The sequence below is a fragment of the Pleurodeles waltl genome, chromosome 6, assembly GCF_031143425.1.
Source record: "Pleurodeles waltl isolate 20211129_DDA chromosome 6, aPleWal1.hap1.20221129, whole genome shotgun sequence".
NCBI classification, from domain to species: Eukaryota; Metazoa; Chordata; class Amphibia; order Caudata; family Salamandridae; genus Pleurodeles; species Pleurodeles waltl.
Window position 1 is genome coordinate 1197625558 of NC_090445.1, and position 144179 is coordinate 1197769736.

Below are 144179 nucleotides of genomic sequence, written 5' to 3' on the forward strand. Positions count from 1 at the left end.
GCATCGCTCAGCAGAACCATGAAGGAAGTGCCCTATGGAGCAGGCTGCCGAATTGCGCAGGTCCTCCAGACATCTGCCCCATTCATGCTAATGCACCTGCAGTGGGTGTACAGGAGCTGTACACCGGATAAAAGACCAAAGCATAACCTGCCCTCCATCGATGGAACCCAGACCAGCGGGAGAACTAACTGTAATGACTCACCACTCGAGGGCTAGTGCAAGAAATCTCCCAACAAAACATACTAAACTGGACAAAGAAATAAAACATACCGGCACAGAAACAGGGAGCCTAAGAGACCATCACACAAGACAAAAATATTTTGGTTAGAGGGACTAGGGTGAGGTTACAGGAAGTAGGTGTGATTAAACAATAGACAGGAAAAATATTGCTTTAATTAAGCATTGTTAATAAGGCTTCGTCCCGGCTTTCATCGTATAGCTAAAAGGTATGATCCCTGGCATGAGGGATACAGAAATTGGAATGACGTCATGGGGGTGGCACATCAATATAAAACTGTTTTCAAGGCAAACACACAAACATTACATTAATTGTGCATATACTCCGCACATATTTAGCCAGCCTTGGACTCAAACATGCAGCACAGTACACAACTGGCCTCAGTACGGTCTGTTTGACATTCTTGAACGCCAACACTTGTGAAATCTATGAAACGTTTCTCAACGTATTTTTCGTGGCTAGTGTTTTATGATAACTGCACATTGGAATACGCCAATGTGCTGTCGCACTCGAGGCACTGCTGACATGGTATCTTGCTAGTTATCATTTCAGGAATGGGTGTACATTGAGTGGTTGCTTCTACAAGAGGCACACCACGCGTATAGCCTTTGCTGTCAGAATTTCTTAATTTTCTATGGCTACAACGAAGACCTTTTAATACACAGATCTTCTGTTTTAGTCACTCGCCTGGAGATTGCAGACATTTTAAACCGAATGTTTCTGGAAGAGGCTATGACGTTTAGACCCAAAGCACATGGAACGAACCTTCTGTAATCAGTTTAACAACTTTTGTTTTGCTTCTTTAAAGTTTAACTATTTTGATTTAACGACTAAAAATTACACCAAAATCTCGTGGGTTTAATCCGAACAGGATTTGATTTTAACCTTTTTGTAATCTTCAGGATTCCACTGGATTTGAATGTGTGTTGTTTCCATCGAGCATTACGTTTTTGAAAACATACACTAATGCACACAATGTTAGCCTTTGATGGAACGTGCATTTTTAAACATAAATACCACAGATTTCTGTCGAAAGCACGCTGAACGCGTGACAGTTGATTGTTTCTTAGCAACCAAAGAATGGTGTTTACAGAGGCCATAAATACAGAATTTGGCTTGGGGCAAAACCCTCTGTTCAGACGCAAACAGGTTACAAAGACCAGCACAGGAGAAACTGAGCTTCCAGACTGCGCCATTGGCACAAGCTTGAAAGGAAACACACAGGCTGCAGTGACAAGTGCAAATGAGCTACATTTGCGAAAGGGATTTCTGTTCTACCAAAACACCAGTTTTGCTTTGTAATTTCGGAGAAACTGAGAAAACAGACAGTACTGCAATGAGGAGCGGCCGTCCAACAGGCTAAAGGTGCGCATTTTAATTTGATATTTTACCAAAACTGGATCGTTTATGTTTTTCGTGAAAACTAACAAAAAAGAGCATGAGATGTAGGAAAGCAATCTCAGATGATAAAATAATTCAGTTTGCAGGAATTAGGAAGCCGAGTTTTAAACGTCTTGCCATTGTCACAGCAGATTTATATTGAAGTATTTTTTAATCGACTAATGCAAACATCATCACAGAACTACATAGGAACTGGTCTTTATATGGCCGGACTTGTCAACCCACCGAATAGTAAAATTAAACATGATCAGGAAACACTGAGATAACCAAAGGTTGCCAAAGACGTGAACCTGAAAACCTACTGGATTTTACGTTTTTGCAGGCATAGCGGCCCAGTACTACATTTCAATCTGGACTAAATTGCTCTAAATTACTTTCAATGCATCTGAAACTTAAATTAGAGCCCATATCTCCAAAGTATCAGAAAGGTAATCTAGTATTTTCTCTCAAAAATAAAAAAACTAGAGCGTATTTCACATAGAAAATAGACCGAAAGTGAAGAAAGTACTTCAAGCTGTGCAATATAACAAAGAAAGGAAAGTCAGTATTCAGGAATTATTACAAAGCAGCAATTGCTGCGTTTTCTTCAAATGGGTTGTTTTGTTCTCATTGCCAGCTGACATAGCTCTGTCTTGTATACTCATTTTGCTCTTTGGACACAGGGCATCGGTATGTGCAATATTGTATCCCTTATGGATTCAAAGTTACCAGATACCATGGTTTATCAATATTTTACAAACGTACAACTTCCAGCTCTGTTAAAAGTCCCCCACCACACCTGAAGGGTCATTCACCTGAATGTGCACAGGTCCAGGTGTAAAGTTTCTATCACATACTTCACCAATTTGCAACAGGCTAGGGGCCAGATTTACTAACCTTTCACGCAGCACAGTGTAATAAGGCAACTTGCAGTGCTGTGTTGCATGAAAGTGAGGGAGCAAAAATGCATTTTATCTTCTAAGATATGGTACACTTCTGCTCTCTCATAGCATTGGCGCATTTCAGGCGCAAACGTAGCCACCCTTGCACCGCTGTGCAAGGGTGCCTGCATCTACAAGGAGAATTGTTTTTGTTCAGGAAGAGATACCTTTCTGCACAAAAACAATCTCTTGATGCATTTTCCTCTGTCTGTGGGTGCTGCAGAATGCAGCACACATAAAAAGAAGACTAAAGGCGAGAAAAAAGATTTTTTTCTTCGTTACACCATCCTCTGGGAGGCGTAGCGATTTCATGCAATCCCAGGTTTACAAACTTTTGTAAATCTGGGATTGTATGAAATTCATAGGAACGACCATGTTCCACCCATAGAATGCCTCCTAGAATTAAGTGCAATGCAATGCAGTGCAAGCTTCTGTGTTGCTTTACGTTTCTTTACAAAGCTACGCAAAGCAGCACAACTCGTCCCTTGCGTGGCTTTCCAAATACTTATGAGCATTCATGACGCAAAATGTTATTACATCTGGCCCTATCTTTCTACATTGTCCTTGGTATTTGCTGATTAACGACAGCTTGTGTTTTTCTGTCTCACCTCATGGGATATCAAAATGCCATTCATTCTTTTGGACATGCCCTTCTGGGAGGTATTACATTTATATCACCAAGAAAGAATTCCCACCAGTCGCGCCTCGCTGACCTGTAAAGGGGCGAGGTGGGTGCAGCGCGCGCGGTGGGGGGTGTAACCTTTAATTATTAAAAAAAAAGTACCTCCTCAGTTGCCGCACCACTCCTCTCTCCCTCGTTGTTGCTGCAGGCAGGCACAGGCTCCCAGCCTGTCCTTCGGCCATTCCTGATGTTGCTCAGAGCAGTGTCAGGATTGGCTGGGAGCGCCCTGGCTAGGCGCTCCCAGGCAGACTGGGAGCCTGTGCAGGCTCTCTCCAACCCAGCAACAAAGTGCCGAGTTGGAGAGAGTCCTGTGCGCGTGTGTGTTTGGCCGGCCCGAGACGGTCGGCCAAACACACATGAGCTCTGAGGGGAGTGCTCTGTGCACTACCCTCACTGCCCGTCACCTCCATGGCCCGCCCTTTTCACCATGAAGGGATAATAAACCTAATTTATTATTACCATGAAGGGATAATAAACCTAATTTATTATCCCTTTGTAGTGAAAAGTTTGCAGCTTCTGCTGCTGACAGGAGTGGGGGTGATGTTCCTCCGCCCTAATGGAGGAGCCACCCCTGATTCCCGCACACTCTCCCAAACCTCAAGTCTAACTCTGTTGGGAGTCATAGCAACTATGGTGCAGCGGGTCACTATTTCAGTTGTTATCCACTTCGACAGGCCAGCTTTCCAGGCCTTAATTGTGGGAGTTTCAGCTACTTTCCAGTACACAACTAACTTGTTATGGCCAAAATAAGCATCAAATCCATTATTCCAGATTTATACATAATTGTTCCCCATGTAGGAAGATAATCAGCAAACAGGTATCTTGTGCATTCATTACTAATTTTCTAATGCCCTGTTTATTTTATTTACTATAGCAAAGCTGTATGTCTGTACAACAGGGCACACACACACACACAATATGATTGAATTCTGCATTCTGCTAATGACGGGGAAGGTTCCTTGACCTGTTCCAAATATTCTTCTTACTCTCTGCGGCGTGAGGCATAGTCTGTGTAATAAAATGGAATCTGTTCCAATCTTCTGTTTCTAGACACCCTAGTGATTTACTCTTTTTCAATACTCCAGTCTTCCTCTCTAAGTTCTCTGCCTAGTGCCTCCTTTCCATGTGTTTGCAATCTGGAAGCCACTGGTCCCAAAGAGTGATTTATCTGAGAAAAACAATTTGGAAACAATCTTCCTTCCTGCTGTATATAGTACCTATCCCCATGGTGTCACATGAGGTGGATTCTCGAAAGTCAGTGGTCATCTCCAGATGAGTCCCAAACATGCGTTCATGAAGCCTAATGGTATTTCTTGAGCGTAGGCCAAGCTTTCCCCTTTCAGTCTAATATACTGTTGCTAGCATTGCTTTTAACCAACACTAATCTAGGTTTTTTGCTGAACACAATAGTCCATAAATCTGGAGTGACAGCTGTTCACAGTGGGGTTGCTTCAGGATCATTCGAACCTAGCACCCATATTGCTATTGCTCTGCAATGTAATAATATTCATAGGTAATTGAGTCAAATCTGCCCTATTGCATTGGCGTCAGCCATCTTTCCCTATTAGTTTTGACAATACTCTTATTCCTTAATATCTTATTACATATAGACATTTCTAGGTAGTATTTTTAGGGTTGGTGTTAAGGAATTATTGTAACCTTGGTAGCATGTTCATTTTAGAAAACACCACCCTGACATCAATGACAAAATGCTATAGAATCTTGTAATGGTTGCATGGTTCTTGAGATATTCCCTTCTCTTAAGTGGTTCTCATAGTGGTATGGCTGCACTCAAGTATTTAAACACAGACAGGACCAATTGTAGCAGAGACGGATCCAGTCTCTACCGGCCCTGACTCACTTGGTCATGCAAAGGGAACAGGTATGATTTTCATCAGTTCAGTCACAGAGAAAGAGATCAATGTTTGCAGTGTCTCTGGTATTTGAGCATCTTGTTCCTTAAGATAAAGCAGTATGTTGTCAGAAGGATAGATCACATGCTGCAAGGGTACCATATATAGTCTAAAGTGTTCGGGAATAGGCTTGACCATTTCCTAGGCTCTGGTGAACTCCATCTCCTATTCCCGACCTGTGGCATAGTGGCTAGATCCCTGCTGGATCACGCTGCCATAACAGTGGAGATTCCCCTCCATCTGCGTCCTCGTGCATATCAGCCCTGGCGTCTCTGAGATAGTTTCTTAGGCAAACCTGAAATAGGTCCACACCAAGCTCCAAAATTTCTTGGCAGACAATGACCATTCTGAGACCCCCCTATCCTTCCTTTGGGACTCTATGAAATCAGTCATACAAGGGGAATTCATCGCCATAACAGTGGCAGAAAACAAAGCAAGGAAGGAACAATGTTCCTCTTTCCAGGCACAAGCTCAGGAACTGGAGCGTGTACACAACTGTACAGGGGCGCCTAGGGTCTGGGGGCAGTTTGCAGATGTACGAAAACAGCTGGCGGGGCTAGACATTGATAGAGCTGAATACACATTGCTGCTCCTAAAGCATGCCTTTTATGTAGGGGGGGGCAAAACTGTCCGACTGCTAGCGAACAAATTGTGTGCCCAGCACCTGAAAGACAGAATTGTGACTATAGCCCGATAGGATGGGTCTGAGGTCACTGAAGATCCCCAAATAGCGGAGAGTTTCCGAGACTACTGTGCACAGCTTTACACTGCCCAGACACTTTCACCTACCAACATAATACACTACCTGGAAGGGGCCACTGTCAATAGCGTAACACCCAATCAGGCGAATTAACTTGAATGGCCCATCCGAATTGAGGAGGACAGAAATTCCATCGCTCTACCAGACCCGAAGGGTTCCCCTCTTCTTTTTTATAAAACCTTTTGAGCGTCACTTACTCCTCTACTCACCAGGCTGTTTAACTCTTTTGATGGTCCCAGTTCTATCTCCCGGTCCATGCTAGCAGCCCCTATTATTGTCATTCCTAAACCCAGGAAGGACTCAAATCAATGTGGGTCTTATAAACCCAAATCCCTCCTGAACAACAATCTAAAACTCTTCATGAGCATTCTGCATCACGTCTTAACCTCCTGATGTCGGGGCTCATCTCTCAATCCCAATCTGGCTTTATCCCCCCATCAACAGTGTAGTGACAACTCCAAAAGGTTGTTACATATCCTAGAGAAAGCTCATCTCTCCGTTAGACCTGTCACACTTGTCTCAGTTGATGCTGAGAAGGCGTACAACAGTCTACTGGCCATACCTGGAGTCTACCCTATCACACTTTGAGCTTGTAGAGCGCTTTCATAACTGGGTACTGAGTATTTATAGCTTCCCTAAGGCCTCAGTCCATATGAATGAACATCCACTCCCTATACTATCAGTAGGGGGATGTGTCAGGGTTGCCCACTGTCACCGCTACTCTTTGCCCTCTATATGGAGCCCCTTTGCCCAGAGAGTACGAGATGACCCTGACATAACTGGAGTCCGGTTAGGTGGGGAGGAACACACAACTTGCCTTTATGCTGACAATGTGATTGTCACCCTCAACAGCCCGGCTACGGCCTTTCCTGCCTTCTTCAAGGAGCTGGGACGTTTTGGGGAAGACTCTGGCTTCTTAGTGAATGTCAACAAGTCCCAGTCCCTTAACCTCACAGTCCTAACGGGAGAGATGGCCACCCTGGTGCAACGATTTCCTATTCAGTGGCAGAGCGATTTAATCTCGTACTTGGGCATACAGCTGGCCAAAACAGCAGAGTCCAAGCGGTCTGTAATTATAATACTCTACTTATGCAAACCATCGCAACCCTCAATACATTTCTTTCATATTGCCTCTCCTGGCTGGGTAGGATTTCTGCGGTAAAGATGGTGGTCATCCCGCGGATTCTGTTTTTCTATCAGGCTCTTCCTGTTTCCCCCACACCTTGCACAGTTGCCCTTCTGCAGAACAACATATACAGATTTATATGGGTGGGACAACACCCCTGTATGAGTTGGGATCAGAGCTACCACTCACCGCAAGGAAGATCTCCAGAAATACTACCAGGCAGCACAGCTTCTCTACCTGCTCGAATGGCTTCAACCAGAGTCGGAGAAACACTGGCTCTTTATGGACCAAGCCATTTCAGTTACTCAACTTCCTTCCCCAATGGCAAAAGGCATGGGGACTCTACTCTTCCCCTATCACCCACACGACGATAAAGGTTTGGGATGTGGTCGCTATGGGCAAGGGTCAGACATCTTTCCTTCCCCCCTAACACCTATCTGCGGGAACACAGGCTTCACCCCATCAGGTCAAAGGTCATGCTTGATGGTGGTTGGGGTCAGAGAGGCCTGCTACCTTGCTGCTTGGAAACACCTGGGTAGGTTCCTACAAATGGCAAAAGTTTAACCTTTTCAGCTGAAACTGTCCATTAAGGTCAGTTGCTTTCCAACAAGTCAACTGCTTGAGAATGAGTGGAAAATAAAAAGCTACAATTTTTCACAGAAGCACTGCTTTTGTGACTCTCTGATGCCAGGGGTCTCAAGTTCAGTGACAAGACTCAAGTCAGGTTTCGCATTTGCGCCCCCTGGCGACATTTAAATGACACACATGGACGTATGACTTGTAAGCAAAACACAACAAACATTCCTTTGTGGCAGCCCAAGACATTCTGCTTTAATAATTCTGGCTCTATGCTGACGTCTGTTATACTAAAATTTCTAGACTGCTAAGTAGAGCTTCACACACATCCAATAATTGTATAAGGGTGTAACTGACACCTTTGACTGTTTTTATACACTACCCTCTCACGATTAGATTGAATGTATCCCAAACTATGCCCTTGTTGCCTAATGAATTTATAGTTTCCCTGAAATAATTATCAATAACCTCCCCTATTTCTCGTTTGAATGCTGTGTCCTTTAGGCTGGCAGCTTGTAAACGGCAAGATGGAATGTTCATTATGGGTTAGCCCCCATGTGAGTAATCTGGTCTGGTATGGTTAGACAGAGATATTCAGTTGTATGTACCTGTCGCATGTATTCAGGCTTTATTAAGAATCAATCGATACGAGTATGGCGGGAAAGTGTTGGGGAATTGAATGAGTGCTCGCTGGAACCTGGGCTTTTGGCCCTCCATACAATCCTCAAATTCCAGTTTCCCACCAAATTGTGACTTGGCGTGTGCATTGGACATGCAGTATTTCCAATCGTGGGTCTGGGAGGATCTATCTTTGTCCACATCAAGGACACATTGTAAATCACCCTACCTCAGATAGTACAGCAAACACTACTGACCTTCTGTCTACATGTTTCAACATCACTTGCTGTAGACATGCTAAGAGTGACATACATGAAAAGCATTTGCACAACAATCATCCTAGGGTCCTTCCAACAGTCCCTCGACAAACAAATTACAGTCCTCCGGGTCCACCACTACTCTCCTCTCTTGGAATGGGATAGCTGCTGAGACCCATATTTTCTTTCCAAATGCATAAGATAAATGTCCTGTGGCCTATACTTTTCCCCTTCACGTATTCTTGAAGGTACTTATTAGCACACATGGACTCCTCTCATTTTTAGGTACATTCCAAGTCAATAATTTATGATGAGTGGGCATATCAGTGGTGCTGTGAAGGGACTGTTTGCCATTCTTTCCTAATTTCATTGCGCTTGTCCTGTAAAACAACCTATGCGCAAAAATAAATGCATTGAGATGTGATAGTTGAGAGCAGAAGAATCCCTAAGATGGCCCCTGGGTCCACCCTGAAACTGTTTGAACCTCATGCTAAGATTCTATAGATTCTGTTGCTATTGACTCTGGTTGGGAGACTCATGGAAGTAACCTCCATTGCATAAGATATTATCATTACATTCTGCAGCACATATAGAAAGAGGAAAATGTCTCAGAGGATTTTTAATGCAGGAAGGTGCCCCTTCCTGCACAAAAACAACCCTGCTTACAACACAGACACCCTTGCACTATGGTGCAAGGGTACCTTTGTTGGCACTAGGCAGCACATTGTGCACCAGCGCAGGGAAAAGACAGGAATGTGCCATATTATGTGAAATATGGCACATTCCTGCCCTGGCCTTTCCCTATCACACAGCGCTGCAAAATGGTTTTTTAATAAATATGCCCTCTTATTTGCATTCTTCGTGGTTCTTTGGGCTGTCAACCCTGGGTCCTATATTGCTCACTCATTTTGAAAGATGTGTTCCTTGAATATCGATCTCAGAATATTGATAGGAGACAACATCAAGGACAAACATCCCAAAAATATGGAAGGTAAGTTAGTCTAGGTTTTCTATACCCAACTCCACATATATGAACCTATGTGGCAAACACGTATTCAAGGTATGTGGATGTGGAGAAAGGAATATGAAATCTATACTTCCCTACATGCACTTACCTTCAATTTTTTGCCCCTCAATATTCTGTCCTCAATATTCTTCTTCCATGATATTTTGAGGAACGGTTCAATGACTTTGAACATCTCTCAAAAGCAATAGAGGAAGGAAAGGGCAATTCCTTTTAGAGGGAAAGGCACATAAAGTCTCTATTTGACATCTCCTTTGATGTTGTGATAGTATGAAATTTTACAGAAGGATCAATAATCTAGAATTGCAAGGACCTGCTGTTGAAGGGCTGGTACACGGATGCTTTATAGATATCATTTGCTCTTCATGTGCCTTTTCAAAGAGCTCGCCTTTTTGGTCCTGAGCTGGAAGAAAGAATGCAAGGTCTATTTAAAGAAGAAAACATTTCTCGTCCTTCAGACAGCAGCAGCTTGTCATTCGAGGCAACTTAGATCAGAGGAACAGACAACAACGTGTCAGATCATTTAAGCAGAGTGTGTCAATCATGTCTGGGACTCTCTCTGCCTCCTTCAATTTGTTAGACAATTAGAAAGAGTCTGGGACTCAATTCATGGATACTTGTGCGTCCTAGATCAGTGCTCCAACTTCATGGTTCTGCACTTGATATCCAGTGAAACGAACATGGGTGAGGGTGCTCTGTCAAAGGAGTGGCCTCAAGAGCTAGTATCTGCCTTCTGTCCACCTCAGGTTATGACCAGGTTGTTGAAAGGATCAGTAAGGAAATCAAGAGGTGATTGTGATAGTACCCATTTAGCTTCAAATGTTTTGGTTCCTTCTGTTGCAGTGCCTAGTAATGCTCGCCTATGGCACAATCCCCTGGATTCCTCTCCTTGGCGTCCGATATTTCAGTCACTTCAAAAACATATATCTTTGTGGGTTTGGGAGTTGAAAGGAAAAGGTTGAAAAATAAAGGGTTTCCCCTCCACCTAGCAGAAACCATTTTAATGTATTGTAGTCCTTCCATGTTTAAGTCCTATACTCATAATTGGGGAGTATTTTTGAGATGATATTGGTCACAGTCCGATTTTCCATTAGATTGCACGTTTTCATCTCTTCTTTTGATTTGTTTGGGAAGGTTTTTCAAATCTAGTGATTGAAGTCTCTAGGGAGCCATGGGACAATCTAGGGGATAGTGATGGTCTGGCATCCCGTCTTTTAAAGAGTTTCTCTGTCTGCTTATTCTGTAGTTAAATCTTTAGTTCCTTCACGGGATTTACCTTTGTTTTTTTAAGTTTTAAAGAAATAACTGTTTAAACCTCTAGAATTTGGGAGTGGCAGAGATCGTGGCAAAGTAAGTCGCACACTGTGCTTGTCTGCTATCCAGGACTTCCAAAGCTTCGTCCGCAGGAGTGCTGAGCCCATGGCCACCACTACTTTGCGCAGCCCGGTGGACAGACACATTGGAGGAGCCGTGGGAGCGACTCTGGTGGGACTGTGATGGCTGGAACAGCCTCTCAACTAAATCCAAGCAGCGCGCCCCCTGTGAGAAATTGGCAGGCATCTGACCTGTCGCGCTTTGCCCAAACCGAATACTTGCCTGCTTGGCCACACCCAGGAGCTGCATCACATCGAATCTGTCTGGACCAACCCCTTTCCAAGGGGCAGGGGTCCAATGCTGACAGCATTTCCAAGTTCTTTTTGGGCACAATACGGGGCCTCCAGGGGAGCCGCCGGTAGAGAGCCAACCTGACCCAGCCGACAACCGGCCTTGTCTCTGCATGCTAGTGTCTTGGCGCACAGACTGGGGCCCCTACCTACGCGACATCTAGCAACAGTGTCTCAGTGGGAAACCTTGCCAAGAGGCCCCACGAGCTCCTATTGGGGTGTCTGCTACCCATCCTGGGCTCAGGTCACCAGCAACCGGTGAAAGTACAGAGATCAGCGTGGTGGGCCCCGTGGCAGGGGTGAGGTCTATATACATGGGTGCAGACCACTTGCGGCATGTAATTCAGTACCAGGGGGCATGGAGTAGACCTGGGACCCACCCTGCAGGGCCTGCTCAATGAAAGACTAACTCCTTTCGGCCCCACCTGGGCACCCCCAGACCGTCCTGCTGACTGAACTCTAAAGCTTGTGTTCTTTTCTGCCCTACGGAGGTTGACTAACCCGCTCCACACCAGTGCTGCCCTCTTGGATCTCTACACCACCATCGACTTGGTGTCTGGCACCCCAGCCACCACCTTTCAGTATGTAAGGAACATGCCCAGTAAACAGTGCGGAGATCTGAGCACCTGGGCCGGACAGGCTCAGGAACTGGGCCTGGCATAGCTGGGCCTGCCCACGTTCCCCCCGGCCTATTCCAGCTACATCTGATGATCCCTTGGTGGGATATTGTTCTCCTCTGGGCGCTTGACACTCCTCTGCTTCACAGACACCCCCACAATAATGCATAGAAGTGCTTTCCCACAGATCACCTACTGGACCTCCCCCTGACTGTACGGGTACTTTCAGCAGCCGGCTTCCAGTGTGTGCGAGGATCAGATCACCCCCTTGCAGCCCCACCAAGCTATGCCCACGTCCCTGATGCAAACCATGCTAGATTTTGGACTTTTGCTACTACTTGTTTTGTTCCTGTTTGACGATGGGTTCTGATTTTGTAGTTTTCTACTCCTTCACACTACATGGTCTACTCATGACACTCGAAGGCACGCTGCAACGATCAACACACTGTATGACTAACCCAGGCTGCTTCCCTTAATACCCCCTTACTGCCACTCCAGCGCATACAATGGTCTTCATAAACCTCTCCGGACCTTACAATAAGGAGCCTCAATGTCTGAGGCCTTAAAAACTCTATCAATTGAGCAGCAATTTCGTCCCTCCTAGAACGCTCCAGCAGCGTCAGATGCCTCATGCAGAAGACTCACTTGCTTCCCAAAGATATACTGAGATCACAGTCTCAATGTTTTCCCCACCAGCTTTGGTCTTCTAACTCCATGAAGCAGGGGGAGGCAATCCTTTCCACTTAAGGGTTGAAGGGCAAGATGCTGTCCCAAAAAGCTGAAGTTACGGACATCTTATAGGCTCTAGCTGGGCTCCTTCTATTTTACTTTGGCTAACATTTACACACCTAATAAGCACCAAGAGCGGTTTCTGATTGAGGCCCTCGCCCCCTTTCTCCACTCACCAGACCCTGCAATACTGGTGTAACCAGTGATGGACAATGATTGGGACCAGTCTGGCCAGCGTTCTGACCTGGCTGGAGCCTTTTTTCGCCCCAGGTACTTCAATGGTTTGATGACTGCTGACTCAAAGATGTCTGGCGGCTGCTTTACCCCCATACACAAGGCTACACTTTCTCTTCCGCCGCCCGCAAAACCTATGCCTACATTGACCACTTCTTAGCTACACCAGCACTTCGGGCCCGTGTTAGCAACGCTTTAATCGCACCCAGATCTCTTTTGGACCGTGCAACCCTGACCCTGGTAGCCCATACTGACTCCTGACAGTATAGTACATCACACTGGTGCCTAAGGGAGAGTTTTATCCAACCCACGACTGAATCCCTCCGTAAGGTATTTGCCCATTACCTCCACAACAATAATAATGGAGAGACATCTCTTGCCTCACTTTGGGAGGTGCTGAAACTGGTGATATGGGGGGGAACTCATAGTGAGTTTGGCGTCCGATAACCATAGCCGTCTGGAGAAGTGAGAGCAAATAGAACACAAAGATTTGGATTGGGAAAACATATATAACCACACAGGGGCACCCAGGGTGTGGAGGGAACTAGAAATAGCATTGTAAAAACTAAAGCGCCTGGATCTAGACAGAGCTTAGTATGCACCGGCCCATCAGAAGCACAAATTCTGCTCAGGGAGCAATCAATGTGGCTGTATGGTTGCACACTGCTTATTGGCCTGATCTCATGCAGGCTCGGCCCAGGGGATCTGACTCACACCTACTGATGAAGCACGCACAGATAGTATCAGCCTTTCAGCGGTTCTATAACAGTCTATGCTGACGCAGACGGAATCGCCAAAGAATTTTTGAATTACATGGAGGATTGCTTGCTCACCTCTGTTATCTCATCTGACTCAGAGGCCCTAGAGAAGCCCATCTGCATTGAAGATGTAATTTCGGCCATTGTCCATATTAAACCAGGGAAGTCCCTTGGCCTGGAAGGCTTCTCTTCACAATTCGATAAGGTCTTTTGCCATGACTCATGACACACCTCTATAACTCCTTTGCGAACACTCGCTTCCTTTTTGAGTCCATGTGAGAAGGCCCTATCTCTGTCATTCTAAAGCCTGGCAAAGACCCAACTCTTTGTGGGTCCTACAGACCCAGCTCACTCTTCAACATTGAGCTAAACTTTTTACTAGCATGCCGGCAGCGCACTGGCCCATCGCCTCAATCTGCTAATGTAAAGCCGGAGTGAACTGGACCAGGTGGGATTTATCTTCACCAGGCAATGCGCAGATAACACCAAACACATCCTGCACTTATTAGACTAGTTCCATAGATCCCAGAAAAAAGCTCTCATTCTGTCAAGAAGGCATTTGATGGAATTCACTGGCCCTAGCTTTTCCAGACCCTCGCACATTTTGGTTTTGGGGATAGATTCCGTAGCTGGGTCCATAGTGTGCATTTCACTTCTAGAGCCTCAGTGAGGGTTATTGGAGTGACATCTCAGTCCTTCCCTATCCAGCGTGGAACCCGACAGGGCTGTCCTCTCTCGCCCCTTCTTTTTGCATTATATATGGAACACCTAGCCCAGATGATTAGATTCAACCCAGCCATCTCGGGGATAACGTTTAAGGAGCTCACCACCTCATTAGTCTCCATGCGGACAACATGATCCTAGCAATCTCAAATCCAATGTAATCTCTCCCTGCCCTCGTAACAGAGCTCCTGGCCTTTGGGAACGTGCCTGGCCTCAAAGTAAACATGCAAAACCCCAGATGTTAAATCTTTGAGTGACCCCACCGCATGTAGAGCAACTCCACCCACAGTTCCCTTTCAAATGGGTGCCAGAATCTATACCCTACATTGGACTCAAGCTTGCAGGATCTATCCCTCAAACCATCATGTTGAAATACACAGCACTCACTTCCCAAACACTGGCTGATTTGAACAGATGGTGCCGACTTCGCCTTTCATGGCTGGACAGAATGGCGGCTGTTAAAATGACGATACTACCTCACATCCTGTACCTTTTTTCAGACCCTTCTGCTGACCTCCTCCCCGAGGTACACTTTGCAGTCTTTACAGCTTGAACTCCATAAATTCATTGGGATGGGAAGAAACACCTCCTTTTGAAACACTTGCTCTATCGTTCAACATGGGAGATTGGTGGTACCCCTTCTGCTGCAATATTTCCAGGCCCCCAGCTCTGCTTTTTAGTGGAATGGAGTCACCTGCTATTAGAGAAATATTGGTGCTTTATGGATCCAGCTGTGGCGGGCTCCCATATTTGGAAGGAACCCTGGCTTTCCTGCACACACTGGGCTTGGGGGCTCTATTTCTCCTATATTCATTAGCTCAGTTTTCTGAATATGGGAAGCAATAGCAACCAAAACAAGCTTAACCTCATTCCTGCCCCCTATGATCCCAATCTTCTCTAACCCAGACTTTACCTAGGGGATACAGCTGGAACAGTTCCACTGCTGGAAGGCAGGAGGGTGCAAACATGTGAAATATTTATTTGACCCTCAAGGGATTTTACAGTTTGACCAACTGAAAGCTGACTATGGGCTGTAAGAGGCTGACTACCTGCATTACCTCCAGGTCTGCCACTGGGTTATGCCATTCTCCCTTAAACCACACACTAAGAGACCACTCATCCCATTAGAAAAATGGATGCTCCTTAAAAAGGATGACAAAAGCCTCATCACTGAACTGTACACCTTCTTGAGGAAGGGGGTCTTACCGCCCCAGGTGGAGGGACAGGCTTAATGGGAGGCTGAGCTTTGTAGGGTGTTATCTGACAAAGAGTGGGAAGATATTTATAACAGAACCCTTCACTACTTGCACACCATGGCAAGTCTAGAAACAGCTTACAAATTGTGTCATACTGATATCTAACCCTACTGGTATCTAACCCCGGCACAACTCCAGGTATGGAACTCTGCCCCTTCCAAAGAGTAATGGAGAGGCTGCAGAAACACCAGCACCCTCCTCTACCTTTTGTGACACTGTCCAAAGTTGGAACACTACTGGGACTGTATACTCAATTATATCAACCAAGTCATTGACACCATGATCTCACAGTTCTTGACCTACAATTTCTTGGGGGATCCTAATAAATTAATGTTCCTGCTTCGCTCCCTGAGAGGGAAGCAAATGGCTTTAGTGTTGGGGGCAGCCCAGCAATTGATCCTGTCCTTATGGAGCACTGAGAAGATCCCCAAATATAACACCTGGCTCCACAAGTTATGGTTCATATTAAGGATGGAAAAATTGTCTTTAACGATTGATCAGCAAAGCAACACCTACAGCGAGATATGCACACCATTCATAGGCATACTATCATTGAAATGTAACAAACTCACCTGCCACAAGTATCTCAAACTACTTTGTTTGTTCCCCCGCCTAAACCCACTGTCACTACCACTCCATGTTAAATCTCATGATCGGCATTCACTTTTCCTAGCTGGCATTTGTCTAAATGTGTTTTCATCATAGACCACTTAGACATCACACATAAAGGATTTAGGGATGGGGAGGTTTGTTGTGGGTTTTGTTGTTTTTACTCTTTAAACTTCCTCTGCAACGCTGTCAACCCAAGGGCTGTAGGCATAAAGTTGTGTTATCTACCTACTGAACGCTTATTTGACGCTGCTGATCCTCTGGCTTGTAGGAAACCAGGTGGATTACTTTGCAAATTGCTGAGGCTTTAACAAACATAATTGATCCATAAGCCTCTGGAATTTGTGGATTTAAATTTTTTGTCAATGTAGTTGCTGTGACTTCGGCAGGAACAGTAGGGGAGTTGGGAGATTTGTTATGTAAAGTTTCCTTTTATGTCTATTTTTTAGGATAAAGTGATTCCTATGTCAGGTCTATTTGTTCTACCAAAACTCTGCACTCAATTTGAATGTGCCTAAAACATTATACTGCCAGTATTCTTTCCCTCTCCTTCTCCTGAGAATTCTTTGTTTATCTTTAGGCTGTTAGGAGCTATTTAGACTAATTCCACTTGTTCATAAAAACCAACCATCTGTGTTTAGCTTTTGGTGCTGCAGGGTAAGAAAGAAAGCCATATTTTTGACAATCATATGTAGATTTTATCTACGATGCTTTTGGCATATTTCATGTGTGGCATGCTTCTCTCAGATGGGATCCAAGGAAGGTTCCCTAAAGCATTGGCAGCTTTTTGAGTGGAGACTAGGGGGTATATTTATAGGCCCCTAGCGCCACCTTGCGCCACATTAACGTCATTTATTTTGACGTTAATGTGGCCCAACAAGGTCAAAATCCCCACCTCGGATTTACAGAGTGGCACAATGCATGCATTGCGCCACTCTGTAACCCTTTGTGCTACATTATGCCTGCGCCAGACATAATGCATGCAAAGGGGGCATTCCCCTGTTAAGGGAGCTGGTAAATTGGTGCAAGGAAATCAATGAGATTTCCTTGCATCATTTATTACGGCACTTTTAACGCCTGCTCGAGAGCAGGCGTTAAAAGGGAGCTTCCATTCTATAGAATGGGCCCCTATGTACTCGGCAGGAGTAGCGCCAATATTTTGGCGCTACTCCTGCAGAGTACATCAATAGCATCATCAAAAATTACACTATTGCCCTCTACCCTGTGCCAGGGTGTGCCATATTTTAAATATGGTGCACACATGGTGGCGGTAGGGGAGTGCTACGGGGTGCAGGGAAAGTGGCGCTGCACTTGGTGCAACACCACTTTCCATAAATCTGCCCCTAGGGGTCTTCCATTGGTAGACATTAGTAGAGTAGCAACCTTGACATCGCCATATACCAGGGTTCTGCAAAGTCTGTCCTGGAGAGACGGGTCCATGCCAGATTTTTAGCATATCCACATTTAGAAAAATGTAGATTTCTCAAACATCTTTTTTCTAAATGTGGATATACTAAAAATCTGGCATGGCCCCGGCTCTCCAGGACCAACTTTGCAGAACCCTGCCGATTACCTTTGTCCATCATTACAGACTTCAAGACATTGACGTGATGAAGAGAAGTTTAGTATGGGAGTATTCAGTTCTATTTTGCCATTATGACCAAAGATCTTCTGGGTATTGCATAGATGTCGGTGTTTAATGTATATTTTGTGAGTTAAGCTAAAGTCCCGTCTTTATTGGGTTTTCCTCTTAAGTAATGACAGGAACTATCTTCTTGGCTACAGTCCTTATATTGTGAAGGTGAGCCTCTTAAAGGAAACACACAATATTTTCCACAATACATTGTGGAGGCTGCAGGTGAAATCATTTAGCTTCGTCATTGATATGTCATGTTACTGAGATATTTACTTGTGTGATATGAAAAATAAAAGCCAGGAAAGCAATTTCATGTACCCTAAGAACAGCACTACATGTGGACTTTAGATTCTATGTAAATTCTGGCACACTTAGCTTGCAAAAGAGTAATATCAAAAAACAAAAGCAGCCGTTTCATGATTGTTTACGGAAGAGAAAAATATACTAAATCATTTAAAAATGTTCACCACTATTCCAAAACCGTTCTGCCCTGTGTCTGGTGGAAGACAAGTTCAGATACATTGTAAAAAAATGCTATTGCTTACTTTATACAGAGCCAAATGTGATTAAAAACGTTGTACCCAATATGTTTTACCACACTGGTTTGTTTTTCGTGTGTGCTAGACTGATATCTGCCAAGTGACAAACCAATAATGAGTGATAAACCTCATTATTGAATAAGACTGAACATGTTTATGATATTATGTTTTCAGTCTCCAAAACGCTCCGTAAAGTTTACTCTAATGCAACATTTATAGTAATACATAGTTTCAACACGTTTTGCTCTTTCCTCTACTCTGCATTTAATTTGATTTCCTTCTTTAGTTCCAGGTTGTTCCCTCTCCTGCTTGTAGCTTAGTTTGTACAAATTATTTGAATCTTTGCTGTGCTCCAGGAATTCTGGAGTAGCTTTTCGAATCATATGCAGGGGTATAGCTTCAAGTGGGGTATTTGGGATGTGACCCCCCCCCCCCCAATTAAATGCATTATTGGCTTGGTATTTGGGTCTGCGGGCCCTGAATCCGGTCTGCTATGTTTTTGTGTGTTTTTCGTCAATTCTGACAGAGAGGCCTTTCATATGTACTTCCATCCTCATTGCACAAGAGAGGGGGTTTTAACTTGTACATTTTTGGGTCTGGAACCGAAAGACATAGGGCCTGATTCACAAAGGTAACATACACTTTGGGGTGAGTTTACATTTTTTGGTATTCACATACTAAGAGTTAATAGTAAGTGTACTACTGCGGAGACCTTTGCACTTAAAAAACAAGCATTTGCGATGCAATGGGGCTCCAGTTAGCGCTATTAGCGTTGTAAATCCCTAACTGGACTTTTCTTGCCACATAAATTGAAAATGAAAAGTAAAACAGTTGACATAAGCAAGCCAATTCAAAGTGTCACGGCCGCCATGAGCGTGAAGGAGGGACACAAAAGGAAAAAGAAGGTCTCTTGCAGTCAAATGTATCGGCAAAAGTGCAATTATCCATGTAACAGGGTCGATGGCCAAGGTGGTAACAAAACTGAACAAAGGAGGGACAAACATAAAGCATTTACCAATGATAACAAAGGATTTTTGAAAGGCAAGCCCATGAACGAGTGATGGGTGTGCGGTGGGTGTGGTTAAAAGCCCACAGATAGATGACAACATGTCAGAGCGCTTGCCCGCTCGACCTAAAGAGGCCTGTGTATTTTTGGCGTTCTCTGCCTCTACTTATTAACTTGTAGTTTCAGAATACCAAAAAACTTAAACTTACACAAAAGTGAGAGTTTACCTTTGTGAATCAGGCCTATATAGTGACCAATTTACAAATAGTAGTAAATCTGCACCCATAGAACCACTCCTATGGACAGGTGCAAATTTACTACTCTCTGGAATTCACAAACATTGTCAGTAGTAGGCTTGGAAAGCTGTACTAGTTGCTGGCTTCTGGGCATAATATTGGCAAAGGCATGTGGCAGAATTGGTCAAGTGACATTTTTCGATTGTACAGGCAGTGCATATCCTCATCGGGAAAGGTTGCTGTGCATTTGCACATTTCCCCAAATGGGAGATCTTTTTCTCTGTGTGGGCCGCTACAGACTTTTTGGGGTGTTCCATTCCGCTTCAAACCCTTGGAGGGCATTGACCTCCAGTGCTTTGCTGAAGAAAATCTTCGACAATTTCCAAGGTGGGAAGGGTGTGTTTCTCAACACCCTCCAACCGACAAGTTGTTGGTTATTCACAAACTCTCATGGCAAATCATGGTTGAGGCAGCCACTCCACACATATAGGGTCTCCAGCTGCATAATTGTACGAAATTATTACATACAATCATGCAGTAGTAACCTTAGGCTATTCTTTGCTGAACAATTAATTAACAAGCATTTTGGCAGTAAATTGGACACTTAATTGTCAGTTAAGTGTCAGTATATTATGAGGCGCAGGGTCACAGTGTAAATATCTAAGATCCTCTTTTCTGTGTTTTTTTAAATTATGGTTCAATGTGGCTGCAGGTCTAAAGAACACAACAACCTCTCTGGTATTTTATGTTTAATTTTGCAGTGCTACACACTGGAACGAAACAGAAGCCTGAATTCTTTTTTAATCCCTGCTCCTGGTTACTTTAGGTTTTGGTTAATATAGTGGCCCTCATTATGACTTTGGCGGTCTCTGACTGAGAACACCAAAGCCACCGGCGCCAAAAGACTGCCAGTGAAGGCAGTCTTCCATTTGCCATATTATGGACATTGCCTGATTTCCGCCACACTTTAGGCAGAAATCCGGCAGTAGCCATGTTGGAGGACGGCGGTGCTTGGGCGGTGCTACCACCTGCACCGCCCTGCCAGAAGGACACCGCCAGCCGTATTAAGACCATTAATACGGCCTGGCGATGTGATGCTGGTGGCCTGCAGTGCCCTTCCCGTTCCCTGATGGGTGACCTTCTCCCCGGACAGGGTAAGTTGGACGTCCGACAGGGGAGGAAGGTGGGGGGGGGGGGGGGGTGTTGTGTGTGCATGTCTGTGTGTGTGCTGTGTCTGCGTGTCTGTGTGAATGCATGTGAATGTGTCTGTGAGTGTTGTGGTGTATGCGTGGTTGAGAGAATGCGTGTATGAATGTTGAAGTGAGCGCTTGTCTGCATGTCAGTGTGTATGCATGTGAGTTTGCGTGTCTGGATGCCTGTGTGTATGCGTGCCTGAATGTGTGTGAGTATGTACGAGTAAATGCGTGTATGGATGAGTGTGAGTGGATGCGTGTATGAAGTGTAAGTGAATGGGTGTATGCGTGTTGCGTGTGGGTGTATGTGTGCATGTATGTGGGGAGGGGTGGGGACGTCATGTAAGTAGGGGTGGGGGGGTGCTGTGACTGCAGGGGGGGTCAGGTGCTTGCTCGGGGAGAGCCATCTAATGGTGACAGGGAAGGAATCCCTGTCACTGGTAGCCCTACCCCCATGGATTTCGTGGTGGTAGGCAGGCTCATAATGCCGCCAGCAGCCTTCTGTGGGCCACCGGGACAGAGATGAATATCTCCGGCCCGGCGGTTCATACCGCCATGGCAGTATGTGTGGAGATATGTTGGGTTGGAGGCGGCCAACCCGCCACACTCATAATGTGTCGGTATACACCACCAGCCTGTTGGCGATGATACCGCCACATTACCCTGGCAGGGCCTATGTCTCTAAATTAAACTGTAGCAGTAATTGTGATCAACGTGAACGGTACAAAACGAGTACTAACACTCAAGAGTTTATTTACACAATTGCTTTATCAAATCTCTGTTGCTTATGACTCGGATGTCATTTTGGTACAGTGTTGCAATTGCTATAGCATAGACTCACGTTTTGTAATAGTGTCCCTATGCTTAAAATTAGTATGTCATTACACTTCAGTTATTTGCAATCAAACACAAAGAAAACAAGCATTGGAAAAGTCATTGGGCCAGATTTAAGAAAGGATTGCATTGCCCTTGCATGACATAAGGTGATGCACAGGCAGCTCAAGCCTTAGGTGAGGCTTATTATGCCATGTGGAGCCACCTTGTGTGGTTCAGCGTGGCACAGTAAATCTGGAGTAAGGCAATGCAGTGCAAGTCGCTGCCTTGCCTTACCCTGCCCTGAGAAGGAGTTCCATGGGGGTAGCGAGGTGTTCCCATTCATCAACCCATTGATTTTGGCTAGTTCCCAGACTTACTACAAGTATTAAACCTGGGAATGCGTTAAAAAGATGTATCTTCCCAGGGGAGGTGCAATAAGGAGAAATAACTTTATTTCTCCACCTTTTTTCCTCTTTATATTTGTGCCGCAGATAAAGAGGAAACCACCTTCAAGGATTGATTTTGTGCAGGAAGGTGTTCCTTCCTGCACAAAAATAATCCTGCCTGCAACACAGGCCCCTTGCAACATGCTTCTAGGGTGCCTGTGTTGGTGGTAGGTTGAATTGTGTGCGCCATTGCAAGGAGAGAGCAGGAATGCACCATATCGTAGTAGTTATGGCACATTCCTGGCATTTCAGTGTGATGCAGCAATCAGACCAAGCAAGCACAGGTCAGAGAGGTCTCTGTTACCCAGGCCCTATATTGTACTATCTTTGGGATTTTAAAAGTACTGAATTAAAACCAGAAGGACTGATAGGTTGATAAACAGCAATGAACAAGAAAATAACTGATCATTCTACAAGCTAAATCAGTCCGAAAATAAAGAAAGAGTAGCTGTGAGAACTCCCCAGTGAATAGGACAACATTGTTGCCCGGCACTGTTCACACTATCCAAATATGGGGCCAGCTTATCATTTTCCTATGCATTTTTTTGAAATTTGAACAAGAGTTGAGTTTGAGGACTGTGGATCTAAGATATTTTAAAACAGATGCAAACACAGGAACAAGCCGCATTTGCATCACTAGTACGAAAGTACTTACAAAGCTGCAGGGGTGGCTGCTCCGCTGCTTTCAAGTAGCAGGAGAAGGAAAAACAAAATGATTATAACGAAGCGTTAATATCATTTTGTTTATCCTGGAAGCGGGTTAGGGCGAGGGTGGGCTGGAGGAGGAGTTTTATTTGCACAATAAGCGCGCACGCCTGTTTGGCAGGCCAAACAGACATGCACCCTTTGTATTTCTCCATTGAACAGCCTGGAGGAGAAAGTGCACAGGCCTTCACTCCCACTGTGAATGCCGGACCATGCCGCTCACGCTGTCATGCTGGTGACAGCAGCGTCATGATTGGCTGGGAGCTTGTGTGCCGCCGGGAAGAGGACAAACAAGACATGAATGCGTCTCCGGCAGAAACAGGTAAGAGTTTTTTTTGGTTTTTAAAAAAAAATATTTTTTTTTCCCCCGCCCACCACACCTGCAAAGCTGCAGACATTACAGTTTCCTTGCTTCCGTTTCAGGCACGTGCGGAGGATGCAGCAGGCAATGGCATTCAGGTAGGCATTCAGGTAGGCCGGTGAAATGCCACCATGCCACACAACAACTGCGTGGAACTTCAGCTTGAAATCAAAATACACACTGCCCGAATGCCTCCTCGCTTCATAAATTAGCTTCCATCTGGGCACTGCTGCACTATACCCACACGTTTCCATTCGTGGCTTCTGTGAAGAATCCATCACTTTACCTAGTGCTAGGCACAAAGCAAAATCAGAGAGAAGATCTAGCTTTGGAATTAAATGCATTCATATTGGAGAGACCCAAGATTGAACACACCCCCACAGATGGTTCACAACAACAGATTGTCATGCTGAGGTGTCTTCTAGAATTCCATCTGCTTCCTGGGACAACACTACCGTCATTTGCATCTGTATTACTGTTTACTCTCCATACACAAATTCTGCTCAGGAGGAGCCCTCGCTGCCACAGTACTACTGGAGGAGAAGGTTGCTAAAAAATTCTATTGGATTGTTAAGAGAACCTCCTTGTGTACAATGGCCACCACATCACCACGCTGATTGAACGTCCCTCTTAGAAGAGTGCCTTGTCCTCACATTTCAATAGGCTATTCTATCCTAGTTTATGCACAATATGGTGGCTTTGTGCTGATTATGTTCCCAGAGCCAACAACTGTGCTGCACAATAAAATTATTTTTCAGGTGGTCAAAATGATGGACGGGTGAGATGCGATCCGCGGTCTCTCCGCCCCAATACCACCTTATCCTGTATACAAAGCTACATAGCAGGGTAAACCACCCCTGACAACTAAGTTTCAGCCAGGGGTCATAGTGCAGCACCGGGAGCCTGAACCAGCAGCCGCTGAACTTGGGAGTTGGGCCAGCAACCGTTGAAAAGTGTGTGGTGAAGTGCATCCCTTGCAGGGCTGATGGGACTGTGGCCTGGAACCTGCCATGGCTAACACTGAGGCCCTGCCTTATACCTTGGCAAGACAACACAGCGGCTGGACTGGAGCTGCACTGGGGGCGGTGAGACGGTGCACACCCTGTGGGTTTGTCTGGCCCAGCGGCAGCCTCCCTTGCCCTGAGGGCTCCCGGGTGTGATGCAGAGGAGAGGTGGGTTGCGGGGCCTCCCTGAGGGCCGGGGCCCGTTGATGGAGGGGATTGCTGTCTGGCTGCTCGGCCCCCCTGGGCTACAATTTATTTAGGTCGTGTGGAGCCCACTACAGGGGCCTCCCACAACCACTGAGCAGTGGGTGGCGCACAGGCCTGGGACAGCCAGGACCTTCTCTTGGCCGCAGTCCAGTGGAATCGCTCTCTGCGACCACCTGATTGGTGCTGCTGCAGTGGGTGGGTCCCCCTACAGGACTGCCAGACTGAAGAGGAAACTTGGTGAACCCCCTCCCTCCCTTCCTTTTTAAACTGGACTGCGCTGGGTCAAAATTGATGATCTGGCTTCCTTTGATCAACTGCCCAGCTGCACATTGTTGATTGGCCCCATTGCTTTCCCCATCGATATCCAACCACATCTGGGGCTAGCACTTAAGGTCAACACCAGTCACCCCCCCCACCCCCCATTCCATCAACTTTCATGGGCTCTGCTGGACTGCCCTCGAAGCTGAGCTCTTATAGCTGCCTGCATCACGCTGTTGTAAGCTAGCATTTGAATTGAGGGACAGAGAAAAGGCCTCACTCTTACATATCACTGGGCTGCCCAGGAACTCAGACACAGCCTCCACTTAACCCTCAAGATAAGCCTGCACCCCCAACTAGGGAAAGAACAGAGCATGGCAAAGAGAGCTCCAGATCCCGGGTGCCTCCTCTCCCCTAAAGGACCAGTGAGTCGCCCGAGGGCGCCCCACAGAACAGCCTGACGAGGATCCTCAGCTCCATGATGCTATGTGGGCCTTGTGGATTAGTGGCTTTGGGACTGGATGTACTGGTGGATTTCCAACCCCTTTGGCAAAGGGGAGCTCATTGATAGCAGGAAAGATAACCACTGCATGGGGGAAGAAAGGTTGTACACTGAAAGACATGCTCACCAAATCCACGTGATCCCAATCTACAGACGCTTCACTGCACCTTGGCTCGGAGGCCGCGTCAGACAGCGATGGGGTTTACACCAGTCACTCTACCCTACTTAGATGCCCTCTTCTCTCCAAGAGGACTTCCAGACCCTCAAGAAAGATCTCTCCAATGACCTCAGAGACATAGACAAGTCTGACCAACACAGTCTCCTCGCTGTAGGGCTGTGAGGCGAGCCGTGAGGAAGAGCTTGAACAGCTGCAGCAGGAAGTCATTCAACTTAGGGACCAACAACTTGACCTACAGCCCCACACCAAGGACTTAGAAAACCAATCACAATTTAATAATATACATATCAAAGGTGCGCCTTTGGGGTGGAAGGGGCGGATATAACCGGTTTAGTCACAGAGCTTTTCCACTCGATCCTGGAGGTGTCATCGGAAATAGACATCACCCTAGACAGAGCGCACAGAGTATGCCCTAAGAGACCTGACACTGCACTCCCAGCAAATATACTGGTGTGTTTCCAGCTTAAGGAATGTGTCCTCTGTGCAGCTTGAGACCTACACCCAACACCGTTTAAGTGATTCAAGCCGATGCTATATCAAGACTTAGCTGCCTCTACACTCCAGAAGTGCAGGGAATTCCACCCTGTCACTGCTCCCCTTAGAAAGTAGGGTATCTCATTACTTGTGGGGACACCCCTTCCGTCTGGTCTTCTGCTTGCATAGCAAGCTACACCAACTTCGCTCCCTCAGGGAGACCTGTCAGCTGTTGGTCATCACTGACACTTCACCTACATAATCACAGAGAAGCCCGCGGAGCTGGGGACCCAGTGGAGCCAATAATGAAGAAGCGCTGAAGGCCCTTCCATGGGGCTCCATCCTGACCTGGAGACCGCAGCTGAAGAAAGGCAGGCAATACTTGAGACGCTTTCCGGCGACTCAGCTGGAGCAGATTAGACATGACACTGTCCGAGATGCTCTGTTTTGAACACTTCAGAGGAGGGGCAGGGTTAGGGGCGAAGGAGCAGGGCTCCTGGGCTACTACACACTCCCCAATACTCTTTTTCCGGTGAGGTCTTTGACCCTAGATACTGATTCTACCGGATAATCATCCATGGGTGGTTAAACTTGATATTGTTATCACTTAGTTTTTCTTGGGGAGGAACCTACAATTAGTGGTCCCATGTTATTACCACCACAAACAGACCCCTTACTTCTCTGCACCCTAGGTCACACTCTCCATATGGCGGCACGTCCCCTCTGTGATAGCGAAGCCCTGAAAACTTACCCTTCCTAGTTTTATGCATCGCCACTTAAGGCTAATCGCCCTCAATGTAAAGGGTCTCAATAATCCTGATAATGCAAGGCCACACTTTCCTATCTCAAACATTCTGGGGCACATATCTGTTTACTGCAGTAAACACATTTACTGGCAGGTGACTGGCATAGAATGCACTCTTGGGCCATCACACACCAAATCTTCTCCTAGGCTCCTCAAAAACTGTAAGATAGCTATTTTGACATTCAGCTCCTTTTGAGGCAGGATAGGCCCTAAACAGGCTGAAATCAAGGGTAAATTGTTAGCTCACTCAGTATCCATAGGCAGTTATATATTTACATTAGGGACCATATACTCTCTGAATGAAGGCCAGGAATCCTTGTTGCGCCAAGCAGTAGCAGAGGTAATGGCAACACTGGATCGCTTGGTGCTCCTGGGTGGGGACCTAAACGTGGTCTTTGATAATGACCTGGACAGCTCAGCGCCAAGGCCACACAGGGGCTTTCTCTCTGGAAACGTGAGGTTCGGCTGCAGGAATTGTATTTAGGAGATATCTGGCGTACCCAACACCACTGAACGTGAGACTATACATTCTTCTCACATCCCCATAAAACGTACACCTTAATAGGCTACTTCCTAGGCACCTCGGGCATTCAGTCTATGGTCACTGCCTCCAAGATTGAGCTTCTTCTCTATCAGAACATGAGGCAGTGTCCCTAACCATGATCCTACCTCCGCTGCAGCCAGCCCCTAGAGTCTGGCGGATGAGGGAAACACTTTTACACCAACCTGCAGTTATTAAGCAACTTCAGAACTCCCTTACAGACTTCCTTGAAATAAATGACACCCCAAAGCCTCCAGATCTATGCTATGGGACACCCTTAAAGCTTTTGTCAGAGGTGAACTGATTGCATTCTCTGTGGCTGACAACAAAATCCCTCTGGACAAGAAGGAACAATTATCTCTTCAAATTCAAGAACTTGAACATATACACAAACATACCAGGGCTCCCCGAGTTTGGGGTCAAATGGAGGCTAACCAGAAGCAATTGGTGGGCATTGTTCTTGAAAGAGCGGAGTATGCTGCGGTCTGACTCTGTCACTCCTTTTATGTTGGAGGTGACAGTTGTGGCTGCCTTCTGGCAAACAGATTGCAAGTGCAGCAACAAGCTACATGAGTCCAGGCTGTACTATCCGCTCAGAACATATCACCGATGCCGTATTGCTTTGGTGTTCTTTGAACTCTACAAAGATCTGTATGCGGAGCAAGTCTTGTCTAAGGGCAATCTGGGTTCTTACCTCCAAGATGCCAATACCCTGAAAGTGATGCCAGCCCAGACATCCAATTTGGATTTCCCAATTTTAGTAGAGCATGTGATCTCAATCATTGCCAAGCAGAAGCTACTTAAAACGCCGGGCACTGATAGCTTCCCTGCACATTTTTACAAGACCTTCTGTACTTCCTTGGCCCCCCTCCTCACTTGGTTATTCAACAGTATCAAGGATCCGGCCCTTGTCCCACCTTCTATGCTAAAGGATTCCATTGTAGTCTTCCCAAAATCAGACAAGGATAAGCACCAGTGCCCTTCTTATCGACCAATATCCCTTTTAAATGTTGACATCAAGCTTTTCACCTGTATTCTGGCTGCTTGATTGGGCCCCCTTCTCCCGAACCTCACTGCCCCGGATCAAGGGGGCTTTGTTCCTCATCACAAATGTAGAGATAATGCGAAACAGATTTTGCAGTTAATCAACAAGGCCCAACCACCTGACCGAGAATGCAAGCTTTTAGACGTGGACACTGGGAAGGCGTTTGATAGGGTTCATTGGTTGTATCTAGCAGCTACCCTCAAAAACTTTGGTCTTGGTGAACGCTTCTGCTCTTGGGTTCTTAGCAACAATGGCCACCAGGTTACAACCATATGAGTGAATGAGCAGACATCAGCTCCCTTCCCCATCAAGAGAGGCAGGTGCCAAGGGTATTCTCTTTCACCCCTATTTTGTGTGCTATACATGGAGCCACTGGCCCAAAAAATTTGCGACAATCTGAAAATTAAGAGAATCTCTTTTGGTCAGGAGGAACACACCATTAGCATGTATGCCAATGATGTACTAATGGCCCTAGAAAAGCCCTTCTCCTTGCTCCCAGCCTTTTTGAATGAGCTCAGGGCCTTTGAGCAGGCAGCAGGATTCCTAGTTAATATGCACAAATCTCAGGCTCTCAACCTTTGCCTTAAGCTGGCAACCCAACTGGCCTTATCTCGCAGTTATCCGATACAATGGGTGACCTCCTCTCTTCCATATTTGGGGGTACAACTAGCCCCTAAAGCCACAGCAAATGCTCTTCTTAATGATCACACTTTACACAAACAGATTAAAACTGACCTGGCAAAGTAGAGATCATGCCGTCTTTCTTGGTTAGGCAGAGTGGCTGCCCTCAAGATGGTGATCAGACCCAGGATCCTATTCCTTTTCCAGGTCTTATCACAGGTATGATCCAGGCCATGCAACCCGATCTGAACTGGTTTGTATGGGTTGCCGGTCGCTCCTGTATGCGGAGGTGGCTGAGTTACAGACCCTCAAGAGAGGGAGGTCTTGGCATCCTGAATCTTCAACGCTATTATCAGACAGCACAGCTCTGGTTCTTAATTGAATGGTCTTGGTAGGAAACTGAAAAACACGGGCTGATTGTGGATAGGGTGGTGGCGGGCCAACATCTTTGGAAAGACCCATTTCTGAATAATAATGCCAGCTCAAACATTATATACCTTTCGCCATTACCAGGGCCTTCCTGGAAGTCTAGGACCAGGTGGGTGGGCAGGCAGGCCTAACTACATTCCCCTCCCCCTTGACACCGATAGTCAGTAATGTGGAGTTCACCCCAGGATTACACTCAACAGATGTTCACCATTGGTAACAATCAGGCTGATAGTCCATAGGTCATCTATTTGATGAGGAGGGACCCCTCTATTTTGAAAAACCCTGAACTGATTACACCCTCCCTGAAACTGAGAGAATATTCTAACTTCAAATTAGACATTGCGTGATGCACCCCACGATCAGACCCGGGGCGCAATGCTTCCTCACTAGCTTTGAAAGGTGGCTGGTCACCAAGACATCAGATCGACGTCTCATCTCTGAATTCTACATCCACCTACGCCTGACTCTTCCACAGGTACACTCAGCAAGCCGGAAGTGTTGAGAGGCAGAATTCAGCCGTTAACTGGCTGAGCAGGACTGGGGGGACATATACTATTGCATGCGCTACACAGACCCTAACACAGCCAGCGTTGAAATGGCTACTAAGGTTGGTACATATTAGTAACTCATGCAAGTCCATCTGCATTGAGGCAACCATACGTGCAACCCCGTCTGGTTCCCAGGGTACCTTCCCACATATACTTTGGGAATGCCCAAAACGTACCTCGTACTGGCCACAACTGCTGGATGAAATAGATAGCCATCTCAACACCCAGCTCCCTTGGTTTCCTGCCTACACTATTTTGGGATTGCCAACACTCCCACCTTCCGGCAGATCGGGTTGACCTTGGGAGCAGCACTGGGGCACAGGACATATTCCTATCTAACAGGGTCACTGTCACCACCTGTGGTACATACTAAGAGTGGAAAGGTTGACACTTTCTCACTCAACACAAGGCACCTCATACTCTGACCTCTGGCATCCTTTTATAACTTTACTGTCCTCTGAATTCCATGAACTCACCTGCCCCAGATATCTCCACCTTCTTCGGTTAACTGAGCCTTCTATTGATTTTGCCTAGGAGGGCACTCAGTAGGAAGACACAACATAAGATAGAAGACCATGCTAATCAGTACCTGCTTCAGCACTGTGGTTGTAAGGGGGTCAGGGGTAGGTTGTGGGAGTTTAATGTTCATTCACCATTTGCATAATTGATGGTGAGCGATGAGAGCTCATGGTACAGCATTATTTTTTTTGTTGTATTCATCTTAATAAAGAAATGTAAACCTAAAATTGTTTTTCATTGTGTACTGACTATTCATATCATAAAACAAAAGGAATGAAAAATAGGTATGAAACCTACCAAACCTTGATATTTCTGAAAACAACATACCCAGGAGATTCCAGCAGTGGTGTGACTTGTGTGGATCTAACAAGGGTTTTTATTCAGAAGCAGTTGCAAACCTTTGTCTAAAAACAGATGTTTTCATCATATTTATTATGAGGGAAAGTTCAAGAACTGTGAGATCCACAAATTCCCTACTACCCTGCATTCCCATATGTCTCCCCAACAAATGAGACTGCACTTGTGTGAGTAGGATTGCCTCCCACGACTGAAAAGGGCCTAAAATGCAACCTGGATTTTCATTGTCCTTTGAGCATTTTCGTCTCATGGGAATAAAATGTTGAACTTCAGGTTGATGGATCTTTGGACCCTGCAACAGGATGTGGTCGAACCATACAACTCAATTTGCAAAACTAACCAATTAAGTTAAGCAGTATGATGAATTTGGCCATACCAGGAAAGCTCCAGTCAGGAATAAAGTTAAGGGACTGATTACAAGCCCAAGCTCAAAGTCATACAGACAACTCTCAAGACACAATTATAAAGTTGCAGTATCACCAAGGGTTGTCCAAGGCGACAAAATAAGTTCAGGTGAAAAAACTTTAATAAACTAAGCAGTCAATAAGAAGAGTACGAGACATTAATACCATTATTTGAGATACAGAAATCAAGCTTTGCTCAGGTTGATCAGCATCAATCAATATTAAATTAGCAGAGTTATAATTTAGCTGAGCACAGGACATACTCTACTATGGGCTAAATTAGGGAATAACATGTGCAGGGCGGAACACGTGGGCAAAAGACAAAAAGGACAAAAAGGGCAAAAATAATTTGGAAAAAGGTAATCTTGGGCAACAGGTTACTAAGTAAGGTGTCCAAAAGATAGGGAAAAAGGGAAAGAGTCAGCATTTCAGAGGGTCAATCAAGAGTCTTCTGCAATGGTTAGGGAGAACATCTTTAATTCTCAGTGGAACATCTCAAAGGGGCAAAGCAGAGAGGAAGATACCTCTCTAAAGACCTCAGCATGTGGGGTTCTTCATCAGCAATGCACCAGTATGGATTCAGATTGGGAATCTTGGAATCTGACCAAAGTCCAACTGGCCAAAAATATATTAAAGTTCATACGGCGATCTTATTCGTTCTTAGAGACAGTCCACATTACATTGAAGGGGCATCAACCACTAGTAATTAGTCACACGACACCAGGTTGCAATATCGGCACATCTTCCCAGGTCTGTCATAGGAATCTCATTCATCCATGTAGCCCCACACAAGTTTAAAACAATTGCATATAATGCCAGTCCACAGTTCAGGATGTTCTACACTCTTGGACACTGTTTCACTTCTCTCTATGAATAAAACTTTCATTGTCCCAGCCTTGAACAGCGTTAGTCATGCCTTAGTCATGCATTATTCCCCCCTTATGAGTGATATCGGAGCTGTTGTTTTTTTCCTTTCACCACAGTACCAGCTTGAGTCATGTTATGCCTTTGAAACCTTATGTAACTTGGCAACTCAGTAATTAACATAATGACAATGTTTAAAGCAGATCTACACCAATACTTGTTGTCAAGATGTCTTCTGGACACTTGGTCTCACTCATGTAATCCAGAAAGCACATCAACTGTCTACAACCCCCTGGTCCTCACCCGGGTAATCTAGGAAGCTGTCAACTGTCAACAACTGGCAATTCTTTAATTGATCTTCCTAATGGAAAAAAGCCAGTTGAGAAACATGTGCAATTACAGTAATGACTAACGAGTTCTTCTGTTTTCCCAATGTGTTCCATTGTACCTGGTTCGGGCTGGCTATAAAAGCCACAGTTTCAGACTAAGGCCCAGATTTAAGAACAGTGGCACTTCACATCATGAAGTGCCACTTTTCATGCACCCGACCCAACGCCACTATGTGTGGGCCACATTTAAGATACGGTGCACAATTGCGGTATTAAGAACAATGGTGTTAACTTTTTTAATGTATTGTGGCACTTTTCTCCACTAACGTCAAAGATTTTGACGCTAGTAGAGCAAAATGCAAGGAGGCCGATTGATTCCAATGGGTGCGTCCTTTTAATGCCTACTTCCAGCAGGCGATAAAAATTATGCTAAAAATGGTGCAATTAAATCTTGTAGATTTCATTGTGCCATTTTTTCGAGCCCACTTGCGCCAGGACACCCCCTTTGCATACATTATGCATGGCGCATGCAGAATGTGGCACAAAGGGTTTCAAAGTGGCACACTTCTGCATTGCGCCACTTTGTAGATATGGCACAGCATTTTAGGCAATCTAATGGCAGATTAGCATTAGAACAATTATGTTAGTGCGCGTTAGATGGCACAAGGCCATCCTTGAATTTGGGCCCAAATCGTTTATCTTGCAAGCAACGCTTACCTGTTTCCCGTCTTTGGCAGCCTTCCCTTCGCAGTGGCAGTCCTCTCTTTGCAGCAGCATCCACATCTTCACAGTGTTAGGCTTCCTGAGTTTCGACCTGGTATTTCCGATCTTCTCAGCAGTTACCTCAGTACATGTAGAAGGCAGGCAGCTTGCAATTCATCACTCGCATAGCGCTTTCTTGAGCTGGCTAAAAGACACGAGTCATCCCAAATAAGATAACTCAAATTTTTCTGTTTAATTTGGGATCTTGATCAGTGCTGATTAATCAAACTTACCTGAAGCCAGCAATAACATTTAGATAAATCTCGTGACTGAAAAGACATTAGAGAAAAGCTGTATTTCTTGTAATAGCTACACCTTCCTGGATCTTCACCAACGGAATCGGCGGAGGAATAGCCATCGCCCACAAATCTTCCCTCAAGATCCTCACCCACACGGACGACACCCTCAAGTCAGCCGAACACCTCCACTTCCAGATTCACACGGACCCCAACACCACCCTCAGAGGAACCCTCATATACCGTCCGCCAGGACCAAGAGCCCCCTTCAGCGACACCGTCTCCGACCTCGCAAGCACCCACGCCCTCGCCTCTCCAGACTACATCCTCCTGGGAGATCTCAATTTCCACCTGGAGAACAACAATGACGCCAACACCGCATCACTGACCACCAACCTCTCCAACCTCGGACTCCGTCAACTGGTCAACACCCCCACCCACATCGCAGGACATACCCTTGACCCACTCTTCACTTCAAGCAACCACATCTCTTTCAGCCACACCTCCGAACTCCATTGGACTGACCATCACTGCGTACACTTCACCTTCAAGAAAAACACCGAACACCACCGCACCCCTCTACCGCCTCACGCCGCTGGGGAAAAGTCACCGAAGAACAACTAGCCAGCACCCTCGCCAAAAACCCACCACCCGACCCCACTGACCTGGACTCCGCGGCCATCAGCCTCCATCAATGGATCCTCAACTGCTCCAACATCCTAGCTCCACTCAAGACACCCACCGCCAACCAAGATAAGAAAAAACCAGCCTGGTTCACAGACGAACTGACCACCTCCAAACGCACCTGCCAGAAACTCAAGAAAAAATGGATCCTCGAGCGTACACCCGACAACCTTGCCACCCTCAAGGAAGCCAACCGCAGACACCACCAACTGATCCGACTCGCCAAGCGCTCCCACTTCACAGAACGCCTCAATAACAACGCTCACGACTGCAAAGAACTCTTCTGCATCGTGAAGGAACTTTCCAACCCCAACGCCAATGTCAACGACATCCCTCCTTCCCAGGAACTCTGCGACGAGCTCTCCACCTTCTTCTACCAGAAAATCGCAACCATCCACGACAGCTTCAACACCTCACCTCCGCCGGACCCCACCCCCAGCAACTCCTCCCACGCCTACCGCATCACCACCTGGACTCAAGTAGATGACGCCCGAACATGAAAAACCATGAACTCCATTCACTCAGGATCCCCGCTGACCCCTGCCCACATCACGTGTTCAACAAAGCCGACGCCACCATCGCCCCCAAACTCCGCAAGATCATCAACCTCTCCTTCGACACTGCTACTTTCCCGGACAGCTGGAAGCACGCAGAAATCCAACCCCTCCTCAAGAAACCCAAGGCTGACCTCAACGATCTCAAAAACTTCCGTCCGATCTCCCTCCTCCATTTCCCAGCGAAAGTCATCGAGAAGATCGTCAACGCACAACTCGCCCACTTCCTAGAAGACAACGCCATCCTAGACCCCTCTCTATCTGGTTTCAGACGAAACCACAGCACTGAGACCGCACTCCTCGCCGCCACAGATGACATCAGACAACAAATGGACAACGGCGAAACCTCAGCCCTGATCCTCTTAGACCTATCAGCCGCTTTCGATACAGTCTGCCACCGCACCCTACTAAACCGTCTCCACGAGGCCGGCATCCAAGACAAAGCCCTCAACTGGATCTCATCCTTTCTCTCCGACAGAACTCAGAGAGTCCGACTCTCACCCTTCCGCTCCAAAGCCACCAACCTCATCTGCGGCGTCCCCCAAGGCTCCTCACTCAGCCCAACGTTGTTCAACGTCTACATGGACCCCTTCGCACAACTGGCCCGCCAACACAACCTCAGCATCATCTCCTATGCCGACGACATCCAACTCGTCCTATCCCTGACCAAAGATCCTCTCACCGCCAAAACCAACCTCCACGAGGGACTAAAATCCATCGCCGAGTGGATGAGCAACAGCCGCCTGAAACTCAACTCCGACAAGACGGAAGTCCTCATCCTCGGACGCACCCCCTCGGCCTGGAACGACTCCTGGTGGCCCACCGCCCTCGGCCCGCCACCCACCCCTGCCAGCCACGCACAAAACCTGGGCTTCATCCTCGACTCCGCTCTCACCATGTCCAAACAGGTCGACGCTGTCTCCTCTTCCTGTTTCAACAACCTCCGCATGCTCCGCAGGATTTTCAAGTGGATTCCAACAGGAACCAGAAAGATGGTGACCCAAGCCCTCGTCAGTAGCAGACTCGACTACGGCAACGCACTCTACACAGGCATCCCAACGAAAGACATCAAACGACTCCAACGCATCCAGAACGCAGCCGCCCGCCTGATCCTCGACGTACCCCGCCAATGTCACATCTCCCCCCACCTGAAGAACCTCCACTGGCTCCCCGTGGAAAAGAGGATCACCTTTAAACTCCTCACCCACGCACACAAGGCACTCCACAACACCGGACCCACCTACCTGAACTCCAGACTCAACTCCTACGTTCCCTCACATCAACTATGCTCTGCCAACCTCGCCCTCGCCATCGTCCCCCGAATCCAGCGCAAGACCTCTGCCGACAGATCCTTATCCTACCTCGCCGCCAAGACCTGGAACTCTCTCCCCACCTCTCTTCGCCAGACCTCACCTTCAGGAGACTCCTCAAGACATGGCTCTTCGAACGTTAGCAGCATCCCCCCCCCCAGCGCCTCGAAACCCTAACGGGTACATAGTGCGCTTTATAAATCTTTTGATTGATTGATTGATTGATTGATCTTGTGCTTATAGTTAGATTTCACTCCGTGTTTTCTCGATCAGAATCTGATGTTGGTGTTCTAAAGATGTGATTGCCTTTGCATATTTGCACATGAGCCATAAACTCTTGAACTACTGAAGAATTTGAAGTAGTTTTGTTCTGATTAACCCAGTTATTTTCTCTCAGTGAAAATCTGTGTACATGATAATTCCAGTTTTTGATAATTCCTGGATAATTTTTTCATCACACTGGGAAATGTTTATAGTGTGAATTATTGATATGTTGTTTTGACGTTAGTTAATGCCAAAGATCTTTTTAGTTGTTCTTGTTTAAATGTGGTTATATTACAGGGAAAATTGAGTCCAGTCCCTTTTATCTCAATAATCCTGATTCCCAGTATCCTGAATCCAGAACCAGAATCCAGATATCCTTGAGCCCAGAAGTGGCTGGAGTAGAGAAATCCGAATACACAGAAGTCATGGTATTTCCCTCTTTCCCTGTCATCCCACCCCCTTAGAAACTCCTAGGGTTGCATTGTGTCCCTCATTGCTGCCCTGTCAGTTCTCATTGGGATTCAGGAATTATCGTCGCCCCATCAGAACCACTTGGAGTTCAGGTGAGTGGCTCTCAACAAAAACGATAGGGGGTCTATTACCAAAGCTAGTCTCATGGGAACGAAGTTTGAAAGAAAGTTCACGCTATGAAAATGAATCAGCATTTCTTACACAGACCTGAAATACAGGCCTAGCAGGCCTCACTACATTTAAATGATATGTTCTAATAAACACATTTTAATATTCAAACTTATGACTTTGACTTTAATAATGCTTTGTTAATATTCTTGTTACAGTCATTTTAAACAAAAAGACTCTGTTAATACATTTCAATCAACATAACTGAGAACTGCATTTCTCTGTTTTTGCACACATATTTTAATTGTTAATCATTAGAAATTCAATATAGTTCAATACATCCTATTAGTCTAAGGTCTAAATTATAACATAATATCAGTTTAATCTTTCAAGCATTTGATTTATCAGCAATACCAGCAGGATTTCTGTCACTAGGCTAAACAAATGCCCATTTAAAATGGCTTCTCTGTGCATCTTTTTACATTCAAATTATTAGTACTTTGGTTGACATAATACATACTTTGTCATGTATTGATGACTTCTACATCAAATCTGTTCCTGTCATGGACACTAGGCATTTTTATCAGGACAGGTATGGTAACACTGGGTGGCTGAAACTTTGTGGATGCCTGCATATTTTGGACATTTTGCCACAGAAATGAATGGAAAATGTGTGATTTTAGGTAAAGTTGGACGTTTACAGGGCATTGAGGGTAAGCATTGTGGGATCCATAAAGACACACTACCTAAACTCCCATGGGCATCTACTTGATAAGAATGCCTGGGTTATGTAGGTGTCCATAGGTGGCATTTGAGCCCAGGCGCAAATATTGGAGCTAACCCTATTGCTGATGTCTCCACATTGTGCTTTAGAGCTCTTTGTGTTGCAGGTGCTAGTCTAAGCCACACAAATAGGGTAGTGTTTTGTGAGGGAATGCTGGGTAGTACGTTCCGGACATTTAAGTAACAGAAATTTGAATAAAAACGTGATCTTCAGAAAAGTTTGATGTTTGCAGCGAGTTGTGGGTATGCCAACACCATAAGATCCATGCTAGTCACACCATCATGGACTTCTTGGTTGTCTAGTTTTGAAAAATGTCTGAGTGTGGTTGGTTTCCTCAGGTAGACGCCGACTCAAAGCACAATGAGTGTAGACATTCAGCATGCCAAGTGGGATGATATTGGGATTTAACCAGGGGCAGCTCCTCCATTAGGGCATCGCCCCTCTGCCAGGAGTGCCAGCAGCAAAACCTTTAAAACTTTGTTTATTATCCTTATCTTTTGAAGGGGCAGGGCCACGGGGGTGACAAGTAGTGAGGGGGAGTGCACAGTTTGCTCTGTTCAGCCCGGTAACATAGTTGCCGGACTGCAGAGATCCTGAACACGCTCCCAGTCTGCCTGGAAGTGCCCTGGCTGGGCTCTCCCAGTCAATCCTGATGCTGCTTTGAGCAGCATCAGGATTGGCCGCAGGGCAGGCTGAAAGATGGAGACGGAGGAGAGGAGCAACGTGGTGAGGAGCGAGGTGTTTTTTAAATTTAATTTATTTTAATGTTTATTACCCCCCCCCCATGCGCCGCCCCGCCCCGCCCCTTCCATACCCCGTGAGCCACTCCTGGATTTAACTCCACTCATTTGGGCCATATGTAAAAACCATGCCCCAAAAAATAAACAATTCCTCTTGCTTGCCACAGCAATGTGGATGCCTTAGTCTCCAGGGGAGGAAATAGGCTGTTGAGGCTTTAGGGGGTGGGATCTGATGTTAGGATGAGCAAACCACCCCCCCTATTATTTTATAAAAAAGTATTTCTGGCATCCAATGAGCTTTTGGCTTCCCTACATGGGAACATTAAGGCAACTCCCCTCTCTTTCCCTGGGGGTTTGGGAGGAGACTGGTTTGGCCCTTTGGGAAGGGGGGTATGGCCCAGTTCCAGGGTGGGTTGCCCACACCTCTTAGGTCTACCCATATCTAAAACCCCTGTTGTTCAGTGGGCTTTCTATCCTCTCTTTGGGGCATTAGGGGCAACCTCCTGAATCAGGGCAAACCTATCTGCCAGTCAAGTAGGCAGAAGACTCTATTGCTCCTTCAGGGTAAGGGTATGGCCAGACGCCAGAGTGGACTGTCCCCATCCTATTTGTTTCTTTTGAAACCATATTGAAATTCCCTTGTGCCTAGCGTTTGTCCCCCCAGGAGTAAATTGGGAGTAAACCTCTTCTCTACTTTGCCCCTTTTGAGGTGCGTGTATGACCAAATGCCAGGATGGGGTGCCAGCACCAATTTGTTTTGATCAAATGTAAAGTCCCTGGTTTCTTGTGGGCTTCCTACATCCCCCCCACCACTGAGGGGAAAGATTAGGGACAACCATGCTAGCCCAGACAAACCTCCAATCAGATCTCTAAGGGGGCAGAAAAACTCCTAGGCTGAAGCCATGTTGTTTGTTTCGGCGCCATTTGGAAATATCTGCATTTAGTGGGCTATATGACATCCTCCATCCCCCCTCCCTGTATCCCACTGTGATTTGCGGAGTAAGAAAGGTATCACTGCAAAGCTACGTTTCTAAGCTTTCTCACAACAACTGCCTTTAGGAACAATTCCCTGAGGTAGGTATCAGCCCCCTCTGTGCACCCTGGGATACCAGGAATCCATTTCCAAAAGGTGCTGGTTCTGCAAATGACATAATCATGTCAGTGAAATGATCAAGTAATTTGCAGAACCGTCACACCCTCCAGGCAGAGTGGGAGAGTCTCACAGCCAAACCAAGGGAATGTAGTGTGGCAACGAAGAAGTCAGTGCCCAAATCTCTTCTCAGAAGCACATGACTTCTTTAATTAAATGCTGCCACACCAAATACCAAGGCTGCCCCTTGACTTTTAAGTTCACTACAAGACACCCTTTTCCCCTTTATCTCAATCTTGCAGGTTCCTGCTGTAGGAAAGTACAATCTTGCCTGGCATGTTACCCCCATTTTTTACTTGTGTGTCAGTTTGTTTTTGCCTGTCTCACTGGGATCCTGCTAGCCAGGACCCCAGTGCTCATAGCTGTGGCCTGAATGTGTTCCCTGTGTGGTGCCTAACTGTGTCACTGAGGTTCTGCTAATCAGAACCTCAGTGCGTATGCTCTCTCTGCCTTTAAAAATGTCACTGCAGGCTAGTGACCATTTTTACCAATTCTAATTGGCACACTGGAACACCCTTATAATTCCCTAGTATATGGTACCTAGGTACCCAGGGATTTGGGGTTCCAGGAGATCCCTATGGGCTGCAGCATTTCTTTTGCTACCCATAGGGAGCTCAGACAATTCTTACACAGGACTGCCACTGCAGCCTGAGTGAAATAACGTCCACGTTATTTCACTGCCATTTTACACTGCACTTTAGTAACTTATAAGTCACCTATATGTCTAACCCTCACTTGGTGAAGGTTAGGTGCAAAGTTACTAAGTGTGAGGGTACCCTGCCACTAGCCAAGGTGCCCCCACATAGTTCAGGGTAATTTCCCCGGACTTTGTGAGTGTGGGAGCACCATTACACGCGTGCACTACATATAGGTCAATACCTATATGTAGCTTCACAATGGTAACCCCGAATATGGCCATGTAACATGTCTAAGATCATGGAATTGTCCCCCCATGCCAAATCTGGTATCAATCCCATGCATCCCCGGGGCTCCAGCATGGACCGGGGTACTGCCAAACTAGCTCTCTGGGGTTTTCACTGCAGTTACCGTTGTTGCCAACCCACAGACAGGCTTCGGCCCTCCTGGGGTCTGGGCAGCCCAGTCCCAGGAAGGCAGAACAAAGAATTTCCTCTGAGAGAGGGTGTTACACCCTCTCCCTTTGGAAATAGGTGCTAAGGGCTGGGGAGGAGTAGCTTACTTCAGCCTCTGGAAATGCTTTGAAGGGCACAGATGGCGCCCTCCTTGTATAAGCCAGTCTACACCGGTTCAGGGATCCCCCAGCCCTTGCTCTGGCATGAAACTGGACAAAGAAAAGGGGAGTGGCCACTCCCCTGTCCATCACCACCCCAGGGGTGGTACACAGAGCTCCTCCAGTGTGTCCCAGACCTCTGCCATCTTGAATCCAGAGGTGTGAAGGCACAATGGAGGCCTCTGAGTGGCCAGTGCCAGCAGGTGACGTCAGAGACCCCTCTTGATAGGTGCTTACCTGACTAGGTGGCCAGTCCTCCTCTGAGGGCTATTTAGGGTCTCTCCTGTGGGCTTCTCTTCAGATAACGAATGCAAGAGCTAACCAGAGTTCCTCTGTATCTCCCTCTTTGACTTCTGCCAAGGATCGACCGCTGACTGCTCCAGGACGCCTGCAAAACTGCAACAAAGTAACAAGAAGAGAACCAGTGACATTGTAGCGCCTAATCCTGCCTGCTTTCTTGAATGTTTCCTGGTGGTGCATGCTCTGGGGGCTGTCTGCCTTCATCCTGCACTGGAAGCCAAGAAGAAATCTCCTGTGGGTCGACGGAATCTTTCCCCTGCTAACGCAGGCACCAAACTTCTGCTTCACTGGTCCTCTGGGTCCCCTCTCATCGTGACGAGCGTGGTCCCTGGAACACAGGAGCTGGATCCAAGTGACCCCGACAGTCCAGTGGTCCATCTGTCCAAATTTGGTGGAGGTAAGTCCTTGCCTCCCCACACCAGACAGTAATCCTGTGTACTGCATGAACTGTAGCTACTAGGGCTTCTATGCACTTTTGCAAGGAATCCTTTGTGCACAGCACATCCCAGGTCCCCAGCACTCTGTCCTGCATTGCTCAACTTACTGAGTTGAGCACCAGCTTCGGGGGACTCTCCTTTGTAGTGTTAAGATGACTGCCATGTTCAGTTTTCTTGAACCCATGTTCAAGTACTTCTGTGGGTGCTACCTGCTTCTGCATGGGCTCTCTGTGTTGCTGAGCGCCCCCTCTGTTTCCTCCTCCAAGGGGTGACCTCCTGTCCTTCCTGGGCCCGGGCAGCACCCATTTTCTTCAACCATGACCTTTGCAGCTAACAAGGCTTGTTTGTGGTATTTCTGTGTGGAAACAACTCTGAATCCTCCAGCATGCCGTGAGACATCTTCTGTGCAAAGGAGAAGTTCCTGGCATCTTCCGTTGTTCAATATTCAGCTTCTTCCACCCAGAGGCAGCCATTTTGCACCTTCATCTGGGGTTTAGTGGACTCCTGCCCCCCCGGACACTTTCGTGCCTCTTGGACTTGGTCCTCTTCCTTTGCAGGTCCTCAGGTCCAGGAATCCATCTTCAGTGCTTTGCAGTCAGTTGTGGTCTTTGCAGAATCTCCTATCCAGACTTTAGTGTGTTTCTGGGGAAGTAGGGTAACTTTACTCCTACTTTTCAGGGTCTTGGGTTAGGGTATCTAGGACACTCAGGGTTTTCTTACACTCCCAACGACCCTCTACACACTACACTAGTCCAGGGGTCCCTAACTGGTTCGCATTCCACTTCCTTAGTATATGTTTTGTGTTGCCCCAGTCCTATTGCATCCTATTGCATTCTACAGTATTTGCACTACTTTTCTAACTGTTTACTTACCTGATTTTGGTTTGTGTGTATACTTTGTGTATTTTGCTTACCTCCTAAGGGAGTATATTCTCTGAGATATTTCTGACACATTGTCGGTAAAATAAAGTACCTTTATTTTTAGTAATTATGGGCCAGATGTATGAAGCCTTTTGCATGTCGCAAACTGCGAAAAATGCAGTTTGCGGCATGCAAAAGGCCGAACGCGATGCTCATCCCCAAATTGCAAGTCGGTACCGACTCGCAATTTGGGGATGCGACTCGCAAATAGGAAGGGGTGTTCCCTTCCTATTTGCGACCGCATCGCCATTCAGAGTTGCTTTGTGACCGCTAATGCGGTCGCAAACCAACTCGCAGTTACCACCAGTGTCACACTGGTCGTAACTCATTCGCAAAAGGGAAGGGGTCCCCATGGGACCCCTTCCCCTTTGTGAATGCCGAAAAAAATATTTTTTCAGAGTAGGCAGTGGTCCTATGGACCACTGCCTACTCTGAAAAAAACAAAAACAAATGGTTTTGGTTTAGTTTTCATTTTGCAGCTCGTTTTCCTTTAAGCAAAACGGGCTGCAAAATGAAAAAAAAAAACTGCTTTATTGACAAAGCAGTCACAGACATGGAGGTCTGCTGACTACAGCAGGCCACCATCCCTGTGAGTGCAGGGACTCGCTATGGGGTCGCAAACTGCGACCCACCTCATGAATATTGATGAGGTGGGTCTTTGCGACCCCATAGCGAGTCGCAGAAGGTGTCTGAGACACCTTTCTGCATCCAATTTTGCGAGTTGCAAATTGCGAGTCGGTCATACTCGCAATTTGCAACTCGCAAAATTGGAGTTTACTACATCTGACCCTATGAGTATTGTGATTCTTATGATATAGTGCTATATGATAAGTGGTATAGTAGGAGCTTTGCATGTCTCCTAGTGCAGCCTAAGCTGCTCTGCTATAGCTATCTCTATCAGCCTAAGCTGCTAGAACACTACTAATCTACTAATAAGGGATAACTGGACCTGGCACAAGGTGTAAGTGCCATCAGGTACCCACTCTAAGCTAGGCCAGCCTCCTACACCTGCTTTCTTCCTTTGTGCCCTTGTGACAGTTTTTCTGTGATTTCCTTACTCTGTCTTTCTACTTTTGTGTGTTTTCCCCTCTCTTGTCTTGCTATACATCTGAAGCAGAAAAATAAGTTCCCATCACAAAAAATAAGTGGCAACCACCAGCTCAAATTAAGCACTGGTAACAGCCAACTCAAAGTAAGCACTGGTAACAGCCCACAACAGTTACTGCTCCGGTTTCTAAGTGGTAGATTGTGACCTCCAGGTCCAACCACCCCGTTGTGAGTGATATGGACATTGAAGTCACATCCATAGCACCAAATCAGTTAAATCCAAGGCAAAACCTAAATGAATAAGCGGTGACGGACCACAGCGAACCCTGGAAATGTGCTTCCTTATCCAGAAAGGAGAACACTTCTCAGGAGCTCATTTTTTTACTATGTTGGTTCACACCCAGCTTGGAATACCTGTTACTGGACATAGGTTAAGCACTCCTGTATCATCAAATAATAAGTGTTAATGTTTGTGGCTATTACTTTAAAAGCCCTGACATATGAAATACATATTCATTTTTTGTGCTAGCTAAATTCTCAACAAGTAGACACCAACAAAGCAACACATGAATTGTATCTGCTATCTCAATCTGTTTACATCCAGCATGATCTGTATGTGACCGAACAGAAAATAAACAATTATGTTATGTTCACAACACTGATTATTGGTAATCTGTGGTTAACTATATATATATATATATATATATATATATATATATATATATATATATATATATATATATGGTAACTGCCTCACACTAAAAGCAAGAATTCAATCACTTGGCACCAGCAAAGCAACAGAAAATGTTACCATTAGGCAATCATCTTACCAAAACCTGTTAGTTCTACAACAAGACTAAGTTAGTCTTGTCCTACAGCTTACTCGCCATCATTCAAATCTTGAACTTGTCTTAACTGCCATTAAACCAAACCAGACAAGGTATTTGCTTACACATTATTTGCTGCCCACAAGGGCACAATAACAAAATGTTCAGACACTTCAATGACCTCTTTAAAAGTTAGCTCACTGACCACCAGTATCTGTTTTTAGTGACTTCATCATTCCTTGGAACATCAACCCTTCTGACTGAAATCTGTTTATTATATGAAAAAAATCTGACAAAACCAAGAAAAGACATATCGATCCACCAATTCTCTGAAGAGCCCAAATATAAATACACATATTCAACCAAACTCTGCTCGATAGAAGCCCTCACAAACCTGTGCACAAGTAATGTTAAATACAATCAAGAAACTATGGGCCATATGTACCAACGCATTTTCCCATAGACACAGAATGGGTAAAACCCTTTGATACATCTGACCCTATATGCTCTAAGCCCAACACCCATCAAGGAAAAATGTTACACACCCTGATACAACAAAGAGCCAAAGATCAGCAACAGAACAACTAGAAGGAAAGCGGAAGGGGAGGAGGAGCTAGGCCTTCAGCACCAGTGGCAACAGCGATACCGGCGTCGGGCCACGAATTTCAGCACTCAGCGTTCCGACAGCTCAGCCCAGCCTGCAGCCCTGCGGCTCCTCGGCCCCTTGAGGCCCCAGGTAAGCGGCAGCAAAGTGGCCTGTGGCACCAGCAATACGATCTTCGGACTGCGAAGTGCAGGTGCAGTGCCTCGTGGTCTGGCAGCCCAGCGGTCCTCTGTAGCCCCAGCAAAGTGGCAGAGCGGCAGAGCCTGCAGCCCACAAAACAGCCTGGCACAGTGGTACCAGAGATGGGTAACAGCTTCGGAGCACCCTAGAGTACAGTGGAGTTCTGCACCCAGCCCCGTGGTCCAAGCAAAGTGGTAAAGTGGCCTCTGTGAAGCGACCAGCGGCCCCTAGCTCCCCTAGCTACCCCAGTGGCTCCCAGTGACCCTGCAGTGAAGCACTTTTAGCACCCTAGTGCCCAAGCAGCCCGGCGGTCCCCAGCGGCCCTGGTAACTTGCCAGCAAAGTGACTCCTAGCAAAGTGGCCAGTTCCCAGTGGCACTAGTGAAGCGGTGAAGCAGCCAGTGGCCCCTAGTGGTCCCCCAGTGGCCTGTGGCTCAAGTGAAGCAGTGAAGTGGCATAGTGATCCCAGTGGCCCCCAGCAAATTAAGCAAATTCAGTGAAATCAGCAAACTCAGTGGCCTCAGCAGCTCCTATTAGCCCTCAGTGAAGCAGCCCAGTGAAGTGATCACCGGCCCCCAGTGAAGAGGCTGAGGGTCTGGAACAAGGTCAGGTGGCATTGGTGAAGCGTAAGCAGGACAGGATAGGGGGCCTGAGGGCTTGGAATAGGGACAAGGGAGGTAAGTCTTAGATGTGTGGGTTCCTGTGGTGGGGCAGAAGCGGCTGGCATTAGGCTATTGCGGCTTGCTCTCTTAGAGGTCCGCCCCACTTGGTCCCTTCCACGAGATTTCCTTGTAGTCTGGTGATTGGCGATTGGGGCTATTTCTTCTCTTAAAGATTATGGCCCTCCTTTTGACCCTGGTGGACAGCGGTATTATGGAGAAAAGTACTGCCAACAGGCTGGCAGTACTTCTCCCCATAATATGACATTGGCAGTGAGGCTTTAGCCAAACCGCCAATGTACCACTCCGTCCGCCATGGGGGTAACAGCCACCGGGCAGGAGACTTCAGTCTCCAGCCCAGTGGCTGTCACTAGCCCCCCCTCCCCCCGGATTATGATGCTGCCTACTGCCATGGTTCTTGTGGCTGCCTTACTGCCACGAAAACCATGGCTGTAGGCACTATCAGTGACAGGAAATTCCTTCCCTTTCACTCATAGGGGTCTTCCCCGCCCCTTGCCTTCCCAGATGTCCCCCCACACCATCCCTCTCCAGACCGACCCCCCAACATACACGTACCTTCATGCACCATCACACGCACTCATACACACACTTATACCCACAGGCACCCACGCATGCATTCATCCATTCACACACACATCCAAACACACTGACATACAAACAAGCACACATGCATTCACACAACACAACATACACGTACTCACACATCCACACATGCACACACATACCACACGTAATGCACACCCGCATTCATGCACACACAAACCTACACACACACACCCACACAACACCCCCCTCCCCTGTCATAGCACCCGACTTACCTGGATCCAGGGGGTCCTCTGGCAGGAGCCGGGACGGGGCGCTGCTGCCAGCAGTAGCGTTCGCCAGCAGAACACCGCCAGGCCATATCATTGGTCATGATACGGTCTGTGGCAGTCTACTGGTGTGGCGCTGCTCCTGGCAGCAGCGCCACCTTACCGCCATCCACCGCCATGACTGTAGCCGGAATTCCGCCATCCTTCTGGCGGTACTCCGGCTACGGTCATAATATGGCAGTTGGCTGGTAGCCACGGCGATGGTGTTTTGGCAGTCGTCGCCGTGGCGGTAGGCGGTTTCTACCACCACTGTCATAATGAGGGCCTATATATTATTTATGATAAACCATCTGCTTGTTTCCTGTAGTGTTCATCTGTTTTCATTTAGGTCACAGAGGTTCTACAGTCTTCAAAATAACAGCTAAACCCCTCCGTAGAGTTTTTCTTTCCAGAGCATGCAAAAAGACTAAGGCTCTCATTATGAAGCTGCTGCAGTCAACAGACCGCCAGTGCTGGTGGTCTGCTGACTGCCATATTTGGAGTCGTGCTAGGGCTTCCTCCCATTTGTGGGTAGAAGTCCAACTCTGTCAACCTGCCCAACGGAGTTGAAGAGGCGGGCGCATCGCCAGCACTGCCACGCTAGCAAGACTCCGCCCGCCCTATTCCGAGCCATAATATGACTTAGTAGAGTCTTGCTGGTGATGCAAAACCCTCAGAACCCATCCCCTCCCGGACGACCAGCTCGCGGGAAAAGTTAAGGTGATCATCCAAAAGGGGGGGAGTGTTGAGTGCATGTGTGTGAAGTGTGCATATATGTGTGCAAATGTGGGTGTCTGAGTGCATGTGTGTGTATACGAATGTGGGTGCCTGAGTGCGTGTTTGTGAGCGAGTGAGTGGGGGTGCATGTGTGCAAGTGTGCAGATAAGGGTGTGTGTGCGTGCAAGTGTGCGAATGCGGAGCAGGAAAGAGTGAATGTATGCATGGGTGGAGGGGGTGAGGGTGTGCATGAATGCGGAGGAGGTGTGAATGATTGTGGATGAGTACTGTGTGTGAGCGATTGTATGTGGACGGGGGTGGGAGGTGAGTGAGTGTTTGTGGATGGGGTGGTTGGGGGGTGTTTGTGGGTGCATGTGTTTGAGTAAGCTGACAGGAAGAGCGGGTGAGTGTATGTATGCGGTGTTGGGGAAGGGGTGTGAATGTTTGCGGAGGGGTGTGTATTTGTGAGTGGGGGTGTGTGTATGTCAGTGTGAGAGCGGGTGGGGGTGTTTGTAAGTGTATGGATGGAAGGGGGGTGTTTGTAAGTATGTGGATGGATGGGGGGTGCATGGAGGTGTGGGGACATGTTTGTATGTGTGTGCCGGTGACAGGAATGAGGATTCCTGTTGTCAGGTACGTTTCCACCAGGGTTTTCGTTGACGGGGTGACTGCCACGGAAACCCTGGCGCTCTGCAGATTTGTAATCCAGCCGGCAGGCACAGGAGCACCGGCAATCCAGGCAGTGTGGTGGAGGTTTGGCTTCTGCCAAACCCTACAACTTGTAATGCGTCAGTCTTTACCATCGGGTCCGCGGCGGTAAGACTACCACAGCAAGGCATCTTTCATTTGTAATGCTCCAGGAGATTCAGATGTAGGATATTTTACTCTACCTGATGTTGATGTGAATGTAGCTCTAGGTGTCAAGGGCCCCCCCCCTTTGGTGAAGTTACGTTTCAGGTTGGTTTAAAACAGGCCCCTAGTTGAGGCTTTTTAGCAGTACTCCATCTGATCGAACATTTTCAGCATTACTGTCAACTCCAACTCCAGAGCTTGTATTCCCTTGGAACCTGTCCAGTGACTCCCTTGATCAATATACTGTAGTTTCTGAGTGTATAAAATGCCTAGAAAGCATTTTATCTTCAATAATGGTGTTATTAGTAAAATCAGTAAATAACTCTGAACACATACAAGATATATTATTGGTCATACTGAAAGTGTTGATTGGACAAAAGGAGGGGGGTAGTTCTGGAGGAGTAGTTTTTCTCAGTGACTAATGAGGGCTGTAAGAAATGGGGTGTCAAGGTTCCAGTCCATCTATAGCTGCCCAAGACATATGCCCTGCAGTAAATACACATAAGAAGTCTTTATTTACTGATTGGGAAACTCTGGCAGGAAAGCCCCAAGTGTCCTATAAGTCCACTAATGTTAAGAAAGCTTCCCTGCAAGATAGTGTTGTCTATTCCCTGAAAAATCTCTTCTCAAACCCCTCCTTCTCCTATATAACTGAGTCTGATAGTCCTTCTAAAGAGTTGAGCTCCGAGGTAGCCCCTTTTTACATCTTTCGATCCACAGCCAGAGTTCACACTGAATATGCGATTATGGAGAATAATGGAAAACTTGATCTTAACACAAACAAAAGGAAGAAAATTCTGGATAGAAAGAAGGGAAAAAAGGGCAAGCTGTGAATTTGAAAAAAAGAAACCAGGAAAGGTAGGTTCTTGGAATTGGAAACCTCAGGAGTTTCTTCCACAAAGGAAGAACTTGAGCAGTCCACTGTGTTAGGTACCCCTCAGGATAAACCTCTTGTGGTAAAGAGGGCTCTGTCTTCCTTAATTCCATGTGCTGATCCCTTTTATTGTACTGTAAAGCCAAATGTTGAGACATCTAACTATTTGTGTGGTCATCAGGGGTGTGAGGAAGTTGAATTTAAGGATGTTGATCGTTTAGGGGCCATCAAGAATACTGCATGTTTGGCGTTTTCAGTATTGTTTGACTCAAATATAATTTTGAATCATTTGCTTTTAATCTCTTGCTTTTCAGAAATTGATGAGTTAAAATTGATTGAAAGTAAGAACATTCCCTGTGTGTATTTAATGCATGCCCCAAGTGTAGTGAAGAGAAGAGTTTGGTTCTATTAAAAAAATATTTAAACATTAATTTTGGTTAATTGTTAACAGCTGCAACGCAGAGGTATAGATGTGGTTCCTATATGGAATGAAGAGTTTCCACTCAATAAGTATCTTTCCCCTTCAGCTCCACAACTGTATGGAGGTGGGCTGTGCCCCTTGCGAGATCCCAGGTGTTCCTCTGTGAAAAAATTAATGTCTCAACTTTTAATGAAGAAAGAGTGGTAAAATATGTAGGGGATCTATCTCATCAATTGGGATAACTGAAGGTGAAGATGAGGTGTTGAAAATGAGGGCCCTTAACGGTAAAGTCTCCAATTTATCTATTTCCTTATTTTGTGATACAGAGAGGGAATCTGCTTTTAACATTCCACCTATATTATTCCCACAAGAATTAAGACTGATAAAAGGGGATATATTCTACTAAAAGATATGAGGGAATCCAGTTATGTGATCTTAACTGGGAGATTCAATTCAGATTCTCCAGCAGCTCTCACACATAAATCACGATGGAGAGGCTTGATCATTGATTATTTAGTTGCTTCTTATGTTATAGCCCAATCTGTGGAGGACATGACTATTGTTGATACACTGTTTATTGATGGTAAGATCCTTAGCCTTTCATTGAAGCTACGGTTGTCAGCTGTAGAAGAATGCCATTTTAGTAGTCTAGACACTAATCTTAATAGGAAAACTGGAAGAATTAATAGGTCTACCCTAAAAATATCTTCTCTAAAAGAGTGTCTCGAAAGGAGTATATGGGATATTGATGATTGGAGTAGAGACCTTCTCTACTGTTTTTCTGCATTTATGGGAAAAATAATCCAGAGTAATCAGCCAAGGTGTGCTAAACCACCCCAAAAGAAGATAAGGCCATCTGTGCTACGAGTGGATAGGGAAATTAATAAGCTGGTAAGGCTCCAATATGTGCTGGAGTCAAAGGAAAGGGGTAGAATAATCTCCTTATTAAAGAGGAGAAGAGGGTGGTTGAAGATAGGCATAAGAAAGGAAACGGCCGAGCTGAGGTGGGTTGCCTTAGGAGAAGCTGCTGTATCTAATGACGTCCATAAATTTTGGGCAATTATCTGAGAATGCTGCGGGTCCCGCAAATCCTCTCCCGTACCTCCTAGGCAGAATGGAGAGATTATGTACTTTTCCTATATGTGGAAAACCTGGACACTGAGTTGTGTGAAATGGATATTGCGCTAGACATCAGGGCTGAGTTGGATAGTTATGGCTCTCCTACAGTGAGAGAGTTTGAAGGGTTTATAGGGACCCTGCGGGCTTCTGGAGTAATGGGCCCTGACAGGGTCCATATTTCATTAATTAAACAGGAACCCTTGCTTTGGGCAAAGATTCTCCATCCTGTATTACAGTAGTTATCTAAAAGGGGCAGCTCCAGTAGCTTGGGTTGCGAATGTTATAGTTCCACTATAGAAGAAGGGTGACAGAACTTCCCCAGTAAACTGCTGTCAAATAGCTTTGTTGGATGCAGCTGGTAAGGTATTCGCTAAAAGCTTCTAGAGCATTTAAAGTCTTGGGTTGAGGAAAATTCTGTCCTTCTTTTGGAACAGGCTGGCTTTAGAAAGGAACATAATACTCTAGACAATATTTCAGTAATCAAATCTTAAACAAAAAATATGTACTGATTAGGGGTGGTGTTGTCTATGCCGCATTTATAGACTTTTCTGGAGCCTTCTATAGGGCTGATCGCAAGATCTTGTGGAGGAAGTTAACTTAGACATCCCTGTAAATCTGCGACGCCTGATTATAGCTTTGCATTCCTCCACATGTGTAAAGTACTATTATGCGGGGATCAGGGTTTGTCTGTGGAATTCCCTACTAAAAATGGATTTGAGCATGGGTTTCTTCTGGCACCACTGCTTTTTTCATTGTACATTCATGACTTACCTATCGCCCTAGGTAAAGCGAGGGCTTCGTGCCCCAAATTGGAGGGCGTCAGATATCTATTGTATGCTGGCGATATAGTGGTGACTGATCTCACTACGAAATAGTTAAATAATCCACTGGCAGCTCTCAAATGCTATACTGACTAGCATTTTTTTTAAATTAGTGTTTTGAAATCACAAGTAGTTTGCTTTCTAGGTAAAACATTACGTAAGAAAATAAACTTTTCTTGGTCTGTGGGCCATCACAAGCTTGAGCGGGTGAAGGCCTATTGTTTCCTGGAGAAAATTATGTCTAGTTCACTCAGCAACCATGAACATATATGTAATAATGTTGGAAAGGCAGTTAGTCGGTGACATTTTACGCACCTATTGTCTGTTTATCAAGCCAAGATTCCGGCTATCTTATTGTATGCAATAGAATGTATAAAGATAGCAAACTTGAAGTTTTTAGATAAATCAGAAGGGCACATTTTAAGATGCTTGGGCCCATATTTATACTTTTTTAGCGCTGCATTTGCGTAATTTTTTTACGCAAAAGCGGTGCAAACTTACAAAATACAATTGTATTTTGTAAGTTTGCGCTGCTTTTGCATCAAAAAGCGATGCAAATGCGGCGCTAAAAAAGTATAAATATGGGCCTTTATTCCCTGTAACACCGCGGCATCTATTGGAGCCTTAAGGCTTGATTTTGGCATTAAGAGTGCTTTTGTGCAGGGTTTAGCAGTGGTGGTCCGGAGAGCTAATCCATAGCGATGAATCTATCCTAAAGCATCTTGTGTATAAAGAAGTCTTTGGTGTGCTACGAGAGAAATCTCAGTTTTTTTGAAATTACAATTATGCCCTACAAATGTTAGAGCTTGACTCTGACCTGATCTTGGCTTCACGACCTCTTCAATTTAAAAAGAGTTTAAAAGAGGCTACAATGTATAAAGGTTTTCTATTAAAATTAAATTTTGTCATCAAAAGAGGAAATTTGATGTTTTGATTAGATCAGCGATTCTGAAAAAAACTCAGCCCTACCTGTTTTGGAATCTTCTGCAAGGGGTGAGGCGTTTTTATATACTGCTGAGATTGAATATGCTGCCTCTAAAAGATTTTACTTTTAAGTGGGTTGGTACTTCTAACATGTTATTTGTGTGATGCAGACATTCAAGATCTTAAGCATGTCATATTTGTTTGTCCCTCTTTATTTTTATTGAGGAAAAAATGGCGGAAACCCCTCTTTTTGAACCTTAATATACACTCAGCAGGTGAAACTCTGGAAGCATTGTTTAATCCTCCGAGTGAAATATTCTGTTTTAGGATTTTTCATTTTTTAAGGCATTTTTAAATTTATATTGATTGTTTCTATTTATAGGAGGTTTTATTTTTAGAATATATTTGTTTAAATGGAGGTATGACATTGATATGTTGTATCACTGAATAGGAAATGTACTTAAATTAAGTGGGCTATGATATGGATGCACTTCATTTTGTAAATAATATGAACTGTGATGTGGACTTTTATCTAATTGATTTTGTATTGTATCTTTCATGAATTGTACTGTTTATGTGGACCTTCTTGGAATTTCAAAACATGAATAAATAAATTGAATTCAATTGAGAATTAGAAGTTGAAAAATAACCTAGAGGAAACATTATATTCAGTTCCTTCTTGGTATTTTAAGTGAACATTAAGCAACTAGAAATCATATATGCAGAAATCCCATAGCATACCCTCCAGACATGCTGGCTGTGGTCTCTGATTATCAAAGGTTTTATAGTTTAATGATCACTGAAAGAAACTTTGTACCCTAGATTCTCTCAAAGCTCTAAAAATCAACTAAAAACATCCCAGGGATGTGTCCTTCACATAAAGGAAAAAATCTTCAAAAATCAGATATACAAAAAATTGAGCAATCCTAGGATGACCTTCCAAACCATCAAACACTGCATTAACAAATCTAAAGAAAAAAGAGTATCAAGATTAGTTAAAGTCACTAACAACACGCTGAAAGCCCACTAGACACAAGTGATAATGAAAAAAACTGAAAAAAGGAAGGGGAGGGGGCTGCCCACCAGGGTCATGGGAATGCCCCACTCCAATAAAGGGCAAATAGTTTTCTGCCGCCCCCACCCTCTTGTGGGCAGAATAGAGGATTGTCCAGTCTGACTCCCCTGGGGAGGCAGAAACCATTAGACACCAGGAAAAGGTAGAGAACAAAACATAGGGGTGAGTGTTGCACCCAACCCCAGAAAGAAAGCCCAGTAGATGCCAGGGGTTAATTTATGAGCCCTGTTGCATCACGCTTGTAAGTGTGACACAACTTAAAATAGAGATTATGAAGCCATGGATGGCCACTTTGCATGGCCCTGAGTGGCTCTATTAGTTTGGAGTAAGGCAATTCAGCACAACCCCTTTAGTTTTTATGCACTCCCAGATTTATCAGAAGTGGTAGTCCTGGGGTAGACCTGGGAATGAGACAAAAAGATAAGCCTCCTCAGGGGAGGCATAACAAAGAGAAATATCTTTATTTCTCCTCATTAGTTCCTCCTTTTATGTTTGCAGCATTGTGCCGCACACATAAAAAGAGGAATATGCTTCTCAGAATTATTTTTCTGCAGGAAGTTGTCCCTTCCTGCACAAAGACAAACCTGCATGCAGCGCAGGCAACCTTGCACCATGGTGCAAGGGTGCCAGCGCAGGGAAATTGACATGAATGGACATTGCCTTAAATATGGTGCATTCCTGCCCTTTCCCTGGAACGCAGTGCAGCAAGATGACTCGCTGCGCTGCACTGTGTCACTTTCTCATCAATAGGCCCCCAGGGATTTTGCATTTTGGGCAGAAGAAAGGGGTAGCAGCTTGCATTCTGTCATTGGCCTCACCTACACCACAAAAGGAGGGAAAAACCAATCTTTCCACCCCAGCCACCAGTAACAAACAGGCGTTTGCCTCCAATTTGTCCTTGCAGGGACAGAAAGCCCCCTGGACACTTGGGAATTCAAAATGGTGCCAAAACAAACAAAAGGTGGGGGCAGCCTACCCGGGCATTGAGACATACCTGAGCCCCAGAACAGGCAACAGTGTCTTTCTGCCCCCCTGAGAGCAAATAGGAGGTTTGACCCAGTTAGGGAGGTTGCCCCAAATCTGCCCCCGCGGAAATTAGAAGGAGGAAAGAAAGTCCACTAGAAATCAGGGATTTTGCATTTTAGGAAAAAGAAATTGATATGGTTGTTGCACTGTGGCATTGCCCATACTGTCAATTCCAAAAGGGAAATCCAATCTTTCTGCCTCCCCCAGAGGTAGACATGGGGTTTGCCCCCAATATGCCTCTAGGGGCATCAGAAAGACCACTGTATTGCAGAAATATATACTTTATTTTGAAATAATGGGGTTGGTCTAACCCATCCCAGTATCAGGCCCCACTCTCACCATCAACAGTCTTTCTGCTCCCCTGGGGACTAAAACATCCCATCGCCACCCACTGATTATTTTGGGTGTTGTTTTTCCAATGGGGCTAGAGAGTGTCTAGAATCCAAAACTATTCCACTTGCCCATGGTGAATGGCTTCACTGTTTTGGGCTTGGGTAGGCCACCACCTGTGGAAACCTATTGTACCCAGACATGTTTGAAAAGTGTACACCCAGGGGGTCCAGGGTGGTGTGCTTCCTGTATATCCCACAACATATTCTTACCCACAATGCTCTGCAAACCTCAAACCTTGCCCAACATCACACATTTTCCTTGCATTTCTGTGATTTAAACATCTGGAATCCTCAGGGATCCAGAAAATCCCTACTACCCAGTATTTCCTCACTCTTCCTGATAATAATGCTACACCAAGTGTGGCTGGGTTTAGTGCTTGAGATAAGAATGGATCAAACCAGTATCAATGGTAGTTCTCACAGTTTGAATTCTGCAGGACATTGTGGGTAAGAAAATATTGTATTGTGGATTTGTGCAAGGCACACTACCCTGGAATTCCCTTGTTAGATAATTAAAAAAATGTTTGTGGCATGTTGTTTCTTTGGGTGAAGGACTGGGCATGCAGCTAACCCTATTGCTGATCTCTCCACGTAGTGCTTTAGGACCTTTTGTGTCATAGTCTCTTAGCACACCTGCACAAGTGGGGTACTGTTATTATCAGATGACTTGGTCCTTGGGGGGGGGGGTGAGAGGGGCACGAAATTTGTGGATCCCCACCAATTCTTAAACTTTCCTGTACACTTTTGTGAGTAAAATATTTCCTTTTAGTCGAAAGCTTAAGGGTTGCAAGAGATTCTGGGTAAGAAAACCTGGTGATATTTCCCCGGGTGTCTAGTTTGAAAAAATGTGCAGGATTGCTATGTTTCCCTAGGTGCTGGCTGAGCTAGGACACACAATCCACAGCTACCCACTTTACAAATAAAAGGGTCAGATTGTAGTAGAAAAAAAATTATATGTCCAATTTGCATTATGGGCCCTTTCCAGTCCTCAGCGCCGGGCCTACCCACACAAGTGAGGTCCCATTTTATAGGGAGGCTTGGGGAATGCTGGGTGGTAGGAAATGTGTGGCTCCCTGCAGATTCCAGAAGATTTCCTCACACAATTTTAGAAAAAATAGTTTTTGCCAAATTGTGAGTTTTGCCAGGGCATATGGAATGAAAATCTGGTAAAAGCCACACAAGCAACACCACCCTGAATTTCCCTGGACATCTACTATTTAGAACTGTGCAGCTTTGCTAGGTTTCCCTAGATGCTGTCTGAGCTAGGACCTAAACTCCACAGCTACTCACATTGCAAAAAAAGTTTCAGTTTTCAGTGGAAAAATATGAAGTGTCTATGTTGTGTTTTGGGTCCTTTCTTCCTGCGGGCACTAGGCCTACCCACACAGTGACATACCATTTTAATCGGGAGACATGTGGAACATTTGGCATTACCAATGGGATTTCTCTAAATTTGAGCCATCTAAATGTAAGCCAGTGAGTAGGAAAAGAGGCGTTTTGAAAATTGCACTCTGAATCACATGCTACTATGGGTATCCACACACTGAGGGATGTACAAATAACCACTGGTTTTTACCTCAGTTTCTGGTGTATGTTTCAGAAATACACAGGTTTCCTTCATAGCTATTCTTCACTCATTATATATTACCATATTAATTGCTGTACTTTGTTCAAAATGAAAATCCATTGTAAGGTGCAACTCAGTTGTTGGCTTGGATTCCTTGCGTTCGTGGACAACCTACAAACCCTATAAAGCTCTGCAACCAGAAGAGTCTAGCGAACAAAATGGTACATCACTTTTCTGAATCGGCCATTGTGATAAGAAGTGACAGATAAAATGGCTGTATTTTTCCTACTAATTTTCAGATTTTTTTTATCAATACTTACATTATTTGGGAAAACCTTGAAGAAGATACATAAATAACACCTTAACGAATATATAACTTTGTCTACGTTTCAGAAATCTATGGCTTTCCATGACCACCCATGGGTTTTACTCTGGTTTCCACCACTAACTGGAAGTAGCTTGAAAGTTTAAAAAAAATTGCAAAAATTAACTACCTCTTAGAAAAATACCTAAACGATGGTTAAAAATGTATTTTCCCTTTAGAATCTCCATTGTATTGGGAAGACAGAGCAGCCATGCGGCTTGGATTCCTTATGTGGAAAAAACATTATGGACGCCTAAACACTAATTACCCCAAAAAGCCAAGAAAGGGTTCAGTACTGGGGTGAAAATGCCTTAGCAGTTAAAGGGTTAAACTCACCCCTCTAAAACAGAATTCTTCCACCTGTGCTTCCAAAGCCTACTTTACCCAGTCATTACTGGGTGCAGAGTCTCATGAACATAGGCATCACACCATTAGTGCCCACAGCTAAAACCTTATGATTCATCATTGATTGAAATGTCTCCATGATAACACACACATCAACACTAATCAAAACTGCCTCAGTGGAGCAGTATCCACTTTATCAAAAACCTCAAAACATCCATTCCACCTAAAGATTTCAGGACCACTGTTTAAGGTCTGAGGCTATCACACCTCGATGGGAAAACTTATTGACCGTCCTTAGTCTACACTTACCCCCTCAGAGCCACCCCTCCCATGGATGTTCATCTTGCCATTGGCACCACGAAATCAGAACACATCACCACTCCAACTTGAAAGATTTCCATTCTCTGCCCTAGATGTCAGAATACATTTCAAGATGGCGTGTATCACACATAAAACTATGCACCTAGGACTAATGGTCTACCTGAAAGTAGGGATGAGAAGGATGAGAAACCGATCCCAAAAGTATGAAAGTCCAAGACAGTGAACCAGGTCTTTTCTTGCCTGGCCTCAAGACCCTGGACTGATCAGTCTGTGGACCTGGGGATGAATGATAACCTATTATAATTTAGGAGGAAATTAAAACTCGCCTGTTCAGAAACCACATGTAAATTCCTAGTCATATTCTACAGCACGTCAATTTCACCATAATACTGTTCAAACCCTTCTCCTTTTATTCCATCCACTTATTTATTGAATTTCTGTTTTTTTGTTATGCACCTCATTGCCCATGTGGTTAGGTTTGCTCTATATATTATTAAAAATAAAAATAAATCTATAAAAGTTGAACATATAGGGCCTGGTTACGACCTTGGATGATGGGATACTCCGTCACAAACATGACGGATATCCCACCCGCCCGCCGTTTTACAAGCTATATATATATATATAATAGAACTTGTAATATGGCAGATGGGATATCGGAGTACCCCATCCACCACGGTCGTAATCAGGCCCCTAGTTAAATAGTAGCAACCTAAAGGGTTTTTTAGGATTGGAACAAGAATCGGGAGATTCTGCGAGGAAACCTCTTGCAGTAGATGAGCTTTCTGAGGACTAGTGAACTAACCTTCACAGAGAAGAATTTAATGTGGGATAGTCGGCATATTTCTTATTTGTAGACCTGCTTATCATACTATAAAATCAGACTTACTTTGAATCTGACAAAACGTATTGATTAAAAATGCCAGGAACTTTTCAAACATTTTCCATTTACATGCAAGAGATTTTAAAACACGTCTTTCTCAGAATATGAAGGAATGTGACACATTTAACAGAAGATAGAGATAATTAAAGAGTAGCACACAATAAGTATGCAATTTACTTCAAGCTTAAATAAAATCGTTGTTCCTGAAATGTGTAACATACTGTAAGCTCATTCTTTTACATGAGTAGTTATATTGTGTGAATTTAAGGACATATTTCAAATATTTACAAAATTATACAATTACTTTTCAGGTATCTGCGAGTTCTGACGTACCAATAAAGTACTCATCAGATTGTGAAAGCTCCTTCCGGTAATGTCACAGGAAAAAGCACTACTGCTGAACTCTCATGAAAAACGTTTGGAAACCCAGACACATTCACGTAGGCCAAATGCTGATTTTTCTTTGCATGCACAAGTTGAAATGTTAGTGGATAGAAGAGATTTGACATGGAATGATGCCTCAAGGTCATACAATACAGAGGAAGTGGACATGCAACATCAATGTGGTAATGCAAGTGTGTTGGCAGGAATTGAGACTCAATCCCTGTCAACATTAATGCCAAATGATACAGGTTCACCTGAACGATCAGCACAAGGTGAATATTGTGAAAAATATATTTCCCCAGCATTTGATTCACATCAGGAATACGAAAAAGCACACAGTCGCGAAATAAGACATGGGTGTCAAGTAAGTACACCTATCTATTCTCCTAGAGCTAGAGAAGATGAAGTTGAAGCTAACAAACCTTTTTGTCTATCTAAAACAGCAAAACAATTATGGGTGCCGACAAACGGTAATGAGCGTGACAATTGTACTTGGGGACTTGACTACATTGATGGGATTCCGCAGGCAGAAGAAAGAATTGTTGTAGAAAAACAACACTTGTGTGACAATATCTTTGGACAAAGGCACTTTGGAACAAACGAATCAATTGCAGCACTCCCTGCGGAAAGCGACAAACCAAAAAAAGCAGAAACATGTTTACAGGTTAAAAATCTAAAGGAAAACGCTGGCAAAGTAGGTGGTGTAGTGTCTCTAGGCGCCAGTTTGGCAATTGAAAGCAATGAAGTGAAGAAGGAGAAACGTCAACCTATGCAAACAACGTCTGCGTTCGAAAGCAACACATACAATAAAAATGAACGGCAAGAAAGAAATATTTATGACATTTTTATGTCGAGGTACCAACTTAAGGTAAAATGTAATGAGCTCCAACAATTTGAAATGGGTCTGATTAGAACTAGTGACAACTACCAACATGGTCAGAAAGAAGGGGGTAAAGTAACACAAAATGAAACTGAGAATAAAGGTTTTTTACAGTCCTTGATGGATGAAATGGCGCTGAAGCAAGACGAAATACAGTATCTGAAAATGAAAAATGTTTGTTTAACAGATAAATTCTTACAGCAAAAGAAAAACAGCACCCTGTGTGTTAATGAATTAAAACGTCTTACTTGTAAATATATCACTCTAAAAAAACATGCAAAAAAGTTAGAGTCTGAAAGATACCATAATATACAAACTAGGACAAAGGCACAGCAAATGATGAGAAAGGCAGATATTGAAAAAGTCGAAGTTAGCCATACATGCAACGTGCTCAAAGAAGAAAATGCAGTTTTTGTCAAATCTTCAGAAAGCATGAAAGAAGAAATATATTATATTAAGCAAAACCAATTCAGGCTAGTGGAAGAAAAGCAAATGCTTGAAGAATGTGTAAGTGGACTACAAACAGAAAATGAACAGTTAGCAAAATGCATCGAGCAAGCTGCTAAAGAGATTAAAAGCACAAAAACATTATTGTCAATAAAGGATTTGGAAATAACAATATTAGTGAAAAAGTTACGAGATGCAATAGATGATCTGAAAAATCTTGAAATAAATATAAGTGAGTATGAATTTGAAACAAGATCCATGGCCTTTCAAATTGAACAGATTAACCAAGAAAAATGTCAATTAGAAAAGAACATGGAGAATAATTACCTGGAGTCTATAGCCAGAGACGATGCTTTGGGGGAACGTGTAAGGTCATTCCAGAATGAATGCAGTGCTCTGTCTAAAATGGTATCTGATCTTAAAGAGGACAAGAATGTGCTGAAAGATGAGCTGCGAGAGCAAGTCAAAGAGAAACGCTACTTTGCTGCCGAAAGAAACCAATATTGCAGAGAAACTGAGAAGCTTGAAAAGTCAGTTAAGATTCTGGAGAGGGAGCGAGACATTCTTAAAGAAGAGCTTGCTGTTATGCACATAAACTACTTGAGTTTAAGTGATCGCATAACCAACCGTATGAATGTTATTGAAGAAGAAGAGGAGATTAAACTCCAGAACAGCTAATGGAAGACATTGATCTAGGGAACAGTATCCTAGGACAATATTATGATTAAATTAGAAGCTCGGATTCTACAGCGATACAAGAACCAGCAACTACAGTTGGTTCCCAATCTTGACAAGCTGATGCAATGGTTAATTAAAAAAAATAATGTTTTATTACAGCCATGTGCCACGAAAATAAAAAGAAAGAAAAAAAATGAAAATATACCACCGCCCAAACTTGACAAGTATACGCCTGCAGTAAAAATTTACATAAAAAAAATAACCTTGACCTATAATGTTCATAGAGCAGTTCAGGCGCTTCCTTTCAGGCAGTTTTACTTAGAACAGGTATTGAAACCCCATTTAGCTTTAATTGACGTCCCAGAAAAATATGATTCTTATTGTTGCAGGCAAAAGTATTACTGCCTATGAATAACTATAACCCGAAGACATGCTTTACACGCACTAAGATGACAAAATGATAATAAATGAAAGAAAAACACATTGTCAAAGTGAAGTATTAGCCCACAAGACCTGGCACTGAAGTGCACTTCTTTTTAGGCACATGTAATCAGGAAAAATTCCATCATTCGCAATGCAACAGAACCAACGACTGCAGTGGGTGATCCCCTGCTCATGCTGTATGCTGAGTTGGGTGGAAATAACCAATGAATTGCAAGTGAACAGACCTATAGGTAAAGAGGGTTCACACAAAACACACACACACATAATATTCATTTTTATTTTTTTTGTTACATGAGGCTGGTGATAAACCTAAACCTCTCTAGGTCTGACACAAAAGTGTTAAATGTGAGCGGAAAACAATTGTGCAAAAGCTCAGAGTGAAGTGCCTTTTGGAGCTGAGGTATCAGGATGTGCAGGCACCCAACAACTAGTTATTTTAGAAAACTATGTAGTAAAATTGCTTGTTGCAGTTCCAGCCAGTACCCTCCTAATCTCACTCTTTTTCGACCTAGTCATTAAAAGAATTTCAGATATGGCAACATTAATCTATTGGTCACACCTCTGCTGTACACCGGAGCTAAGTGAATACCAGGACTCTCTTTAAGGAATAATGAACATGAGTAACGCCATGCAGATTCCCTGGCTTAAATCTGTATTTAACTGGCTGAAAAGGCTAGGGACCATATTTATACTTTTCCACGCAAAACTGCGCTAAAGCAGTTTTGTGTGAAAAAGTTTACTGCCAGCTAGTGCTATTCCAAGACGCCGGCCGGGCCTCTTATTTATGGAATGGCGCAATCTGGTGCAAAGGTTGGCTACCGTCATGGAAAATTACCTTAGCTGGGTAGGGGTGGTGGTATGGGAGAGTAGTGTTTTGCACCAAAAAAAATTCATTAGGCTGGGGGCTGGGTAGAATTAAAAAAAGATGACTCAAACCAGCCTAGCGTCATTTCTTGACGCAAAACTTACCATATCACATGACTCCTGCCTTAGAAAAGACGGGTCATATGCACCACTCCAGTGGTCTGCTGCACTGCCTTAGGGGAGCTGCTTCCAGGTCGGCTGATGGTGTCAGTCGGCTCTCTGGTGGCTGGGGCTGCGCTTCCTGGTCTTTGCCTCGCGTTTGCTGGGCTGGTTCACTGGTCATGTCCTCTTCATGACTACGGCGGGCGGGCTGTTCTGCCGTGTTTTTCTTTCTTTTTTTGTTGATTGGTGCAGCATTTTTATTTGCTGTTTGGGGTGGTTCTCCCCTATTTAGCTGACTGCTGTTGGTTTTTCTTTGATATGCATTTCTCCTTGGATCATGTCGGTGCAGGGTCACACTAAACAATGCCGGACTGTTTCTTCTTCTTCCTCGGAGGGGAGGATGTTGCGGTTCCCATTCAGATGCCTCTCATGTCCAGGGAGAAGGTTCAGGACATCATTGAGGTGGCTGTGTCTAAGGCCCTTCAGGCTGGGGCACCCCGACCTGGACGTTCTTGTGCCTCTCATCTCTCAGGGGCAGCAGAGGGTTCCTCTTCCTCGGATGATGACACTCCTAAGTCTTCTGGTGGGAAGTATATCTCTAGGGAAGAGATGTGGGATGTTCTGGCACATGTTAGGGACAATTTGGGTTTTTCCTGTTTTTCACCCTCCTGGGGCTGATTCCCACTTGTTTCCGCAGTATGTTACGCCTTCTCGGTTTTCCATGCCTTTCCAGGGCCCGGTTAAGGATTTGGTTTTCCGTGAGTGGAAGGAGGTGGACAAATCCCAGGTTCCTTGTTTTCTTAAAATAATGTACTTGCTGGAGAGGGAGGAGGTGTTACCTCCTTCTGTTAAGCTGGATTACATTTTGGCTACTTTGATTGGTGAGACTGCGGTCAATCCTGATGACTGTGTTCCTGCTGATGCCACTGACAGGAAGCTGGATCCGGGTCTGAGGAGGGCCTTTGCTGCTGAGAATTAGGCGCTCAGGGCTGGTATTTTCTCTGCGTATTCTGCCCAATCTTTGGTTCAGGACTTTGACAAACTTGCGGTAGCTGTGCAGGAGGGCTCTGAATGTTCGGAGCTGCTGGCGGTTATGAAGCAAGAGGCCAGGTTACTGGCTGACATGTCTTCTGATGTGGTCCGCACTTCGGCTCTGGCATCTGGGGCTTTGATTGGGGCCCGTAGGTCTCTCTGGTTGTGGATGTGGAAAGCGGATCTGGGGGAAAAGGCTGCTCTCCTGCGGCTTCCTTTTCAATTACCTTCCATGATTTCCACAGCTTTTAAGGAGAGGAAGCATGCCTTACCTTATAAAGGTGGTTCCTCGTAAGGCAAGGGTTGGCAGAAGCATTCTCGCTCTTCTCCCAAATTTGATTGCAAGTCTTTTTCTTCCAGGAAACGTCTTTTTCAGCCCCAATTTTCTCCTAAGAAATCTGGTCCTTCTTTTCGGGGTGGCCTCAAGAAGGGTTCCTGACAATCACTGTGGGACTGGAAGTTGGCAGGTTGGGGGTCGACTGAGACACTTTCTTCCCGCTTGGGGGGGATATCACTGATCGCTGGGAGCTGGACATTGTGGAAATTGGCTTCGCCATAGACTTTGACCTGGTTCCTCCGGATATGGGGGTTCGTCCACAGCCCTTCCCTGCGGACAGTGCCAAGAGAGCGGCATTGCTGGAGGGTGTCTGGGACTTGCTGTTGTAAGGGGACATCTCCCGAGTTCCTGTGGGGGAACGGGGATGGGGTGCTTATTCTGTTTTGTTCCTGGTTCCAAAGGTGTCAGGGGTTTTTCGTCTGGTGCTGAATCTCAAATGGGTGAATTCCTGGATAAAAACTGTGCATTTCCGGATGTTGTCAATTCAGGCAATTTTTCCTATGATCAGTCCAGGGGATTTCCTGGGGTCTCTGGATCTGCAGGATGCTTGCCTGCATTTACCAGTCACCCTGTCCTCTCAGAGGTTCCTCCGCTTTGCACTAGGCCAGGACCATTTTCAATTCTGTGTTCTTCCATTTGGCCTCAAGTCCTCACCCAGGATTTTCACCAAGATGCTGGCTCCTCTGGTGGCTCTTCTCCATTCGAGGGGGTGTTTGTCCATTCGTATTTGAACGATATTCTGATTCAGGCTCCCAGCAGGGTGCTGTTGGGGATTCATGTGGCAAGGGTTTTGTTAGTCCTGCAAGGTCACGGGTTTTTGGTCAATTGGGGGAAGTCAGATTTTGTTCATTCCCAGGATCTGGTTTTCATCGGGACCCGCTTTCTGACTCTACAGGGGTTGGTGACCAAAGTATAAATTTGGAGTTAGGTTCGCGCTGAATTAGCGTTACAAAATTTACACTAATTCAGTGCAAAGCAAGTATAAATCTCGGCCTAGGACTACAAAGATTATGGGAGAATCTCAGAACTGTTTGTAAAGCAGAGATTAGTGGTTTAAAACCTCACTATTGGGCCTATGTCTATGAGCAATATGTTGTGAGTGGATCCAAAGGGTATTTGTCAAGTCTGTTTTTTAAAATTAAGATCACCCCATGTTTTGAACTATTTTTGGACATTGTTACACTGTCACTTACCAAGAGCTTGAACTTGCGCTTCCGGTTCTGTACTTTACCATAGAAATCGTTTACAAGCAGGTGGAGGAAAAATCTAACTTTTAACCTGTGCCCTGGTTGTGGTTTGGTCCCTGAGACAGAGGAACTTGTGTTGTTCTTCTGCCCAGAATATCTAAGTTCCCGTCAGAAGTGGATATGGCTAGTGTGCTCGAATTTGGGGTGACCCATTATCTAATTGCCCTGACGATCCTAAAAAGTGATACCTCAACTCCAATTGTGTATGCTGTGAGCCACTACTTAACTTATGTATAGTACAAGTGTGCAACATTTTTACACTATTCAGTTCCCTGAGTAGTGGAACCGTTTACAAATATGCTATCCTTGTACTGACTATGATTAGCAACTTAAAGTTTTATTGATATTTTACACTTTGAACATTTTGGTTTTGCACTGACTGATCCCTAAATATATTGCACCTAGATGACCCTGCACTTTAGTGACTTTGGATTGGTTATATTGTAGTAATGTAAATCCACATTGATTGCTTGATATTCTACGATGGGGAAATCCCTTTAACCTGTTTTTAGCTTTAAAAACTTTTTTTAACAGTTCAATGACCAGAATGTCTGCTTAGACTGTAAACACAGTCTGTGCATGCTATGAGTTGTATCTCTTGTATTTTTAACATTAACAATTTACATTTTATCTACTACGTTATTATTTTAAAATGTGATGTATATGTGTTTTTATTCCTGTATGCTTTGATGGTTATGATAACCAAATAAAGTACTTTTGAATTGAAAAGAAAACAATATTATATCTCATTACTATCAAATAAGAAATTAATATTCTGTTTACAAAAGCCTAATAACTGTCCATAAACCATGGATCCTATACCTTCTATTTTGAATGTGATATAGATTTAAAAACTGTAATAATAAATTGCATGTCACAATGCTGAATATTCAGGAATAGTACCCTCTACAAACCCACTTTCTAGTAATACTGAATCTGGTATATTATTCACAGATTATCAGTATAGCTAGGTGAGAGGAGGGATTTGAGAGAGAGTACATCGGGGAATGAGATCTGTAACATAATGATGACACTAGATTACTGTTAAATGCAAAAGCAACACATATAATTATGCATTACTTCTTCAAAATTATGACCAACAATAAATTGCTTCTATAATCTTTGGGAAGTCTTATGCAACCCAAGTTACCAGCACTTAGTTACTGTTCGTTATTGTGCCATTTTGCAATTTCTATGTTAAGCATTCAGTGTACAGAGTTCCTTATCATGAAGATGTTGTTCCTTTTACACTCTTGATACCTTTCTTGTGTAGGTTATTTAGATTGAGAGCTGTCAACAAAATCACACTCTTTACCCAACATAAACTCAGACCAATTTGAAACACTTGGTACTCACACAGCACTAAATGCTTTTACACACTAAGACCTGGGTTTATTGAGATTTCACGCAACACAGTGCAGCAAGTGACGTTGCTGCACTGTGTTGCAGGAAAGGTAGAAAGCAGAACTGAGACATATTTACAAAGATATGGTGCAGTTCAGCTCTTTCCATGTGTTGGCTAACTTGTGGTTGCCTAGTGCCATTGCTGGCACCCTTGTGCCATGGTGCAAGGGTGCCTGCATTAAGTTCCTGATCTAAAACAATTCTCTGAGTCTGTTGGAGTGTGACCTTTAAAATCAATATTAACAAGAAAAGCTTGCAATACATTGTGTAATGAAGCCGCATAGAAAATGTGTTAACATAGAAAATAATGCACACGTTTGAAATGTGCCCACGGGGAGTGGCCACCAATGTATGCGAAGACAAATGAAACTTATTAATGATGAATTAATAATGTACTAATGTATGGATTTGTATTAGCATATTATGATTAATGCATGTATTGGGGTTTTGCTAAATTAATCACTAGGCCTTAGTTAGCGAGGGTCTGGGCCTAGTTGCCTTGTCTCATATTAAACTGTGTTTTTCTAATGTCCAATGTGCTGTTCTCCTGAAGGACACGAAAATGTACTTTTCCAGAAGCTAGAGATATGTGTGTGTAGCCGTGGTAAATCCTTTCTCATGGGACCGACTTGCTCAAGGAGACATTCTTGCCGAATGAAACAGTGTAATTCGGAACAAGTGCAAGGCTGCCTAGACTAGGAGAAGACAATGGGACTACTGACTGGAGCGTAAAGTGTAACTTTTCTTACCTGACATTCCACCCGATGAAGACGTCAATTACAGGAGCCAATCAACTGCATGAGAACTGTGTTTTGTGGAAAATTCTAGTAAGGTGCGTGGAGAATTCTTGGACAGAGATAATGATGCACCAAAATTAATCCATTAGGGAATTAAGGGCTAGTTTGACTTTTTTGATATAACCGGATGACCCGAGGAGAAATCAGCCATTACCGGACATTCCACCGAGCCATACTCTGCCATTATTTCTTGAGACTTTGCTGTTTATTCTTCTCATACTTTAAACCATCCTCTATCTAAGTACTTTACTGATGCTCACTTCTCCTCCATATGAGGTAAGAGCTTTGTTCTTTAGCTGTGCCATACTGAGACTTTGCCCTGTCCTATCCTTGCTGATGGTGAATTGACTGATGTCCTGAGGACGAAGACTGATGCTGATTGCTGATTCGTTGGAGGGGTAACTATCTGATGATAATTGTAATTGTCTGTTTACCTTTCTTTTTAGGTACCAACTGCTCTTTTGATAGAGGCCATAGTTAGATGTTTTCCAAATTTGTGTTTGCTGAATTGTTTTGCATGAAGCCCAACATGCCGATGCTAATTCAAGGTTAGTTAAGGTGTTCACTAATATCTGACGCAAATAGACAAATGACTGAGTTCTTGCTTTGTTGAAACGTGTATTCTAAGACTTTGTAAAACTACTTCTTATTAGTAACATGTTAAATGCTTAATGAATATTCTCTATGCATTGATTAATTGTGTATTAATAATAAAATTTGAAGAGCTACTAATGAGTTTGATTGCCAATGAGATTAACAGGAATGACTTTAGATTGTAACTAATAGGGAATAAATATCCTAACACTCAATTAGAGTTGTGTGGTTATTCATGGCTGGAAGGTCATGTTGTGTTCGTTTTATTGATCTTTATTGAATGTTATTGATTATCTTGTTGATTAGTTACTAAGAGATCGATTGGGTTATTGACAAATTGAGTTGTGATGCCAGAAGGATACCTCGTACTGGGAAGTCTCCAAACGTGGTCAAAAGGTTCATCGGCCTAGGCGTGTCTCCTTGTAAGTTTACTTATCAAGGCTCTGACGCGCTATCATTTTTGGTAGCAGAGGTAATGGTTTAGCCCTTCAGGGCCCCAGGAGGAGGGACCACTGTTTGATAAGAATGTTGATTCTAAGGGTCCAAAGGTCTGGTGGAAATTGATGAGTGTAGTTTGGAAGTAAGCAAGGTGTATCGAGAAAATTGGGTTTTGAGAAAATTGTCCTTTTAAAAGATGCAAACTAGAGAGATGATGTGCCCCTAGTCCCGAATGACTTTCCCGGAATCCCGGAGCCTGCCGAAGTGAGTTGGGTATGTTCTCGGCCTTCTAGTGATAGTGTGAACGAAGTAGGTTTTGCGCTTGCACAGCTTATGCATATCGCAGGTGAATTGTGAGGTTTGTGAGTATTTTAGGCCAGGTAATGTTTTAGTAGGAGTGTGCGTACTCCGCAGTATGCGAGTAGGGAAGTCGTCGAACTTCATGTGAGTGTGGCACTTTGTACTCAAAAATTGTCCAGGTGGTTGTTGGTGATGTACGGACCCTGCGTGGTCTAAGACTCCAGAGTATATTGATAAGTGTATGAGACACTTGGTTTATGTTGTAATTTGCGCAGTTTAATAGGTCAATCGGGCGTGGTTGATGAGTCGAATTTGAGTCAAGGTGGGTGAATGAAAACTTCAATGGAAATTTGGTGAGTCCTAAAGTGCACTAGGACAACCCATTGACAAGTTGAGAGTGAAATTTGCGGGTCAAATTTGGCTTGCGAGTGCGAGATCTGAGAAGGAGAGAGTAGCGACCGAGGCTAAGCAAAATCTCTGTAAAGTTCTGAAGCGATTGTGTTACCCTTTCCTGTAGTAAACCGGCAAATTTGAGTTTTGTTGGCGCTCGCAATATTTTGCATTAGTTTGGTGTGAATAGAGAGTGAGGAAGACAAGCTGCAAGACTTTGTCAGCCGCGGTGTGTGAGTGTGACGTCATTGGAGCCGCGCTAGGATAGGTCGGTTAGTGAGAAGGGTCACGCACGGATTGGCAGCCGTCCATGAGAGGCAATTGGTTGAGAAGGTAAGCAAAGAGAGTTCTGGGAATTAATGTCACTTCCTGATTCGATTGTAAACAAAATAAAAGACGTAAAAAGGAAAATTTTCAAGGCTTTAAAGAGCGCTTTGAGGGGAGATACATATATTACCGCGAGTGTAGGGGAGGTTACACTGACAGAAGATACACCGGCTTATGCTGTAAAGGAGGAGAGGGGTGTCTTTGGCTAAAACAATGGTGCAAAGCAACAGAGAAAGAAGGTTGCTTGGCATTTCCAGAGCACGGAACGTTTAACATAAGAATTTTGGAAAATTTGCGGAGGGTGTTAATGAGCTAAAGCCACCTCCGAGGCCAGCACAGTTTGAGGCACTAGCAATGTGGGAACTGATGGCAATATGACAGCAGCAACAGAAATTTGAGAGGAGGATGAAGAAAGCTGAAAAGTCACTAGAGGAGGCTAGGTGAGATAGTGCACAGAGGGTTTGGAGGAGAGAAACAATAGACGGAGTTAGGATGTTTCCAACAATAGCTCAAGAAGGTGAAGACAAAGGAGGGAAAGCTACTTGTAAGACTGACAAAAGCTCTTCTAAAGACAAAGAGGCTAAGAAGCCTTGGTCAGAGATAGATGACTCAGATGATGATAAGTTTCTTAATCAGTTACTGAATGACCGACCACCGCCATATGCAATCGATGACAATAGACTGAGTACCAGTACATGTCCTGCAGGTCCGACTCAAAACAATGGACAGCTAATCCGATACAGGTTACTCCTGTCTCGACCCCAGTTCCGGTGCAGAGTAGTATTAGTGTGTCCACTGCTCCAGAAATCTCAGCTACAGCCACCACAGGTTCAGAGACTTTACCCTGATGTCCCAAACTTAGAGGCCACAACGAATCTGATGGTGCCGTCAGATCCGGCTTATATGAGATCAAATCTGATACAGACCGAGCCAACCCCACCTTTACTGCCCCAGGCACAGCAACAGATGATTCTGAATTACACTTCGGTCACAGGACCGCAGACAGCCATGGCACCAGTAATGAACCAGAATATGGGAGTTAATGCTCCACAAGGGTTTGGGAAATAGGCAACCGCCAGCCGCTATATCTTTGCCCATTACAGTTGGTCCACCGGTATTATTGTATGCACAGGCAAAGCCTAGTGTATGTGATCAGGGGATAACGACTCAAGAAATGACAAGAGGATGGTTCATAGGGAGCTCTCAGGGAATGACTTTAGTGGAACCGACATTCGAAAGATCTAGGTCATTCTTAGACTTCAGTCCAATTGGGGCTCCTCCAGATGCCATGAGACAATCATGTTTGGAACTTCTGACACCGCAGATTTCAAGTGTGAATATACCGCAAACACCGATAGTGCAGGCTGGGAATATCTCCTTACAAGGTTTAACTGTGCAACAGCAGAACGAGTGGTTAGACAAGTTAAATTCACCACAGACTACTCCTGCAGTAGCAGGGAGGTCAGAAGGAGAGGAATACCTGAATGTTGTGAGGCTGGGCTGGGATGGAGGCAAATGAACTTGTTGAAGGAAGTATGGGAGTGAACAGGCTAGAATCACACACCGAAGCAGAATTGAGATACTTGTGTCAAAAAATAATAACCAAAGAAGATAGATTCACAGGAGCACCGTCTCCTGAGGTGATGAGATACTACTATAAGGTGATTGAGTTCTTGAAACAGAGAGTTTTGAAGTAGATCAGAAAGGGCACTATGTTCAGGGGAAGGTAATGGGTTACAAGGTTTCATTCTTGGTTGGCACAGGAGCCACAGGCTCTACAGTCAGAAGTGCAGAGGTTCCGAAATTGCCTCTTTTGGGACATACAGTCAAGGTAGTAGGAGTGGCAAATCAACTCCTGACAAACCTGATCACAGATCCGGTACAGTTTGAGCTTGGCACTTTTCAGGGATTACACAGGTTTGTGGTTTGCGATTCGAGTCCCGTGTCCCTACTGGGAAGAGACCTACTATGCAAGACAAGGTGTTCAATAACCTGTTCCAATGAGGGAATTGAAGTTCAGACAAACAGTGACGATGAAGGAGATGAGGAGCAAGTTGCAGAGCCTGAAACGCAGACCACAGATGAGGAGTATCCTCTGATTAACTTCTTCCCAATGTTCACAGTGACTGATCTCCCAGCAGACTTGCCGGGAACAGTCCAAGAGAAAGTGTGGGACTTGACAGGGAAAGAAGTAGGACTGATAAAAGGAGTAGAACCAGTTAAAGTCAGTGTTAAGCCAAGTGCTGTGTTTCCCCAGGTACCGCAGTACCATATGGCGCAAGATGTCCTTAGAAAGGTGGCGTAGTTAATTGCAGACTTCGTGAAGCAGGGAGTCTTGAAGGAAGTGATGAGCAGCCCATGTAATTCACCAATAACGGGATTGAGAAAGCCTTGTGGGAAGGTTCACATTGTCCAAGACTTGAGAAAGATTCATGACATAGTGGTGAAGTGTTGCCCAGTGGTGCCAAATCCAGCTGTGATTATGTTCCAGATTCCATGTGATGCAGAGTGGTTCACAGTAGTTGATTTGTCCCAAGTGTTCTTTTCCGTGCCTCTTCATGAGGACAGCCAATTTCTTCTCAGTTTCAAATTCCTGGATAAGGTTTACAATTGGTGTTGAATTCCTCAAGGGTTTTCGGAATCACCTTCCATCTTCTATCAGATACTGAAGAAAGATTTGGAGTCATTGGAATTGCCTTTTCAGTTGACTCTAGTGCAGTACATTGATGATCTGTTGATCGCATCCAAAACGAGGGATGAGTGCAAGTATGATTTGATTAGCTTACTGAACTTGGGAAAGAACGGGCACAAGGTGTCCCCAAAGAAGGTGCGATATTGCCAGAAAGAGGTGAAATACTTAGGTCATCAAATTGAGAAAGGGTCGAGGAAGTTATCCCGGGAGAGAGTGACTGCCCTGTTATAGATGAATCCCCCAACAACATGGAGAGATGTTAGGATGTTTCTGGGAATGGTGGGCTACTGTCATCAGTGGATCCCGAATTTCTCAGTCATCTCCAAGCCATTGGTGAGACTGACGGTTAAGGATGGGCGAGACGTCATAGTACTGTCAGAGAAAGAAATGAAGGCGTTTACTTAGCTAAGGGAGTGCATGTGCAGGGCTCCAGCTTTAGGTATGCCTGATTACACGAAGCCTTTTGTTCTGTTCTGTCATGAACGTGATGCATGTTCTTTGTCTGTGCTGACACAGGTCCATTGAGGTGTAAACCGACCAGTAGCATATTTTTCAGCTACATTGGACCCAGTCGCAGCAGCCTTACCGGGTTGTCTGCGTGCAGTAGCAGCAGTTGGTCAAAGCCTCACACAGTATGAAGGCATAGTGATGGGACATCCTTTAACAGTCATGGTCCCTCACTCAGTTGAGATCCTGTTAACCCATACCAAAACGCAACACATGACAAATGCAAGACTGACGAAATATGAAACGATTATATTAGGGTCACCAAATGTAACGTTGAAAAGATGTACAGTTCTGAACCCGGCAACTTTGCTTCCAAACGAAAACACAGAAGTTGAAGATGTTGAAGATGTAGAACATGATTGTCTTGAGGTAACAGAAATGTGCACCAAACCAAGGCCTGATATTAAAGATACTCAACTGGAAGAAAATTAGCAAATTATCTTTGGTTTGGCTCATATTTAAGAGACTCAGTAGGAGTGCTGAGAGCCGGATACGCTGTATGTATGATCTCTGGTATCCTGGAAGCGTCTTGGCTTGAGAGAGTATATTCTGCTCAAGTGGCTGAATTGGTTGCTCTTACTAGAGCTTGCCATGCTTCTACCCAGCTGAGGGTGACTATCTATACTGATAGCTGATACGGATTCGGAATTGTCCATAGTGAAAAGCAGTGCTCACCTGAAATCACAAGACTTTGTTTCAATGGGAAATGGATATGCGGATCAAGTCACAGGGTTTTGCGCATTGAACTGTATATCGTTTAAGGATCAGTGGGAACTGTTACCTGAAACAGAAAATGAAACATGCACAGGTTACGCATTAAGGGTGATTGACACGTTAGAGGAATTAAGATTGTTGCAGGGACGTGCCAGCAAGGATGAGAAGCGTTCTTGGGTTAAAATGCTATGTGTACAAAGGCCAGATGCCTTGTGGGTTTCAGATGAAGGGAAAATGGTTTTGCTGAACAGTCTCCTGTCACAGTTTGCAAGGTTTTACCATGGGCAAGGACATATTGGGAGAGATGCCATGATCAGGTTGTTCAAAATTGACTGGTTTAACCCGAAGTTCAGACAAGCTGCAGAAGTGATTTGCCACAGGTGCATCATCTGTCAGGAGATGAATGCGGGGAAAGGGACAGTGGTGAATTTGAGCCACATCGGGAGAGCAGGAGGTCCATTTAGCAGAATGCAATTGGATTTTATTGAGATGCTGGTGTGTGGAGGTTTGAGATACGTGTTGGTGATTGTATCTTTATTCACTGGATCGAAGCATACCCTACAAGCAGGAATGACAGCCTCACAGTAGCAAAGCTGCTGCTTAGGTAATTGATATCACGTTTCGGGTTTCTGATCTCTTTAGAATCAGATAGGGGAAGTCACTTCAACAACAAGGTGTTTAAGCTATTGTGTGCTGCATTAAACATTGAACAGAAGTTGCATTGTAGTTACTGCCCTGAAGCATCAGGACTAGTGGAGCAGATGAATGGTACCCTGAAGTCAAGAATGTCAAAGATGTGTGCAGCCACGAATTAGAAATGGCCCGATGCGTTGCCTTTGGTGCTAAAGTCAATGAGAAATACACTTAACAAGAAAAGAGGACTATCTCCTCATGAAATTCTCATGGGCGAGCTATGAGACTGCCCGCAGTGCCTGCGAATGCTCTTGTGAATATCACGGATGATATGGTGTTGGACTACTGCAAGGGTCTGGCTGACGTGGTCCGCTTTTTTTCTCACCAGGTGGAAGCTACCACCCTGCCACCGATAAATGATCCAGGACACAATCTGAAAGCTGGTGACTGGGTTGTCATCAAGAAACACGTAAGGAAGTCGTGTTTGGAGCCACGTTGGAAGGGCCCATATCAACTAATACTAACAACTACTACTGCTGTGAATTGTGTGGGAATTCCGAACTGGATACATGCCAGTCACACAAAAAATGTGACATGTCCAACTGATGAGGAAGTTGAGTTGCTGAAAGTACCAACAACAGAGAAGGAAGTCTCAGGGCCGGAGAGTAATCGAAGGGGAACTGAGAAAGAAGGAGAGGCCGTTGAGGACGGCTTAGTCACTCCAGTAAGAGACAAAGGAGAAGAGATCCAGAGGGGTGACGGTGAGCCTGTCTCAACTGAGGCACCAGGAGAGCCATCTCAGAAGGAGGTTCTCCCAGAAGCAGACGAATATGGAAATGAAATAGAGCCCCTGACAGACCCAGAAGGCGAGGGAGTTGAGGCGGAAGAGAGTCAGAGTGTCCAGACTCCTCCTGAGCAAATTGCAGGTACATCAAGAGAAAACACCATAGAGTCAGAGGAGGGCGAAGGGTTGCCCCAGGAAAGATCAAAGGCCAGAGAGATGCTGAAAGGAGATAGTGGTTGTCGAAGATGCAGTAGAGGAAGAGGTTGACACAACAAGGAGAGAAGATCTGAGCAAAGGAGAATTGCAAGGTGATCGCAAGTTGAAAAGAAAGAGAGTATCAAACAAAAGGTACGCAGGTCCTGAATGTGCGTATGCAACACCAGCTGAATGGCAACAAGAGTTATTGGCGTGCTGCTTTGATCGAGAGGTTCCAGGTCAGTATTTTGGTACTTGAGTCTGGCCAAAGAGACTGAGTTGCCATGAAAATTTAACTAAAGGAGAAAATTGAGAAAAGAGATTGATAACTTACCGGATATGACACTGTTAACCTGAATAGACTTTTGAAAACTGATTTTGACAAGCTGCTAACCTGAATTGATAAGGATCCTGGGAGTGAATGTGAAAGCTGTAAATAAATTGCCGAAGCAAGACTTTCGCTTGCCTTAACTTTGTTGGGAAAAAAAAAAAAAAGAAAAGGAGGAAAAAAAAAAAATACGTTTTAACCATCCTCTGTTGGTTGCTGTTTGAACTAATAATCCTTCACTTTCTGAGTTTTTACAGATCATGGCTAAAACTAGAGATGATAATAGGGGAAGCAGGCGTTGTAAATGTTTGGGCGTTGGTTTGGGTGTCGTGTGTGTGATATTCATCATAGTTGTGATTGTGGGAATGCCATTAGTGGGTAGGAGTGGAACTAACAATGCTACAATTCCTGAGATCGCCACTGCACTAACAGCTTGGGAGAGGTTTGGCAGGATACAAAATATTTGCATGAGGGAACTAACGCAAAAGGGGAATTATCCACTAATGTTTTCTATCGCTTGCTGAGTGTGTATGTTGACACCATGGATGCAAAGGATTGCATTGTGTGCACACAGATTCCTGTTTCAGTACAAGAGGGGTTTACCTATCATAGTCTGCCATTAACATATGGGATAAGCTGTAGTCTGTTACTAACAAGATTCTATAACCAGGAAGAGATTCAATATTTTTATTCCAACCACGACCTTGAGTTTTCTTATGTGCCTATCATAGAGGATTTGAGTAGTGTAGCTAAGTATTATACTATAAAGTTAGTTAAGGGATTCTTTGAGGCAACATTACAATTAGTACATCTTATGCACACCACAATAATTTGACATGTTTGCTTACATCTCTGGAAAAAAGCTTTTTAGATCACACAGAAAATAGAAGAAGGGCATTGAAAGGTAAATTAGAGAAAGGATTACAGCAGCGAGCTTTTGCTAGTAGTGAGATTTATAGTGCAATTAGGGAACAAGGGAAATTAGCTTTAGATGCACTACACGTAGGTAAGCTTTGCATATCTAAGCCGAAGTCATATTATGATAATGTGTTTGTGGGTACGAGTGAATGTAAGCATGTGTTTTTGTTTCAGAGTAAATGGACGTTCATGTTAAATGTACAGGATCCAGCGATCCCTGGGATCTATTATATATGTGGACTTAATGCTTATTACAGTCTTCCAAAGGGATGGTATGGGACATGCTATTTGGGGATAGTTTTCCCAAAGATATATCAACTTGATGACTTGAAAAGGTTTCCGAAATTACATCGGAATAGACAAAAGAGAGAGACTGCTGCTTGTGTAGTAGGAGACATATTTGGGGCGATAATTCCTTCAGTGGGAGTTATCTTAACCTCCATAAAGATTTGAAAGTTGTCTACTACTGTGGATAACATGCTGACAAATTTTACAGGGGCTATACTCCTGATGGATACTGAACTTGCTGCGGAGAGGGCTATGACTCTTCAAAATAGGCTTGCTTTCAACATTCTTTTAGCGAAAAATGGTGGAGTTTGTAAGATGCTTAATGAGCGTCACTGCTGTGCTTACATACCGGACAATAGTAATGAGATTAGAAGTATGCTTACTAACTTAACTAGAGATAGTACAGATTTGAAGGAACTGAAAGAGCCAGGTGTTTGGGAAAAGGATGGAAAAGGACTTGCTTCAGTGGGAAGCTGGTTTAGTAGTATTTGGGATGGGATATTGGCGAAAATAATACAGGGAATATTGATTGTTATAGCTTACTTATTTTGATTATGGGTGTCATGTAAAATTAGTAAAAGAATAACATTGAAAATGGCGAAAAATAATAAGAGGAGGGAAGAAAAACAAAGGGAAAAATTGTTTAGGGCAAAATCACAGGGGGAACGATTAAGAAAAGAAATAGAAATGAAGGAATTCTAGAAGGTAAACTGTAAAGGGAAAGGTTTGTGTGATGACACAAGTCATCCGAGGAGGGATTGTTGGTGTGTGACCTTTAAAATCAATATTAACATGAAAAGCTTGCAATATATTGTGTAATGAAGCCGCATAGAAAATGTGTTAACATAGAAAATAATGCACACGTTTGAAATGTGCCCACGGGGAGTGGCCACCAATGTATGCGAAGACAAATGAAACTTGTTAATGATGAATTAATAATGTACTAATGTATGGCTTTGTATTAATTAGCATATTATGATTAATGCATGTATTGAGGTTTTGTTAAATTAATCACTAGGCCTTAGTTAGCGAGGGTCTGGGCCTAGTTGCCTGGTCTCATATTAAACTGTGTTTTTCTAACGTGCAATGTGCTGTTCTCCTGAAGGACACGAAGCTGTACTTTTCCAGAAGCTAGAGATATGTGTGTGTAGCCGTAGTAAATTCTTTCTCATGGGACCCGACTTGCTCAAGGAGACATTCTTGCCGAATGCAACAGTGTAATTCGTAACAGGTGCAAGGCTGCCTAGACTAGGAGAAGACAATGGGACTACTGACTGGAGCGTAAAGTGCCCCAAAACACAACGTGGACACATCCCATTTTTTGACAGAAAACAGAGGTGTTTTTTGCAAAGTGCCTACCTGTAGATTTTGGCCTCTAGCTCAGCCGCAACCTAGGGAAACCTACCAAACCTGTGCATTTTAGAAAACTAGAGACCTAGGGGAATCCAAGATGGGGTGACATGTGGGGCTCTGACCAGGTTCTGTTACCCAGAATCCTTTGCAAACCTCAAAATGTGGCTAAAAATACACGTTTTCCTCACATTTCGGTGACAGAAAGTTCCGGAATCTGAGAGGAGCCACAAATTTTCTTCCACCCAGCATTCCCCCAAGTCTCCCGATAAAAATGATACCTCACTTGTGTGGGTAGGCCTAGCGCCCGCGACAGGAATTGCGGCAAAACACAACATGGACACAACCCATTTTTTGACAGAAAACAGAGGTTTTTTTGCAAAGTGCTTACCTGTAGATTTTGGCCTCTAGCTCAGCCGAAACCTAGGGAAACCTACCAAACTGTGCATTTTTTAAAACTAGAGACCTAGGAGAATCCAAGATGGGGTGACTTGTGGGGCTCTGACCAGGTTCTGTTACCCAGAATCCTTTGCAAACCTCAAAATGTGGCTAAAAATACATGTTTTCCTCACATTTCGGTGACAGAAAGTTCTGGAATCTGAGAGGAGCCACAAATTTCGTTCCACCCAGCGTTCCCCCAAGTCTCCCGATAAAAATTATACCTCACTTGTGTGGGTAGGCCTAGCGCCCGCAACAGGAAATGCCCCAAAACACAACGTGGACACATCCCATTTTTTGACAGAAAACAGAGCTGTTTTTTGCAAAGTACCTACCTGTAGATTTTGGCCTCTAGCTCAGCCGGCACCTAGGGTACCCTACCAAAACTGTGCATTTTTTAAAACTAGAGACCTAGGAGAATCCAAGATGGGGTGACTTGTGGGGCTCTGACCAGGTTCTGTTACCCAGAAACCTTTGAAAACCTCAAAATGTGGCTAATAACTACACATTTTCATCACATTTCGGTGACAGAAAGTTCTGGAATCTGAGAGGAGCCACAAATTTTCTCCCACCCAGCATTCCCCTAAGTCTCCCGATAAAAATGATACCTCACTTGTGTGGGTAGGCCTAGCGCCAGCGACAGGAAATGCCCCAAAACACAACATGGACACATCCCATTTTTTGACAGAAAACAGAGGTTTTTTTGCAGTGCCTACCTGTAGATTTAGGCCTCTAGCTCAGCCGAAACCTACCAAACTGTGCATTTTTGAAAACTAGAGACCTAGGAGAATCCAAGATGGGGTGACTTGTGGGGCTCTGACCAGGTTCTGTTACCCAGAATCCTTTGCAAACCTCAAAATGTGGCTAAAAGTACATGTTTTCCTCACATTTCGGTGACAGAAAGTTCTGGAATCTGAGAGGAGCCACAAATTTCCTTCCAGCAAGCATTCCCCCAAGTGTCCCAATAAAAATGGTACCTCACTTGTGTGGGTAGGCCTAGTGCCCGCGACAGGAATGGATCACACAAGGGTCAATGGCAGTCCTTGCATGAGGGCTACTGTTAACCCTGGAGTGATTCATTCCTGAAGCAGGCATTAGGCGCAGGCACACAAGCGGGGTTGTGTTTTTATCAGGACAAGTGGGGAAACACTGGGTGGTAGGAATTTTGAGGATCCCTGCACATTCCTGTAGTTTCTGTGATAAAAAAGAAAGGAAAAATAGTGGTTTTAATCAACATTTCACTTTTGTAGGGTATTCTGAGTAAAAAAACTTTGTTAAATCCAAACACACCACATTTATGTGGGCTGCCTTGGGTGTCTAGTTTTCAGAAATGTCTGCGTTTGGTAGGTTTCCCTATATGGCTGCCGAGCCCAGGACCAAATACTTAGGTGACTGTCAGTAATTTTAATGGCTCCCTGCAGATCCCTGGACTTCTGCTCATTGGAATGCAAGGCAAATATGTTTTTTAAACACATTTTGTGATTTCAAAGGGATTCTGGGTGAAGGAAAACTGGTGAGAGCCACGCAAGTCCTGCACCCTTTGACTCCCCTGGTACTAGTTTGTTAAAGTTAACCCACCACTCACACTGGTTGGTTTTAGCACCTCCAGAAATAATGGTTTCAAAGCATGAATACTTATCAAAGTATCTGAATATTGAAACCAAGCCTTCTGAAGGTTGGCCATAAAGCCGCGTCCAGGCACCAACCTCTTTATGGTCCATTCACACGCCATTCACGCACAACAAACAACCCTTTCATATCGCCAGCCACGGGCCCAATCCAACCAATCACTGCACTCACATGAACTTACCGCTGCCAGACAAGGGCCCATAACATTCACACGCCACAGAACTGAATAAGTTTGACTACATTTTACCACCTGTCAAGTAACTGCCTCCTACTTTTTTAACATTACCAAATGCATGCGTAACGAACCTTTACTAATGACTCCTGTGACAGCCACCTGAGGCTCTGGAAGACATGTTTTTCATGCGCCTTTAACGCACTCTCTGTGCTAAATCCAACTCCTTCCAGTTTGTGGATGCAAGTTGGGGGTGTCCGAGTATGCCGTACAAAGCGATTCCTCGAACTGAGTGAGCATATCTACCTTTAAAACTAAGGGAGACATGCTGGGGATTTCTCATGATGTTGCCTAAAGATAAGGTCATAGGCTATGAAAAAGGGTAGTGTTTGGTACTTAGGGGAGTCCATGAGAATGTAGCATATGTCCCAGCCAACATTATGTGCAGTGATGTGACTGTAATGCACTTATACAGCAAACTGAACATCTACTAAATTCCGATGGAGGATGAACATGAAAAGCAGGTCAAACACTGACCTATACAAGTCATTCTCCTTCAGTGCTGGGATGGCACCAATGGGTTTGAATCAATAGGTGGAGATGATGTACATCTGTACTACCTTTACTATCTGCCTTTTACCTGTGTAATAACCCTGTGAAGGTACACCTACCATAAGCTTTCCTTACCCATTGATGTCTCTGTTCTCATCAGAGTCCTGGCTAATCCTGTATAATTGCAAAAGTGAACCTATACTGGTTTTTGGATGCAAGTTGGGGGTTTCCAGGTATGCCGTACAAATTGATTCCTCGAACTGACAGAGCATATCTACAGTTGAAAGTAAGGTAGACATGCTGGTGAAGAAAGGGTACTCCGTGACAATGTGGCATATGTTCTGTCCACTAGTATATGCAGTAGGGGGAATATAATGCATGTTAATTGAACAGAACACCGACCACGTTCTGACGTGGATTTAGCTCTCAAGCAGTCCAAAAGGAAGTCCATGATGAAGTAAAATTCTGTGCCTCCTTGCCTAACGAAGCAGTGGCCCATGGACGTTCAGTATCCATGCACTGCCACTGAAAGGATTACCCAACGGCAGCTCAACCTCAGTCGATTTCCCAGAACTTTGCTTTAGTATGATACAACGTAAAGCAAGTAGGGATACAGAGGCCTGGTTGTGATGGACTCTGGGGACAGTAATACTGACTCTCCTGCCGCTTTCCATGCTTCGAGCACACTTTACAGCGATGACATGGACGATCCTTTTTGGGTGTTTTAGGAATGCGATCAGCAAAGTGTCGCTCCTGCAGCCTTGCCACATCCTCCAGAACATATGAGGTGGAGGCTGCTGCTGCTTCTGTAACAGCAGTGTGGCTTTCAATTACAGACAACTGGAAGTCAAGGAAAGTCATGAGTCTTCCTGTGGTTGTCTGACGGTAAACAACATACGCATTATATGTTGCCATCTGAATCAGGTGGGTAAACAGTTTCTTGTACCAAGTGCGAGTTTTACAAAACTCATTGTATGGTTGAAGAACCTGGTCGTTCTTGTCCACTCTGCCCATGTACTTATTGTAATCAAGTATACAGATGGGCTTGTGGACTTCGGCCATCTGACCCCCAAACCGTTTTGGGAGAAGTGCTCTCATCATGAATTGTAGGGTGCATGTATACATCACGCCTATCTAAGAACTTGACTGCAAGCAGTTCTTTAGAACGCAATGCAGTACTCTCTGATTTCTGGAGCTTCTTGCAAACAAGCTCCTGCTGGAATCCTTTGCGGTTACAACGAACGGTACCGCAGGCCACAATGCCAGCTTTGTAGAGCTCACTGAACAGCTGTACTCCTGTATAGAAATTGTCCACATAAAGGTTATAACCTTTGTAAAGAAGTGGCTGGACAAGTTCCCATACAATCTTACCTGTGACCCCTAACGCAGGAGGGCAACCTACAGGGTTTAGGGTAGAATCCTTCCCTGTGTACACTCTCAAGCTGTACACATAGCCAGAAGAGCTCTCACGCAGCATGTACAGCTTTAAGCCATAGCGAGCTCTTTTGCTCGCAATGTACTGTCTGAAAAGCAGCCGTCCTTTGTACAGGATCAAGGACTCATCGACTGCTATATTCTTTCCAGGAGTTTAGATCTCTGGAAACCTGGCAGACAAATGTTCCACGACAGGCCGAATTTTGAACAACCTGTCATGGTCTGGATGGTCCCTGGGCAATGCAGCAGAATTGTCATTGAAATGCAGCATGCGCTGCAGTAGCAAAAAACGATCTCTGCTCATGTATGGTGCGAAGATGGGAGTTACCCAAACCGTGCGATTCGTCCAGTAGGACTGCAAGGTGGGTTTCTGCACTAACCCCATTTTGAGCGTAAGGCCCAAAAATATCTTCAACTCCGCCAGCGAAGTGGGAGTCCACTGGCGTGCCCTAGAACGGGGCCCTAGTGTGCCTCCGCGCTCCCTCAGAAATTGGTCAGCACGCAAATTTGTTTGCTGCACAATTTTCTGAAGGAAGTCAACATCCAAAAATAGATAGATGTAGTCGACTGGCAAAAAGTTAGCTGTATCGACTTTACATCCAGCGTCACCAGTAAAAGGTGGAATTTGGGGCTGAACTAAACAGGGGGGCTGCCAAGAGAGCACTCTCTCTGTGCTTGCGGCCGCAAGCACGTGCTCTCTGGGTTCGGCTAACTCAATGTGGTCCACCTGCCCAGAATGTGCTTGCGAAGGGACAGCATGGCTGTCGTCATTGTCTCCTTCAGACTCACTGGAAGAGGTGTCGTCGGATGAGACTCCGCCGACTGAAAAATAACTCCCAGATTCTGCCCCTTTGTCCTCTCCCTCAGATGCTGTCTCAGTGTCTGCTGTCTCAGTCTCTAAGCCTACATCAGAACTGTCCTCCATAACCCGAGTTAGGGCTTGATCAGCAGTCATCCAACGAGACGCCATTTCTGCTACTGGCTAAACTGTCCCTCTAAATTATTAGCCTACGTAGAAGGCAGATAGTCACAAAATTGCTCGTGGGTATGTTTGTTGTGTACAATAGGAAATGTCGTCACCTTACCTTCGCTTCTTCTCCAATTCTGCAGATTCTCTGAAAACACTGAAAAGGACAAAAAAATAATGTATTACTTCACCTTACAACATACCCATCATCACAGCCTTCAGCGCTGGTGGCACCCAGTGCGACAGTCATTTTTGGTGCTCTGCCTCCCATTACCTCCTCTTCTAATTCCCTCAGTACTACCCAGCAAAAGTGGCACTCATATCTCCATAGCCCTCCTGGCATAACATTTGTTTTAAAGCGCAAGTAACGCTTGCCTTTACTAATCCACTCAGCTAAATACATATAAATGTATATCCTTTGCAGCAGGACAACAAACCATCTGCGCTACTTTATGGCAACTGCCACTACAGAAAAGACATACATGCATGCATATATATATATTTTTTTTTAACAAGAATCTCGCCGCACTCCACGAGGTTCAAATTGGCATGTTTTATTGCAAGCAACAGCCAACTACGCGTTTCGACTCTCAAGGAGTCTTGAACACGGTAAATGAGTCCCTCTTTTCTTTCATTTTTTATACTTGCAATAATTACAAGGTGGCCGACACCCTAAAAGAAGATCCCTGGTGTCTAGGGGCGTTTCCTGGCCATGGATCGCAGCAGCGCTGCGATCCATGGCCAGGAAACGGTGCCAGGGAGGCATTGATGCCTCCCTGGCATCTGGGGAGGCTGTTTTGGCCTTTTTTTCCCCACCGGAGCAGAAGAGGACTCTTACCTGATCCACTTCTGCTCCGGTTGGGAAAAATGTGACGTCAGCACGCCTCGCGGCGCACTGACATCACAAAGGGGCGGGATGGAGACACAGAAGTTGTTCCGAGTCTCCAACGGGGAAAAAAAAATAAAAAAATTCTCTGGTGCATTGCACCGGAGGATTCTTAACCCCCTCCCTAGTGTCGGCCACTGGTCGTGACCCGCACCAGGGAGGGAGTGTGGGCGTCGGCCAGTGGCCGACACCCGCACTTATAGGGTTAAAGAAACACACCTGTATATTTTATTTACATTTATAAATTTGGTGCAAGCTGCTTTCATGCTAATGGCCACCTACACAAAAAAAAACACTAATCCCAAAGTCAAAATGTGCCCATACAGGTGTCCTCAATACTTTTTCCTACACTATCAAATCTGATACATATGTATTACACATTAATGTAATAAACTGTAGAAATTGCACTAGACAAGGGAAAAGGTTTGTTCACAAGAAATGTAAAATCAATGTTACTTCTAAAATTAAAACATCTTTTATTTGTATTAATGTCACATTTCCCATGGCCTAGTGCATTTGTTTTATATCATTACATTTTCATGAACTACAATTTGTTTCATGTGTAATGCATATGTGTTCTTTTTTATCACTGTTCAGTTTAAAATAAACACACCTGTATTAATATGTGAAATAATTTCAAAATGTTTCATTTTGGTGTAAGCATCCATCATCATGAGAAATGTGTGCATTAAAATTACCATTTACATAACAAATGCGTATTGCTAAAGTATGCACTGCACTGCACTGCACAAATGTGCTATTAAAGAACAATTTTGTGTTACTTAAATAAATTAAAGTAATTTCATGTACCATACATATTAATAATTAACACTGTCAATAATTAAGGACTTTTAAATAAATAATAGCATCAGGACAAACTTTGTGAAAATACATTATTTTCATTCAGAAATTAGATACGTCTCTCCTATCTTTATTATAACTGAAATGCTAATAGAAAACAAACATGAAGTACAGCATCAACTTGTGGCTTTTTAGCCCAGAAGCTGCTTTTCTAAATACACAGCGAAGGGGTAACCTCCCCAGGGATAGACATCTAGCAGCCACAGAGCAGGCACCACAAAGATCCTTTTCGTGAGGGATAGGTTTGGGCTTCACAGGAGTCAGGGATAGGTAAGAGGTGAGCTGGAGTGGGTGATGTGTGTTTTGCAGGTGCATGTGAGTCGGTGTAGGTGGTGGTTGTGATTCTTGTATCTGTGATGATGGGGTTTGTAGTGGTGGTGATTGTGGATGTGGCGGTTGTGGTGCCTGTGAGTGTAGTGTCAGGTGTGTGTGTCTGTTGACTGGGAGTGTGCTGTTGATAAGGTTGGTGTGGCTGTGGTGTGTATATCTTTATGTTTTGCAGCTGCATGTGTGTCTGGTGTATATTTTGGATGTGTGTTTTAGCAGGTATTTGGTGTTCGGGTGAGTGTGTGCATTTGGTGGGTGTTTTACATGTAGGTGTACGTTTGTGTAACTAGACTTGTCTGGATGAGTGTGCAGTTGAGGTGGATGTTGTGGTGCTTGTGGGTGTGGTGGTGGCTGTGGGCATGCAGGTCATTGTGGGTGTGCTGGTAGTTGTTAGTGCAGTGGTGGTTGTGGTTGTTGTATGTGTGATGATGGGGGTTGTGGTGGTGGTGATTGTGGATGTGGCGGTTGTGGTGCCTGTGAGAGTAGTGTCAGGTGTAAGTATAGTGTCAGGTGTGTGTGTATGTTGACTGGGTGTTTGTGTTGCTTTGTGTGCTAGTGTTTGTGTATGTGTTGGTGTGCTGCTTGTGGCTGTTGGAGTGGGTGGCTATAAAGAAGTGAGTGTGCTTGGGATAGGAGCGGAAGTTGGGATTTGGGATGAGGAAAGGACATGAGTTGGTGCACAAGGTTGGGCTGGTTGGGGGGCTGCGTTCAGTGGAGAGCCTGTTTTCGCAAGTGATCGCTCCATGCCAGACTTTGGACTGTTAATGGCCCTGGATGCCATTCGTGATTGCAGTCTGGCTTACAGAGATGCTGCATCACAGGTCAAAAGCCTCTTCACTGAGCGCAGCCGAAAGGACAGAGGGGGTGCCTGTGCAAAGGAGACCCCAGTCCTTTTAGGGGGTGGGTTTGACCATTTGGGGAGAAGCAAGAGGGAGGGTAGAGATGGGAATCTGGGTGGTGGACAAGGATGCAGCTAGTACAGGTCCTGTAGGGTCTGCCACCACTGGGGACTGGTAACTTGTGGAGGCCTCTGAAAAAAATGACAAGCTGGTGGCCTCCGTTCCAGTCCCCTCACCCTCCATGCCACTGTGTCCATTGGTGTTTGATGTCTCGTCACCCAACATACAGTGGCCAGCTGCTATCCCGCCTTCATGGCCAATGTCCCCTTCATCTTCTCTGGAAGACGCTGAAAAAATATTTACAAAATTTATATTGCATCTGTGTAAATAAAACTGATCATGAGGTTTGTTTAAAAAACATTTCCTAATTCGCATATTTCACCTGCTTCAAGGCTTTCAAACTTATGTTCACTTTAATATTACCTCATGCATTTAGGGAACATGTTCAGGACTCATTTGCTCACAGTTTAGTAATTTCCCATCATTACTCCCAATTAATTATTCATAATTTTTCGTAATCATTTTGAATTTTCTCCATCAATTGTTTAACGCCTCTGAATGGTACAGATTGTTTGATTTGACTAGTGAACTCATGCTACAAAAATGAATATCTAGTAAAAAAAAAACATTGTACATTGCCAATCTGCAAAAGTCCTTTTCAGTAAAATTCTTCTCCTCAATATTGATTTATCATCTGGACATAACAAAGGATATAGAAATGTTGGTTTTGGGTATATGTTACTCTGGCATCAAGGTGTACACATTCTGTCTGTTTCATTCAGAAATGTATGCCTATCAAAATCATGTTTGAAAAAACTGATTGGCTTACATGCACATCCATGAAGGAGTAAGGCATCATGACAAGCTGCACCTTTTAACATAGACTGACTTGTATTTTTTAGTGAAAAAATATTTGTTACATGTTTTTACTAAAAGAATGTTTGGCTCACATGCTCGCTATTGTTTGTTTATGATACCAACTCACCAGTGTGACCTTTGGAATATCCATTGTATCACAAGTCTATTTTGTGCTTTGTCACCTGTAATTGGGCAGACAGAATGTCCTTCACAATTGTGATGGAGCATCACACCTAACACAATCATAAATTGTGGCCTGTTTGATATAATTGCCCCTTATAACATCAAATAAAGTAATGTACCTTTCTTCCCTAGTTAGGCATGTGTTTGCTCAAAAAAAGTCCTTCGGTAGTGATCAGACACATAGTGGTATCATGATTAAAAATATATACAAAACACATTATCACACACCTTGTTCAAAATTTACAACTTCCAGAACTCTTCTTGTTGGATGTGTCAACCTTTATGTTGATGCCATAATTTGTTGCTTTAACAAAAAATAGTTATCTAACAATAATAACTCAAAACAGAACTTACCCCTTTGATGCTGCCGTTGGGCTCTCAACTGCTCATCGAGCAGAGGATAGGCCACCAAAAGTATATGGGCCATTAGGGGGGTCAGGGATGCGGTGCATGAGCTTCCCATGTTAGGAGGACTGGCCAAGTTGGACTTCTGCTGACTTCTTGGTGCAGCGTCAAAGGGTCATCCCACCTTTTGTTGCAAAGGCCTTCCAGGTGTGTTTTTCTGATGGATATTGACCTGTATAGATTCAAATTATTGAAACAAAAACATTTTTGTGAAGTTTTGTTTGTTTGCATTAATGTAACACAATTATGATAAATCTATCACATGTATTTCCAAAAAGTTAGTAAGGCATATTTGTTTAACGTATTTCTTACATGAAACCAAACATTTGTAGTGACCTGTTGAGTGCCCTTATCCCTTTTCATGTCCTTATTTTACAAATCCAGGCCACTAACATCATCTATGCCAGGGGTATAAAACATTTTGTGTAGTGAGAGCTACTTCTAATCAGTGAAAAACGTGAGCTATTGAAGCCTAAACAACTTGTTCATTGATATCACACAGCCCCACACCCAGCTTCATTGGCTTAATACCTAATGTTTTAGAGACAGATACTGTGGTTTGAAGCATATACTATGATTAAGAGCATTATGAAAGGGCTGCCACGTGTGTCTGTTAAAGTGTGGTCTTTGGTGATGTACGAACATGTGTGCGTAGGAATGGAAAATATTTGTGTGGGTGACTGAAACCTGTGTCATATGTACTTGCAGCACAGGACATACCTTTGAGATATGTAGCACCATTCATGTATAACACAAACATGCACTCATTATTTGGGAAATGGGAGAAATTTAAAGGGCAGAAAATTATTCTGCAGACAAGTTCATAACCAGACCAGCCAAGTTTCCCAGGTCCATGCTTAATGTGCTGCTCCAGTCCAGATTTTTATAATGCAATAAATAAGACTGCAGGGATTCAAATATAGAAACTGAACTGGAGCAGGGCAGAGCTGCATAACAAGAATAATTGTTCTGCACTTTACATTTCTCTCATTCAAACAAATGGCTGTTTTTTACACTTATTCTTATGGCACAGTGTCTACTGGCCTTTGGGAGTAGCGGACATGCAATACTTTGAAATGTGAGTAAATTGAAATGAGGAGTCACTTAATCATTAAGGTAACTTTTCATTAAAATTTCATGACATTTAAAAGCAGTCAGAAACATAATTTTGTTCACAGCTCCAATATTGAATTTACTTCACTCAATCACTGTGCTTTACTCAGGAACTAAAAGAAGCATTTTAGCGCATGTGAAAAACAAACAAGTTAGTGAGAAATACATTTTTAAACATGTACCTGTTATTCTGGTGAGTCATGCAGCTGGCAGTACAGGGACCGGACCTCTGTAGTCAGCAAATAGAGCGCCTCTGCTGAGAAGTTAGGGGCCCTGTCACCTGCTTTTCCAGGTATTGTGGCTCCCTGAGGTCGGAAAAAGCAGCAATCACAGAGGAGGTGTTGTTGGCTACAGCATTCGGAGGCAAGTGAACTTTTTTGATATGCCGCATACATGTACACAATGTACGCAATCATCAATGGAGATGGACACATCCAGTGGCTTTCATACTTTGCTGTCCCTACGCGGTTAACGTCCTCTGATGCCCACCTGATTGCAAATGTCCTGATGACAAGGTCTTGCTCCCCCTATTTTAGATTGTGAAACAGTACATGTGAATTCTAAGTGTGTCACCACCACTCTTAATGTTGGCTAGTTTGTTTACATATAAAAAATGCGAGCGTTACTCATTTAAAAAAAAATAAAAACAGTATTATGTAGTGAGTTACTGGGGTTCAATGTGATAGTTGTGCAATTTTTATTATACTTCCACTGACGGAATTTTTGAGAATTGCAAAAAAAAAAATGTGGAAATAATACATTTAAATGTGTTATTTACACATTGTTTTAAAAAATTAATAGACATGTAAAAAAATGTATTTGAAATAAAAAAATCTATAAATAAATGTTGTGTACAGATATGTTTAAAAAACACATTTTTAAAAAGAGATGAGAGTTGTGTTAGCCATTTAAATAAATATTTTTGTTTTTCTTAAAACTCAGGGAGAGGCAGAATACAACAGCCTCAATTTATTCGACCATTTCCAGACCTTGCTACTATAAAAGAATGGGATATTAGTTTAATAAATCAGATTGATGACGTAAACTATTATTGATTTATGTCATCAGCTGAAGCCAGATCTTCTGCCTCACAACAGGAATCCAACATCAATAACATCAGTAGTGAAAATCATGGCAGTACTCAATTTTGAGGTCACAGGATCATTCCAATACACTGTAGCAGTATCTGGCGGCATGTCAAAACCAATCTTCAGTGGTGTGCTACAACAAATTCTTTCTTAAATGATGAGGCACATTAACAGCTTCATACAGTTTCCACGAAATTAGGATTTTGCCAATGTGAAGGGAGAATGTTATTCTTATGGTGGTATACCACGTGTCTGGAGCAATTGATGGCACACATATTGCCTTAGTGCCACCACACGACAGAGAACAGGTCCACCGCAATCTGAAGAACTTCCCTTCAATCAATGTGCAAATTGTATTCTTACTTGATTTTTACATCACAAGCATATGTGCATGTTCCCCAGGATCAACATGATTTCTTTGTAGTACACAGCACCTGCAAATATCACAACTTGGATCTGGCTTGTTGGTAAGTATAATCTGTCAATATAACTATTGGTTAATTTCTAGTTTAGGGATCTACAATGGGAATACATATTTTGACCTATTTTATTTTGGAGACTCAGCTTATGCTAACCGACCATGGTTGTTAGCACTGCTGAGGAATCCAACAATGCCAGAGTAAGTCTGCTTCAATGAGGCCCATGAAAGAACACAGAGGCCAGAGGAGCGGATTTTTGGGCTCCTAAAGTCCAGATTTAGATGTTGTGATAAGACTTGTGGAGCCCACCTCTTCTTACCCGATAGGGTGTGCAAAACCACCTTGGCATGCTGCATGTTGCACAGCATAGCCCACGACAGAACATCACATATATTGCAGAGGATGGAGACCATGATAAGCGACTAGGTGAGGATGTTGAAATGCCAAATGAAGATGATAGGGATCATGGGTTGATCCTGTGAAAAACACACACACTTTGGATGTACATATCTTGTACAAAGACAACTTGCACAGTGATTAAATATTCGTTTTTGAGGTTGTATTACACTTGTTTTCTGTTGTATGTTGCCACCAAGCCAATATGTGCTGCTTAAATTACTCTAACTATGTGTGTAAGTCGACCCAAAGAATACTAATCTCCCTTTACACTGGCAAAATCCTCATTTTGTGTTAAGTGTATGAAGTTGTTGATGTGTCTCATCACTGAAGAAAAAACTGCTTGTAGTACACCACTGGTAGTTGGTTGTGACATTCCACCATATACTGCTACAGTGTATTGGAATGGTCCTGTAGCCACAAAATATAGTACTGCCATGCTTTTGACTACTGGTGTTATTGTTGTGGGATGCCTGTTGTGAGGCAGCAGGTCCAGCTCCAGCTGATGACATGTGTTAATGATAGTTTGACTATTGAATCAGATTTTTTGGATCATATCCTGTTCTTCCATTGACACAGAGCATCTACGTTATGCATGGGTTGTTATTTTTTAGTAAACTATGTCAAATAATTAGTTATTACAATTGTCTGAAAATATACGTTTTAGATTTGTTGTGTTTTTATATTTTAACATTTCTAAAATTGGGAGAAACATTCCATCCATGGATTTTTTTAAATTACAATCATCATAATTTTTTGCATTTTAAAATGTATGACAGCAGGAAAAAAAATAAATGACTAAAAAAAATACAACACCAGTTTTTGAGTTTGTTGGGTTTTACTTCATTTTAGTGACCCAAGCAAACAGAAACAGGTTGAAAACAATAAGTAAGAAAAATATAACATAAAATTTCAATCATGGTGAATGAAACTATTGTTGTAGAGCCAGTGATAGTCACACACACTGCAGGAAATTAGGTTCTGCATCTCTTGCCGGTGGTGGAGGTCTTGACATCCTCTCCTGGTGGTCTGGATGAGTGTCCCCTACTGAGGGGACAGGGGAAATCCACAGTTGCAGGGATTAAGGTGGGTGCAGGTGTTTCCTCTTGTGGCAGGGCCTCCCGATCTGTGCCCTGAGGCAGATGTAGTTTAGCCAGATGTTGTAGGACACCGAAAGGGGCAGATGTTGCTGGAAAAGCCCTGCATATATGGTGATAAATATCAAACAGCACTCCAGTCGAGGGATAATATTTGTGTTTAGATTCTGTACCTCTACATTCTGCTCCCTCTGCAGCTGCCTCATGTCCCGAAGCTCTGTAAGAACCTGGTCAATCATATCTTGGGACTGATGTAGGGCTCCCGAGACTTGGTCAATGGTGGCCTGAGTGACAGTGAACCCAGTGGCCTTACTTTGCTAACCGACTGATTCCCTCCCACAAACTCTACTCCCATTACTCTGCCCTTGATCCAGTGTGCCCCATCTCACTGGGTCCTGGTTAAACTTGTGGGCGGTGATGGTGTTGGCTCAACAGCAGCTAGGACCGTCGGGTCACAAGATTGGGGCGGTGTTCCTTTGAACACAGGAAGTGGAGGTATCCATAAACTGAGGTGTGGCAAAGCTGGCGTAGGTGGTGTAGGTGTGGGCCGAGTGAGACTCACTGTAGCTTTGTGCAGACCAGATGGACCAGGCAGCTTCTCATGATCTGGACTTGCAGGCGGCTACAAGGTTATAAAAGATAATTATTAGAATGATGAAACCTTTACGTGTTTGTTGATAGTTATAAAAACATTTTAAATTACACAAGTGCAAACTTCAAGAAAGCAGGTAAAGAGATTTTCCTGAAAAGAAAATGTTTCCTTAGAAAGTGTACATAAAACATACCAAGCATTCAATCCAACACAGAAGAGATGAGAACTGAGAACTAAACCACTCCAAGGCCTAGCAGGCTAAACTTTAGACTATTATACAACTTAGGAGGATTAATAGTATTAGTCATCATATAAGCATTGCAAAGTACATTTATTAGCAATACGATTCAGCATACATCACAACATAAATGGAAATCTTTAAGTTAACATATTTCGATTTGTGAAACTAATTACATCAATTCAATAATAACAAGAAAGTGACAACCTACAAGATGAAGTCAAATAATGACATTTGTAGACATAGCATAAAATAGAGATTGACTAATGCATGCCACTTTAAGATATGTGCATATATGGAAGAAAAGAGAGCATGACCAACATCACATTGCACTATTATTTCCCAGAGACAAAAACAAGGCATCATGGTAGTTGAAGTCATCTCAATTCAACATTAACATTAACAACACTTGCAAAATTGTGAGTTTAACATACCTAGTAACATATATGCAGTGAAGATGAACAGATATTTACAATATAAAAACACAGGTGTGAATTATGTTAATAGGTGAAAAACACTTAGAAGCCCCATTCCTTCATGTGAAATTAGATGGATTACGGAACCTTTTGTTTTAACAAAATACATTTGTAAAAAACAAGGCAAATGCAAGGGATGATCCAGGAAGAACAACACACATATTGACAACACATATTGACCATTCGTAAAACAAAATACACTACTATAATGGTACTAATTTGATGATAACAATAGATTTGGAAAATTTAACTTTGGGTTTGCATGTTTTACAAAGGTGGTAAACACATTAGCAACAGCTAACTTAAGAGCAAAAAGTACATTCATGTTTAGTAAGACATTCATAAGTCTAATTTACCAGTATCCACTCCACCAGGAATTCTTGTCAACCATTCAGGATGTAGGATCTGCAAAACGTTCTCTTCTCAGGGAAAAGGGTGTAAGGGGGGATCTGAGAACCACCACCAGACCTCTGGGCGTCCAGGTCATACTTGGTGGCCAGGGAACCCACTTTCTCCCGCAGGTCATTCCACACCTTCACAGGTTGTTTGCTACAGCATTCACTGTCAACTATTCTGGACCACATTTCCCTTTTCTGAGTTACGGTTGTATTTTGGACTTGGGGTCCAAACAATTGTAGCTCTACTCTAATGATTTCATCTACCATGACTGACAGTTCTCCCTCTGGAAAATGGAGATTCCTCCACCCTGCCACTATGAGAGAAAATAATTAACATAATAAAAAGGACCCACAAGCTATAGGATTAAAACAAATACAAATGAAAAATAAACAGAGGTAGTCAAAAAATAACATTTTAACCTGACTTATGTGTGGCAACTTCTTCAGCAAAATGGTGCTGTGCAGTGTAATGGCAAAGAATCATGGTCTGAAATGGAGTGTGTTTTGTAGTGTGATATGCAAAAGACATCAGGTATGTGCTGCTTGCATGAAACCAATGGCCACTGGCATAGTACAATGTTGAACACGTCCCGGACGGACTACCGCTGTCAGGATCTGCGGCTAGAACAACACCAGCACAACTGTGAAATCTAAACATGCTCAGCGCAATCCCGACATACTGAGAGTGATGGAGTACTGTCAGCCAGCATAGGAGACTGCCACCTTGGCAGCAGGACACTGCTTACATGTCAGGATACACTCTGGTGATGTGGATGGAGATTCAGCCGCCATACATCCAAATACAGAGATCAGAAATCTCCACATGGAGTACTTGAAACCGCCACCACAGTGGGATGACAGAAGTCCTGTCAAGATGTAAATCAGGCTCTAAGTCTTGTATATCTAAACAAACTAATATGTGTAGAAAAGTTTGTTATATACCTGCCACCTTCTTCAAGTTCCAACTGATGATAACCTTTATTCAAATCAATTTGAGAGAAGATCTTGGCACTATTTAACTGCGTTACCATGTCAACAATGTGCAGACCTGGATGTCGTTATTGTTCAATTGCTTTGTTTGCCTGGTGCATGTCAACCCATATGCACACAGCTCCTTCATGGTCCTTTTCGGGGACTACTACTATGTGAAAAACCCATGGTGTTGGACCAGTGGAACGTTCAATAATATCATGCTTAAGTAATGATTCAAGTTCGTTTTCAATAGCTTCTTGTAAATGAAAAGCAACTTGTCTGAGTTCTGGGATTGACATCCTTGTTAATATGCAGCTTCACTTTCATAGCCTTTAACTTTCCCAAACCATGAAACAGTGAAGGGAATTCACTTACAATTTCAGGTTGTTATTCACAGAAATCAGTCCCATGTCAGCAGCAGTTTTGAATCTGAGCAAGCGTGGACTTGCAGCTGACCTTGAAGCACATGGAGCGTTGCTTGTACCCTTGTTTTCTTTCACTGTCACTACAAATGAGCCTTGACTCTTCGAGGGCATCGATGCACCCGAAGTACACACTTTGGTCTTTGATGGCATTAGCCAAGGTAACAGAGACAGTTCAATGTACTTCTCTTCGGGCATTATATTTATTGATGCACCACCTTCCATAATGAAAGGTATTGAACATCCATCTTGCTTTGGCATGTTGACTTTTCTTTGACTGACTTTTTTCCTCACATGGGACCATTCTGACAAGTGCACGTTTTTCTGAGGTAAACATCAACATGGCACAATCACTTTCTTCACTTTCACTTATTTTTGAGGCAGACAAACTGCTTGACGATGATTTAGATAACGATCAACTTTGTAGAGTATCTATTTGCTTCAACTGATGTCGCCGGTTGGCCTTGTGGGCTTGCATCCAACGTTGCTTCGAAAACGTTTTGGTGGCCATTTTGTCTTCACCCCATATCGTACTTACTTTTTCCTTCATATCACACATCGTTACAAAATGATTCTCTTTACCACAGCGATTGCATATCAGTCCAACTGTGGGACACTTTCCTTTTGTGCTGAAATGAAAATCCACATCTGAAACACAGCTTCTTTTTACATATAGACATCACTTTGGCTACTTCAGTCTTTTGTTTCGAATTACATTTCACACTCATGACTGACTCGTTGTGGGCACCTCTGGTCTTTATTTCAGCATCTTGTTTCTCAGCACATTCCTCAGCTCTGGTAGCCATCAACACTCATTCCAGACTAAGAGTTTCTATTAGTTAAGAAGTTGGTAGCCCTCACTATACACCAGGTAAAGCATGATAGCTATGGGAGGTTTACGGCATTGTCGGGAACTTGGGAGGGCACTACACTCAACATGTGCTCTGTGTATCTTCCCCCACGCCTGCAGGAGGCGGCGCTCCCAGGGATAGGGGACCTGCTCCTTGGGCTGCCCCCTGGAATCCTGATACTGGGAGGTGACCTAAACTTGTCCATGGACACAGGGATGGACAGATCGGGTGGGCTGGAGGCTGGAAGAGGCAAGGGATTACTTTCTCAGCTTGCCAGAGCAATGGGTCTTACTGATCATGGAGGGAGGGCAGCACACACACAAGACAATACAAATACTTCTCCGCGACTCATGGGAGTTTCTCACACCTGGATTACAGCTTCACACTGAGCGCTCAAGCCCACCGGCTCTGTGATGCGAACATTCATGCAAGGGAGATCTCTGATCACTCACCCGTGGGGGTCACATTGTTAGGTTCAGTGAGAGACTTCACGCTACCGGGTCGCCTGGACGTCTGGCAGTTGCAAGAGCAGGAGGCCAGAGACAAACTGCAAGAAGAGGCTGCTAGCTACTTTAAAGAAAATTGGGACTCAGTACCCTCGGCAGGTACACTGTGGGAAACTTCTAAGGTGGTCCTCCGAGGAGAGGCCCAGTCACTAACCAGGGTGGCAAGGAAAGAAACCCGGCTGCAGTGTGCAGCTATGGAGAGAGATGTGATGGAGCTGGAGGGACTAGCCCTGGCTTCCCAGGGATCCAGAGGAATGGGACAAACTGAAATTGAAATAGCAGCGGCTGTGGGCACCTGGGGAAATTCACTCCAGGAAATATACGACGGCAGTCAATCGTCGACTGTACGAAGTCGCGGACAAAGTAGGCAAACTGCTAGTGTGGCTGGAACGGAGGGATAGAGAGTACGCGTGGGTGCTAAAGGTGGAAAATGCAGGGCATGTCCTGCAGACGTCGGGCGCCAAGATAGCAGAGACTTTGCAGACTACTATGAGAACTGATACACCTCCAGATCCACTATGTCCGTGGAGGATTACACTGATTTCCACTGGAACATACAACTGCCAGTGTTACAGGAGGTCGATAGAGAAGCTTTAGAGGGAGCTATGACAGAAGAGAAGGTGACCAGTGCCTTATGGGACCTTCAGTCAGGAAAGGGCCTAGGCCCGAATGGGATCCCAGTTGAACTGTATAAAAGGATGGCTAATATAATCGCCGGCCCACTGTTACAGGTGTTCAGGGATACCAGCACACCAAAGAGAAGCGATGATCGTAGTAATTCATAAGGAGGGTATAGGCCCATCTCCTTGTTAAATATGGAAGCAAAAGTACTGGAAAAAGTCTTGGCAAACAGACTATGTGGGATCATCGCGACACTGGTAAACCCAGACCAGTCCGGGTTCATGCCAGACCGAAGCACCCAAATTAACTTTCGGCATCGGTATGGGGTACTACATCTGATGGCCGATCCCCAGTCAGAATAGGCGGCCTTAATGGTGATGGATGCCAAGATGGCATTTGATTCACTAGAATGGAACTATATGTTTGCTGTACTGGTGAGACTGGGCTTTGGCCGACAGTTTTGTGCATGGGCCAAATTATTGTATACTTCCCCCATGGCACGTGTGAGGGTTAACAGAGTGGTGTCTAGGGAATTTAAGCTGGGGAGGGGCACCCGTCAGGGGTGTCCCCTAAATCCTCTACTCTTTGCTCTGGAGCCACTAACCTCCTGGATCCATTAGGATCCACTGGGCAGGGGGATACAGGTCCCGGAGGGCATATCTCTTTATGCCAATGACATACTGCTATATGTCTCGAGGCCCTCCCTTACGATGGGTAGGCTGATGCAAATCTTTAAGATCTTTGGAGAACATTCTGGTTAAACTATAAAATGGTCAAAATCAGTGGTGTTCCCCCTCTCTGGGGAGGGTCCCAGCCTCCCCTGGGATTGCGAGGCCGCTGTAGTGAGAGAAGGCTTCTGTTATTTAGGAATATATGTGACTAGGGATCCCCTGGACTTCCTAAACAGAAATTTAGCTCCCCAATTAGAAAGACTCAAAGGGGATGTAACACATAGGCATGGCCTTTCATTGACTCTGATGGGCAGGGCAGCCTTCTATAATATAATGAGTCTGCCGAGACTGCTATCCGTGATTCAGAATACTCCTTATAAGATTCTGAGACAAACCTTCAGCACAATAGACTCAGAGGTGCGTAGGCTGGTGTATGCTGCTGTGGGACAGGGGGCACCCAGAATTACCCTGGCCAAACTCAAAGGGAGGTGTATTATGGGGACTAGCAATACAAGACATCCGGAAATACAACTGGGCGTCCCACCTTATTGTGGCTAACAAGTGGGTATTCACAGATGAACAGGACCCAGCGCTCAGGATGGACAGGTGCATGATGGGAAAGGGAGGGCCTGAGGCTCTCCTGCATGACACTAGATGACAATGAACCCTGCCGCACCACGTGAGGGTTGTGATCTGGGCATGGAAAGAAGCAACTCACTATTTGGGGTGAGCAGGAAGGCTCAATTACCTCGCCCGCTTTGGCATAGTGATGCTCTTTTGCGGAGGTGCAAGGCCTCTAGGGCTTCCAGAAATGGGAGACGATAGGCACAGAGCACTTGGGCGATGTGTGGAGGGGACAGGCTTATATCAGCTTTGAGATACTCATAGAGGAATGTGCGATGGCAGACACTGAACATTACCGGTACCCGTAACTGGGGCATGTACTAAGGAGACATCTCAGGCAGGGGGACCAACTGCCAGAGGCCTCACCGTTGGATGATACGGTCCATAGTGGAACCACTTCCCAGAAAAGGAATCTCAATGATTTACAAAAAAAATGATCAACAATTCCCCAGACTGATTGATCAAGTTGAGGGAGGCATGGGAGGTGGACCTGGGACACCTAAAAGATTAATTGGGAGAGGGCCTTGACAGCTCCAGCGACATAGCCGTTAAGGCCAGATTCTGGCTTGTTCAGCTCAAACTTCTGCATAGAGCATACTACTCCCACACATTGCTACACAAAATTGGTAGAGTGGTGAACTCGCAGTGTCTGAGGAGCTGCAATGAAGAAGGCACATTCATACACACACTCCGGGACTGCCCTTGGTACGGGACTACTGGACTAGTATAATCAGTGAAATGTCCCGGACCATAGTGCTGGCCGTACCTTTGGACTCTAAGTTTTTAATGCTTGGAATATCAGGAGACCACCCCTGGCCTAGATACACCAAAAATTTGGTTAAGACTGGCTTCGGGAATAGCTAAACACAATATTGCAAGGGCATCGGGGGGCACAGCCATCCCACTAGTATCAGATTGGCAGCGTGACCTGGACTGGTGCCAGAAGGTGGAGGAGGTGATCTATAGAGGCAGGGACTGTTCTAGGAAATGGGAGAATATATGGGGAACCTGGGCAATGGCTCGAGGGAGTACACTTGGGGAGGGCCTACTGGAGATCACGGAGGGATGGGATTGAGGGTGGGGGACGAACTCGACAGGAGAGGCCGTAAAAGTGCCATGGTGGTCTGGAGGACATGTTCAGAGGTAGGGTGCAAAAAGTGAGAAACACCCATGAACTAACCCACTATGCATTGGTGTATCCAACATTTCAAACCCTGAATTGCTTGGTTTTCTTGTTTGAAACAAAAACAATAAAAAGAGAATTAAAAATAAAATACAGACTAAGAGTTTCTCTCAGCATTCATCATCAGAATGAATCGGGCAGGCACCCATCAATAACTCTAAGATGCATGGCTTCATCCTCATAAAATTCATTAAACTCACAGTGTTTGATAAATGTATTGAGTCTGTCCACAAATTCATTGATTGTTTCACTATCTCTTTGACATTCTTGACTGAAAACGTATTGTTCATAGTCAATATTTGGTACCGGATTGAACTTGAAAATCAATGCATTTTTAATCTGACTGTGACTTCCACATCAGTTTGTCAGCATTTTCCCTAGGACATCTTTCACACCATCACTAGCAAGGTTTTTGAGATATTTGATACTCTTTCTGTTATCAGTCTTTTCAAGAGCATCAGTGAAATCTTCAAACGTCTCTCTATCTACGCAGTCCAATATTTTGCTTTTTGGCAGTATCAAAAGGTGGTGATTTTGAGAAGGTGGCAGCATTATAGGCCAGTATGGAACTTACTGACATCGGGATTGGAGCTCTCGCTGGCCCCAGGAGCTGGAAACCATGATCTGTTCCATTCATGCCACTGCCCTGTCCCGGGGTCGTCCTTGATGGGCTCTATCGGCAGAGTGACCTTCTGCTAAGTTTCTGGCTGCTGTAAATATGGACTTAGAATTCTTAGCTAAATTTTCTTTCCATTTCCACGTAAGCCAACCGTCAACTCGGCACTTTGACAAAGGCACACATGTTTGCTTGGACCATGGCAACATCTCCTGGAGAGCACTTTCTTCTTCTGGTTGCTTATCCCCTATCACGTCGCCAGTTGTAGCTTCTTCTCCAGCCTGTGTACCCACCAATGACTATGCAACACACAAAGCTGTAAATCACGTCTTTATTCCTCTGCATGTACCTATGAACTCTAACATTCTAAACCAAGCTTTCATTAGATTAGATTCTAGCGATTATGTCACACTGATGTAGAAACTACTGGGAGCCAGAAAGGTTCTGTTCTAAATCATGCAAAACACTACATATCTCGTAGAACCTGTTTTACCAACAATAAGCATGATAAAACAGTCACACATACCACAAAATGTCTACATTTTTATGTATGAATCAAGCAAACAACTATCTCAGATCGGTCAAGAAATCACAACCACCTGACCCAACCCTCAAAAACTTCTTTCTCAATAGCTGTGTGAGGAACTTGGCCTCCTTCAGTACCAAAACAAACCATCTTGGGTCAAACATGAATCTCCATCTGCCCCAAAACAAAACCTACACCTCTATACAACCAAGCACTTCTTGGAATTAATTTAGCCTAATACCAAACCCCATTGTCAACAAGGTCAAACAGAACATTGTTTGGGCTTTATCAGACACAAGCAACTGTCATCATCAAAGTTTCCCAATCTTCCCAACCGGATCACCAAATGAATGCTTCCCCACTAGCAGGGGCCACACACAAAATAACTTTAAGATGTTATACCATTCCTGAAAAAAAATCCTACTACAGAGAAAAAAGTCATGGCTAACTGCAGCCTATTATTAACCACCCTGCTTTCATAAAAATTTTGAAAGCTGCAGGCACTTTCCAACTCTGCCTAATTGCATGGCAACAACCCACCATCAGCAATTGCATGTCAGGCTTTACACTTATAAAAGCTACTGGACTTGCATTAATGCACATGAGGGAAGAACAGGCACAAAGGCCAAAACTGCATTTCCATTCTTATGGAGCAATCTGATGCTTTCAAAACAGACAGTTACAGCCTTATCCTTTCTAAAATTAAGTACATATATTTGGATTTGGAAAAGTGGTGATCTGGAGAAATGGTGCTCTCAATATTTAGATAATTATGCTCAAAATTGAACCCATCAGGTTAACTCAGTCACCTTTTATTAAAAAAATGAGTAGCAGAATTCCTCAGATATATTTCACCAGCTCTGTACCACCTACATGGTTCCCCACTGCACAATGCTTAATGGGCATGTCTGCTACAGCCTGTGCTGATAAACTCGAACCCACTCAACACAAATTAATTGCATGATTGTCTCAAACACATTAAAAATAGATACGCAACTGGCCCTCCCTGAATGGCACAAAATCTGGATCAATGGGCTTGAAAAACCTTCATGGGCAAACCTCCAAACTCTTCAGAATGTCAGAAATCTGGGCGCAACTTTTGACGCTGAGTTACTATTCGCCTAGGTTAATTCTCTGATATCAAATGAGATGTTACAATGTCTCATCGGAGGCCTAACTATCAAGACGAGATACTACAAATCAAGACGAGATAACTATTGTGATAGTATTGACCTTGTCATGCATTGATTGATATCACAGCAAAACCTCTTGTAACCTATAAAGAGCAAACGTTTCCCATCTCTGGATTGGAAAGGTCCACACCAAGTCGATCCTGCTTTGAAATTAGTCCACCGACTGGCTAGCAAACAGGATTGATTTCAGCACCCCTTTAAATTATTCTTACCATTTCGCCCTTCTTGTTGTCTTAGGTCAGGTGCCAATCGGTGTCTCACATGCTTCTGCCAGCAGACATGTTATGAGACAAACTGTTTGGAAGATCTCTGCACACAAATGGTTCGCTCTCCCAGTGGATCTTTGCAGGGAATCCAGTATCACAACATTGTGGTAATAACTAAAGACGTCTTCAAGTTTTCACCCCTAATTGACTTCCAGTTTGTAATTTTCCACTCCCTCCTCGAACACTCTATACACTGAAGAAGAATGGTTAAAAACAATGCAAGCTTCTCCACGTCAAAATGGAGAGCTAAAGCAAGGACCAAAGCAATGCAATCAGTACTTGAAACATAGTTAAAGTGGGAGTAGCAAAAGTCTAAGCTTACCTCATGTAGTGTTCTGAAACTTTGGCCCAGATTTATTCTTGCTTTGTGCTGAATTAGCGTCATTTTGTTAACGCTAATTCAGCGCAAACCTAACTCCAAATTTATACTTTGGCTCTAGACCCGTCTAGCGCCAAAGTTTTGGAGTTAATGTCATTTTTTGCTAGTGGGAAACTACCTTGCATCAATGAGATGCAAGGTAGGCGATCCTGGGGAAAAAATGCCTCTAAGGTCCAGGCGCCTTACTGACCCTCTGTACTGCCATTTGATAAAGTTTGTTTTGACCAATGACTTTGTGTTTCACCACTGCGCATATTAGTTGCTCAATGTTCACCAGTAGCACATGGTATGTTTTGTTCAGTTTAGCCGCCTATGGGCTTTGACATGGCATTAGCCATTACTTTCTGTATTCAGTTTAGCCGCCTATGGGCTTTGACATTGCATTAGTCATTACATTCTGTATTCTGCCTATTGGCTTTGACATGGCATTAGCCATTACTTTCTGTATTCAGTTTAGCCGCCTATGGGCTTTGACATGGCATTAGCCATTACTTTCTGTATTCAGTTGAGCCGCCTATGGGCTTTGACATTGCATTACATGCTGTATCCAGTCTAGCCGCCTATTGGCTTTGACATTGCATTCCTATTGGCTTTGACACGATGTATTCAATTTAGCTGCCTATTGACTTTGACATGCTATTAGATATTCTGCCTATTGGCTTTGACATGATATTACATTTTGTATTCAGCTCCGCTGCCTATTGGCTTTGACATGATATTACATATTGCATTTTGTATTCAGCTCAGCTGCCTATTGGCTTTGACATGATATTATACATTGCATTTTGTATTCAGCTCAGCTGCCTATGGGCTTTGACATGATATAAGACATTGCATTTTGTATTCAGCTTAGATGCTTATTGGCTTTGACATGACACTAGACATTGCATTTGATATTTAGGTTAGCTGCCTATTGCCTTTAACATGACATTGCATTTGATATTTAGGTTAGCTGCCCATTGCCTTTAACGTGGAGTTAGACATTGCAGTTGAGAATCCAAGCTGTATTTTTCCAAGCTGTGTTTTTGCACCAGAGAACCAAGATGTTTTTCTCACAGTAGACTAGACATGATAAGAGAGAGTACATGGGTGTTGTTTTTTCTTCGCTTGAGCTTGGGAACAGGAGTAGTCTTGGAGACCTGGCCAGTCTCCAAAAGGCTTGCTCAGTTTCCCAGGTCTGAGAGGAGGGGGCACACCTTTGTAACGAATGTAACAGGCTGCAGAGAGTCAGATTCGAATCTGCCGGACCTCGTGCTGGAGCTTGGCGCCAGCTGCCAGCATCCCGTGTGGGTAGATGAAACTCTTTCTCGCGGCTGACAGGGGTCATCAGCTTGCAGACCTTAGAAAGATGTAGCTGTAAATAGTTCCTACACGGTGAACTATTTGTTTTGCTTTGCATTCAATATCTTATAAATATAACCTGCTGTGTATATTGCAAACTGATATATTTTGTTTGATTAACGCGGACTTGAAAGCTACTAATTTGTCATTCATATAACAACAATAAAAGTCTTCTTTGACCTCAGAAGTGCATTTCTGTTGTGTTATGTTAGTGCTTAGAAACTAGATAAGAGGAAAGCACTACAATTGGTACCTGGAGTCGTGGGGTCGGTCATTAAGAGGTGATTAAGAAGGGGTTTGACGAGTTAGTAGATTTCTAAGTGCACACTTTAAAAGTGTAATTGTTTTTTTGTTGTTTGGAGAATTACAGAAATTGTTTTTTGTTGTTCGGAGAATCACAGTAGCACGGCAGACCATGTCATGTGTTGTTAAACTGCCTGATGGTGCTACGAAAAACTGTGAATTGTTTGTTGTTTGGAGAATCACAGTAGCACGGCAGACCATGTCATGTGTTGTTAAACTGCTGATGGTGCTAAGAAAAACTGTGAATTGTTTTCTGTTTGGGGAATTACAGAAGAAAATGCATGTGTAGAAAATGTGTGTTTTGGAAGTAATGATGACAGAAAGGTCTGGATACCTTTATCTGCTTACAGAGAAATGCAGGAGAAATGTAGGCAGTTGGAACATGAAAATAGGAATTTACGTGAGCAAATTACGACTGAAAGTTATAAAAGGGCTGTTTTTGAAGAATCTTTCTTGTCCCATTCCAGTAATGAGGGGGTTAAGACAGCTCCGAGCTGCACTGAGTTTTCGTGTGGCTTGTTTGATTTTTGGAAAAAGAATAGCCCTCATTTGAGAGAAATCCTAACACTTTTGTATATGGTCACTGTGAAAAATAATATGCAGCTGCGCGCTTGTGATTTGGCAAATGAAATAATGCAGACTTTAGGTTTCTGCGCAGTGCAAGAAGGAAATACTTATGTACATGTAACTCAAGAACAAGGAAAGAAAATAGTGCCCCTAGCTAGAATCATACAATGGATCTGGTACTTGCAAGACAGGGCTAGAGTACCACAGGTAAAAGAATTACCGGTGAAATTGTGTGCACCATTTGAATTCGTGTCCACTGAAGATAAAAAGCATGTTTGTTTTACTAATGATTCATTGACTGAAATGTTGTTTTCTGGCACCGTAGAAGGAACAGCGTTGTATAATGTGTGTCAGATTTTAAAGCAAGAGCTACGTGAGATGTGTCATTTTTACGCTGATTTTTGGTTCTTTGATAATGTTTTAGCCACATGGCTTGTACCTAACTGGTTCAATTACCTTGCAGATGTTAATGAGAAAAATTCAGAGAGAGAAGTGTACACCCAGAATTCTGCCTTAGTGGGGATGGCTAAGTGGGTGCCCCAGAAATGTGAACAGCTGAGAGAAAAAGCCACTTACAGGTGGGCAGAGATGAGAGAGATGCACATTCCCCTAGATTTGATAAAAACTGTGCAGCACGCACAAAAGCAATCTGTCATGCAAGCAGTCACAGAGCAGTTGGGGAGAGGAAAGTTACCAGAACAGAAATGGCAAATTGATCAGGTTTTAGGGAGAGTGATTGCTGAAAACTACCAAGGAAAAATCGAAATTATGCTGATACCTAGAAAAGAATCTGATTTATTCATACAAATTGGAGACAGAATGGCCCAAATTGGCAAAAGTGCAGTGAATGGAGGTTTGTTAAAGAAGGAGTCTGCCCCAGCCCTTCTGACAGTGCAAGAAAAGGGAAGCTGTGGCGCAGCAGATAAAAACCTCAGTGCTGATGTGTGGGCTGAAGCCCCAAGTGACCCTCCAGAACCTGCAGAGAATATAACAAAGGGCCCCAAAAACGTCCTGCTGATTATAAAACAGGGAAAGAAAGAGGAAGGGTGCAGTTTAAATGAAAAATGTTATTTGCAAGAAAAGTCATACTTGTTTCTTTTGCAGATCCTACCACGTTTCGCCACTGTCCCTGAGTGTGCTGTGTGGTCCCCCTTCCGGTGTGTGCGTGTGGGGTCGGGGAAGGGACCGAATCCCCAACCTGAACCTGGCTGAGTAAAGTGCCAGCACCATGGATCCATTTTGCGCAAACTGCGCCTTCAGTTCAAGTTCAACTTGTTTGCTGTGTTTTTTTTTTTTTTTTTTTCCCCTCTCGTATGGAACTCTGACTTTTGCTTATCTTCCAGCAAACCTTTCAGGTGGACCGTGCCTCTTTACATGAGCAGAACTCATGCCACATCAAATTGCTAACACTGTTGAATTAGAGACTCATTCAGAGTATAAAAATTGCCCAGTCTTTTCTATGTAGATGTATCTGATGTGAAAGGTTATGAAATCAATGTGTTAATTCACTTCTATTGCTTTACAGGGATTGCTTTGATCATAATGTTTTTTTTGTTTGTGCTGATGTTTTTTGTTTTTGTTTGAAACAGGAGATATGTGAAACAAAAATTCATTGGTCAAAGGGCGGAATGTACTGCCATTTGATAAAGTTTGTTTTGACCAATGACTTTGTGTTTCACCACTGCGCATATTAGTTGCTCAATGTTCACCAGTAGCACATGGTATGTTTTGTTCAGTTTAGCCGCCTATGGGCTTTGACATGGCATTAGCCATTACTTTCTGTATTCAGTTTAGCCGCCTATGGGCTTTGACATTGCATTAGTCATTACATTCTGTATTCTGCCTATTGGCTTTGACATGGCATTAGCCATTACTTTCTGTATTCAGTTTAGCCGCCTATGGGCTTTGACATGGCATTAGCCATTACTTTCTGTATTCAGTTGAGCCGCCTATGGGCTTTGACATTGCATTACATGCTGTATCCAGTCTAGCCGCCTATTGGCTTTGACATTGCATTCCTATTGGCTTTGACACGATGTATTCAATTTAGCTGCCTATTGACTTTGACATGCTATTAGATATTCTGCCTATTGGCTTTGACATGATATTACATTTTGTATTCAGCTCCGCTGCCTATTGGCTTTGACATGATATTATATATTGCATTTTGTATTCAGCTCAGCTGCCTATTGGCTTTGACATGATATTATACATTGCATTTTGTATTCAGCTCAGCTGCCTATGGGCTTTGACATGATATAAGACATAGCATTTTGTATTCAGCTTAGATGCTTATTGGCTTTGACATGACACTAGACATTGCATTTGATATTTAGGTTAGCTGCCTATTGCCTTTAACATGACATTGCATTTGATATTTAGGTTAGCTGCCCATTGCCTTTAACGTGGAGTTAGACATTGCAGTTGAGAATCCAAGCTGTATTTTTCCAAGCTGTGTTTTTGCACCAGAGAACCAAGATGTTTTTCTCACTGTAGACTAGACATGATAAGAGAGAGTACATGGGTGTTGTTTTTTCTTCGCTTGAGCTTGGGAACAGGAGTAGTCTTGGAGACCTGGCCAGTCTCCAAAAGGCTTGCTCAGTTTCCCAGGTCTGAGAGGAGGGGGCACACCTTTGTAACGAATGTAACAGGCTGCAGAGAGTCAGATTCGAATCTGCCGGACCTCGTGCTGGAGCTTGGCGCCAGCTGCCAGCATCCCGTGTGGGTAGATGAAACTCTTTCTCGCGGCTGACAGGGGTCATCAGCTTGCAGACCTTAGAAAGATGTAGCTGTAAATAGTTCCTACACGGTGAAGTATTTGTTTTGCTTTGCATTCAATATCTTATAAATATAACCTGCTGTGTATATTGCAAACTGATATATTTTGTTTGATTAACGCGGACTTGAAAGCTACTAATTCGTCATTCATATAACAACAATAAAAGTCTTCTTTGACCTCAGAAGTGCATTTCTGTTGTGTTATGTTAGTGCTTAGAAACTAGATAAGAGGAAAGCACTACACCCTCCCATGCAAAAATGGGTGCAATGGACAGGCCCAGGGGGCCCTTGTCCCCTGTGCTTGGCCATTGGGGTGGTGGAGATGACTCCTGTCTTTTCTAAGACAGAAGTCATGTGGTATGGTAGGTTTTGCACCAAGAAATGACACTAGGCTGGTTAGAGTCATCTTTTTTACTCGAACCAGCCAAATGTACTTTTTTGGTCCAAAACATAACTCTCCCATACCACCACCCCCACCCGGCTACTGTAATTATCAATTACGTTAGCCCACCCTTTGTGCCTGATTGTGCCATTCCATAAATAAGACACCCGGCCGGTGTGTTGGAATGGTGCTAGCTGTCATTAAAACTTTTCACGCAAAACTGCGTTAGCGCTGTTTTGTGTGAAAAAGTATGACTATGGGCCTTTGTGCGCTAGGACACTTGCTGTTCTAGGGAGACTCAATAGAGAAATTGTATAACTTGTTGAGTGAGAGGCATTCAGGTGTTGTAATTAACCTTTATGACGTGATCTGAGAGTAGAGTGTGATCGTCTACTGAGTAATAAAGGCGTCTGTCATGGAGCTCCATGTGTGGTGTAGTTCTTTGCATGCTCCATTCTTGGAAGCACACTGTAACTGGCGATGAGTAGGGGACATCTGCCCTGAGGAACACAGACTGCTCTCCCTTGGAGTTTGCAATGACAAAGCAAACTGCCTGTGTGTCCCATGTGTGCTGAATAAGAAGCACTTCGAAGTTGGCATGTGTGAAGTTGAAGCCCTTCTCCAGCCCATGCACAGCCTCAAATAAGTGGAAGGCCCAGAAGACAAGAGCATTACTGAAAGTCCATCAGATTTAGTTGGTGTGGCAGAAAGAAGTAATACTGTAGCACCATAACAAAGAGCCATCATAGGTACAAAGCAAAATGCTAAAGAGGGTATCAACCAGGTACATTGTAATAAACTCAACACAACAATGATCAACTTCAAGAAAAGTACTGTTACTCACAGTCAAAAAAGAAGACAATGTCGATCTACAACCTCTGATCGGGCATGACGACTCAAGTCTGAGCACACAGCCAGTGCTTGCAGAGGTTACCAGTCCAGGTGAACAGCGGCTATCATCTGAACAGCATATGCTCTCAACAGTGGTAGAAAAGGGCGCAAGGTACAGCTGTGTTTCTGAAACACCACTGCCATTTGACACAGCCAAAAAGCAAAATATTGGCACCAGATGGCCTGCATGAATCGAGGTGTTTGATGGCTTCATAGATGCCCCTTAAGAAGTAGATGGCAAGAAAATCATTAAGTATTTAAAGAACGTTCCAATGATCGAGTAAAAGAAGTGCTGAAGAAAAGCTCACAGACTGATGCAATATCATACCCACAGATGAAGGAAGCATTGGGTTTAAAGTTCCAATGCTGAATGTCGACTATGAAAAGTACATTTTCAAACAAGTGAGACAGCAAGCTGGTGAAACAATGGATGAGCTTGTTGAAATATGACATGCATATCAAACACTGCAAGTTTAGTAAATTCAATGATGAAGTCCTACGTCTCAAAGTCATTGATGGCTGTCTTTTAGACACTTTCAGAAGACACATACTGAAAGAGACACTCAGTCTGGAAAAAATACTAATAGCTGCAAGAGCCGATGGAGGGGCAGATTGATAAGCTGCTGATATAGAAGCTAGAACATTGAAAAATGAATCAGCGTTAGCCATGAAAAGCAAGCACCACTACAAGGTAGATGCACACAAGTCAACATCTTCTAGATGAAAATGTTGTGCTTCTGATGTGTTTTCTTATTTCCCATGAAGGAAAATGTCCAGCAATGGGACATACGTGCAAAGGTTGTGGGAAAGAAAAACGCTTCATAATGGCTTGCAAAGCAAAAGAGAAAACAAATATGTCACAGCAGGAAGGGAAAATGGATGGCAGAAGGTTCCAGAATAATTCTAACCACACCCAAAAGACTCAAAAGCAGCACCAGTTGCAACAAGTAGAAACCCGACAAAGTTGATCATCATCAAGCTCATCCTACATCGGCTCTTCAATGTCATTCTCAAGCGCCAGTGAAGAAGATGGATTTGCCATGATGATGTTGAACAAGAAACGACTGGCACATGTCGCTTTGCCTGCTTGCGAGGAAGAGCAAAAGGCAAAGAAAACCATCAAATGAAACAACTGAATTCATTTGGACACTACCCCAAGATTACAATAAAGGTTGCCCCATACCCTTTATCATAGATAGTGGTGCGACGATTAACATCATGCCAGTCGAAAAGCTTTATATTGATTTTCCTGTGCCACGCCTGAACGCATCAACCTTGAAGGTATACATGTGTGCTGCCTCTAAACTGTTGCAGACTCAAGGGTCATTCATAGCGACAATGCAACATTAAACAGTATCAGTGCAAGCGACCAATTTATATCCTTCATCTAGTTCATGCCTACTCAGTCTTGCCACTACTGCTGACATGGGACTGATATCTCTTAAATACAACCTTTACACTCAATCTGAAATTGTAAGTCAGTTTCCGTCACTGTTTCATGGCCTAGGAAGGCTCAAGACAAAGAAAGTGCGACTTCACGTTAATTGGGACGTTTGCCCTGTTGCCCGTCGGCTCCGCTGAGTTACTTTTCACTTGCAAAAAGCTGTTGAGAAAGAACTAGAAACGCTGTTGAAGCATGACTTCATTGAGTGCTCCACCAGTCCTACTCCATGGGTATTGCCCATAGTTGTGGTGCCAAAAAATGGACAGATGAGATGCAGTGCACCTCTATCTTGATATGCGCCAGATCAAGAAAGTAATCGGAGAGAAAAATATCCTGGTACACACATAGCGGACATGATCATGCAACTGAAAGGTGCCAACGTTTTCTCCCGTTTTGACCTGAACAAGGGATACCATCCACTCAATTTGGAAGAGAACTGCAGGTACATAATTATTTTTTTGACTCATGTTAGTTTGTTCAGATACAAAAGGTTGAGTCTTGGAGTGTCATCAGCTCCTGAAATATTTCAGGATGGTATATGTCAAATAATTCAACCGGTCACTCATGCTTTTAATTACAGTGACGACATACTCTTATTTGTAGTAACACAAGAAGAGCATGACAAGGCACTTACTCAAGTGTGCCTGATGCAGGTCTCACTCTGAATGTGGCACAGTGTGAGTTTCACAAACCAAACCTAAATTCTTTGGGCACATATTCCCTGATGGTGGAATGACTCCTGACCCAGATAAAGTGCAAGCACTGTCAGCAATTTGCCCCTCACAAAATGTCACCATGCTGTGATCTTTCTTGGCTCTGGCCAGTCATTGCTCAAGGTGCATTTGTAACTGCTACAGTGAGTGCCCAATTAAGAGACTTGAGAACACCCAGGCCCAGATTTACCAAATAGTCACGTAGCACAGTGCAGCATCAAAAGAATTTTGCACTGCGTTACATGACAGGAAGAGAGCAGGAGAACACTATGGGCCAGATTTATGAAAACTTGCACTTCATCTAGTGCAGCGCCACTTTTTTGCGCCCCTTAGTGCCCCCCTAACACCACCATGTGTGCGCCGTATTTAATATACGGCACACCATGGTGGTAGTTAGGGAACTAGCGTCTGACTTTTTTATACTAGTTCGGTGCTTTGCAGGCTTAGAGTAAAAAATTCTGACGCCAATCCTGAAAAGCACCCAGAGACCCATTGAAACCAATGGAACCTCATTTTAAAGCCTACTCTGAGGAGGCATTAAAGGTGCCACAAAATGATGCAAAAAAACTCTTAGATTTCTTTGGGCTACTTTTTCTGCCCCCCTAAAGGAGGAACAGGGGCAGGCAAAATGTAGCGCAAAGGGTAACCGAGCAGTGCAGTGCATGCATTGCACCACTGTAAATTTGCTGCAGCGATTTTGCCCTCGTTGGGCCACAATACGTAAAATTATTATTACGGTAATGTATGTGTGTTGCACACTGCAGCATGCATGCAAAGTCAGAAAAGAAAGGAGAAATGAAAAGATTTCTTTTTTAAATTCCAGCTTTTAAAAGGCATTACCTTTTGGCACAAAACCCTGTCTACTATTGTTTGTAGATAGGGTTTGCATCAAAAGCACGGGTGGTTGCATAGGAACACCAATGTACCACCAATGTAAGACCCCCTTGGTGCTAAGTGATGCAAAGCAGTGCTTCACGCTGCTTTGCGTTACTTTTAGTGTACTTTCTAGCGCAAAACAAGTTTTGCACTGAAAAAGTAATTTAGAGAAAAACATTTTGTGCTAGTTGGCGTCACATTTGTGATGCTTACCTAGCGCAAAATGTTTGTAAATCTCTCCCAAAATGTCCCTTTCCAGTGGTCTCCAGAATGTGATCAAAGTTTCTAAAGAATAAAACACGTGACTGAGAATCCTACTGAGCTGGCCTATTTTGACCCCAAGTTACATACTGAGATCATAGTAGGTGTGAGCACAGTGGGGCTGAGGGCAGTTTTTGCTCAAAATAATGGTCAGGTGAATGCTCAGAGACACTTTGTTGTGTTTGCCAGTCGAGGCCTGTCTAACACTAAACATGCCTATTCTCAGCTGAAGAAGGAGAGTCTGGCTGTAGTGTGGGCCTGCAAACATTTTCATGTGTTTCTGTATGGAAAACGTTTCGCCATCATTACTGACCACCAAGTGCTGCTCACTAGTTTTGGAAACCCGAAAGCCAAGATGCCCCCTCGTGGGGGCTGCAACTGCAAGAGTATGACCATTCAATTGTGCACAAGCTGGGCAAAGTTCAGAACCCTGCTGATTACTTTTTACGAATACCACTACATGGTCACATCGCGACATCCAAAACGGCTGAGTAGTACACTAACTTCACTGTGAGGTCCAGTACGCAAGCACCTAAATGCACTGAACAGATTATTGCTGCCACTAACGCTAATAAAAACATGAATTTCCTCAAAGACATCATTTCACCTCAGTCGTGGAAAAGGGAACATACAACCTTTTGGAGACAGTGTTGAATAAAAAAAAAAAATATATATACAAGATGGACTGTCCATAACCAAGGAAGGTGTTGTATTGAGAAGCACAAGAATTGTCATGCCTGAGATCCAAGTCATTGAACAAGCCCCTGAAGGACATTGTGGCACTGTAGCCAGGAAAAGAGCCCTAAGAGACAGAGGCCCTCATTACAACCCTGGCGGTTGGTGGTAAAGTGGCAGTAATAATACCAACAGGCTGGCGGTAAATATCGCAAAATTATGACCATGACGGAAACAGCTCAGACAGACAGCCACTTGAACACACCGACCGCCAGGGTGGAAGCAACAGGCACCACGGCGGTAACCACCTGCAGTCAGATGGAAGACAATGTTCCACCCACTGTATTAAGACAGTCCAATCCACCACCTTTTCTGGGGCGGTACCAACGACATCAAAAGCCTGTCGGAAACACTGCACAGAAGGGAAACGACTCACCTGTGGAGACTCTGGGAAGAACCACGCCGCCACGGAGCCCAAGCTGCATATCTTCCCAATTATCTTCTAGGTGCTGCTCCACTACGAACACCAACGACGCCAAAGACGACTACGGTGAGTACAGCTGCCTAGCACACCGGGGAGGGGAGGAGGAAAAAGAGAGTGACACACACCACCACCAACCCCAACACCATACACATATACAGCTGCAGTAACATAACATATTCACCCCGTACCCCTCAGGAATAATGCAAGGACAACTACTATAGATTAAAAAGAGTGTAATAAGATACAATAGTAGCAATACGTACATCCAAATAAAAAAGTATATACATATTTACAAATGTAGGGTTACTGCTGAGTCCTCAATGTCCGTGGGCCACAGGGCCACATTACAAAGTCCAAGGCCCCACTTCACTTCTGCACCAACATGGAGAGAACACTGCAGGGGCATAATTTGGAAAATAGGCAGGCACCTCAGGGGGACGGGGAACAGGGGGGCACCTCAGCCGGCAGATGGAACAACACCACTGGTCCTGGAGGGGGCAACATGCCCATTCCTCTTTGTCCTGGAGGGTGCAAGGCCACAGTCTCTCAAGTGGGTGACTTGCCCACGGGAACGGGCATTGTGCCCTGTGCTTTGTCCTGGGGAGTGCAAGGCCACAGTCTCTCAAGTGGGTGACTTGCCCACTGGCAATGGAGGGGGCATCGTGCCCTGTGATCTTCATCCTGGGGAGGATGGGGTGAGTGGATGGCACCTCCACTGGTTCTGGAGGGGGCATCGTGCCCTGTGATCTTCATCCTGGGGAGGATGGGGTGAGTGGATGGCATCTCCACTGGTTCTGGAGGGGGCATCATGCCCTGTGATCTTCATCCTGGGTAGGGTGGTGTGAGTAGATGGCTTCCCCACTGGTTCTGGAGTGGACATCATGCCCTGTGATGCAGATCCTGGGGAGTGCAAGGCCACAGTCTCTCAGCTGGGTGTCATACCTACTGGATTTGCAGGGGGCAGGCCGCACTACAGCCCATGGACGCAGTTCTACAGAATGTCTGCTGTCTGTGACGGCTGCTCAGTGGTGGCAGTGGTGCTGCTGCAGCTGCTGCTGGTGGTGGTGGGGTAGGCTGCAGCCCATCCCCTACATCCTCAGACAGCTGCCCACTGCTGGTGGTGGGGGTGCTGCTGGTGGAGCTGGTGGTGGGGGGAGGCTCCTGCCCATCTCCTGCAGCCTCAGACAGCTGCCCACTGCTGGTGCTGGCGGTGCTGCTGGTGGAGCTGGTGGTGGGGGGAGGCTCCAGCCCATCCCCTGCTGCCTCGGATGGCTGCCCACTGCTGGTGGTTGCGGTGCTGCTGGTGGAGCTGGTGGAGCTGGTGGTGGTGGTTGTGGGGGGAAGCTCCTGCCCATTCCCTGCAGCCTTGGACGGCTTCCCACTGGAGGTGGCAGTCCTGCTCTTGGAGCTGGTGGCGGGGGGCTGTTGGGGAAAGCTCCTGCCCATCCCCTCGGACGGCTGCATCACCATGGTTGGTGGTGGGGTCTCCGACTGAGTCCCAGCACCAGGCCCCTTGTCCTCACTGCCTGCAGCACCTGAGGCTGGCTCCTTGCCCATCCTTCCTGCAGCACCTGGGGCTGGCTCCTTGCCCTTCCTTCCTGCAGAACCTTGGGCTGGCTCCTTGCCCTTCCTTCCTGCAGCAATTGGGGCTGGCTCCTTGCCCTTCCTTCCTGCAGCACTTAGGGCAGGCACCATTTCCATCTGGCTGGCTGGTGGGCGGGATCCTTTCCCACTGGGAGTTGGTGGGGACACTACTGTGCCCGTGGACTGGGTGGCTGAAGTGCTTGCCTGGGTTTTGACCACCCTGGCCTGACATGAAGGACGGGGGAGGGAAGAGGTCAATGGTGGAGAGGAAAAACTTCCTAGGGGCATTGGGGTGGGAAGGTTTGGGAGTGGAGGAAGAGGGAGTGGTTGTAGGAGGTGTCAGTCCGCTGTGTTTGGGCGCAGGTGCATGGGCTGTATGCTGTTGTGGGGTGGATGGCTGTTGGGTGTCTGAGTGCTTGCGTTTGTGTACTTTGGGAGGAGGGGGCACAGACACAGTGGGAGAGAACACAGGGGACTTGTCCTTGGATGTGGGGGTGGTGACTGCCAGTGAGGTGTGTGTTCTGATAGGTGTGCTGGTGATGGGGGTAGTAGATGAGGAAGTAGTGTATGCAGGTGTGAATGGAGATGCAACTGGGAGGGAGGCGGAGGACGAGGAGGAGGGGCCACAGTGGAGGCAGTAGATGTTGGTATGTCTGCATCGGGATGGTGTCTGTGTAAGTGCCTGTGGGATGAAGTGTGGTGCTTTTGTTTGCCTGTGCCACTCTTGTGTGTTGTCATGTGTGCATGATGGTCTGCCTGTGTGCTTTGGATAGGTTGGGGTTGAGGGGTATGGGATTGGGTAGAGAAAGTTGGAGGAGGGAGGGTAGAAACAGGGACAATGACTGCCATCAGAGAGGAGGCCAGAGCCTAAATTGATCTCTGATGGGCCGCCAAGCCAGTGTGAATGCCCTCCAGAAATGCATTGGACTGTTGCATTTGGGCTGCCAGCCCCTGGATGGCATTCACAATGGTTGACTGCCCAACAGAGATGGATCGCAGGAGGCCAAAAGCCTCCTCACTCAGGGCAGCAGGGCTAACTGGGGCAGGGCCCGAGGTGCCTGGGGCAAAGGAGATGCCCACCCTCACCCTCCTGGGTGAGCGGGAACAGGCAACTTGCTGAGGGGCTGCTAGGAAGGCGGTGCTGGTACGGCGGTGGCGGCTGTACCTGTAGCTGGGGTAGGCAGAGTTCAACGGGCACCCCTTCCTCGTTGGGAGGCCATCCCCAGCTGGGCCTCCACCATCTTCCATGCCCAGCATCTCAGGTCCTCCCACCAGTTCCGACAATGGGTGCTCCGCCTGCCGTATCACCCCAGGGTCCGCACGTCCTTGGCGTTGGCACACCATATACCCTTCTTTTGATGGGCACTGACCTGCAAAGAAATACACACAGGGAAAGGTATTGGTCAGACCATCCTGCCTGTTACACTCATGGCCCACCATGCCCCTTCCCATTCCCATTAGTACAGACATGGCCCAGCGTACATGCTGCACGCTGCCCAGGGCCCATCCACCAAAGCCCCCCACACAAGGCCTTCACACACAGCACTCCATGCAATCATGCCCCATGCTTCGTGCTCACAGTTTACTCACCTGTTGGTCTGGAGGCCCATACAGAAGTCAGTATTGGGGTGGGACCCCATCCACTAATCGCTCCAACTCCGCTGAGGTGAAGGCAGGGGCCCTTTTCCCAGTCACACGCGCCATGGTAGGTTCCAGACACAGGTCACAGCAGCACATGCAGTATAGGTCCTTTCCTGTTGAAGCTCAGGTAGCAAGTGAGTGAACAGATAGAAAATGGCAGTCACGTCCGCAGCGGTGCATACCGTCACCGCCGGCGTAGATCACTATTGGCTACTGTACGACAGAGGGCCCAATGATAAACAATGAGGATTTGCACGGAGGTTTCCAACCGCATCCTGCAATGGCGCACAACGTCAGCGGAATTACCTCATTTCCACCTGTCCCTCCATACTGGACAGACGGACGCCATTTCCAGGGGGGGGGAGGCCATGGATTCTAACTGCGTCTCAGTTCACATTTTCACAATCTGGACATATTTCACCAAAATATTGTAACAATCAAAATATGCATTGAACTGAAGTGGTTACAATGTACAGATCATGACCAGCTGCTCACTATTTTACCCCATAGATTGCAACCGTTGCGGATGACTAGGAGATGAAGCCATCCCCCGTGTACAGACCCCTGGTGGACTTGGCAACAATGGAGGACAGGCACATTATCCTCAGCTATAGACTAAACAGGGCCACAATCACAGAGCTGTGTGCCCAATTGGAGCCTGACCTGATATCAGCTTTCAGTCATCACACTGGGATCCCCCATCTTGTGCAAGTGCTGTCTGTGCTCCATTTTCTGGCAACAGGTTCTTTCCAAGTGACAGTGGGCTTGGTAGCAGGAATGTCACAGCCAATGTGCTCCATAGTGCTGTCCAGAGTGTTGTCAGCCCTGATTAAACACATGTGCAGCTACATTGTTTTGCCCCAGGTGGAGGATTTGGCCACAGTGAAGGCTGACTTCTATGCAATGGGACACATCCCCAACATCATTGGTGCAATTGATGGGACACATATAGCATTTGTTCCCCCCTGGCGAAATGAACAGGCTTTCAGAAATCAAAAAAGCTTTCACTCAATGAATGTGCAGATGGTGTTTTTGGCGGACCAGTACATCCCCATGTGAATGCTAAGTATCCAGGCTCGGTGCATGATGCTTTTATCCTAAGGAATAGCAGCATCCCAAATGGGATGGCCCAACTCCAGAGGCACTGTGTGTGGCTAATAGGTGAGCCCTGTTTCCCACCCAGTGGATGTTGGTGTTTGGGTATGGTGTGGGACATAAGGGTTAGTGTGTGGCTAACAGTTGTCCCACGATATTTGCAGGTGACTCTGGTTACCCCAACCTCTCATGGCTACTGACCCCTGTGAGGATCCCAGGACAAGTGCATAGGATCGTTACAATGAGGCACATGGGCGAACAAGAAGGATTATTGAACGTACATTTGTCCTCCTGAAGGCCAGGTTTTGGTGCCTCCATCTAACAGGTGGAGCCTGTGCTACTCACCCAAGAAGGTCTGCCAGATCATCGTGGCATGCTGTATGTTGCACAACCTTGCCTTGAGATGCCATGTGCCTTTTCTGCAGGAGGAGGAGACTGGAGATGGCCATGTGGCAGCAGTGGACCCTCTGGACAGTGAAGATGAGGAGGCAGAGGATGAGGACAACAGAAGTCCAGTCATTCATCATTACTTCCAATGAAACACAGGTAAGACATTCTCATTTCACAATTCATTGACAGTTTGATGTGTGACATTGTCACTCGCAGGCTGTGAATTCCTACTGCTATGGCTACTCACTGTATCCATTGGCATCTCTTTTTGCAGATGTTGGTGCCCCACTATTGCTCCTGGTGTGTTCACTGCAGGCAACAACAGGACTGTCCAATGTAAACATTACTGTACAGTTGAATTGCAATTTAAGAACCTTGTTAAACGAATACATTTTGAAATCATTTGACATACTCCATACTTTTATTTTTTATAAGTTTGTTTATTGCAGTGCTTTGACAAAAAGGGAGAAGTGCAATGGGCTGGGGTGATGATGGAGGAAGGTCCAGGTTAGAGTCCAGTCTATTTGTAGTACAGGTGCATTGTCCAAGGGGGCATAGGAAGGGGAGCAATGGCAGTTCAAGGTGGACAGGGTGACAGAGTGAGAAACAAGGATGAAATTAAGGAGAGTCTTATTTCCTGGTGGGGGTCTTGACAATAGTCTCTGGCTTCTTCCTGGATCACAGGGAATGTTTGCTGGGTGGTTCTCCATCTGCAGGAGGAGGGGTGCTGGTGACCAATTGGTCCTGTGGCGGGTCCTCCTGTCCACTAGCGGCAGCAGAGGTGGAGGGCTGTTCAGTAGTCTGGCTAGTGTCAGGGGCCTGCTTGTGTGCCACTGCCTCCTTCATACTGTTGGCCATGTATGCAAACACCCCTGCAATGGAGACCAGGGTAGTGTTAATGGCCTTCAAGCCCTCTCTGATCCCCAGGTACTGTCCCTCCTGCAGCTGCATGTTCTCCTGCATCTTGTCCGGGATCTGGCCCAGAGTATCCTGGGAATGTTAGTATGCTCCCAGGATCACGGTGAGTGCCTCCTGGAGAGTCGGTTCCCTGGGCGAGTCCTCCCCCTAGCGCACAGCAGCCCTCCCAGGGTCCCTGTTGTCCTGGGCCTCTGTCCACTTAACCATGTGCCCATTGCCACTGACCCAAGGTCCCTGATCATCCTAGGTTTGTGGGGTGGCCTGGGGTCCCTGTAGTGGCGGACACACTGCTGATTGTTGTGTCCTGGGGACAGAGGTGATCTGGCAGACCATCTTGGGTGAGTAGCACAGGGAACCACCTGTCAGATGGAGGCAAAGAAGCCTAGCCTTCAGGAGGCCGAATGTCCTCTCTATGATTCTTCTTGTTTGCCCTTGTACCGCATTGTAATGTTCCTCTGCCCTTGTCCTGGGATTCCTCACGGGGGTCAGTAGCCATGAGAGGTTGGAGTAACCAGAGTCACCTGCAAATATTGAGGGACAACTGTTAGCCACACACTCACCCTTAGGGCCCACACCATACCCATACACACACATCCACTGGGTGGGAACCAGGGCGCACCTATTAGCCACATCCTGTGCCTCTGAAGTTGAGCCATCACAGATGGGATGCTGCTATTCCTCAGGATAAGCGCATCATGCACAGACCCAGGATACTTTGCTTTGACATGGGAGATGTACTGGTCCGCCAGGCACACTATCTGCACATTCATAGAGTGAAAGCTTTTTTGATTTCTGAAGACCTGTTCATTTCTCCGGGGGAACAAATGCAATATGTGTACCATCAATAGCCCCAATAATGTTGGGGATATGTCCCATTGCATAGAAATCAGCTTTCAATGTGGCCAAATCCTCCACCTGGGGGAAGACGATGTAGCTGCACATGTGTTTAATCAGGGCAGACAACACTCTGGTCAGCACTATTGAGAACATTAGCTGTGACATTCCTGCTGCGAAGCCCACTGTCACTTGGAAAGAACTAGTTGCTTAGAAATGGAGCACTGATAGCACTTGCACAAGAGTGGGGATCCCCGTGGGGTGACGGATAGCAGATATCAGGTCAGGCTCTAATTGGGCACACAGCTTTGTGATTGTGGCCCTGTCCAGTCTGTAGGTGAGGATAATGTGCCTCTCCTCCATTGTTGCAAGTCCACCAGCGGCCTGTACAGGGGGGATGTTTCCATATCCTATCCATCCGCAGCGGTTGAAATCTAGGGGTCAAAACAGTGAGCAGCTGGTCAGTATCCCATATTTTCAAACACTACACTTCATTGCATGTTATGACTGTAACAGTATATTGTTGGATAGGCCCAAATGGTGCTTATGTGTACTGTGACGCAGTTAGGTGCCATGGCCTGCCCCTGACCCCCTGAAATGGCGTCTGCCTGTCCTGTTATGAGGGACATGTGGAAATGAGGTAAATCCGTAGACGTTGTGCGCCGTTGCACACCGTGCATCTCCTCATTGGTTATCATTGGGCCCTCTGTGGTACAGTGGCCAATAGTGATCTACACCGGTGGTGACGGTACGCACCGCCGCAGACGTGACTGCCATTTTCTATCTGTTCACTCACTTGCTACCTGACGTTCAACAGGAGAGGACCTACACTGCATGTGCCTCTGTGACCTGTGTCTGGAACCTACCATGGCTCGTGTCACTGGGGAAAAGGCCCCTGCCTTCACCGCGGCAGAGTTGGAGCGACTGGTGGATGGGGTCATACCCCAGTACCGAATGCTGGATGGGCCGCCAGACCAACAGGTGAATACTCGTTTAGAGCACAATACTTGGGGCATGAATGCATGGAGTAGTGTGTTTGAAGGCCTCATGTAGGTGGGGTTGGTGGAAGGGCATTGGGCAGCGTCCTGCATGTATGGTGGGTCATGTCTGTGCATAAGGGGATGTAGGGCTATGGTGGGCCATGAGTGTAACAGGCAGGACGATCTGAATGATACCTTTTCCTATGTGTATTTCTCTGCAGGTCAGCGCCCATCAGAAAAAGGGTATATGAAGTGCCATCGCCAAGGATGTGCGGATCCTGGGGGTCTATGACAGGCAGAGCATCCACTGTCCGAAACGGTGGGAGGACCTGAGACGCTGGGCACAGAAGACCGCGGAGGCCCAGCTGGGGATGGCTTCCCACTGAGGAAGGGGTGCCCGTTGAACCCTGACCCCCCTGATGGCCCACATGCTGGCGGTGGCCTATCCGGAGCTGGATGGGCGCTTGGGGGCTTCACAGCAGCCACAAGGTGGTGAGTACATTTCCCCAATTACTACTTGTGCATGATGGGGTTGCATCCGGGTGGGGTATGTGGGCCTGTGGGTGCCCCAAGGCCAGGCTGGACATTGCAGAGTAGGTCCCAATTTGGGCAGGGGTCTGATGTAAAATACCTCCAACCAAGCTAGTAGGCATCCACTACTGGGCAGGGGTCTGTGGGTCTCAGGTATGCTGCAATCGGCGTTAGGTGTCCCTGTCCATGGGCTGGTGACTAGCATTGTGACTGTTAGTACATTGTCTAGTGCGTAGGGCTGTTCGCTGTGTGAGTGTGGTGTGTACGCCAATGGTGGTGTTGTTGCTGCCATTGACCAAGTGTATCCTTTGTCTGTCCCCCCCCCCTTTTTGTTTTGTCACCCTGTCCTTATGTGTATTAGCATCATTTGCCCAAGGAGCAGAGACACCAGCAACAGGGAGAGCTGCATCCCACAGGGCACAAGAGGCCGAATCCACCGACAGTGAGGGAACCAGTGGGACGGAGGGTGAGGGGAGCACCAGGGCGAAGACTGGAAAGGACAGTTCGGACAGCGATACCTCCTCTGATGGAAGTTCCCTGGTGGTGGCGGACACCTCTGTGCCCACCCCAGCTACAGGTAGAGCCGCCACCCCCGTATCAGCACCGTCCTCCCATCAGCCCCTCAGCGTGTTTCCCATGCCTGCTCACCCAGGAGGGTGGGCATCTCCTTCGCCCAAGGCACCTCAGGCCCTGCCCCAGTTAGCCCTGCTCCCCTGAGTGAGGAGGCTATTGATCTGCGATCCATCTCTGTTGGGCAGTCAACCATTGTGAATGCCATCCAAGGGCTGGCAGCCCATTTGCAACAGACTAATGCATTCCTGGAGGGCATTCACTCTGGCATGGCGGCCCAACAGAGATCAATCCAGGCTCTGGCCTCCTCCCTGGTGGCAGCCATTGTCCCTGTTTCTAGCCTCCCCCCTCCAACGTCCTCTACCCAAACCCATTCCCCTCAACCCCAACCTATCCCAAGCACACAGGCAGACCAGCATGCTCACTGGACAACACACATGAGTGGTTCAGGCAAACACAAGCACCACACATCATCCCACAGGCACTCACACAAACACCATCCAGAATCAGACATACAAACATCCCCTGCCTCCACTCTGTCCCCCTCCTCCTTGTCGTACACCTCCCTCCCAGTAGCGTCTACACTCACACCTGCATGCACTACATCTTCATCCACTACCACCGTCACGCCTATCTCTACAAGCCCCTCAGTGGCAGTCACCACCACACATCCATGCACATGTCCCCTGTGTCCTCTCCCACGGTGTGTGTGCCCTCTCCTCCCAAAGTACACAAACACAAGCACTCAGACACCCAACAGCCATCCACGGCACAACAGCATCCAGCCCATGTACCTGCACCCAAACTCAGCAGACCGACACCTCCTACATCCACTTCCTCTTCCTCTGCTCCCAAACCTTCACCCTCTTCCCTACCACTGTCCCTAAGAAGCTTTTCCTCTCCACCGTTGACCTCTTCCCTACCACTCCCCCCGTCCTTCATGTCGGGCCAGGGTGGTCAGAACCCAGGCGAGCACCTCAGCCACCCAGTCCACGGCCACAGTATTGTCGACAGCTACTGCAGGTGGGAGAGGATCCCGGGCACCAGGCAGCCACACTGAAAGGGTGCCTGCATCAGCAGCATCTAGGAAGGGCAAGGAGGCACCAAAAGCTGCATCTAGGAAGGGCAAGGAGGCACCACCAGATGCATCTAGGAAGGGCAAGGAGGCACCTCCAGCTGCTACAAGGAAGGGCAAGAAGACACCACCAGCTGTGTCTAGGAAGGGCAAGGAGGCACCACCAGCTGCTACAGGGAAGGGGCAATCCTCAGTTGCTGACAGGAAGGGCAAGGGGCCTGCACCAGAAGGCAAAAAGGACAAGAGGCCTGGTGCTGGGACTCAGTTGAAGCATCCACCAACGACCGTGGTGGGTCAGCCTTTCGAGCCTGCAGGGGAGGGCTGGAGCCTCCCCCCACCACTGCCAGCACCGACACCAGCAATGCCATCAGCACTGCCGCCAGCACCACCGCCAGCAGCAGCAGCCTCAGTGGGCAGCTGTCCGAGGCTGCAGGGGAAGAGCTGGAACCTCCCTCCACCACTGCCAGCACCGCCACCAGATCACCGCCAGCAGCATCACCACCAGCAGCAGCAGCCTCAGTCGGCAGCTGTCCGCAGCTGCAGGGGATGGGCTGGAGCCTCCCCCCACCACTGCCAGCACCGCCACCTGCACCACCGCCAACAGCAGCCACACCAGTGGGCAGCCATCCGAGGCTGCAGGGGATGGGCTGGAGCATCCCCTACCACTGCTAGCACCGACACCTGCACCGCCACCAGCAGCAGCAGCCCCAGTGGGCTGCTGTCTGAGGCTGCAGGGGAAGTGCTGGAGCCTCCCCCCACCACTGCCAGCACCGACACGTGCACCGCCACTGCCAACACTGAGCAGCCATCACCGCCGGTGGGTAGGGTGTAGTCCTGCATCCATGGCCTGTTGTGCAGCCTCGGCCCTGCAAATCCTGTGGGTCTGACACACAGCTGAGAGACTGTGACCATGCACTCCCCAAGATCTGCATCTCTGGGCACAATGCCCCCTCTAGAACCAGTGGAGAAGTCATCCACTCACCCCATCATTCCCAGGATACTGCACACTGGGCACAATGCCCCCTCCAGAACCAGTGGAAGAAGCCATCCACTCACCCCATCCTTCCCAGGATGAAGCACACTGGGCACGATGCCCCCTCCAGAACCAGTGGAAAAGTCATCCACTCACCCCATCCTTCCTAGGATGAAGCACACAGGGCACAATGCCCCCTCCAGAACCAGTGGAAGAAGCCATCCACTCACCTCATCCTTCCAAGGATGAAGCACACTGGGCACAATGCCCCCACCAGAACCAGTGGAAGAAGCCATCCACTAGAGAGAGACTGTGGCCTTGCACTCCGCAGGACCAAGCAGTGGGAAAACCACCCGCTTAAGAGACTGTGGCCTTGCACTCCCCAGGACCAAGCACAGGGCATGTTGCCCCCTCCAGAGCAAGTGGGCAAACCACGCACTTGAGAGATTGTGGCCTTGCGCTCCCCAGGACCAAGCAGTGGGCAAACCACCCACTTGAGAGACTGTGGCCTTGCACTCACCACGACTAAGCAGTGGGCAAACCACCCACTTGAGAAACTGTGGCCTTGTACTTCCCAGGACCAAGCATTGGGCATGTAGCCTCAGCCAGGATCAGTGGCGTTGTACCATCTTCTGGCTGAGGTGCACCCCCATTCCCTGTCCCCCTGAGGTGCCTGTGTATTTTTGACCTGATGCCCCTACAGTGTTCTCTCGGTATTGTTGCAGGAGTGAGGTGGGGCCCTGGCCTATGTGATGTGGCCCTGTGGCCCAAGGACATTGAGGACTGGGCAGTGTCCCTAAATTTGTAAATATGTATATATGTTTGGATTTTGATGCACTTATTCCTAGTTTTTTTTGTATTACACTCACTTTCTTCAAATCATTTTGTCCTTGCATTATTCCTGAGAGGTGCGGGGAGAATATGCAATGTTACTGCATCTGTTTGTGTGTATGGTGTTGGGGGTGGAGGTGTTGCGTGTGTGTGTCATTCTCTATTTCCTCCCCCCTCCCCCTTGTGTGCTAGTCGGCAGTGCTCACTGTGGTCGTCTTTGCTGGCGTTGATATTCATAATGCTGCAGAAGGTAGACGAGCATGGGGAATATGTGCAACTCGGGCTCCATGGCATCATGGTTGTTCCCTGAGTCTCCACAGGTGAGTCCTTTGACTTCTGAGATCTGTTTCCGGCAGGCTTTTGATGTTGTTGGTACTGCCCCGGAAAAGGTGTTGGATAGGCCAGTCATGATAGTGTGGGTGGTACATTTCTTCCGTCTAGCTGTTGGCGGTTACCACCGCGATGCTTGTTTATTCCGCTGTGGCGGTCGGTGTGCTAAATTGGCTGATTGTCTAAGTGGTTTCTGCCGTGGTCATAATTCCATTTTTTATACCGCTGGCTGTTGGCGGTATCACCAACGCTTCATCACCGACAGCCAGGGTTGTAATGAGGACCTAAGTCTGCACTGGTGGGCACAATTGATACCGCAAATTGGTGGACAGGGTGGGGGAAATGGAGATTGCGATGCACCAGTCACAGCCCATGGCCATTGACTATGGCAAACATTTGCAAACCTTGCAGCAAGAAGTGGAATGTCTCTGAGATACAGTGGAAGATGCAGAGGGTCATTCCCGATGCAACGAAGTTTGAATGGTAAGCCTCCCTGAATGCACTGAGGTGCCCAGTGTGGAACTCTATAATGAAAACTGGCTTTTGAAGGTCATAGAGGGAAAAACCTCTAATTTCTTCAATGTCGAGAGAGCCCATAGGATGCCAGGAGGCCCTCCGAAAACCGGGAGCACCCCCTAGGTCAATGGAAGTCTGACTTCTCAACTATCGAGGTAGGGACCACATCCTTCAACATTCCAGTATTCATGGAACCTGGCAGGTGAAAGGGGGACTGTGAACATCTACCCTGACTACACCGAGGTGGTTCAGTGCCAGTGGGAAACATTTATAGCTGTGAAACAACAGCTGTGGGCCCTGAACTTAAAATATGTACTACTCCTCCTTCCCACCAAACTACGAGTGGCGGACGATGACCATGCTCATTTCTTCGCATCAGCAGCTGAGGCTTAGACCTGGTTGGAGGGCAAAAACTGCAGTTGAACGACTGGGCAGTAAACTCTGGGATGGGTTGACTGGAGAGTGGTTAGATCCAGACAAAAATCCCACTGCTGACCAGAGGCAGTTCAGGCAAAAACCCAAGCGTCCACGAAACGGGCAAAGATAGTGGCTCAACTATTACACACCTGCTCGATACCCACGAACAATATATCGGCCAAGCCGGCACACACCTCGGAAGATCAAGATGTCACATCCGAAGATTCCTTGCACAGTGGAGAGAATGGGAGGGTGCCGGTGGTGATCCCAGTGACTAAAACTGCTTGGATGATAAAGTGAGGGCTGTAGAGACTCTGAGCACTGACTTGCCCCTCTACTGGACCCTATGGGCCCAATACCCTGAGGGCATATAGAACCAATGTTGCACAAGCCTTGAGGGCCATGCTCCCACATGGTGCTGGACACGTTAGACTCTTATTAGGAGAACAGTCTCATTTACGGTTTTGATAACAATGTTTGGACAACAGGCAACTTGGGCATTGGGAAGTGGTTAATTCTAAGCCAGCAACATTAGGTAAATGGGAGGGAGGAGATTTGGATAAGGGGCATTGTTGTTCAAGGACATGGAAAATACACTATGGGTCCTGAGGGGGGAAGGACAGGGGGACACAGCGGAGAATCAAGGGATCAATGGGGAGACAGGTAGCTTGCGCCAAGGTTTGATCCTCAAGATTCTCTCCTGGAATGTCAATGGCATGTGGGACAAACTCAAGCGAGGGGTGGTGAAGAAGTACTTGCTCCGACATTACCCTGACAGTCCTGTTACAGGAAACCCACCTGCTGGGTAATAATTGTGGATTTTTGTAGAGGTGGTGTTGGAAATGACCCTTTTTGCAGGCCCCCCCCCCCAGACGTTTTGCCTTCCTCCTCCTAGCTTTTCTGACCAATTTTTGCTGGCCTTTGACCAGTGCTAAAGTGCAGGTGTTCTGTCCTTCATAACATGTTAGCAATGGCTTCTCCACAACTGGCATATCTAATTTACATATAAGTCCCTAGTAAAGTGCACCATAGGTACTTGGGACTTGTAAATGAAATGCTACTAGTGGGCCTGCAGCACTGATTGTGCTGCTCCAACCCCCCCCCCCCCCCCAAAGTAGCCTTCCAAAACGGACTCGGGCCTGCCACTGCAGAGCCTGGAGTGCAAATTTAAACTGTCATTTCGACCTGGCAAGTGCACCCACTTGCCAGGCTAAACCTTTTTATTACATGTAAGTCATCCCTAAGGTAGGCCCTGGTTGCCCCCAAGGGCAGCGTTCAGTGTACATAAAAGGTTGGGCATCTGCTTTTTAAGTTTAACATGCCCAGATAGTGAAAAACTGGTAAATCTGGTTCTCATTATTACAAGGCCTATCTGTCTTATACAAAAGCATTGGGGTTGCCTATATCTTTTAGGTATAACTTACCAATGCAATGAGATAGAAATAGGGAGTTTGATGTCCATGGATTCACAATTTAAAATTACAAAATATGATGAAGTCAGATTTTCAATTGCAAGTCTGAAAATGCACTTTTAGAAAGTTGGCATTTTCTTACTTTAACCATCCTGTACCTCTGCCTGTCCCTGAATACACGTCTGGGGTTGATGGCAGCTGGGCTTTGTGCATTCGCACTAGACAGGCACACACAAAGGGAGCCGGGGTGTGGCGTTAGCATATTGACAGCTCATCACCAAGCTGATAGGCCTTCCTGGACTAGAAAGGGATGAGCTGACTCTTGTCTTTGAATAGGGTTGTGTCTTTTCTCACACAAAGGGTTGCTTACCCCCTGTGTAGTGTCTGGAGCCAAGGAGGGCAAGGAAGGGACCCTGGTGACTTCTTAGGGAGATCTGGAAGTTTCTCCAACCTTCCAGAATCTGGGCACCAAAGTATAAAGGCTGGACCCAAACCCCACTGTGTTAGCTCACTTCGGGATCCTAAGGAGACTCAGTCACTAATAGGAGCTTTGCTGCCAGGAGAGACTGCCACTGGAGCATTTGCTGGGCTGGTCTACTACACACTATCTACTGTGCTGCCAGAAGGGACAGCCACTTAGCTTCTGCTCTGTTGGCCTGCTGCACTGGTGCTGCCAGGAGGGGCTGCCACTAAACTGCTGCTTTGCTGTGTTTGCCTACTGCACCCTGATCGTGTACCAGGAGGAACTGCCCTGGTGGCTTGCGCCCTGTGTGTTGCCCTGCTGCCCTCATCTCCTTAGGACTGCCATGGATTTAAATCTGCCAAAACCGCCGTAGCGTTACCTCAGGGATTGCCCAGAACACCTAGCGACTGCTGCCTTGGGCCTTCGGGTGCCATCTGTTTCAGAAGTTTGCCAAGCGCTGTTGCGCAACACAAGGCAATCACCTCCAACACCCAGCAACAAGCTGCCTGGGGCTGTTCCCGGGTGTCGACTGTGCAAGAAACACTGCAAGCACAGAGCAAGAGAGGACCACCACACTGCCCAACGACTGCTGCTTTGGGGCGTCGGGTGCTTTCTACTCGTTAAGCAGTGGCCCACCATACCAGAACTATGCTGGGCCAATTTACTGTCCTCTGAGGTGCAGACCCTACTGCAGCCATCTGTGAGGCCCCGGGACTGGAACTGTGACAGCTTGCCAGCACCCCCGTCTGCGAGGGAAGCTTGCTCAACCTGCAAGGCTAACACATCAACCTCCCTACCACTGGATCACAAGTATGCACCAGAGCTGCCTGTCTCTCCAGGTCAGAGGAGCTGCACCATAAACCTTCTAATTGATGCACCAGTAACTCCCAAACAACACGGTGAGTGCCTTGCACTCCCTGCTAACTACCATACCTCCTGTAGAGGGAGCACACTCAAAAACCCCTTTTCCAGACCCGGTTACCATCAGTATTGCACTAGGGTGGTGGGAGGCCCCCGCAACGGGATCACCCCAGCTTCTCTAGCCCTACAAGTTTGAAGCCTCTGCGAGATCAGTACTGACGTCAGAAAAAGACTCCAGAAACCATTATGGATTCGGGGGAAAGCCTCTATAAAACTATTTCTAATGACTTGGTGAAACTTAATGGCATCAACACATCAGATCTAATGTTTTGCACCCAAATCATGATTACTCTTTTTCCTTCTTTTCCCTTTGTCATTGACTTTATTTTAAAAAGAAAAATATCTTACACTTTTCTAAAACTGGTATTAAGTCTATTTGTGGTGTCTTTCACTGTGTTACTGTAAATAAGTGCTGCCCAAATACTTTACAAATTGCCTTCTAAGTTAAGCCTTCCTGCTCGGTGCCAAGCTACCAGGGCGTGAGCACACTCTAAGAAGTGTAACCAACTTACCCTGACTAGGATTGTGGTTTCTACTTGGACAGGGCACATACCCTACCAACTAGAAACCCAATTTCTAACAGGCAGGTCCACATTGTTGGCGCATGCAGGTTTTTCAGAGGGATCCAGGGGTGTGTGAATCTTGATCAGCCAATCCCGGTCACTGGAGGTAATCCACACCTGGGTTGACAAGAATGGGTGCCAGGCCGCAATCCACGGCTGGTGCCACGGGGAGGACATGGTTTTTAGGTCATGGTATTTTCCCCCAATGGCTGCCATCAGTGCTGAGGCCAGAGTCTGAAAAGCTTGCTGTTGGGCTGCCTGACCAGAATGAATGCCCTCCAGGTATGCATTGGTCTGTTGCAACTGCCTCTCTACACCCTGGATGGCATTCAGAATGGTAGACTGCCCAACAGTGAAGGATCTGAGGAGGTCAATGGCCTCCTCACTGAGGACAGCAGGGCTGACAGGGGCAGGGGCTGAGGTGCCTGGGGCGAAGGAGATGCCCACCCTCCTGGGTGAGCGGCCACGGGGCACATGCTGAGGGGCTGCTGGGAGGGCGGTGCTGGTAGGGGGGGTGGCGGCTGTACCTGTAGATGCAGGGGGCACAGAGGGGCCCATCACCGCAAGGGAGCTCCAATAATAGGAGGAGTCTGTGTCGCTGGTCTCAACTCCTGTCCCTGCCGTGGAGCTCCCCTTGCCCTCCGTCCCACTGATGCCTTCAGACTCCGTGGTCTTGTCCTCCAGGGCCATGTGGGATGCAGCTCCATCCTGCTCCGGTGCACTGCTCCTCCGTCTGATGATGCTATTGCACACAAGAACAGGGAAACCAAAAAAAGAGGGGGGGGAGACAGAAGGAAGACATGTTGAGTCCATGCAATACCGCTACCGTTGGCGGACACTACAGACACAGAAGACTTCTGCACTACACCATACACTTAGAGTTCCCTAACTAATTACAGAGACATGGGGTACAAGGCCTATGCCCGATTGCTGCACACATGGAAGTCACACAAGCCTGACTAGGTGTAGTTGGCTCTGAACACTAGTGGGGTGGGGTGGGGTGCCAAATGGCCTGCCTTACGAAGGTACCTTGCCTACTAAACTCGCCCTGGCCTAGGGGAACCCACAGCCCACCTCCCCCACCCACACATCTCGTAATGCGTGCTGAATCAGCTGAATGAGAGTGTACTCACCCCCTTGTGGCTGCTGTGATGCTCTCAAGCGCCCATCCAACTCCGGATACGCCACCGCCAGGATCCGGAACATCAGGGGGGTCATGGTGCGATGGGCACCCCTCCCACTTTGGGAGGCCATCCCCAGCTGGGCCTCCGCCGTCTTCTTGCTCCAGCGGCGAATGTCCTCCCATCTTTTCTGGCAGTGGGTGCTCCGTCTGTGGTGGACCCCCAGGGTCTGGACTTCCTTGGCGATGGCATGCCAAATATCCTTCTTCTGGTGGGCGCTGACCTACAGGAATAGTACAGGGGAAAAAGGTAAGATATAACCGTCCGGACCATCACAGTCATTGGCCCGCGTTCCTACCCTTGCCATGACGCACATGCACTCACCGTCGTTTCTTGCACGCCTCATTCTCCCCCCCATCTTCCATCCACATCACTCCACACAGGCATTGCCCATACAGCATGTTCACAGTGTACTTACCTGTTTGTCTGGAGGACTGTAGAGTAGTGTGTACTGGGAGAGGACCCCATCAACTAGTTTCTCCAACTCCTCCGTGGTGAAGGCAGGGGCCCTTTCCCCAGACACATGAGCCATTGTCTCTTCCAGACTGAGGTCACAGCAGCACTTGCAGTGTAGGTCCTCTCCTGTTGAAGATCAGGTATCAAGTGAGTAAACAGATATAAAATGCCGGTCACGTCCGCGGCGGTGCGTACCGTCACCGCCGCCGTAAATCGTCATTGGCTCCTGGGACCCATAGGGTCCAATGTTTACCAATGCAGGATTGCGCCGCGGTCTTCAACCGCCTACCGCGACGGTGTACAACGCCAGCGCAGTAACCTCATATCCCCCTGTCCCACATTACAGGTCAGGCAGCCGCCATTTCAGTGGGCCACATGGCATTATTTTTAAATGCGTCACACATATCTAGGCCTTGCAAACACATTAAGACAGGGACATAGCGAATTAAAAAATATGTGCAATAAAGTTGTGTTTTCGTACCTCAGTGTTGGCCGACCCTCTGCTCGCTGTTCTCCTCCATAGAGCACGTCCGCAGGGGCATGTGAGGAGATGGCGGCATCCTCCGGTGTACAGACCACTGGTGGACCTGTCGACAATGGAAGAGCAACATGTAATTGTCACCTACAGACTGGACCATGCCACAATCCAGGAACTGTGTGCCCAGTTGGAGCTGGATCTGATGTCAGCTACCTGCCATCCCACAGGTATCCCCCCTCTAGTGCAGGTCCTGCCAGTACTCCATTTCCTGGCAAGTGGGTCTTTTCAGACGACAGTGGCCATAGCATCAGGGATGTCCCAGCCTATGTTCTCCAATGTGTTGTCCAGAGTGTTGTCTGCCCTGCTGAAACACATGCGCAGCTACATCGTTTTCCCTCAGGTGGAGGATTTGCCTACAGTGAAAGGTGACTTCTATGCCCTGGGACATATCCCCAACATCATTGGTGCCATTGATGGGACACATGTGGCCTTTGTCCCCCCCGCAGGAGTGAACAGGTGTACAGAAGCTGGAAGAGTTACCATTCTATGAATGTGCAGATGGTGTGTTTGGCCGACTAGTACATCTCCCATGTGAATGCCAAATTTCATGGCTCAGTGCATAACGCTTATATTCTGAGGAATAGCAGCATCCCTTATGTGATGGGGCAACTCCAGAGGCACCGTGGGTGGCTATTAGGTGAGGACATGGACCCTATACAGTGTGACTAGGTGTCTGGGGTTGTCCCTAAGGGTTAGTGTGTGTCTAACAGTTGTCCCTCAACATTTGCAGGTGACTCTGGGTACCCCAACCTGTCATGGCTACTGACCCCAGTGAGAAATCCCAGGACAAGGGCAGAGGAACGCTGCAATGAGTCCCATGGGCGAACTAGGAGGGTTATAGAGAGGACCTTCGGCCTCCTGAAGGCCAGTTTCAGGTGCCTCCATATGACAGGTGGTTCCCTATTCTACTCACCAAAGAAGGTGTGCCAGATCATCGTGGCCTGCTGTATGCTTCACAACTTGGCTTTGCGACAACAGGTGCCATTTCTGCAGGAGGATGGTCCAGATGGAGGTCTTGTGGCAGCTGTGGAGCCTGTGGGGAGTGAAGACGAGGAAGCAGAAGAAGAGGATATCGACAACAGAAACACAGTGACTCATCAATACTTCCAGTGAGACCCAGGTAAGAAGACATCACTGCCTGCTACATCTAATACACTTGTCCTACCTCTCATCTGTCTGTCACTTTCACCCAGTGTATGGACCCTGAGTTGTCACTTTCCCTTTCGATTTCACAGATGTGGTCCCACTGTGTGACATCTGCTTTGTTTCCTCATGGACTAGAGCTGTGTGACATAGGTATGTTGACAATACAATGGATATTGCATTTTTCCTCAGTTATTGCAAATGCACATTTTCGAAAGCACAGACTGACTCCAGATAGTTTTGTGATTTAAGGGTGTTTATTTGAATGCTAAATAGTGGAGGGGGTTGTAAAATGGTCAGGGGTGATGGTGGAGGAATGTCCATGGCAGAGTCCAGTCTATTAGTCTCACAGGTGCATTGTCCAAAGGGGCATAGGAAGTGGAGCTGGGGCAGTTGATGGATGGACAGGGTGACAAAGTGGGACAAAAGGAGGACAATCAGGGTGGTCTCATGTCTTGGCGGGGGTCTTGGCATTGTTCTCTGTCTTTGTCCTGGATCTCAGGGTCCGCTTGCGGGGTGGTTCTCCATCTGCAGGGGGTGGGGTGCTGGTGTCGTGGTCCTGTGGCGGTGCCTCCTGTCCACTAGCGCCGGTGGAGGTGGTGGGCAGTTCATCGTCCAGGGTAGTGTCAGGGGCCCCTTGTTGTGCCACAGTGTCCCTTCCTGGTGTTCACGAGTTCCTTTAGCACCCCTACAATGGTGCCCAGGGTGGTATTGATGGTTTTGAGTTCCTCCCTGAACCCCAAATACTGTTCCTCCTGCAGCCGCTGGGTCTCAAGAAACTTGGCCAGTACCGTTGCCATCGTCTCCTGGGAATGGTGGTAGGCTCCCATGATGTTGGAGAGGGCCTCGTGGAGAGTGAGTTCCCTGGGCCTGTCCTCCCCCTGTCGCACAGCAGCCCTCCCAGTTCCCCTGTGTTCCTGGGCCTCTGTCCCCTGAACTGTGTGCTCACTGCCACTGCCCCCATGGCCCTGCTGTTGTTAGGGTGGTGGGTTAGCCTGGGTTCCCTGTAGTGGTGGACACACCGCTGCTTGACGTGTCCTGGTGACAGAGGTATGGGCCCGCTGGGTGGGTGCTGTGCTGGTATTTCCAGAGGGGGGAGGCTCTGTTGTGGCTTGTGCCAGTGTGAGGGGAACCGACTGTCCCGAGGTCCCAGATGGGCCGGGCTGGTCATCTAGATCCAGTTGGACAGAGCTGCTGTCATCACTGTGGGCCTCTCATGTGGAGGGAGTAGACATGTCTGGAACCTCCTGTCCGGTGATGTTGGGTAGGGGTCCTGCAGGGGTGTAAAGGCATAATTATTGCATCTATGTGTGCCATGGTGTGCAATGGGTGGGTGACCTTGTACCCCAGTGCTTGCATTCTTGTGTAGGACCTTGTGTGATAATTGTTTAGGGGTGTGTGGGTATGTGCAGTGGCCATGCATTGGTGATGGGTGTCCATGCTTTGGTGTTGCATGCAGGGCTTGGTGTGGGATGGGTGGGTTGTGATAGTGGGACATATGTGAGGAGTTGGAGTGATGTGGGTGAGGGTGGGGGTATGTGATAGCATGCAGGTAGGGTGGGGGATGAAGTAGTGAAAGATTTGACTTACCAGAGTCCATTCCTCCAGCTACTCCTGCGAGGCCCTCAAGATGCAGTATAGCCAAAACCTGCTCCTCCCATGTTGTTAGTTGTGAGGGAGGAGGTGGGGTCCGCCGCCAGTCCTCTGAACCGCGATGTGGTGTCTTGAGACCACGGAACGTACCTTCCCCCATAGGTCGTTCCACCTCTTCTTGATGTCATCCCTAGTTCTTGGGTGCTTTCCCACTGTGTTGACCCTGTCCACGATTCTGTGCATTATCTCTATCTTCCTATCTATGGTGGTGTGCTGCACCTGTGATCCGAATAGCTGTGGCTCTACCCGGATGATTTCCTCCACCATGACCCTGAGCTGCTCCTCAGAAAACCTGGGGTGTCTTTGCAGTGCCATGGGGTGGTGTGGGTGATGTGTGAGGTGGTGTGTGTTGTGATGTGTGGGGTAATGTTTAGGGGTGTGTGGTGTTTTGTGCATGGATGTGTATGTGTGATGGTGTTGTGTGCCTCTGTAAGGTGGGGTTGTCTTTGCTGTGCTGTCTCTCTCGCCTTCATCTAAATTTCTGGTCGTAAGGGTTTGTGGGTGTGTGTTTTATATTGTATTGAGTGTGTGGGAGTGGTGTGTGGATGTGTATCAGGTATGTGTATTTGGAATTGTCCAATGTGGTTGTGTTTTGTAAATGTGTGTCTATTTTGAGCGTGGCGGTGTGTACCGCCAATGGAATATCGCGGTTAAAAGACCGCCGCATGGATTCGTGGGTCGTGATAGTGTGGGTGTATTCCTGTTGGCGTGACGGTGTGGGTTTTGTTATCGCCAGTTTATCACTGACCTTTGGTGTGGTGGACTTGTGTGGGTGTCTGGATTTTGGCGTATTCCGAACTGTGGGTCGTAATAGCTGTGGCGGAATTCCGCAGCGGTGTGTTGGCGGTCTTCTGCACGGTGGTAAGCGGCAATTACCGCCAATGTTGTAATGACCCCCTAAGTCTAATCCACTGCGGGTGACGTCTGTCGCTCCAAAACAGGTTCTGCTCTGGCTAACTAGCAGTGTCTCGTCTCTACCGAAGGATAGGGATGACTGGGCAGACGAGCGCATGACATACTTGGTTTGTCAGGGAAGCCGTGGTCACTCAGGTCTCATCCGTTTTTCTCAGTTACATTTAGTCTCATACATAAATGACAAACAGAGGCAGTATGGGGGTCATTCTGACCTCGGCAGTAAAAGGCGCTTACCGCCGGTCAGAAGACCGCCATAACGCCACCGCCGCCGCGGTAAACCGCCACGGTCATTCTGACCCGCAACTTGAAAACCACCAAAAACCCGACATCCACAAAAGTCCGCCACACCAAAGGTCAGCGAAAAAATGGCGATGACCAAACCTCCACCGTCACGCCAACAGAAATACACCCATGCCATTACGACCCACGAATCCACGCGGCGGTCTTTCAACCGCGGTATTCCATTGGCGGTACACACTGCCGCGCTCAAAATACACACACAGCTCCAAAACACTGCCACATTGGTCATTTTGAAACACACACACCTGATACACATACTAACACCACTCCCACACACCCAACACAATATAAAACACACACCCACATCACCCACAAACCCCTACGACCCGAAATTATTGACAAAGGCTAGAGAGAGAGCACAGAATAGACAATCCCACAACACAGAGGCACACAACACCATCACCCACACAACATCCACGCACAAACACCACACACCACCACACGCACCACACTCATCACCACAAACGCCACCCCACACCTCATCCACACCACCCCATGGCACCCCAAAGACACCCCAGGTTCACTGACGCAGAACTCAGGGTCATGGTGGAGGAAATAGTTCGTGTAGAGCCCCAGCTCTTCGGGGCACAGGTGCAGCACACCACAATTGCCAGGAAGATGGAGCTATGGCAAAGGATAGTGGACAGGGTCAACGCGGTGGGACAGCATCCACGCAATCGGGATGACATAAGGAAGCGCTGGAACGACCTACGGGGGAAGGTGCGTTCCATGGTATCAAGGCACAACATTGCGGTGCAGAAGACTGGCGGCGGACCCCCACCTACTCCCCCAGAATTTACAGCATGGGAGGAGGAAGTCTTGCACATCCTGCATCCTGAGGGCCTCGCAGGTGTAGGCGGAGGAATGGACTCTGGTAAGTCAAATCTTAACTACTTCTTCCCACCCCCACCCCACCTGCATGCCAACACATACCCCCACCCCCATCACACCAACTCCTTGCAAATGGCTCACCATCACAACCCACCCATCCCAACACCAAGCCCTGCATGCGACCACAAAGCATGGACAGCCATCACCAAAGCATGCCCACTGCACACACACATCACCCCCACTAGCCACCCTCACAAAAGCCCCCACAAGGGAATGCCTGCACTTGGGTACACGGACACCCACCCATCACACGAAATGCCACACACAGAAGCAATAACCATACCCTTATACCCCTGCAGGACCCGAACGCCACCACACCGCCACGGAGGGTACAGAGATGTCCATCCCACCCCAGAAGAGGCCCCCAGCGATGACAGCAGCTCTGTCTCCCTGGACCCAGATGACCAGCCCGGCCCATCGGGGACCTCTGGACAGTCGGTTCCCCACAGACAGCCACAGGCTACAGCAGACCTAACCCCCTCTGGGAACACCAGCATAGCTCCCACCCAGCGGGCCCATGCCTCTGTCTCCAGGACACGTCAATCAGCGGTGTGTCCACCACTACAGGGCACCCAGGTTGACCCACCACCCCAACAACAACAGGGACCTGGGGGCAGTGGTAGTGGGCACACTGTCCAGGGGACAGAGGCCCAGGAACACAGGGGAACTGGGAGGGCTGCTGTGCGACAGGGGGGGGACAGGCCCAGGGAACCCACTCTCCAAGAGGCCCTCTCCTCCATCATGGGAGCATACCACCACTCCCAGGAGACGATGGCAACGGTACTGGCCAGGTTCCAGGAGATCCAGGCACTGCAGGAGGAATGGTACATGGGGTTCAGAGAGGAACTGAGGAACATTGGTTCCGCAATGGGGACCATCGTCGTGGCCCTTAACCAGATAGTCACCACATTGCGGGACCATGTGGCACCCCAAAGGGCCCCTGTCACTAGCCCAGGCCAGGAACAGCCTACCACCTCCGCCGGCGCTAGTGGACAGGAGGCCCCCACACAACAACAGGCCACCAGAACCCCACCTCCTGCAGAAGAAGAACCACCCGCAAGCGGAACCTGAGATCTCACAAGAAGACAGAGTAGGATTGCAAGACCCCCGCCAGCATAAGATACCCCCTGATGTCATCCCACTGTCCCACATTGTCACCCTGTCCAACCTTTAACTGCCCCTGCTCCATCCTTCCACAGGCATATGGACAATGCACCTGTGAGACTGAGAACTGGACTCTGCCATGGACATTACTCCACCCCCACTCATCACCGTTTGACAATCATGTACCTATATGTAGCACTTGAAATAAATCACTTATTGCACTTAAAAAATCAGGAGTCTGCTTGTATTCTTAACAAATGTATTACACATAACAGTGCAATAATGTTCAGTTACTTTGTGATGACAACATACCACTGTCAATAAGCTTTAGTCCATGGTCAAACAAAGCAGAAGTCACGCAGTGGGTCATACAGCTCTGAAAAGGGAAGGGAAAGTCACAAATCAGTTAAAAGGAACTGGGGGGAAACACAGACATTAGAGACGCAGGAGGCCTTAAGTAAATGTAAAATGGCGTGGGTGATTCTTACCTGTGTGCTACTGAAAATATTGTTGTATGACTGTATCCCTGTTGTCCGTGTCGTCCCCGTCGTCTTCCTCCTCTTCACTCTCCACAGGCTCCACAGCTGCTACAACACCACCATCTGGACCATCCTCCTGCAGAAAAGGGACCTGGCGTCGCAAAGCAAGATTGTGAAGCATACAGCAGGCCACGATGATATGGCACACCTTCTTTGGTGAGTACATTAGGGATCCACCTGTCATATGCAGGCACCTAAACCTGGCCTTCAGGAGCCCGAAGGTCCTTTCTATGATCCTCCTAGTTCGCCCATGGGCCTCATTGTACCGTTCCTCTGCCCTGGTCCGGGGATTCCTCACTGGGGTCAGTAGCCACGACAGGTTGGGGTAACCAGAGTCACCTATTAGCCACACACGGTGTCTCTGTAGCTGTTCCATCACATAAGGGATGCTGCTATTTCGCATGATGTACGCGTCATGCACTGACCCAGGGAACTTGGCATTTACATGGGAGATGTACTGGTCAGCCAAACAGACCACCTGGACATTCATAGAATGAAAACTTTTTCTATTTCTGTACACCTGCTCACTTTCTTTGGGGGGAACCAAAGCCACATGGGTCCCATCAATGGCACCAATGATGTTGGGAATATGTCCAAGGGCATAGAAATCACCCTTCACTGTAGCCAATTCGCCCACCTCAGGGAAAACAATGTAGCTCTGCATGTATTTCATCAGGGCAGACAACACTCTGGACAAAACCTTAGAAAACATAGGCTGAGACATCCCTGATGACATGGCCACTGTTGTCTGAAAAGACCCACTTGCCAAAAAATTGAGTACTGACAGAACCTGCACCAGAGGGGGAATCCCTGTGGGTTGGCGGATGGGGGACATCAGGTCTGGCTCCAGCTGGGCACACAGTTCCTGTATAGTGGCTCGGTCAAGCCTGTATGTAAGTATGATATGTCGTTCTTCCATTGTCGACAGGTCCACCAGCGGTCGGTACACGGGAGGATTCATCCGTCTCCTCGCAAGTCCCAGCGGACGGTGCCTAGGAAGGACAACATGGAGCACAGAGTCAAGCAACCCACAGGTAAGTAACCACAGCTTGCACAGTACACGATTCGCTATGCATTGAAAGGCTTGTATGAGTGGCAATGCAAGGCCGAGGCCTGTGTGACGCAGTAGAAAATATGCCATGTGGGCCCTTGAAATGGCGGCTGCCTGACCTGTGAAGTGTGACAATGGGATGTGAGGTCAATGCGCTGGCGTGGCACACCGTGGCGGTAGGCGGTCGAAGACCGCGATGCAAAGCCGCATTGGTTAACATTGCACCCTATGGGTTTCAGGAGCCAATGACGATGTGCGCCGGCGGTCGCGGTACGCACCGCGGCGGTACGCACCGCAGCGGGCGTGACCGCCATTTTCTATCTGATTAATCACTCGAGACCTGATCATCCACAGGAGAGGACCTATACTGCAAGTGCTGCTGTGACCTCGGTCTGGAAGATACAATGGCTGCTGCGATTGGGGAAAGGGCCCCTGCCTTCACTTCAGAAGAATTGGAGAAACTTGTTGATGGGGTCCTCCCCCAGTATGCGCTACTCTACGGTTCTCCAGACCAACAGGTTAGTACACAGGGTGCACGTTGTATGGGCTATGCCTGTGTTGAGTGGGGTGGATGTAAGATGGTGGGGAGGTGAGCGAATGAGGAGTGCAACGCACGACAGATGAGAGCATGTGCCACATGGCAAGGTTGGTGAGGGGGGGCCACTCACATTGACCATGCCGAAAAGTTACGATATTTCCTTTCCCACACTGTACATGTCACATAGGTCAGCGCCCATCAGAAGATCGACATTTGGCGTGCCATCGCCAAGGAGGTCCGGGGTCCTGGGGGTCCACAACCGACGGGGCACCCACTGCCGAAAGAGGTGGGAGGACATCCGCCGCGGGACCAGAAAGACCGCCGAGGCTCTGCTGGGGATGGCCTCCCAACGTAGGAGGGGTGCCAGCCGCCAATTGACCCCCCTGATGTCCTGGATCCTGGAGGTGGCCTACCCCGATTTGGATGGGCGCGTGAGGACATCACAGCAGACACAAGGGGGTGAGTATCAGCACAATCTGCTATCTTTGCACGCAGTGGAGGTGTCTGGGTGGGGGAGGAGGGCTGTGGCTAGCTCTAGGCCAGGGCGCTTTCTGTAGGCTAGGCCCCTCCGTTAGGCATGGCCCTGGGCCCCGCCCCCCACCTCTGTAGAGTGCCAAGTACAGCTATCCATGGTCCGGCCTCACCTATGTGTGCATTTGTCGTCCATAGATCTGTAGGCCTAGTCACAATAACTGAGTAGTGAACCCCGATTGCGCCGCCTAGTGCTGAGGGCTTCTGTGTCTGTCCTCTCCGACAACGGTGTTGCCAATGCATGCACTCAACCTGTCTTCATTTCTCCCCCCCCCATTTTCTTTGTCTTCCTGTTCATGTGTGCATTAGCATCATCAGGCGGAGGAGAAGTGGCATCGGCGCATGAGGGAGCTGCATCTCACATGGCCCCGGAGGGCCATGCAACCGAATCCGAGTACACCAGTGAGACGGACGGCGAGGGGGGCTCCACAACGGGGACCCGTGGTGACGTCAGCGACACAGACACGTCCTCGGAAGGGAGCTCCCTTGCGGTTGCGGCAACATCCGTGCCCACCGCCACAACAGGTACAGCCGCCACCCAGCGCACCAGCTCCGCCCTCCCAGCAGCCCCTCAGCGTTCGGCCCGTGCCCGCTCGGCCAGGAAGCCGGCCATCTCCTTCGCCCCAGGCACCTCAGGCCTTGCCCCAGTTACCCCTGCTGCCCTCAGTGAGGAGATCATTGACCTCCTCCAGACACTCATTGTTGGGCAGTCTACCCTTTTGAATGCCATCCAGGGTGTAGAAAGGGAGGTGCATCGGAGCAATGCATACCTGGAGGGCATTCATTCGGGTCAGGCTGCCCATCAGCGATCGTTCAACGCTCTGGCCTCAGCACTGACGGCAGCCATTGTCCCTGTCTCCAGCCTCCCTCTTCAAACTCCCTCCACCCAGTCCCAGTCTCCTGTTCCTCTGCCTATCCCATCCACACCATCAGACCAGCCTGCACACACCTCAACACCCAAGGGCAGCTCATCCAGACATAAGCACCACAGATCACACAAGCATTCACCCAAGCAACATCCAGATGCAGACATCCCAACAGTCACTACCACCTCTGTGTCCCCCACCTCCTCGTCTCCCTCCTCCCTCCCTGTGACGTCTCCACTCACAACTGCATGCACACCACCATCAGCCAGTACTTCCATCACCAGCACACCCTCCAGTACAGTCCGCACACGTGCAGTCACCACCCCCACTGCCATTTACACGTCCCCTGTGTCCTCTCCCAGTGTGTCTGTCACCCCCTCTTCCAAACCACACAAACGCAGGCAGCCACCCACCCAACAGCCATCCACCTCACGACAGCCTCCGTCACAAGCACCTGCACCCAAAGACAGCACACTTGACTCTCCTACAAACACATCCTCTTCCTCCACTCCCATACCCACTGCACCTACCCTTCCCATTGCTCCTAAAAAACCTTTCCTCTCCAAAATTAACCTCTTTGCATCACCTGACCCACCCCCTCCATCTGGTAAGAGTACAAACAGCACCTCAGCCACCACAAGCCCTGCATCTACTAGGACCATAGTTCAGGGCTATTGGAGTCCACCAGCTCCTAGGGCAGGAACATCGGCCAGCAGCAAGGGGACAGCCAGCCCACCTCCTGGGAAGAGGACCAAAAAAACGAAGGGCCGGCGCGACAAGCCTGAGACGGCTGCCACCAAGGACAGTAGCCTTGCCCCGTCACCTGCCACATCAACAAAGGGAGGCAAGGGCCACAGAGCTTCAGCGAAGGAGGGCAAGGGCAGCAGGGCGGACAAGTCAGGCAGCAGGCGAGCTGACCAGGAGGGCCCCACCAGCCCCATTCCGGGGGTGACGGACGACACCCACGGGCCCAGGACTCCATCACAGGAGGGCCCCGCAACCGAAAGGTCGGATGGCGACTGAGCGGGAAGTATTGGCCAGGTCTGGTTCCCAAGAAACACAGCTCAAGCACCGCTAAACAGGGACCGCCGTGAGAAGCACTGCTGAACAGGGCCCCGCTGTGAGAAGCACCGCTGAACAGGGCCCCGCCGTGAGAAGCACAGCTGAACAGGGCCCCGGCAAGACAAGCACCGCTGAACAGGGCCCCGGCAAGACAAGCACCGCTGAACAGGGCCCCGCTAAGACAAGCACCGCTTAACAGGGCCCCGCCGTGAGAAGCACCGCTGAACAGGGCCCCGCCGTGAGAAGCACCGCTGAACAGGGCCCCGCCGTGGGAAGCACCGCTGAACAGGGCCCGCCGTGGGAAGCACCGCTGAACAGGGCCCCGCCGTGAGAAGCACCGCTGAACAGGGCCCGCCAAGACAAGCACCGCTGAACAGGGTCCCGCCGTGAGAAGCACCGCTGAACAGGGCCCCGCCAAGACAAGCACCGCTGAACAGGGCCCCGCCGTGAGAAGCACCGCTGAACAGGGCCCCGCCGTGAGAAGCACCGCTGAACAGGGCCCCGCCGTGAGAAGCACCGCTGAACAGGGCCCCGCCGTGAGAAGCACCGCTGAACAGGGCCCCGCCAAGAAAAGCACCGCTGAACAGGGCCCCGCCAAGACAAGCACAGCTGAACAGGGCCCCGCCGTGAGAAGCACCGCTGAACAGGGCCCCGCCGTGAGAAGCACCGCTGAACAGGGCCCCGCCGTGAGAAGCACCGCTGAACAGGGCCCCGCCGTGAGAAGCACCGCTCCGCTGGGCCCTTCATCTCAAGCACCGCTCCGCTGGGCCCTTCATCTCAAGCACCGCTCCGCTGGGCCCTTCCTGTCAAGCACCGCTCCGCTGGGCCCCTCGTCTCAAGCACCGCTCCGCTGGGCCCTTCGTCTCAAGCACTGCTCCGCTGGGCACCGCCGTCTCAAGCAGCGCTACGCTGGGCCCTTCCTGTCAGGCACCGCTACGCTGGGCCCTTCGTCTCAAGCACCGCTCCGCTGGGCCCTTCATCTCAAGCACCGCTCCGCTGGGCACCGCCGTCTCAAGCAGCGCTCCGCTGGGCACCGCCGTCTCAAGCACCGCTCCGCTGGGCACCGCCGTCTCAAGCAGCGCTCCGCTGGGCCCTTCCTGTCAAGCAGCGCTCCGCTGGGCACCGCCGTCTCAAGCAGCGCTCCGCTGGGCCCTTCATCTCAAGCACCGCTCCGCTGGGCACCGCCGTCTCAAGCAGCGCTCCGCTGGGCCCTTCCTGTCAAGCACCGCTCCGCTGGGCCCTTCGTCTCAAGCACCGCTCCGCTGGGCCCTTCGTCTCAAGCACCGCTCCGCTGGGCACCGCCGTCTCAAGCAGCGCTCCGCTGGGCCCTTCATCTCAAGCACCGCTCCGCTGGGCACCGCCGTCTCAAGCACCGCTCCACTGGGCCCTTCCTGTCAAGCACAGCTCCGCTGGGCCCTTCCTGTCAAGCACCGCTCCGCTGGGCCCTTCATCTCAAGCACCGCTCCGCTGGGCCCTTCATCTCAAGCACCGCTCCGCTGGGCCCTTCATCTCAAGCACCGCTCCGCTGGGCCCTTCATCTCAAGCACCGCTCCGCTGGGCACCGCCGTCTCAAGCAGCGCTCCGCTGGGCCCTTCCTGTCAAGCATCGCTCCGCTGGGCCCTTCCTGTCAAGCACCGCTCCGCTGGGCACCGCCGTCTCAAGCACCGCTGGCCCATTGGCAGTGCCGGTTCTGTGTCGAGCAGGGCTTCACGAAGCACTGTGACCACCATGCCTCCTCCATTACCAGTGGAGTCGGTAATCCATCTGATGGACTGTGGCTTTGCACTCCCCAGGATGAAACAGTGGGCAAGCCACCCACTGTAGAGACTTGAGAGACTGTGGCTTTGCACTCCCCAGGATGGTACAGTGGGCATGGAGGCCCCTCGTGGATCTGGCGTCGTGGACTCATGTGGCTGAGGTGCCCCCCCTTCCTTTCCCCCTGAGGTGCCTGTAGTTTTATCATCTGATGCCCCAGCAGTGTTCTCTCCAATGGTATCTGGTCTCGTGTGTGGGCTTTGCCCATGTGTTTGTGCACATTGGCCCACGGACAATGGAACTTTGCCAAAATGTGCAGGACTTATTGCCTATGTATATATTTTTCACTATGTTCATTATTTAATATGTATATTTCATATTGCATATTTCCCAAAACTTCAATTGAGCTATAATATACTTAAATTTTGAAGTTCATTTTAATTTTGTCTTTGCATTATTCCGTGGGGTTTGGGGGGTGTCACTCTGACTTGTTGCTCTGCATTGGTGTGTAGGTATTTGGGGTGGGGGGTGGGTGTATCGCGTATGTGTGTGCCCGTAACCTTTCCTCCTCCCCCCTCCCCTGTGTCGTAGGTGCAGTACTCACCGTTGTCGTCTGCGCCGGCGTTCGTACTCCTGGTAGATGAGCAGGTAGACAATAGCTGGTAGGATGTGTAGTTCGGGTTCCATGCTGTCCTCCTTACTCGTGGAGTGTATAGAGGTGAGCGTTTTCCCGTTCGTAGTCTGTTTCCACTGTGTTTTTATCGGCGGGGCTCCCGCCCCAGAAAAGGTGGCGGATTGGTGAGTTGTGATAGGGTGGGCAGTACATTGTCTGCCGCCTGCCTGTTGGCGGTGACCGCCGCGCTGTTTGTTTGTCCCGCCGTGGCGGTCGGAGTGTTAAAGTGGCGGGCTGTGTTGGCGGTTCCCGCCAGGGTCAGAATTCAATTTCTTTGACCGCCTGCCTGTTGGCGGGTTGGCCGCCGCTTTATCACCGACCGCCAGGGTTGGAATGACCCCCTATATGTTTTAATAATGAGTTTAATAAAACGACTGCATCTTAGATAGCAAAGCGTGAGCTGCAATAACCAGGACGACACAACATGACAGGATTCAAATTGTGACGAGAAGAGTGAAGCATATGAATAACGCTATCATATTGTCACTATTCCCAATAGACTAACTCCCACCTAAGCTATGATAGAGCACATCATGTTAATTATGCCCTACATCATCCCCCAAACCTGAGCAAAGGCCTGCGGTCTGTGTTAGCATCTGTAGCGAAGCATTCTGCAATCAGCATACAGTACAGTTGTGGTTCTCTGGCTGGAATCTCCCTTTCACGTGTAAGGGACAAGGAAATGTTTTTCTGAGAAAACAGCTGATGTTCTGGGAAAATGTTCCTACGTAAAGATGTTTGTTTTCTATGAATGTTGGAGACTAAACATCTACCACGTTCACCGGCAATGTACTGTGCTGTAGCCTTGGAAGAAGCGTAGAGTGATCAAGAATGTCTTGTTTGAGCACAGAGTGCTGGCCTAGGCAAAAACAGTTAGATAAACAGAAAATAAAACAAGACCGTAAA

The 144179-nt window shown here is 46.5% G+C and overlaps 1 protein-coding gene across 1 annotated transcript; it reads left to right on the top strand.

The window, feature by feature from the left end:
• The first annotated feature begins 1412 nt into the window (after window positions 1-1412).
• CCDC110 (coiled-coil domain containing 110) lies at window positions 1413-65081 on the top strand. Its single transcript, XM_069240494.1, has 2 exons — window positions 1413-1603; window positions 58298-65081. The coding sequence occupies exon 2, from the start codon at window positions 58360-58362 to the stop codon at window positions 60373-60375; it is 2016 nt and encodes a 671-aa protein (XP_069096595.1). The 5' UTR covers window positions 1413-1603; window positions 58298-58359; the 3' UTR covers window positions 60376-65081.
• The last annotated feature ends 79098 nt before the right edge of the window (window positions 65082-144179 follow it).

Coding starts and splice junctions, on each gene's coding strand:
- CCDC110 (XM_069240494.1), top strand. CDS start 58,360: ATGTCACAGGAAAAAGCACTACTGCTGAACTCTCATGAAAAACGTTTG.